The sequence below is a fragment of the Cryptomeria japonica genome, chromosome 3 (assembly GCF_030272615.1).
Source record: "Cryptomeria japonica chromosome 3, Sugi_1.0, whole genome shotgun sequence".
Classification (NCBI taxonomy): Eukaryota; Viridiplantae; Streptophyta; class Pinopsida; order Cupressales; family Cupressaceae; genus Cryptomeria; species Cryptomeria japonica.
In genome coordinates, this window is record NC_081407.1 from 56,432,108 (window position 1) to 56,576,286 (window position 144,179).

At 36.0% G+C, this 144,179-nt stretch overlaps 1 protein-coding gene across 1 annotated transcript; it reads right to left on the reverse strand.

Annotated features, from left to right (window-relative positions):
• Positions 1-24,752: 24,752 nt before the first annotated feature.
• LOC131032837 (MADS-box transcription factor 14) lies at positions 24,753-121,447 on the reverse strand. The gene is made up of 7 exons (XM_057963897.1): positions 121,377-121,447; positions 121,172-121,271; positions 120,874-120,915; positions 25,753-25,794; positions 25,302-25,343; positions 25,090-25,193; positions 24,753-25,004 (listed from the first exon to the last, which is right to left on the reverse strand). The coding sequence occupies exons 1-7, from the start codon at positions 121,400-121,402 to the stop codon at positions 24,995-24,997; spliced, it is 366 nt and encodes a 121-aa protein (XP_057819880.1). The 5' UTR covers positions 121,403-121,447; the 3' UTR covers positions 24,753-24,994.
• Between the last annotated feature and the right edge of the window lie 22,732 nt (positions 121,448-144,179).

Genomic DNA, 144,179 nt, shown 5'->3' on the forward strand with positions numbered 1-144,179 from the left:
GGCATGCTATAACCATGGCTATCACCACATATCGTCGATCGTACTCTGATGCCATGGTCTCCCAGCCAATCTCCCTCTCTACGATATCCAGATCATCTGCATCGCACTCAAATAATCTACACAAAGCATCTCTCCCTATCACTAGGTCATACTCTATCATCTCCCCATGAATCAGAATGCGGAGGATACACCATACATCCTCTAGTGTCATAGTCGCCTCTCCAATTGCTAGATGGAATGAGGAAGTCTCTGAATGCCATCGCTCTGCCAGTGTGGTGAGTAGTCCTGTGTTTTCCCTAATCTTGGGCATGAATGTGATATAGTATATTCCAAGTCCTGCTAATGTATCTTTGTCCATGCTCCGAAGTTTATGTCATAACATGAAGCAGTCAGGTCGGTTCTCCCGTGTAATCAGTGGATACTGTTGACTCTGCATCACAATTGGGGCACACTTTGTTAGTTTTAGGGTTTCCTTCTACGGGCTGCATTTCCTTATTTCATGTCCAAATCAGGGTGTTTCTAATCTATTTTGACCTATCCTACCCTTATCCCCCTTTTCGGACCCTTCGCATGCTGTTTTTGACCAAATTTGAGCTCCCAGTGCACAACTATGCCTGTGTGTTGTATCCTGCACCTGTGTTGCATCAACTTGCGCCTATGTACCCTACACAAGTGTAGGATGTGCTCACACAGGCGCATAAGTCACTTTCTGCATTCTCTGTGGGCCCCACAATGTCCCGCAAGCAAGTCAAATTCATAAAATTGACAATATAGGTTTTTGAGATACATACCGCTGCTCCCGCATCGTCCGATCATCTGTAGGTGCGTACACATTCCCCGAGATGATCTACCATTGGAATGTTCACCATCTCTTTGCAAGCGTCCTTTTCCAGAGCAACAAATCCTCCACTTTGACTAGTGCAAATGAGCTCTTTTCACTCTCTTTGTCTCATTTATAGATCTTTGTTAGTGCATAGATGGACGTGCACTCTCTCCATCTCATGCTAGTCATGGTCTTTTGCACCTTCAATTGCTTGTCATTTATGCATCCGATCCCTGATTTTTAGTCTGTTTGCTCCTATCATGTTCTATCATTCTTATCGATCAATTGGCCTCTTTTCTGGATGTTTCTGGCCAATTCCTCGAGGGGGCATGCATATGTCATTGTCATTATCTGGGGCATTTTTATTATTGTTCTTTGAAACAACGCTTAAACTCGCATTGTCTCAAAGAGGGGCAAAATGTAGACATTTAAAACTGGTCAACGCTTGCGGAGTCGTATTTTAACATTGGCGCATTGCCTTATTTCAGGGTTTTTGCATCACATTAACATTTCTCCTATGTTACGCACTTGGTCTTTATCATTTGCAAGCATCGAGTCCTTCTTCTACATTCTTCATTTGTCTTGCTTTCAAATTTGGTCTTGTTGATAACAATCTTCAGTCATGATTTTGATCGATCTTATCCTGTCGCATCAATGTGTGTGTTCATTTGTCATCATTTTGGACATCGTCAATCCTAATTAGGGTTTTGTCCTCTTTTCAATCTTGTCATCTTGCGATTGATTCATCATTGATCCTTGTCCTCTGGTCAATCTTTTCATTTTGCGATCAATTTGTCATCAATCTTGTCATTTTGCGATCGATTTCTTGTCATTTTGTGATCGATTTTGTCATCGATTGTTGTCATTTTCAATCTTGTCATTTTGCGATCGATTTGTCATCAATTTGTCATCGATCGTCATCCTTCTCAATCATGTCAATTTGGATCAATTAGTCATTGTTCCTTGTCAATTGGCGCATTTATCAATCAAATCATTTATCAGCATGGGTCTTTTATCAAGTCAGAATCATGATCAAATCGATCCTACATCAAGACCTAATTGTCATCCTTGCATTTCTAATTCATCTTCTAGGGTTTTATGATTTATTCATTTAATCTTGTTTGTCATTTTCCCTCTAGGATTAATAATTTATTTATTTATCCTAAGTCTTCTTGCCATAGTTAAATGTTTATTTAATTGGCTAACTAATTTCTCCTCTCTTTGTGAATTAATTAATGAATGAAAAATTATTAATTAATTTACCTAATTTTCCAATTTACTAATTTCTCCTAATTCCTAATTTTCTAATTTTCATCAATTTTCTAATTTCCTAATTTCTAATTCATCTAATTTCCTATTTTTCTAATATTTCTCCTAATTTCATGGGAATGACATAGCAAATTTGTCATATTTTGTCATAATTGTCAATCAATCAATTTTGACATAGCAATTTGTCATAATTATCAATCAATCAATCTTGCATAGAAAGTGTCAATTTGTCATAATTTGTCATAATTGTCATTCTTGATTTGAAATTTCCTTTCAAATCTCTTCATGCTAATCTTGTCTTTTCTTCGATTTATCTATAAATTGGATGAATTTCTTCAATCAAAAGGTCGAATCAATCATGCTTCTAGTACCCTTATGCTATCGTCTCGTCTTGTCAATCTTGCTTTCACATTAGGCTTATGCACTTGAAGGTTAGATCCACAAAACAAAGCAATTTGAAGGAGAAAGAAGGACACTGGAGCCACATGAAGGAGACATCTACATTTGGTTTGCTTAGATTTCATTTTGAATGTCTTGTCTTCATGTTTTCGTTGAATGTAATTACGATTTGTCACTGCATTTTAGTTTTCATGATTGAGCTAGCTTAATTTGTTATTTGCTTTGATGATTTCCAGATTCCTATCTACAAAGATAAAAACATATGCTCTCATATCTAAGGCTTTCCATAAACAGTCAGAAATTTTACATTTCAAGATTTTAGAGCATCTTCTACACAAAACTTGTAATCATTGAACTAATAATTTTGCAATTAAAACATTACCCAAAATTACATAATAGTAACTTAGTTTCTCCGAGTCTTCCTTTGATAGTGTCTCTCTAATCTAAAACCTCTGATTACTATCACTTCTTGGTGAGAGATTGAACTCAAGGTTTTTTTGATCATATTCTTGGAATTACTTTCACCCTATCTTCTATCACCTTGTGATACTCAAAAACCCTTACCTATATTTGATAATAAAAGCCTCATAGCACTGATGTTTCGACAACACTAACATTTTCCAAAGTTAAGTTTAAGTATCGACAACCTTCTATAACCCTTAACCGAATTAGAGTAACTTAACCATCTATTAGCCAAGTAAAAAATTTCAAAGTTAAGTTTAAGTTTGTACTTATATGTAATGCAAATAATATGGATATAGAGAGTTTGTAGTGAACCATCAATCCCCAAACCTAACTCTAAACCTTGTAAAGAAAGGGAGAGATAGAGATAGAGGCTGATAGGGAGAAGGGGATAGAGAGACAAAGAGTGGGAGGGAGAGAATGGATATAATGGGATAGAGACACCTGAGAGAAAGAAAGAGGCAGAGAGAGAGAGAGAGAGAGAGAGAGAGAGAGAGAGAGATTGACATTTTTTTAAAATATTAACTTTTTGTCGGAATCTCAACAAACGCCCCCAAAATGCCTCGACAAGACTGTTGAACTTCTGATGAAATTTTTCATCGGAGGCACAACATATTCGTTGGAGCATAGTGGCAGTCCGTTTGAATTCTGAAAATCGATGTCATCAAAATTTGTCGTCCGTATAGAAAAGGTTTCGACAAGAATGTTGTACATGCAACGAAAAACTATCATGGTTTCCGTCGGGGTTCTGACAAAAAATGTTGCATGGTTTTGTGCGAGGTGAAATTGGTTACTGATGGAATGTTCATCGGTTGTTTGACAAAATATCCTGCGTTGGATGCTCCAATGATATTTTAGCGATGAAAAATTCATTGTCATTTAGATGAGCCTACGACACAAAATCATCAGAATTTCGAGGATATTTCATTAGAAAATGTTTCCAAATTTAATAGTGTAAGTATGATAGGCATGATAAATTTGATAAGCATGATAGAAATGATAGATATGAGAATCATGAGAAGTATGATAAGCCCTACAACTCTAACCAAAAGTATAAGCATCAAAAGAACTGTTATTATACTGTTGACGAAGGTGTTACAAATGAAGAATGAGAAGGAGATGAAATTGTGTTTATTGTTATTAAAGAAGATGGATCGGTACCTATTGATTCCATAAGATGCATTATTGAGGAGAAAGCTTTAGCTGCTAAAGTTGAAGAGAAAGATGAATGGGTGATTGACAGTTCTTGTTCACATCATATGACCGGTGATAAAAGAAAATTTGTGAATATGGAGAGATATGATGGTGAAATAGTAAGATTTGGAGATGACAAATCATATGTGATCCATAGTAGAGGTTCTATTTCCTTTGATGGTAAGCATAACACTGATGACATCTTGTATGTTGAAGGTTTGAAGAATAATCTTTTGAGTGTTAGACAGATGGTGGACAAAGGTTATGATTTGTGATTCAAGAATGGAAAATGCAAGATTCTAAATGCCTCTGGTATAGAGATTGAATCAGGAACTAAGAGTGAAGGTAATATCTTTCATTTCAATGCCAATGAGAAAAGTTTCTTGATTGCTTAGATTGATGAAAGTTGGTTATGGCATAGGAGAATGTGTTATGTTAATTTTGACTCAATGATTAAGATTAGTTCTACTCAAGTTGTTAGAGATTTGCCTAAAATTGTTAAGCCAGCTAATCCAGTATGTAAGGAATGTCAAATGGGTAAGCAAATAAGAATTTCTTTCAAGAGCAAGCAGTATTCATCTGATGGAACTGTTGTTTACATATTCAACCGAGTGCATATAAAATGTGATACCAGTAAGACTCCTTATGAGCTATCGTTTGGTCATGTTCCTACCGTGAGATATTTTAGAATTTTTGGAAGCAAGTGTTATATCATGAGAGATGAAGATATATGAAAGTTTGATGCAAGAAGTGATGAAGGAATCTTCTTGGGATATTCAACAAAGAGAAAAGCCTACTAGTGCTACAATAAGAGACTGAGAAAGATAGTGGAAATTGCAAATATGAAGGTTCATGAGAACTATGGAAAAGAGATCAGGGCATGCATATATGATGATGATTAGAATGTTGTTTTAAAACTAAATCAGATTGAAGAATTCAAGCAGAAGGATTTGGTAGAGGCAGTTAATCTGGATATTGTTGCTGCTTGTGAAGAGGTGCATGAACCTAGAAGTTAGAATAATTAGAAGACTCTGAGGTATGTGAGATTGAATCATTATGAAAATTAGATCATTGGTGATAAAAATAAAGGTGTGATAACTAGAAGAAGTCTAGATGCTGAAGAAGTATGTTTGATTTCTAAAATTGAACCTAAAGATGTTGTTGAGGCTTGCAAAGATGAAAATTGGATGAAGGCTATGGAAGAAGAATTGAATCAGATTGAAAATAATAACACATTGGAAATTGTGCCTAGACCTAAAGACAAGAATGTAATTGGTACTAAATGGGTATTCAAGAACAAATTGAATGAAGTTGGTGAAGTTGTCAGAAATAAAGAAAAATTAGTATGCAAAAGATATTCTTAGAAAGAAGGAATTGACTATGAGGAGACTTTTGCTCTGGTAGCTAGACTTGAAGCTATTAGACTATTGCTTGCATATGCTTTCTATAAGGATTTCAAGGTATATCAGATGGATGTCAAGTCAACCTTTTTGAATGTTGATCTTGAGGAAGAAGTCTACATTGAGCAACTTGATGGATTCTCATTATCAAATGATGGAGACATGGTATGCAAACTGAAGCAAGCTCTTTATGGACTGAAACAAGCCCCTAAAACATGGTATGCTAGATTGGATAAGTACTTGTTGAAATAAGGATTTAATAAAGATACTGCTAATAGTAATATGTATTTTAAAATTGACAATGATAATATCTTGATTGTTGAAGTTTTTGTTGATGATATTATCTTTGGAGGAGATGATAACTTGAGCATGAAGTTTGTCGGTGATATGCAAAAAGAATTTGTGATGTCTATGATAGGAGAGATGAAATTTTTCTTAGGATTGTAGATTTCATAGATTGGAAAAGGTAATTTAATATCTCAAACTAAATATGTGAAGGAATTGCTGAAGAAGTTTGGGTTAGAAGATTATAAACCAAATCAAACTCGTATGGTGACTGGTTGCAAATTATCTAAAAATGATAAATCTCTGAAAGCTAATTAGACCTTGTACAAATCTATGGTTAGTGGAATGGTATACCTAACTCAAACTAGACTTGATATTACGCATGTTGTGTGCATGACTGCTAGATATCAAGCTGATCCGAAAGAGAATTATGTCACTGTTGTAAAGAGGATATTCATATTGTAGACACCTAAAATTGTCATGTCTAATTAAATAAATATCTTTATTTATTTAATTATCTAAGCCTAATTCTTCTATTAATTAAATAAATCTTTATTTATTTAATTAATTCATTTATCCTCTTCCAGCCTTATTTTTCATTTAAATAAATACATTTATTTATTTAAATTATCCTTTTTCTAAATTAAATAAATATCTTATTTATTTAATTGATCCCACTTCTTCTATTAATTAAATAAATCTCTATTTATTTAATTAATTCATTAGCCTTTTCTACCTATGACACATGTCATTCATCTATTGATTCCTACACTACCCACCCTCTCATTATTTTATTATTTTCTTTACCTACCCTCTAATCATAGCCGACCTCTTTTACACTTCTCAATCTTATCCCTCCATTTCTTATAGTGTCTTCTATATAAGGAGATGCCTCATTCATTATCAACCCTAATCAATCTATGCATCCTAACTATCTCAATTATGCACTTGACTACACTACGTTTTTCATATGCGATCCTACTTGCAACCACATTTCCATTCTTTGTTGAGCTCTTGTGCACATATTAAATCTGAGAGCAAATATATCAAGCAAGATCAATGGAGATAGAAAGAATGGAGATTCAAACCCTATTGGACATGTGATGGTATAATCTTTGTGATTTCATTTGATTTGCATTGTCTTAGGTAATCTTCATATGTTATGGTGGATCTTTGTTGTTGTTAGGCTAGGGTTTTGTGGTTGAATTCATTTAGTCTTTCAATATTGTTTTATCCATTTTCACCATAAATATTTTGGCACGCCCCGTGGGACATGGATTTTTGTTAGATCTGTGTTTTTTGCAGATTTTTCTAACCCTATATTGTTATTTTGTAAAACAATTTGGAGAATAACCTTGTGCAGCTAGGGTTTTGGACACAAAATCAAGATCTTGGAGAGATTCGATCATATCTGATAAATGGCTTGGAAATTTTGCACCAAATTTTTTTTGCAGGTTGAAGAAAGTATGTGGAGCTCACAATCCAAAATTCAAAATTTTTGGAGCACATTTTCATTTTCTATGAATTTTTTATGATTTTTCATAAAAATTAATTTTGAGAGAAAATGAGAGAATTTTTTGGATTTTCTTACATTTTTGGAAATCTATCATAATTATAGACAGGATCTGTTCTTTTTGATTTTAATTTTGATGCAAAATATTTCCTAAAAAATTGGATCTTTAAAAATTAGGGTTTTTCCTTATTTTGATCAGATCTCACTAACGGCTTCAAATTTTGTCATAAATTTTTTTGTGCAGGTCAGGAAAAGTATCAAAAGGCGTCAATAAAAATTTCAGATTTTTTGGATCACATTTGCATTTTATATGAATTTTTTATGAGGTTTCATAAAAAATCAATTTTGAGAGCAAATTAGCGAATTTTTTAGATTTTCTTATATTTTTGGAAATCTCTCAAAATTATACATAGGATCTGTTCTTTGTGATTTTAAATTTGATGCAAAATAATTCCTCAAAAATTGGATCTTTGAAAATTAAGGTTTTGCATTATTTTACTCATATCTCACAAACTGCTTGGATTTGTTGTAGATTTTTTTTTATGCAGGTTTGAAAGACCATCAAGACTCTCCAGTAAAAATTTTGGAGTTTTTGGATCAATTTTGCATTTTATATGAATTTTTTATGATTTTTCATAAAAAAAATAATTTTTGGAGCAATTTAGCAATTTTTTTGGATTTTCTTACATTTATGGAAATCTCTTAAAATTTTACAGGTGGTCTATTTTTATGATGAATCAGATCTTTGAATTGGTCAACAAAATGCATTGTTGAAGGCTCCTATTTCATAAAGTCTTTTTGATCTAAAATTTACCTAACTTGTGTGCTTGCAGGAAGGGGTGATCATTTGAAACAATCCAAACTACTAACAAATCTTTGTTGCAGGACCTTGGCAAGGGTTTTTGATCTTTATTGTGTGTCTTATTTTCATAGATTAGCAAACACTTCAATTGGTGCACTAAAATTGAACCATTGTCTTTTGTGTTTTGAGCAATAGACTCTTTTTGTTTCATCTTTAGAGGGCCTATCTCCCCGTGTGGTCATTAGGACTATTAGTGAGGAGAGAACAACCCAAGTGGTAGCGAGGAAAACCCACCTCTTCCGAACCACTATAAACAACTATATTCATGGTGAAAACTATGGATAATGTGTACTGATTAATTCATACTGACACTATGTCTCCCCATAAACCCGTTTGATCAAATTTATTTGATCAGTTGTAGGGCGTAACCCCTACCGGTTGGGAGCCTTCTGTATTTACAAAGCTGAAAGTGTCGCATGTATGGCCACATGAGAGGATGCCCTTACTAGCACCTTTTTGTTTTAGAAGCCAAAATCCTTCTAGTTGTTGGGGCAGGAGGTCGGACCTCTGGTAGCGGCCCACACACATACGGTTCTTAGTAGAGATACAAAGTTTGCCACGGGGAGTTTTCGTGGAGACTGATGCTTGGCTACCCCGAGAAGTGAGTGCCGAGGGTGGAGCTAGTGGGGTCAAGCATCTAAGTATCTGCTCTAAATAGTGTAGCTTCAGGGGAAACTCCATGTGGGATCAACAACTATTGTCCTAGCCAACCATAAGAATTGTTCTTGTATTATTTTGAACAATCAAACATTCAAGACCAAACAACAAAACATTGTGTCTTTTGTGTCTTCAAGTGTATGCAAAACAATTTTACATCAAACAACACACTTTTCTTTGAGTCATTTTTGAGTCTAAACACTTGCAAACATTGAGTCTTCATCATCATTGTGTCCTCTTGTCATGAAAAACAGTCAAAAATTCAGATTTGGTCACAACAACAACTTCACAAATTGGAAAAATTTACAGTCCAACAAATAAGAGTGGTAAGTTTTAGAATTCTTGAGCTTCCTAAGCTATCTCTTCAGGTTTTCATCTAGAATTCAACCTGTCTTTGGGTCTCACAAAGTCCATCATTTCTTTACACCTTGCATTACATTCACATTTGTCTAAACTTGAGTCAAAAGGTCACTTGCTTGTCCTCATCATACTTTGTCAACACACTACATAGAACAACATTTTGCTAAGTGGTCCCTCATCAAGATCTATCACCTTTGGGTCTCATTTGGTCTTACTTAGAGTCAAGGTCAACTTACCTCATCAAGAGAAACTATCCTCTCTTTGGAAGTCACACCCACTCTACCACATACATACTTGGTCTTACATTTTGGACATTGCAAGTAAACCTCAAATTCATTTACATTCCATCCAACTCTTGGTCTTCCATACTCTTTTCCATTTTCATCTAGTCTCACACATCTTGGTCAATACCTAGTTCATGGTTCAAACCCGTTCCCAAAAATCTAGGAGAGAAACTAAAGAGGCTCAAGAGTCCGCAAACATGAGCTCCTATGAGTATGACAATGATATCTTTTTCAATTCTGATCATACTACATTACTTGACATGGATGCTTATAGAAACGTTCCAAATGTTGAGCACATGGACACTACAAACAGCAATGATACACACAATGAAAATATGGACAACTTTTCCGTACATTCATCAGATGTGGAAGAATCCATTATGGATCCCCGTTTCAATCGATTGGTTGAGGAAATAATGAGGAGAGATAGACAATACTTCTTACAAATGATGGCACAAAGTGGAGCCAAGATACCTCATGATTTTGACATGTCTCAAATAATGGAAAATCGACCTTTGCAACAATCTCACCTCAACATGGATCAAAGGAGGCCTAATAGTGGAGGCAATAGAGGACCACATCTTGTGCCCGAATTACCATCATCTTTGTTTCAAAAAGTAGAGGTCCCATACACACATGGTCAAGCATATGATACTCACCTTCATAGACCATTATGGAAGTCTTATGCGGAAAAATATGCTCAACCACATACCAACGCTAAGGATCAACCACCAAAGCAATTGGATATTCAAAGGCATGCTCAAAATTTGGACACAAGGAAACCTTGCGTCAAATTTGGGGGCAACACATTAGAACATGACATTCTTGTAGAGTATGGTATACATGGACAAAGCAGATATTCCATTCCTCACCATGACTCTATACCAAGTGGTCCATATACGCAACATCATTATAGAACTCCTCCATATGAACATGTGTATGATCAATATCATCCATATATGCAACATGCTCCTCCTCCACCCAATGGTTTAGGCATGGGGTATGGTCCAAGAAGTCAGTCTCCACTAAAGAACAATTTGGAGCAACAAATAAGGGACTTACAAAATAAAATGGAGGACATAAATACACTGAAGCCAACATACACAATGAGAGATGTATGTCCTTATCCATTTGACAAGAGCATTCCAATGCCTCCTTTTCCTACACACTTTGTGACACCTAAGTTTGATAAGTATAGAGGAAAAGGGGATCTTAAAGCACACATAAGACAATTTTTCACAGCTTGCATTGAGGTAGCTTCAAAAGAGACATATTTGATGAGATTATTCCCACAAAGCCTAGGTGATCAAGTTATGGAATGGTTCTCCCAACTTCCACCTAGTATTAAGTCATGGGGTGACTTAGCAGAGGCATTTATCCAACATTTCTCATACAACATAGAGACAGACATATCAGTCACTACTTTGTGCAACACCAAGCAAAAAGATGGAGAGTCTTTTTCATCATTTTTACAAAGATGGAGGAATCTAGCCAGCAGATGCTCTTGTGAAATTCCACAAAAACAAATGGTAGAGATGTTCACCTAGAATGTTAACAAGGGCATTGGTTATGACCTAAGAAAAGCTTGTTTGTCCACCTTCAAGGACGTCATTGAAAAAGGATTAGCAACAGAGAAGGTCCTAATTGAACAAGGAGTCATTAAGATATTCAAGGAAAACAAAGATGACTTTAAAGGAAAAGACAAGACAAGATTTTGGAATAAAAACAAGAACATAGTCAATGATGGTGTTGTTGATGCCAATACGATACAACCAAAAATCATTTTTTCTGGATCAAGCTCTACAAACAATCAAGTGAATACCCAAACAACTTCCAAATCATGACAGAAGTACACTCCATTGGGAGAACCACTTGACTCAGTTTTCAAAACGATAGTGGAAAACAAGATAATAACAATTCCAGATCTACCTCCATATGAGCCAAAGGTCAAACCAAATTGGTGGAATGATGATGAGTATTGTGAATTTCATAAAAGAAAGGGACATAAAATAGGAAATTGCCATTGACTGAAGAACATCATACAAGATCTCATTGATAGAGGTGACATTGAGATTGAAGGACATTCCTCCAATCAAGAACATGAGATGTTTAAGGAACCATTCCCAAAACATGACAAGGGAAAAGCTAAAGCCATAGATAATCAAACCAACTATACCAGAGCATCCTATAACTATGATTCAACTCTCAATCACATCTCAATGGACAATTATGTCTCTACCATTATCATCAAGGATAAAACACTTGAGAATTCTACCCAAAGACCCAAGATTGTCCTAAAAGGCATTGGATCTTCTTCCAAACCTACCTCTGAATGTAATGTTACAACTCGTTGAGGTAAATTCACTTTGCAAGGTGCTCCAACTAAAAACACCGCTTCCTCATCAACCAAGCCTGAGTACGATCTTGTAGAACAGTTAGGGAAAACACCTGCGCTTATTTCAATCCTTGAGCTCTTACGCATATCCCCCGCACATAAAGCCATTCTTGACAAAATCTTGAGAGACACTATTGTCCCCATTGATCTAAATGTGGACCAATTTCAAGCCATGGTGGGATACCTTTCCATTCCACACTCCCTTACATTCATAGAAGTCGATGACGCCTCCGTAAGTTAGCCACATAATGCACCACTACACATTGAAGCCTTCATACACAAACATCAAATAAAACGAGTCCTAATAGATGGAGGAGCAGGTCTAAACATTTGCACATTGAGAACTATTAAACAATTGGGATATTCAGATAAAGCTATGAATTCTACAAATAAAACTACCATCAAGGCATATGATGATGAAGAGCGTTCATCCAAAGGCACAGTCACTTTGCCTCTCAGGGTTGGGCCTGTTACAAAGGATGTGGTTTGTCAAGTCCTAGACCTGGATCTCACATATAACATATTGCTAGGACGTCCATGGATTCATGAGATGAACATAGTACCATCTACATATCATCGATGTATCAAGTTTCCACACAATGGAGTTGAAGTAACTATCAAATCTAATCCTAATCCATTCATATATTGCAACAATCTATGACTGAGATCAGAAATAACAATTCCAACCAATCGAGAGGCTATTCCTTCATCGGCATATGTGGATTCAGAATCCTTGAAAGATTTTACATCAAAACAATTAGAGATCAAAGAAAAGTTCAAAATTAAAGACTTGGGATGCGGTGAGTATATCTTTCATGTTGATCAACTCCCACTATCTCCTAAGGTATTCAATCGACAGGAACAATCTACAAACAATTTGCAATATCAAGGAACTGGGTGTGAACCACCTAGTGTTGTGGCTACTAAGTCTGAATGCAAATCTCCTCTAGCGGTGCAAGCATCTCTTGATATCAATAGTCCTAAGAGTGGTTCCAATGAAGAATCTATTGAGTGTATCGCTAGCCCTCTTGAGAACTCACATAGCTTTACTATTTCATCCACTCATTCCATTTTCACTCCTCTCCCAGACTTGGATCAACAAGAATTACAAAAGACCTTACTCATTGGGGATCAAAAATCAAGCTTTGAAAAGAAAAATCTAAAAGTCAAAACTAAAGAAAAGTCCTCCAGTCCAAATCAAAATCAAAAGTTATTGGACTTTGCAAAAATCAAAGTCAAGGATAAAAATCATATGAAGAAAAAAGAGAAAAAGATAATCTCCCCTAATATCAAAATAACTGGGGGCAAAAGTTCTAAAATTTCAAATAAAAAAGCATACTTGTTGATCCTAAGTCTCCATCATGCTATCCTACTTTCACTTCTTTTCGCAATCATAAGCCTTCATCACTCATCCACTTGTTTCGCACATCCATTCCGTTTTGGTGATACATCATGGACCTTTAATGGAGCTTCCTCGAGGGACTTTGATGTCAGGGATGCCCAAACTTCTTCAGGTGACATGCATACAAGCCTGTGTAGTCCACACACTAGTAATTCTATCTCAGTTCCTTCATCAAGGAAGACAGTCACTCGAGATACACATCATTCAATCAAGGAATGTTGCAGTTACAATCATAAGGTTAAGCCTCACACATTCGAGGTAAGTGACTTAGTTCTCAGAGAAAATCCTAAAAATCAACAAGACAAAGAGAAGAAGGGTAAGTTTGAACCAAACTGGCTTGGTCCTTACATCATCACAACAACATATGAATTTGGCGCATATCAGCTCTCAACCACAGAGGGTGAACCTTTAGAGGATCCTATCAACAACATGCACCTTTGCAGGTTTTAGACATAGCTCTTCAGAATATCCTAATTCAAAAATATAAAAAAAATTAAAAAATAAAATAAAAAAATACAAAAAATTCAAAATACAAAAAAAATCATAAAAATAAAAAATCGTTACTTGATGAAAACTTGGCAAATAGGTGCCTTGTGACACAAATTTTTTTTTAAAAAATAGAAAAACATTTCGTCCAACAGTGAAAACCACTTCAGTGGTGCCCTGGGCAAGTACCATGGTGAAAACTGGGTCACTAGTGCCATGTGTAGAGACATTGCTCCTCCCTCCTTCAGGATTCCATTTCATCCTTTCACTTTGCACACACTCACAACCTATTCATTCATAATAAACTTACCTGTTCCCATCATGGCTTGTTATTGATCCACCCAAGATTGGTTCGCCATTCATAATAAACTTCCCTATTCACCCCTTTCCATCCATAATATATTCACCCCTTTCCATCCATAATAAATCAGATCCTATCTATGGCTAAGACAAATCCTATGTCTAGTGATGGGTGTGGAACTGAGAACATCACATGTTTCGAGGAGTACAGTTTCTTCCACTTTTCTTCAGTCTATCTGCACACAATCCGCAATAAAGCAACACTTGCATCACCAATCCGTAATAAAGTTCCGTCTTCTTCGCAATAAAGTATCAGTTTCATAGATTCAGTCAGTTTCAGATGAGACACAACAACAACAATGGGCTTCTACAAATCAAATCTTTCAACAGACTCAGACAACATTATGGTTCAGTGCTATCTATCCTTTTGTGAAAGTAAACATTGTGACCACAATCAAATAAGACTTATACAAGTGACAAGAGACACTAAACTTGAGGACTACGGTGAATATTGGTGTCGAGTCTTGGTTTTCTTTTGATTTTTATCTTTTGGTGACATGTCTTTTAGCTTTTTCGGGATGTCTCTGACTAGAGATTCTATCTCCAAGATGTCTTTGACTGAAAGGCGAGGATAGGGTATCATCACCTATTTTTCTTTGTTGTCTGTGGATTGTCTCTTAGTAATGCTATGACTTGTCCAAGGATATGAGGATACTGAGAGTTTAGTGTGAACTGGGGCATTCCTTGTTTATGACTGTCTTATCTCCATGCAAACAGGTACAATGACTTTCTAGGTCGAACATATGCCTCGATTGTCATAACCTACTTGCCTTAATAAAGCTCAATGATGATAACGCACAAGAAGCTCTTTCACTTTCATATCTTCTATCTTCCACCCCCTTTCTTGATTGACTTCCATCGTCCTTCTTGATTCCGTGTAGCTTGCTATCACATGACTAAGTATAATGACACACCAAAAAAAAAATATCTGCATTTCATGTAGTTGCACCTGCATTCCCACATATTAGTGTTTCATACATACATATAGATATCACAATTGCATCACATCTTGCACACAACACATCTTAGCACATTTTACATTCCCATCATGTAAATAGTTATTTGCATTATCATATTCATTTGCATTTCATACATTCACATTTGCATTTGCATAACATATAAAAACATAAAAGAACAAAAATATTGCATTTCCTCATGTACATATTTGCATCCATATCTAACCATCACATAGAAACATACATCACATAGGTACACATGCATATAGTTGCTGCAAAGATGAATCATCTCATATATATATCAAAAATCATAAGTGTTATGATACAATGATGTCAAAATCATATGGCTACAATCACCCGTAGGTGTCTACATCATCATACAAAATGCTACAAAACTGATACAGAGGAATCCATTGATCACTTCTGCCAGTACTGCTGGTAGTGCCAATCTTGTCTGTGTCATGGTATCCCAAGCCACATGTCCAACCCTCATCTCTAGTCCTAGATCCTAGAAAACTCGTCTCAGGGCATCCCTATCTCCGTCTCGATCATAGGGTATCAACTTCCTATCGATCGGTATCCTCATAATCTTGTACACATCCTCTAAGGTGACTGTCATCTCACCCATCAACAAATGGAACGTGCATGTCTTAGCCAGCGTAGTCAACAACCCCATGTTCGCTCGAAACTCAGGCACATACAGAATAAATCACAGACCCATAACCTCAATAGTAGCTCGGTCCTCGAATGATAGCTCTGGTTGTAATCTCTGAGTCGATGGGAATCTCTCTCGTGACTCTAGCATAGGCAGGTACTCCTGCAGCCAAGCAAATCAACTGTGTCAGTCAAAGTGGTACTCTCTGTTCATCACAAAGTACTACGTGTTTTTGCACTCCTTGTTCATCACAAAGTGCTACTCTTTTTAGTACTCCTTGTTCATCACAAAGTACTATGTCTTGGTGCTCACTGTTCATCACAAAGTGTTGCTCCTCTTGATATTCTCTATTCATCACAAAGTGCCTTGATCTATCTTATCCTAGGGCCTCTGCTTGAGTGTATCCTCTTAAGTAGTTTCCTAATTGGCAACGTATGTTCTATCACAAAATTGTCAATCCTAGCCCTATTTGCTATTTTAGTCTTCCCTAGAGGACCTGCTTGAGTGTATCCTCTCAATAGCTTATCCAATCGACAACATATGTTCATCACAGAACTGCCGATTTGACCTTGAAGACATACACGCGCTTACATACTGCATAAACGCTCCTAGCCAACCCAAACATGCCTAGCACCAATGCAGACACGCCTAAGCGTTTTTTGACATTTTTTGACATTATCCTAAAGCACATTTATTGCACTACCTAAGATGCATTAATGACAACAATTAATGTGACAAAGTACAAAGAGGTTTTGTGGTACTCACCAGCTCTCCTGCATTTGCTGGCCTTTGAAATCGGTGAACGCGATTGAATCTATGCACCAATGCCATCGCTGTTGACTGTTGCTGCTCTATTCTCTCTCTGCACTCTAATCTCTTGGATGTGTGGATGACAATGAAGATGTATTCCCCTCGTGGTCTATCTTATAGACTGCCCTAGCCCTAGCCTTCGTTTCTTAAGTCAGTCTTCATTATCCCGTGACTCTGTCACTCTATTCTATCCAGTCAGTCCATTCTAGCCTTTCTTTCTTATCGAAAGATTGTCTGCGATCTTTTCAGACATTTTCATCCAATCACTTGAGGGGGCATATCATTCCCATCTTGAGGAAACTTTGTATCAGTTCATATTATCTTCTTTGAAACAATGCGACAAGTTACATTGTCTCAAAGAGGGGCAAAATGTAGACACCTAAAATTGTCATGTCTAATTAAATAAATATCTTTATTTATTTAATTATCTAAGCCTAATTCTTCTATTAATTAAATAAATCTTTATTTATTTAATTAATTCATTTATCCTCTTCTAGCCTTATTTCTCATTTAAATAAATACATTTATTTATTTAAATTATCCTTTTTCTAAATTAAATAAATATCTTATTTATTTAATTGATCCCACTTCTTCTATTAATTAAATAAATCTTTATTTATTTAATTAATTCATTAGCCTTTTCTACCTATGACACATGTCATTTATCTCTTAATTCTTACACTACCTACCCTCTCATTATTTTATTATTTTCTTTACTTACCCTCTAATCATAGCCGACCTCTTTTACACCTCTCAATCTTATCCCTCCATTTCTTATATTGTCTTCTATATAAGGAGATGCTTCCTTCATTATCAACCCTAATCAATCTATGCATCCTAACTATCTCAATTATGCACTTGACTACACTACATTTTTCATATGTGATCCTACTTGCAACCACATTTCCACTCTTTGTTGAGCTCTTGTGCACACATAAAATATAAGAGCAAATATATCAAGCAAGATGAATGGAGATAGGAAGAATTAAGATTCAAACCCTATTGGACATGTGATGGTATAATCTTTGTGATTTCATTTGATTTGCATTGTCTTAGGTAATCTTCATATGTTATGGTGGATCTTTGTTGTTGTTAGGCTAGGGTTTTGTGATTGAATTCATTTAGTCTTTCAATATTGTTTTATCCATTTTCACCATAAACACATATATCTAAAAGAAATCGTGGACTATGGTTTGTTGTATTTGAGGAATGATTATTTCATGTTATGTGCTTACACCGATGTTGATTGGGCTGGTGATGTTGATGACCGGAAGAGTACCCCCGGTGGTGCATTCTTTTTGGGTAAGAAATTGGTTTCATGGGTAAGTAAGAAACAAGATTCAGTTTCCCTATCTACTGCTGAAGCTACGTACATTGTTGCTGCTAGTAATTGTACCTAGGTAGTTTGGATGAAACAAATGTTGAAGGATGTTAGAGTTATCTTTGATGATCCTACTGTCATATATTGTGATAATTACAGTGCTATTAATATGTCAAAGAACTCGGTGCAACATTCAAAGAATAAACATGTCTCAATCAAGTATCATTTCTTGAGAGAAAAAGTTAGTGAAGGGGAAGTGAAGCTAGAGTATGTATCTACAAATGAAAAAAATTATGATATTTTCACCAAGCCTTTTCCTGCAGATACATTTGCCTATTTGAGAGGCAAGTTAGGGGTATCTACCCCTCCTGATGGGAACTAGATGCATTGAGTTGCATCAATCTGGTGGACTTCACAGACTTATCCTTTTGTCGGGATTGATGCATTTATGTTGCTCCTTTGATGGAGTATTTTGTTTGTGGTTCATATGTGCTGGTTGTAATCATGATTTGTTTATCTAAGGGGGAGAGTGAGTTTGGTTTTCAGTTTTGAGAACCTTTGTCATTGATGTCAAAGGGGGAGAGAAGCATGTGAAAAAGTGTCTTATCTGTTGTTGGTGAGCTTGGTCTTAGGGGGATTTTGTTGGAGGTGTTTTCTTTCTTTGAATTGATTGTTTTTCACATCCATATGTTGCCATCAATGCCAAAGGGGGATATTGTTAGACATTGTTGTTGCTCGGATATTTTGTTGTCATTGATGTCAACATATTCCTGTGATTTATTGCTCTGGTGGTTGCATATTGGTTTATTGGGATCATGGTTTGGTATATGGAAATTATTCCTTGAATCATTATATCTTTTTGTATCGGTTTCAGTGATCCGAAAGCTTAATTTATCATATCATATGATCCGGTTTGCAGTTTGGTTTTTCTGATCAGTGCTTTGTAGAGTTCAGTATTTCCTCTGGTATATTTTGATGTGATTAGATCTTGAGTTATGATTTTGGGAGATTGTTTGGGATGTTCATGTATATCTACATTTCATATGGTTTGTGATTTGGTACTCCACAAGCTATCTTTCTAGTCCGAGTTGCTTCTGTTTGAGTGTTCTTAAGTCTCAGATGTTGATCAATGAAGATTTGATAAGTGGTGTTGGTGCAGCTATTGCGAATGGTTCTAATGTGCTTGTTGTTTTTTCCTGATCATGTTCAATTTGTTTTGGTGGTCCACATTGATCATTGTGAACGTTCTTGGTGATTTTGTTGAACCGGTGATATTCTTCATGTTATGCGGTATTCTTGGTGGTGTAGCGTGTTGTTGTTGATCCCGACATAATTATCAATGGTGTTGTGTGTTTGGAGATTTGATTTAGGTCCATGTTATGTCATGTATATCATTATATTGGTCCAATGGTTGATCTTTGTATTGAGTGATGTAATTTTGTAATTGTGAGATGAGGGTTTAGCCGACCTTGTTGTCAAGGTTGATGAATTGTATATATAGGTGATGTAGTCATGTAAATTATGTATCGGTATTGTGTCTCCATTATTAGAGAGTGGTATATGTGGTGCTTAAGCGAATACATCCTTCGAAATTGTGTTTGAGAAGAGATTGGAGTGTTACAAAGGAGATAATGTGCTTAACTGAAACTATCATCAACCATTTGCAGATGTTATTCTTTCATTTCATTTCATTTTGGATTGTTGTCCGAATATTTTGTAAGTCAGTGAGACTTCTTTGTAGGGTAGTGAACCTTCCCTAAGGGTTGTAGCCTTCCGGGTTATTATATTTGAGCAGTGAGTTTGAATGCATGTGCATTCCCTATTGTAATATTTGCACATACTACTGCAAAGTATCATCTTATTGTGGGTAGGTTCCCACCATGGTTTTTCCCTTAACCAGGTTTTCCACATCAAAATCTTGGTGTTGTGTGTTGTGCGATCAATTTGCTTATCTTTGTTGTTACTACAGTTTATCAGATTTGTATTTAAGGTTAAGTTTGATAATCCGATGAAAACTGATTCACTCCCCCACTCTCATTTTTCCTTCATTGTTGTTGCCAACAAGTAATTGAACAAACTTGCTCTAATACAATGCAAAAATTTTAATTTCAACCTCACAAGCCAAGAATCATCTGCAAACACACCACCTGTCACATAGAGAAATCAAGCAAGGATAATTGTCTCAACACAACCTTATAATTCTCTATTGATGGCACAAAAAGATATTCTTAAAATGAATGAGTGGATCCTTATTAAAGGATGAATGGAACCTTAGATGCAAAATCACAATTCAAGATTAAATTAGCTAGCACCAAGTGTCACAATCATCATGAATGAGATAACTTAATCTATTAATAATCTAATTAAAATAAATGTGAATACTTAAGTTTAGCTTAAATGAATATGGTAATAAAGGACCTAATTAAATAAATAATTAGATAAAGTGTGTAGATTACTCCAATAGTAAGGTTGTAACTACTGTTTTTTTATTTTATTTGACAACTATGTGTACTTTTGAGGTTCTTAAGTTATTCACATTTGTGTATATGTGTTTAGTTTTTGTGTTAGTAACACTTTGTATATGTGATGGATACACTATTTATTGCATTATGTATGTATGATTGGATCGATCTCTTATTCGTCATGTCATGGCAAGGTGGATTCTATACGTAACATGAAGTGTTAATTATTCAAACTATATATATGTGAATATGCCTAAATTAGTCATCATAGTACCTATGATATGGGTATGAGCTAATAACTCTATGAATAGGTGATGTACGCTGAAGATAACCCTCATTTGTACCTATTATTTCTATATGATTTATACCCAAGCTATCATTGTGTGAGCACTTGATGGAATAATATTGTCCCGATGTATTTTTTTGTGAATTCATATTGTAATAATGGCATATAACCAACACCTGTTTGGAATGTGGTTAATATCTTTCTATTATAATTGAACTAAATTGAAAGAAAATATTAATGAATAGTTATTAATTAGAAGTGAATTTGTATATATCATATAAGAGAGGATGTATTACCTCTATCTTTCATATATAAAATGTAGAGCTTTTTTATTTTCAAAAGAGATATTAGGGTAATCTCAAATGAACCCTCAAGGATTAGATTAGGACCTACACAATTTTTCACTTACATATGAAAATTTTGATTTTTTTTAATTTTATTTTTAATTTACAAGTGATTGAACCCAAAATCTATGTGAACAAACCATGAATTGAGTCTAACAATAATATTGGCTTGTTTATTATTCTTTTGGATTCGATCGTGTAGATTTTTACGTTGCCAACATTTCGGATCAAATGCCATGGTCCATCATCAGGGCTATAGAGCAACTCTATTGCCCTGATGATGGAGCATGGTGTTTGATCCGAAATATTGCTCTCCCACTTGCTCTATTGCCCTGATGATGGAGCATGGCATTTGATCCGATATGTTGGCAACATAAAAATCTTTTTGCTCTTTCACTTGCTCTATTGCCCTAATGATGGAGCATGTTGTTTGATTCAAAACGTTGGCGACGTAAAAATCTACACGGTCAAATCTAGAAGAATAATAAATAAATCATTATGGACAGTGTAAACTTCATTAATTGAATAATACCGGATGTGAAAAGTACAAATTAGGATTTCATGAATAACCACATACACATAGAATTCATTACTTTGGTCATAATTTTTTCTAGAGAATATAAATAGAATTTACTTCCCAATTAAACAAAATTCTAGAATAACATAGTATAAAGAACTATCCATTTAAAACCAAGTTTTTTTTTTATTCTTATAATCTACATAAAACTACAACCAATACACTTATTCCTCCAATCATTTATAATGCCCATTCCAAAGGTACCTTTCAATTTATATCAATAAATAAAACTCATAAGATTGTAATGACTAACAATGATGATGTAGAGGGATGTGATTGTTTTAATACTACATGGATTAAAATAATAAAAAAACCATAGAATCAAAGAATAGTAGATTTAATTTCTTACACTTGATGCAATCTCCTTGTTCTCAAACGTCCCTCCTCCAATGTTATGTGATAAATAATAATACTACAATATAATAGGAGATTCGTGTGGCTAAAAAATCAAACAACTATTAATCAAGCATTAATGATTCCTAAAAGGAATAGTAATAAGAACATCAATCAACAATGATCCTCCAAATATTTGGTTACAAATCTAAATTTACCTATCATTGAACACTCATATAGAATCTCCAAAAAATTAGTAGAAAAATCTATAGCAACACTATAGTGATATTGTAGGAAACTCCAATTCATTAACAAATCAATACAATTATTATAAATATATGATTCAAAGAATCCTCACACATAGGATGAATATTTGGAAGCCCTACATCCAACATAGTTACAACTATGCATTATTTAGCTCTATAAGGCATAGTCCATTCAAAGTTTTCTTGGTTACTAAGCATTATCACATGTTGATGTAATAGTTCCTACCGTGCCAAATGAAGCATCACCATAGGATCAATTGGAGGTGGCTTAAATATATAGGTTTGTTCAAAAGATTCTCCATATTGAGTAGTGGATCAATGAGATATTACAACATATTGACTAGAAGAACAAGAGAATGAATCATCACCACCACATGCCTCACCAATTTAGGTTGGTGAGAAGGTTTATATCCATATTTGAAAAAGAGGCTTCAAGGCCACATATGAAACTTTTGCCCATTCAATATGGACCCTACACCATCTTTAGATAGATTCATAAAAATACTTTTGAGTTTAATATTCCACATTTTCTCGTACTACATCTAGTTTTAAATAGATTTGTTGCATCCATATTTTCCACCATTTTTGGAAACCTTAGTTCTTAAACATTTGCACAATGATAAAATGAATGTGTGCTACTCTAAGGAAGAAATATCAAGTCAATGATGACTTTGTTAAAGTATTAAAGAATTAACAAACTCCTTTGCATCAAGTGGTATATGTAGGATAGTTTACTCATCAAGGCAAGTGATTCACTAGGGGACAGATTGGAGAAACATTCAATCATTTATTTTAAATATTGGTATAATAAGATCTATTGTTCGTTAGAGAGGAAAGCTAATCTAATAGACCTATAAAGACATTCGGTGGGCATTTCCATGAGAAAATTTAAGAAGCATTAAAAATCTTATATTTTTTTGGTTTTTCCTATTTTTAATATGCATTTTATAGCCCTTTAGAGTGAAATTAGCCCTAAATAATTTCAAAGGCTGGGAAATTCTATTAATCTGTATGTTATATTTTGATATAAAATTTCGTGAATACAAGGTTTCTAGAGCATTAAAAACAAGACATTTTAAAAACAGTGCATATAAACAAATTGATATCAGACTTTTGTCACCCAAATACCAATGGTGAATGGAGTACATGCCATTGATTCTAGGGTCATTGATAAGATTAACTATAGGTTTTCATTATTAGGTATGGATTATTCAACGGATTGTTTGAGTCAAGTATTGATTTGAAGAACTACCATCTTTAGACCACAGAAGGCATGGAAGAGAACCTTCGAGACAAAGGAATACTAAATGAATTCTTGATCATGGATTTGGACCAACATGCCCAATACATTCATTGAGCTCATGAATGAAGTATTGAGGCCTTTCATTGGGAAGTTTGTGCTATATATCTAGGTGATATATAAGTAATATAAACGAGGATCATCTGAGGCATTCGTATCGAGTATTGAGGCCTTTCACTGGGAAGTTTGTGCTGTATATCAAGGTGATATATTAAGTAATATAAACGACGAACATCTGAGGCATTTGTATCGAGTTTTGTAGAGATTCAAGGAGTAAGGCTATTTGAAATTTGTGATTTACAAGTATGGACTAACGATGTATCTTGAGAAGGTGAAGGAAATTATGGAGTGGGTGACACTTGAAAACTTGTTTGAAGCTAGCTTCCATGAATTGGCAAGTTTCTACTATAAGTTCATCAGGAACTTTAGCATTATCATTGCACCAATCACAAAAACCATGAGAGGTGACTAAGGAGTAGTTCAAGTGATCATCTATTACTCCCAAGAGTTTTGAGTTGCTAAACTGTAGGGTAATGGAGCAATCATTGTTGGCAGTTCCAGATTTTGAGAAAGTGCTTCAGGTGGATTGTGATTTGCTAATAATGCCGCAATTGGAATAATATGGAGTGAGGAAGCAAGATCAATCGTTTACTTCAGTGAAGAGTTTGAATGGCACTAAGCATAGGTATTTAGTATATGATAAAGAGTTTTAAGCCTTTGTGCAGGCACTGAATGAAGGCATTACTTGTCACCAAAGGAGTTTGTTTTGTAGATTGATCATTGAGCACTTGAATTTATCAACAGTCAAGAATCAAAGACACCTGAACTGGGTTGAATTCTTGGAGTGACACCCATTTTGCTGAAGCATATGGTAAGTACAACAATGTAGCAGACGTGTTGAGCAGGAGGAGTGGGTTACAAAGATGATTGGAAGTTAGGGTTGGAACTTATTGAAGAGTAGATTTCAGAGAGCAATGGAGTGGATGTTAGAATCTAGTAGACAATGATAAAATGCAAGATACGATATTTAGGAAGTAAGAATCGTGTATATTGCAAGGATTGATGCAACATAATTTGATCAGAGATGCATTAGAGCCCAAAATATCAACTTCAGATTATCTTCATAAAGTTTCTTTTCAAATGTTTTTGGGAAGATGCATTAGAGCCCACAACTAGATTTTTTCCTTCACATTTTAATTAGCATAAACGATACCCACCTGCTAAAAACTTATAGCGGAGAAAAATAATTGAAAGGAATTCTGACGGATTTGTTTGTTAAAAAGTTATCATAGAAAGAAAACTAAAAGACGCTGTGAAATTTGAAACCAGAAATTATTTTCAGGTTGATAAAATGTGAACATCAAGCTCAAATCATAAGCATAGACAGCAAACTAAGTGAAAGATATGTGAGTATAACAACTTTAATGGAATCTTTGGACTTCCTAATATATGATCTCATTAAATAGAGTAGGAGCTTCAGAACGCCTGAAGTAAGTTGCTGAAAACCTCATGGACCATAGAGTGCCCTTGAATTCATGACAGGCTGCACACACACAATCTCTTCATTAAATTTTATCTTATGAAATGAAGAGGAATTAGTTAGCAGAAATTACGATAATCAGAATTACACGAGATTGAGATCAGTTTGAGGCGGATCTTGTTGAGTTTCCAAATCATTGGTGACACCTTCCATGATGTCAATGTTAAAGTGCTGCGTCCGACTTTTCTCAATCTGGTCAATATCATTGATGTCAATATCATGTTTAGAATTTCATTGTGGTCAAAAGCAAAAGAAGCATTAGGCATGATGGTAATGAGGATATGGATAGCAGTCTTTTACCCTTTTCGCCAGATTAGCGTTTTCCACTGTAAGTGATTTTTCCTGCGGGACAATGGGATCATTAGCGGTTGTGATCAGAAAGGAATTTGCAGCAGTTTTGTTCATGTAGCATATAGCAACTACAATTTTTCATCAATAAAGCTTACAGTATGTTTTATTAATTAAAAAGACAATGATACAGTATTAAAAATCAAAGTGGGTAGTAGAGACACATTTCTGGATCTTAGGTAGATTAAATAAAAACAAAGAATCCGATAAACAGTAAACATAAATAAAACTAACAGGTGGCCAGTGTAGTACTAGTAAGAGGAGAAATGATGTAAGGAGCATTTAATGGTGTAAGAGCAATCTTGCATCACCCAAATCTATAACAGGTTTAGAATTTTTTTGTAGTCAAAAGCAAAAGAAGCATTATGGTGGCAATGAGGTTATGGATAGGACAGTCTTTTACCTTATTCACCAGATTTGCATTTTCCACTGTAAGTGATTTTTCCTGCAGGACAATTCAGATCATCAGCCATTCGCAAAGTAAAGTCAGTATAGTTATGATCAATAAATAATTTACTGTGGTTTTGTACATGCAGCGTATAGAAATCACAATTTTTTTTATCAATATAGCACAAAATATTTTTTACTAATATAGAAGATAATGATACAATATAAAAAATATGTGGGTGTTAGAAAGACACATTTTCAGAGTTTGGGCAGATTAAGTTCAACAAAAAAGATAAAATAAACAAAACAGAGTCTGATCAACAAAACAGAGTCTGATCAACCTGTAAACAAAAAAAAATTGATAGGTGACAAGAGTAGCACTAGTAAGAGGAGAAACATAGTCATAAAGAGCACTTTCCTCTTCTTGATCTTCCGGAGGTTGTTGAGCAGAATAGAGGAAATTGTCATTGTAAAAAAGTGTTTTGAGGATTGAAGCATAGAAACAGGACTCAGACTTGGCACGGACTCGGCAAGGGTGACTCGACTCGGATCGGGCAGGACTTGGCAGGACTCGGCAAAGTGAAAAACCCAAGAAATTTAGCGATTTTTAAGGATTTAAAACTTGTTTCATGCACCCTTTATTAAACAAACCTTAAATACACAATAACATCATCAAATAGAACTTAATTTGACACATACACAAGTATACATCGATCACATTAGTATATACTATAAACGCAAATTGTAGCTGAAGGAAACAACAACCAATAACCATAGATATATAAATAGTGTCAAATGTCAAAATATTACAAAACTCATGGAATATGAAATCCATGACATCAAAATTCAAATGTTCCAGTTCCACACATATATCAAAAGTAAAACAATTACAAGTCTATGGCTCAAAGGAGCCTAGGTCCTTCTTACAAAAGCGTCTAAGGTAGGTCCTGGATGCATCAACAGCCATACTCTCTGCCTGTGACTCCATTCTACCCTCACCAACATCAGCTATGTCTTGCTCTAGCTCTGGCTCTGACTCTACTTGCGCTCTAACCTCCTCCTCTACCATGGCTACAACCTCAGCCTCTCTATCTACCTGGTCGATCCAATCTAAGTCCTCATCACTAAAGATAGGATCTGTAGCCTCACTGATCCACTCAGATTGTGGATCAACCTCCTCTAGCATGATCAGGGTGCTATCATGGTCCATAATTTGTTTTTGTCTAAGATAAAAGTTGTAATGAACAAAGACTAGATCATTCAACCTCTCCACAGACAGTCTATTGTGCCTCTTGGAATGTATGTGCTCAAACATACTCCAATTGCGCTCAAACATATTCCAATCCTCTCTAACAAGCTTTTGATGCACCAAATGCAAGTATTACACTACCCCAATGTGATTTGTTGAAGAAATTTTACTCCTCGCTGGTTGCCCTACTATGCTCTCTTCTTTTTCCTCACAACTCACTCTTCTGCTCCTACTTTTTTAATAGAATGAAATGAGGTGCCTTTTACAACTTACAATCAAATATAAATGAAAAAGAACAGCAAGTAAAACCATTGTTTAACGTGTTTTTACTTTTTATTTTACTTTTTCGGTATTTTCCGTTGGCCGAGTCATGGACTCGGGACTCGCCGGGTCTAAGCCGAGTCATGTGACTTGCCATGACTCGGCCAAAATTTGGCGAGTCCGGGTCTGAACCACCCAGGACTCCCCGAGGGTCACTCGGCCTGTGACTTGCCGAGTTTTGGGGAGTCATGGTGAGTCACGAAACCCTACATTGAAGTGAGCGAGAAATATCTATTGCAAGGTTTGTCATTCTAAAATAGTGTTTTAAGCTACCATTTCCAATCTTTTAACCAAAGATTGAAGGACTTGACCTCAATCTTATTAACCATATTAAGAAGAATGGCATCAATAACAATTTGAAAGGCCTCTTGATCTTGGTTGGAGCCAAGAGAGAAAATTCTTGGTGGCCCTAACAAGGAGATCAAGTAGAGTTTTTATTCCTCTATTAAAGAACTTCAAATCATGAATCCAAGTGCCTTTTGCAAGAGATTTACCTAGATTGACAACAATAGAAGGTCATCAAATATACTATTGGCTAGTGGACATAACAAGGAAAACAAGTGTAGTTTTGATTAATCTGTTAAAGAACTGCAAAGCATGATTTGAAGTCGCTTTAGTAAGAGGCTAATCTAGATTGAAAGGAATGAAAGATCATCAAATAGATTACTCGCTAATTGAGAGGCCATTGTAGAGCTCTTTACTATCCCAAAATAGCCCTTGATAGAATCCCTAACCTTACAAATACTCTTAATATATAAAAAGTGCCTTGATTTTGAGAAGAGTATATAGACCAAGACCTTTCTAGACAACCAACATAAGCTCTTAAAGAACTATATGCCTAATAAGAGTTTTTCGGACATTGGTCTTGTTTAGAGCTTAAATAATCCATTTATCATTGAGATTAAATATTGAGAGAAGAACCAAACCACCAACATAATGAGGGAGGCTATGGAACCTTTATGCAAAATCCAATACAAAAATTTAAAGGAGTGTACAGAATTGTCAAAAAAAATAATTAGATTTTATAGTAACTAAAGATTTTTTTTTTTTTGCCAAAGAGGGAGGCTTAGTGATTCAATGATTTAGTTTTTATTTTCAATTTTGACAAGAAAAGTTATAACAAGCTAATAGGCGAGGTCTAAAGGTAAAGGAAATGGTCAAAATAAAAACATTTCCCAGTGATCAAGTTATTTATATTCTAAATAATCCAACCAACCAAGAATACTTGAACTAGAAGTGTGGCTGAATATGTGAAGACAAAGAAGAGCTTGTTTGATATAATTCTCATCCTCAAGAAGAGTGAGAAAATAGTCATCCACAAAATAGTAATTTCGAATATAAAACAATGATGGTAATAAATGAAATATGATTTAGCAAAGATTTACTTCAATAATGTTAAAATCTATAGAAATTTATTATAAAAATCCTTAAGATTAGTTAGCAAACCTGTCCACTTTTGACTATTCTACAATTATACAATTTAAATTACAAAATAATACAATTAGATGTTGTAAAAACAAAACAAAAAGAATAAGAAAATATTAGATTCTTCTCCCTATTATTGGATGGCTATTTATGTTTCAAGTCTATAAGTGGGGAAGGACCCTAACCCATTACATAACTAACAAAAAATATCTTAAATCCAAAGGATAGCAAAGTTACAACAGAGCAACCCTTACCATAGAACAACAAAGAAAACATACATTAGAGACTTAGAGTTCTATGACTTGGGACTAAGAGGTGGGCCATGAGGAACAAAATGAGACTTCAAGAAGAACCTTTTTTCTTTCTATGAACCACAGTCCAAGAAGAATCCTTGACAAGAGAAACAAAAAAGGTTGAGAGTTGGTTGAGCCAAATGAAGTAGGCACCGAGTTTGAGAGGGGCAATAGAGCCTAGGAGAGGAACATGATAGTTAGGAGAAAAAGAGTTTGGAACCAGAGAAGGGATTAGCCTTGTGACCCACAAAGTAGCAGCAAAACACACTCTAGCCACCACAGGAACACCCAGGGAGTGAGCCACATCAGCAAGGGGTGGTGAGGCAAAAACCACAGGGGTGGACATATGCACCAAAGAAGAAAGCGAAATTGGTAAAGAAGGTTCTGAAGCACAAGAATCTGAGTTTGAGAGTGTTGGTAAAATAGTGAGATGGCAGCTATATGCATCCTTCCACCAAGTGGGAGATGAATGAAGATAGCAAACATGAGGACAAGAAGAAGCCAAGTGCCACGAGGTAAAACAACGTCAACACCGAAAAGGGATCCCTTCATAGTCCAAGCATTATCTTCACGTGAGATCACCAAACCTAAGAGAGATATCTATTTGAGAAATATCCAATTCAACCAAGATCCTAGCGAAAGTCCTAGCAAAGGAAGTATGAGATAAAGGGCTAGTATTAAGCTACACCTTAATAGAATAACCTAGCATGTTACCAATAGACTTGTAAGTGGCAGGGCACCGAAAATGCAATGAGAGGTGGGGGAGATGGGCCTAGATAGGGGAAATATTAACTGAGTTTGCTAGAGGACTAAAGGAGGGGGTCCAAGGGCACATCGATAATGCATGAGAGTCCCATTTCCATGTGCCCAAAGAGAGGATTGCATCCTTATCATCAGTATGATCAAAGTAGACGACAAATAACTCATGAGCACATGGATAGATCTCGAGCTTACCAAAAATTAGAGGGTTCCGTTGATCTGAAATCTAGGAGTGCAACAACAGGAGTGGTAGCCAAAGTCAGATAAGGCATACTTCTCATAGTAGGAAATGTAGTTGAGCACCTCCTTAACCAAAGACAACTCTAGAATTGAGGAGGGACAATGAATGCATTTAGTTGGAGGAGCAGACGGTCCCAACGAGGGTTTGTGAAATAGTTCGACAAACAAATTTTTGAGTGGAAATGTCACCAAAGCATGGGCTTCCAGAGGAGCCTGACAAGAGTGAGGCTGGTGGGACAACTTAGAAATAGCAACAACTACGTTGCAAATAGGGGATCCAATATGAGCAAGGGGGCAACTGGGAGTAGGGGAGCCAGAGCGATCAGTGGAACCATGGTATCCATGGGTAGGAGTGGAGGGTTTGAAAATTGAAAATGGGAGGCCATGGGAAAAAGCCATTAGGTAGGAGCCATCTCAATAGAATTTGAAAATTTAAATTACAATTATTAAAATTTTAAACAAGGGGGCCACTAGGAGTAGGGGAGCCAGAGTGATCAAGAGAACCATTGCAGGTATTCGCGGGCAGGAGTGGAGGGTTTGAAAATTGAAAACGGGAGAGCAAGGGGGCCACAGAGAGTAGAGGAGACAGAGCGATCAGGAGAACCATTGCGGGTATCCCCGGGTAGGAGTGGAGGGTTTGAAAATTGAAAATGGGAGAGTAGGGGGGCTACTAGGAGTAGGGGAGTCAGAGTGATTAGGGGAACCATCGCAGGTATCCACGGGTAAGAGTGGAAGGTTTGAAAATTGAAAAAGGGAGGCCATGGGCAAGAGCCATCTGGAGGAAGCCATCTCAATAGAATTTGAAAATTTAAATTACAATTATTAAATATCTAAATAAAATATACTAAAAATAAATGAAAAAGAACAACTTATAACATAATAATTTAGTATTTAAGTTTAAAAAGTGAACATTACAAGAGAGATTAGAATGCAAATCTCATTATTTTGAAGTCAAAGGAGTATAATGATGCTAGTGATAAAGTAATTTATAAGGCAAAACATGCGCGAAGCTTTAATCTTGTTGACTCTTGGAATCTATGAGCTTAATTTTCTTCAAATTAAAATGGAATAGTTCTTTTCAAAGATGTTAAGAGCTACTTTGCATACCAATTTTCTAATTAGCTGAAAGTAAACAAGCAATCTAATATTATTTTATTTCTATAAGAAATTTCTATGAACAACTACTTAATGTCATATTACTTCGTGATGGGAAAGTAGACTTTACAGAGAGAATCAGTTTTTAACTACTAATGACTTGAAAGAATCACAAATTTTAAGATGTCAGGCTTGGATTTTGTTAGTAGGGAAATATTTAACCATGTTCATCTGACCCTTTAGATCGTGAGTTGACCTGAAATTAATCCATTCGGCTGTGCTCACAAGTACATATGTATCATCTGTAATGAAAAAAAGTTTTAAGTTAAAAAATTTATTTTTAGAAAAAAAAGTTTTAAGTTAAAAAATTTATTTTTAGAAAAAAAAAAGGGTTCACGAGACATAAAGGTTTTAGGCTTTAGTCTTGTCAAGTAGTGTAAGATTTTAAAATAAATATCTTGAAATTATTGATAGATAAATAATTGGTATAAATCTAATATTTAATAAATAAAATTTAATTGTTTTATTATAAAGTGAACATGATAAATGTGATAGAGATGTATTACATTATTTACGAAGAGATAGGAAATGTAACTCGTTTATCAAAGAAACATATTTTTTAAGGAAGAACATGATACTTCAATCATTAATTTTTTTATTATAAAGGAATGAGATCATAAGACACTCTAAAAAAATTAGAATCGATTCTACATATTAGATCAATCTAACATGTAATAAATAAATAACTATGTAATAAATATATAATATACAAACATCATCTAAGTATAACTTAGGGGGATAAAGGTAACCCCAAACATATAATGTTAGGCTAGGTACTCACATATTCGACATTTTTTACACATATGGACTTAAAATAAAAATGTCATCAATAAAATACTTGTGTACTAGCTTTCCAATTCAAGAGGATGTACAAACGATCCTAAAAATTACAATGTCATTTTAAGTCCATATAGGATCGAGTATTGTGCATACTATTTAATGGTGAAAAAGGAGCAAGGTAGGGTTGGAACCAAGACCCACTTTCTCATAAACAATGGAATACAAAGCCACAAAGATGTGAATGAATTTGACTATCTTGTCAAAGAGAGTCAAATAATACCTCAAGGCTTTTATTCCTTTGTTGCTTTGAAAAGTGTATCAATTTGAGAGGATGTCAAACTAAGACCTCAATGCAATGTAAATGTAAACAAAAAATGTTCTAATAGACATATAAAGATAGAAACCCAACAATAGGTGCAAAAAGGGACATAAGACACATAAATGCACTTATGACTGCAATTCGAGGCCGAATTCATTAAACTGTTGCACCCAAAGTGTTTCAGTCCTCTTAATTGTTCACACAAAGTTAACTAGAGCTTCCAAAGTCAATATACTTTCCCCTGTTCCAATCTAATGCAAACTTTCTTGCAAATATGAGCTTTTGTTTCTATTGATGCCAAACTTGTTGATCTAGATGAGCTAATTGGTTACAATCTGTGGTCTGGTATTGTGTTGTTACAGTGAAGTAGCAATGTGACCATGCAAATGTGTGGAATCTACTTGTGATTATTCTAGAAGGCTTACAATGATGTATCTTGATGTTTCCAGAGCTTTGGTGTTGGTTTCTTGGATCTACAATTGGTGTTTAGTTAGGTATGACTATTCTGGTTTCAATGCACAGGAATGCATTGCATTACCATACTTGCTAGTACTTAGGTATGCGGTTTAGTTATTCAGTGTTATTGGTACTTGTTGATGCTATCTATGGCATCCACAAGCACTCTTCATGGCATGTATTGAAGATTATGTAAATTTGTGATAGTATGCTTTGACAATTTTATCTTTTGCAACTGACTTATAACAATTTGGTCCATGTGGTTGCGTGTGGATCTATGGGTGATGATTTAGAATGGACTAGAAGGTGTGTTGATATGGTGTGAATCCTCACATCTCATTTTGCCTTCTATAATTACTTTGTAGTTTCTTTCTTGCAGCTTGTTTTGTATTTATGTGTTACATCCAATTAGGCCAACCTAATTGGTGTCCTTGTGGTTGCAGTTGGTATTTAAAAGTTGGAATCATTATGGATAGAAACATAAAAGTTGAATGTGTTGTGCGAAGTAAATGTGAAGCACTATAATGGTTTGGAAGTGTTACAAAGCAGTGATAAAGACAATTTCAAATATGTTTTGAATTGTGAATTGTGATCAACATTTTAGTGGATGCGGTTCTCTATAGTTCAACCCTATTGCTGTCTTTGTATTTGGAGTATTCTATCTTGCCTTGAAGAAGTTATCTTTAGTCTTTGCAAGTTTATTTTGTATCTTTCCCTAAGGTTGTACACCTTAGCTTTTCAAGTCATCTTAGGGGCATTGAGATCCTTAGCTTCTAGCCTAAACATTGTAACTTATTTATTCATATAGTGACATAGTTCTCACCATAGTTTTTCCTTGTTTGGGTTTTCTATATAAAATATTGGTGTTATAGTTGTTGGAAGCAATAATGCAGGAAAACTAAGAGGGGGGGGGTGTGAATCAGTTTTCACCAAACTTAAACCAATTAACCTCAATTGTAGATTTGATCAAGAACAACAATAGAAAAGATAAACACCACATCAACAACACACATAACATATGAGTTTTTGACATGGGAAACCCGATCAAGAGAAATATCACGGTGGGAACCTACCCACAATATGATGATACTCTGCAGTAGTATATGTAAATATTACAATGGAGAATGCACATGCATTTAGGAAGACGGTCTAGAGCTCACTACTCAAAAAAAAAAAAGGGGCAACAACCCTGGGAAGGCTCAATGCCTTACAAAGACCAAACAACAATCCAGATTACATGAACTGAAAGAATAGCATTTCCAAATGCCTGATTACAATTTCAATTAAGCACACTGTTTGCACAACAACACTTATCTACTCTTCTCCACTACCGAAGGATAAATTCACTTGTTCACACATACAGTACTCTCACAGATCATAGATACAATCACAAACACTTGTAGACACCCATCTTACATGAATACAACACTTATTTATACATATCATCAACCTTAACTTTAAGGTCAGCTCAACACATAAGACCTAATTACAAAATTACACCACATGATAAATAAATCCATAACTGAACCAATACAATGTTGGCAAGGATATAGCATGGACCCAAATCAAATCCTCGAACATGCAGCACCACCAAATATCTTGTCAAGATCATCCGCAACATGCTAAACCATCAAATATGTTGCATAACACGAAGAATACCACCGAACCAATAAAATATTCAATAATGCACACCATGATCAACATGGACCACCAAAACGTAGACAACATCAACAAGCAACGTGAATTCCACCACAATAACCACAACAACTCGGATAACAAGAATCATCATTAATCCATCACTGGAGCTCAAAAACACAAACAACAAACTGAAAGATACACTTTGTGAATTTCCAAATCATGAACCATCCGAACCGAGGACACACGTGAACGTCCCAAACACTCTCCAAGATTTGCACAACATAAGAAATCAGTTTTGGAGCAATACAATCCATAAATCATAACTCTACAATACAAAATCAGCAGAAAAACCAACCATCACACTGGATCACATAGCTCGATTAAATCACCTTACGGAACACTGAAACTCATACTAAATCAACTAGAGATAAGTATCTCAAAACCCATTAATCTGCATCAACACATCTACAACATATCACCCAAACTATCTCTCTACAACAAACCAATTCTCTGCACCATAAGAATATGTTGACATCAATGACAACAACACATTCCAAAAACTCTAATATCCAACAATCTCCCCCTTTGGCATTGATGGCAACATATGAAAAACAATCAATGCAATGAAAGAAATTAACTCCAACAATCTCCCCTGAAACCATGCACACATAGCTCTCCAACGCAGATAGATAAGACAATTTTTCATATGCTTCTCTCCCCCTTTGACAACAATGCCAAAGAAACATACAAATCATTATTCTCAGATAATCTCTCCCTCTTTAGAAAGACAATCTCTCCCCCTATAGATAAACTCACAAATCTGAACAACTGAACCACACACCAACTACTTCCCTGGAGCAACAACACCAACTCATCAATCCAGATATCAAGATAAGACTATGAAGTCCATCTGATTGATGCAACTCAATGCATCTAGTTTACAATAGGAGGGGCAATTACCCCTAACTTCTCTCTCAGATATACAATTGTATCTGTAGGCAAAGGCTTAGTGAAGATATTTGCAATTTGTTCCTTTTTAGATACATAATCCAATCTAACTTCCTTATCATTCACCTTTTCTCTCAAGAAATGAAACTTTATTGATCTATATGTTTTGTCTTAGAATGCAACATCGGATTCTTAGAAATATTGATCTAGTGTTATCCATATTTTTGTATTAACAAAATAGACAACCACTTTAAAAATTTTGTTAAAAAATGAAAATTTTACTTTAAGGCACACTTCCTGAGGCAAAATTTTGCTTGACCCTTGGATTGGCTTAATCCTCAGTCCATCCTCGATCCACTTTTCAACTTTCATCATATTCTGAGTTCGTTTGCTATGTTTTTTCTTCAATTTTCAGTATTTTCTTCCTGATGCAGGTGGAACATTTTCCTTTGTTTGCAAGTTTTATTTTTCTCTTGTTTTAGTGTTGTAGGGAAATTTTAAAATAATATCAAGTACACTTTATTTTAAACTTGTAACTTTTTATATCCCTCTTTCTTTTTTATGTCTTTTAAGTTATAGGAACTTTTTGGACAAACTACTAGTGAATTTAAAATTATAAGTTTAAAAAAGAACTTGTAATTTCTTTCAAAAGTTCCTACTTAAGTGATTTTGAGATGTAATAGGGATTTTATTTCCCTATTACATATTTTAATATTTTTGGTCACTTGTAAAGGGGGTTTTATTTCCCTATGGCAAGTTCTTTTTTAAAGTTAAGTCATTAAAACTTGTAAAGGGGATTTTATTTCCCTATTACAAGTTATTTTGACATGTCTTCTTGTTCTTTTCTCTCACAAACCCAATTTTGCCTTATGAGTGGAAAAGTGAAGTAAGATTAAAACTTGTAAAAGGGTTTCTCAAACCTGATTACATGTCTTTTGGAAGCATTTTAAACTTGTTCTTTCTTCCCAAGAACTCTACCTACGGTTTTTCCTCAAGGAGTTCGAATTTGAATCCATTTTCCTTTCTTTTAATCTGGATTTGATGGTGCCAAGTGTTGAGGGAAAGAGGCATGGGAGTTCTTGCTTCTATTTTGCATGGTTTCCTTGCCATGTTCTTGCCCTTTTCTAGGCATTTTGAACCAACAAGTCGTGGTTTTTCTTGCCACATTTTTGGCATCATTCATACCATTCTTTCAGCATCAATGGAGGCATTTTGGTCTCTCTAACCTAAATGTTTTGCTTCCTTGCTTCAACACATACCTTTGCTAGGCATTTGGACTCATTCTTCTTCCTCTTTGGATGTCGTTTTTGGTGATTAAGGTTAAAACTGAGTTTGTTAAAACATGCCTAGGATTTCAATGTTTTAGTTTTGCCTTCTATTTAAGGAGTTGATTGTTTCTTTCAATTTAGTTATTCCATTTCTTTGGAGGACATCTTGATCAAGCAAGGTATGTTTTGTTTTCAGTTTTGTCTTTATTTTATTTTTGTTGTTTTGAAATTCCTTGATTGATCATTATAGTTGTCTGTTTTGTTTTTGTTTCTATTCAAGTTTGAGAGAGATCTTCCCATTTCTATCCAAGTCTTGAATGCAATTTGAAAATTGCATTATCTTTGCCTTCACATTTCATCTTTACTTGCATTCAGGTTTTTAAAATTTGACATGTAAGATGAAAAAGTGATTTTTTTCCCTTTGGCTGAAGACTTCATCATCTTTTGTCAAAAGTTCAAGTTTCAAAGTTGTAAAAAGCTTGTTCTTCCAATTTCAAGTTTTAAAAACCTGATTACAAGTGAAGGTTTTTCCCATTCCCTTGAGGTTAAAATGAAGATGATCATCCAAAATTATTTCCTTATTCATCCACATTCATTACCCTTGTTCACACATTCCATTCCCATTATCTTTTCAATGTCAAAATTCCATTTTTCACACATTCTTCCATTTTTTCTTATTACAAGTATATTTGCATTTGGGTTTTACAAACCCGATTGCAAATATGTTCTACCCCACTTGCATACTTGTAACACATCTCCCAAGATCCGAAATTTACCAAAAGCCATGTTTCAATTGTTCCTATTTATTCACCATTTTTCTCTCAAAAGGGATAGAGTGTTTTCCCATTGAAAAGAAGAGATATGTTTCATTCGGCTGATCTTGATGTTGCTTTGACACTTCTAGATCTTCGTTGCAGCGCACCAGGTTCTTGTTCAATGACTTATTTACTGTCATCTTCCTCTCAAAAGAAGATGAAATATAAATATGATAAGTACCAAAATGAGATCTCTCCAACTCGAGTTTCCACTCACATGGAGCACATCAAAGATACAGAAATAGGGCATGTTGACATGTCAGAGTTTATTAAATGGGTGGAGGATCTCAAGGATAGCAATATGCAGCGCCTGTTGCACAACCACATTCACCATGCGTCTTCCTTTCCAGTGGCTTCCCTAGAACCTGAGTTCGTTCTTGCTTGTGCCAATCATTTTGACAAAGAGACAAGAACTATGAGGAAAGATGATGAGGAAGTGATAATCCATCTTTATGCAAACACTATTGAGAAGGTTTTCAGAATACCGCCAACACCTGTGTACATAGAGATCTCCAAAGATAGTGTAGCTGAGTACTATGCTTCAAGAGAAAAAGATTGCAAACGCCATATCGATAGATGGATCAGTGAGCCACGGGCTGCTTTTACAAGGTGGGCAAAGTACCGTTGTGATTTCAAGTGGTAAACCAAAGACAATCACTCTTCTTAGTAGGATGATGGGTTTGAAACATTATAATGTTTTTGAACCATGGATGTATAAGTTCATCATGCTCATAAGGCAGTCTCAACACATTTCTTGGGGAGAAATCATCAGTGATACCCTTTGTGAACAACTTGCAGCAGTTCCTTCCACTATGACATTCTACATGAACTCATATTTAATGTATATAGCAGCATCACTTAGACACTTCCCTAGTCTTTCTACTAAGGGTAATTTGTCATGTCCCCTCTTTAGCTCTGTCTAGCAGAGACATGTGAGTCAGCTTATTATGGGGTCGTGTAGGCTGACAGGGTTGGACAGAGACCCGGTATGGTTATTCAGTGTTGGAGACTTGGTGTTCTAGCAGTTATTGATCAATTGGGAGACATTCCTTGTTTTTAGGAGGCAGTTCCTACTTTTTAGGAGGTTTGATCATGCCCAAGGTTGGGTCTCCATGAGATGCCTCTTTGGTTTCAGTTTCAGAGAGATCGGGCTTGTTTCCTAAATTTTAGGAGCATCCCTAGATTTTAGGGATGAGACTACCAGTGAATCCTTGATTTCCGACTTCAGTCACAGACAGGTGACAGGATGATTTTAGGGTTTGTAATGTCAGTTGGGCATTTTGTGGCTATTTGGGTTATATTTTTAATATTTCCTAAGTTAGCGTTTAATAATTAAATAAGGCTAAGTTGTTAGCCATTTTGGAGTAATAAGGGGATTTTGGCCTCATCTGGATGCGCATCCTATTGTGTGATAGCTCGTTGGAAAGATCTTGAAATTCTTTAAATCTTTCTCTTTGGTCTCAGGGCAATTCAGTGAGCGGATTTCTGTCTATGAGAAAAAAGGTCATTTTCTAGTAACATGACCACTTTAAAATAAGAAATTATAACATTTCCACTAGACCACGCCACTTGGAGACAATTAGGGTTCGATTTGCAATTGAGAGGGGTTATAAGGGGATAGGAGCTTCATTCTATGATCATCTTTTGCATATTTGACAACTTGTATGAATTTGCTCTGGAGAGCGATTTCTAGACTGGGACGCAAACCCCAGGATTAGGATTGGCTGGGACGTAGCCCTCAGTAATCTTTGGCACCGGACTTATAAGGCATTGTGCGTGGTGATTAAGGACAGAGGCATCAATTCTCAGTAGGGTTTCAGCGTAGCCTACCATCTTTCCAGTGGAGACGTGGTTCATTGCAGTTGGAGGAATGCCATTTGCAGCAAATACACCACGTGGTGTATAGGGTATTGCTTGTATTCACTTCCAGTGTATGTGGGTTTGGAGAACATTCTTCATCTTCCAGTTTGACTTCGAATTTGTATGAGAGCTTGGGAAATACATTGGATTCATTGTTTGGCTTTGTAATTCAGACAAATCTGCCTGGTACGATTTGCAATAATTCTGACTTTTGCCGTATAACTCATTTATTTCAGTATGGCTTCATATTTGCTGTTATCTATTCCTTCCTATGCTATAAAACAATCAAAAACACAAAAGTAAACAACCCTTTCTGCACTTCTGTCTAGTTCTGTAAGAAAAACTTAAATAAATAGGAAAACAGAATTAAAAATAAAAAAATTACAGCAGGTTAACAGGAAAGATCTATCAGGGATCTTTCATACTTGCTCGCTTATACCCGTTTGGGATTACTATGTGTTGGCAAATGCACTCTCCAATGAGAAACTGTAGGTGATTGAAGGTATTTTCATTGATGGCAACCTTACAATCATATGGCACAGGCACCGGCAAACTCAGCACCGACATACGTTCACTGACACTGAAAATATTGATTACCGGCACCCTGACTGATAGGATTTTATTTATTACAAATTGTGATTAATTGTAATCTCTTTTTGTAAGCCGACAAGGCATATTATAAGAAGGCTCATATATAAGTATGAGATCTTAGAGAACATTTAAAAAGTAGGATATATGAGGTGGACATGGTTAGATTATTGATGCTAATATTAAGGCAAAGTTTGGTATAAGGTTTTGGAAGTTGCAGAGCTTAAACCGGTACTGGATCTGGCATAGCAGATGCCCTTTTGTAGCAATACATGACATTGGATTTTCATAATCCACTTTTGTAAGTCAGTGAGACTTCTCTTTTTGTATGTAAGTAGTGAGCTTTAGGCAGTTGGCCTTCCTGCATGTGTAGGCCCCTATTATAACAGTAAGCAAATATTGTGGGTCACAAATCCCATCGAGGTTTTTCCCACACTGGGTTTCCTTGTTAAAAATATTGTGTTATGGTGTGCTTTTCATGTTGTGCCTATTGTTCTTATTTACTGCATTAATTTTGGATTACCGGTACATAGTTTTGGAATTCTTTTCATTTAATAAGTTAAGAAAATCCACTAACCAGCAAGATACTGATTCACCCCCCCTCTCAGTATCTTTGGGAATCCTAACAAAAATTACCTAGATTGACAAAGGAATTTCATATCTCAATGTAATTATGTGAAGGAATTGTTGAAGAAGTTTGGGTTAGATGATTCCAAACTTGTTGGAACTCCTATGGTGACTGGATGCAAGATGACAAAAGATGATGAATCTCCGAAAGCTAAGCACACCTTGTATAGATCTATGATTGGTGGACTACTATAGTTGACTCAGACTATACCTAACATTATGAATATTGTATGTCTCGTTGCAAGATTTCAGGTTGATCCTAAGGAAAGTCAAGTTACTGCTATGAAGAGGATATTCAAATACTTGAAGGGAACAGTTGATTATGGTTTGTGGTATTCGAAGAATGGTGATTTCACTTTAAATTCTTATATTGATGCTGATTGGGTAGGTGATGTTAATGACCGAAAGAGCACTACCAGTGGAGCATTCTTTTTGGGAAAGAAGTTGATTTCTTGGGCAAGCAAGAAGCAAGATGCTATTTCTTTATCTACTGCAGAAGCTGAATACATTGCTAATGCTAGCAATTGTACTCAGGTACCTTGGATGAAGAAGATGATGAAGGATACTAAAGTTGTTTATAATGAGCCTACTATTACATATTATGATAATTCTAATGCTATCTATTGGTTGAAAATTTTGTACACCTGAGGAATGTACAAAATTGTGGTTTCAACCACAACATGTGAGTATGATACTCTCCTAATTAAGGGAAGGCTCACCCTATCTATAAACTATTCTTAAACTAAGAATGGATGAGACAAAAATCTATCTTTTTCTTTCAAGAAAAACTATATCCTTTTCTCTTCATAGAAAAGTGATAGCAATTGAAAATAATAGTAGCAACAACTTATAAAACAAAGTGAAAGAAAGGAGATCAAGTTTACTGAAAGCACAAAGAATTTCGTCACTTCCTTCGGGATGAGATAGAAATATCAATCTCAAAGTCTTTAGTATGTGAAATCCTATCTACCCTTTTCTATATTAATGATAACACGAACAAAGTATGGCAGCACAAAGTCTGAAATATCTTTCTCTTCTCTACATGAAACATAAAGAACTAGTGTGAGCTCAAATTCTCACATCTATTCCTTATCACAAAATATACTTCTAATTTCTCTCAAGAATAAGTGTAGACACAAAGTCCTACAACTTTTCTCAATAGGAAATCTACTCTAACAGATATTAATCTCCAATACTTGCAACACAAAGTCTGCAAATCAAATTTGATTAAGCTCTTATAGGAACACTAGCAAGAAAGATAATATTGAACACAAGCTCAAGATATTTAGCATAAATTCTCAATCCTTAAGCAATCTTCTTTTATTTATTTCAACTTCAATTTACACATAAAAAGTACAAAGTCTTTCTTGCTGTAAATTTAGCAAATTTTACTTGCTTGCTTTTCTAAAAGATAAAAATTACAATATATCCCCTCAAGTATTTATAGAAGAGGAGTCTTGATAAAAAGGTGGGAGGATCTCAACTAATTTGAGAAATTCTCTCAACCACCATGACTTATTCAACTACTAAGCCTTATTCAAAATTACAAGTCCTATTTTAAATTGACTTGTAATCAACCAACTTGTAATTACAAAAAGGCAAGTAATGATTTAGCTTACAATTTACAAAATTGCTTTTACAAGTAAGCTTGTCAACAAGGAAACTACAATACTAAAATTACAAATTTAAGACTACAAATAGGTGTTGAAAAACACTCATATTACAGTAGATTTGGCCATAAGCCCTTCAAACTTCTGGATGATCATTTGCAGTTTATCAGGATTCGGTTCGTGAGTATTCTTTGCAACGATTGAATGGTTTTCATAACAACATCGCTGCAACGAAAGATTGTGATGTTGTTCTTCTCAAGAGAAGACTAGATTTCCTGCAATTACATTTGGTATTTCACCAAATCTTGAATCGATACAGCTGAAAATTGTTCATTCGTCCATTCATGGTGAATCTTCATCTGTAGATCTAAGAGAACTTCTTCTGGCAACAATTCCCCATTCTAATCCATAATATTACAAGAGGCTTTCTTACAACAAGAAACAACATCTCGCAATGCTTCAGTGTGTAATTTCATGGCATCATCAATATCCTCAATGAGTGACTTGAGCACAAGGACTTTGTTCTCCAAGAGTTATTCAAATTCTAGATACACGACTTAGGAAGGAATAATGTCATGATCTTGAAGAACATTCAACTTTTCTTGAGGCATCTTGTACCAAACCGTCAAATTGCCTTCAAATATTTCCAAGTTCTATTTGAAAACATCAGAAGCCTGGTTCAATTTTTCTTCAATGGTCTCCAACTTGATCATCATTTGGAACACATCTTTCAATACTTGAGTACATAAACCATGAAGCTGATTTACTCAAGAATCCAATGCTTGTACCTTTTGAGGAGCTCTTTCAACTCCTTGGACTAATTCTTTTGCATTTGACCAAGTTGAAGGATTGTCCCCTTCATTAGAAGACTTGGTGATTCTTTGAATTGCGGCAACAAGTTTCATATTTTCCTCTTCTAGCTTATCCTTTTTCATTAGAAGTTCATCATACCATTGCACCAATGAGGCTACAAAATATTAAGCATCATGTTTGACCACTTCATGCGTTTGTTTGCCTAGCTCCACCCTTGTGATCCTGTAATCAGCAGCTTGTATCTCTTCCTATGGCTTGTCTACAATTGGCTCAAGAATTTCATCCACCTTCATTATGTTACTATCCATTGTTACCCTTGAAATTGTCTTAGCTCTTTGGCAACCTTGGGTTTTGATTGCTTGAGATTCTAGAAATCAAAGATGTCAGGAGAGATTTCTTGCTTCTTTCTTTTAGGTGTAAAACAACTAAGCCATGGAGGTAAAGCCATAAATTCTCCTTGAGCAACGGTTGAATGTGGGGGAGAAGCAGTTTTTGTTTGAACAACAGTCGTCATCCTGGGAGAAGTTACTATTTGAACAATAACTATAGACTGCTCATTAACCAAAGGTTCTGATGACTGCATCATGAACTCATCAGAACTAGAAAAATTATTATCAATCTCTAACAAAGGGGCATATGCAGGATTATCCTCAAAGATATACATCAAATTCTCGAGGATGATCAAGAGATGGCTCTGCTACCTAAATCGCAATGACTCTCTGAGGAGATTCACTCGTTGAAACAGGAACAATATGTACAGTGGAAAAAGCATCCACATTCACGTCAAGAGAAGACATAGGTAATTCTAAAATAATCTTAGGGGAAACTTCATGAGGTGACTCCAAAAAGGATGACTCAAGAGCATTATCTGATTGTAGTTCCTCCTCTAGATCTTCAACATCAATTACATGAATATGAAGCTGAGGCTTTTCTTTCCCTCAAACTGTCACTCCTTCAAGAGGAAGTACCATTGCTCTACTAACCCTCAACTTGATTATCATTCTTGAAGATGATGCACCTTACTTCTTGTCTACTTTGATTTGAGACTTGAGCCCAACAGGTCTTGTAGAATCATCTTGTTTTCCAATCTTTATCTTGATGAGTCTAATACCATTGCCCTTGAGCCAACTATTGGTATTAGCTAAGATAGGCTGAAATCTATCAAAAATGGAAGTACATTCCTTATGTGACCATTGAATTGATGGAAGTGGTACTTCATCAACTCTTTTTCAACATATTCAGGATCAAGTATCTCTACATCATCAATCATTCCTTCAGGAATGTTTACCAAGTTTGGGTCAACAATCTGCTCAAGTGTGAGTCTGCAATAATCCATCTTACGAATCTCCTTTTCTGTATGAAGATCAACCCAAATGCCTTCTATCTGATGCACATGCGTGAAGGACTTTTTGATCTTCTCCTTCATGCCTCGGTAATCAAAGTCTACTCTTGGCTTGAATATTTTGAGCTTTATTTCCTGTATTTCAATCTCCATGGCCTTGGCTTTGGTGGATGTAATGAGGGAATAATTTCCAATTTTCAATGGGTTATTTGTAGAAATTCCCATTCCAACCTTATGCTTAATAGATTGATGTGCATGAACGACCATGATCTATCTTCCCAACTCCATAAGAATAATCTTATCAGTTGGATATCTAGGAAGCACATATGGCTGGCCGCTGTAACATCCAAATCTCATGTAAGTGAAAGTTGGGAATTGAAGGAATAAGCATCCATATTCATTCACCTTCTCCCATGCGGCATCTGAGACACTTATGTTTTTCAATGTCTTGTCAAACAGGCACATATAATATGACCAAAGAAGGTGTCCTGTACCCTCCTATAGTGCAATTTGCTGGGCATTAAAGGCAATTGGTCATACTGCTACAAGCTAGGGTTGTCGTTGCACCAAAAGATCGACCTATCAATGCCCGATACAACCACTAGACTTATAGAATCCACAGGAGGATGTTAAACCATGTCACGAATCTTTGCGAGGGATGCGAGCCCACTGCCAACAATCCCCCTCCCAGCGTCACTCGTTGCGACCTATGTGATTAGAACCTGTGACCAAGCTCTGATACCACTTGTTACAATCTAGGGTTGCCGTTGCACCAAAAGATCGACCTATCAATGCTAGATACAACCACTAGACTTATAGAATCCACAGGAGGATGCTAAACCATGTCGCGAATCTCTGTGAGGGACGTTGGCCCACTGCCAACAATTTTCAATCCCAGAAATAAGTTCATCTCACCTATCATACACAACTCAAATTCTTTTTACATATCATCAGCAAACTTCTTATTCAAATCATCATCTCCTCTAAAAATAATGTCATCAACAAAGACTTCAAGAATTAAAATATTATCATTATCAATCTTGAAGTACAAATTACTATCAACAATACCTTTACATAATCCCAACTTCATCAAATACCTGTCCAATTTGGTGTACCAATCTCTAGGGGCTTGTTTAAGTCCATATAATGCTTTCTTAAATCTGTATACCGTGTCTTCTTCATCTATCAATGAAAATCCATCTGGTTGCTCAATGTAGACTTCCATTTCCAATTCACCATTCAAAAAGGCTGACTTCACATCCATCTGATATACCTTGAATTTATTATGAGTAGTATATGCAAGAAATAGTTTGACAACTTCAATTCTAGAATTCTCCTCAAAATCAATACCTTCCATTTGATTTGATTCTTTTTTGTTCTCTGATCTTAGGCCTCAATCTCCGTTCTCTGCTCTCTAGTCTTTGGTCTCTGTTACTTTTTGATCTTTGATCTGCTTTGGTCACTTTCTCTACCCCACTCTGAATGACTAACCTTCTTTGTTGTCTACCTTGACTTTGCATGCTCTAGTATTTAATCTCTTCTCTTCACCTTGTTGTCCTCATTTTTGTTTTAAAAAATGAAGGACGACTACATGAAATTTTTGTGAAAAAATGAAAATTTTTGCTCTATGGAACACTTCCTGAGGCAGAATTTCAACTAATCCTTGGACTGGCTTAATCCTCAGTCCATCCTCGAACTGCTTTTGGAATTTTGTCAAATTTTGGGTTCGTTTTCTATGTTTTTCCTTCAATTTCGGGTTTTAAAATCCCAACTGCAGGTGGAGAATTTTCTTCAAACTGCGAGTTTTAATGATATTCATTGTTTTGGTCTTTGTAGGGGAATTTTTGACTTATTACATGTGCACTTTTATTTAAAAGATGTTACTTGTAATTTGTTTTAAATTTCCCCTTTGTTGTTTTTATCTTTTTTATTGTTTTTAGTCTTGTTTAGTTAAAATAGGGATTTTTTGGCTCAATTACAAGTAAACTTGCAGTTTGGTCTAAAAACCCCTACTTTAATGGTTTTTACATGTAATAGGGATTTTAAATCCCCATTACATATGTGCAAGTATTTCTAACTTGTTGTAGGGATTTTATTTCCCTTTTACAAGTAATTAATACTTGTATTCCTCTCTAAAAAACCCGATTTTGCCTTGCAAGTGTATTTTTGACAATTTTAAACTTGTCATTTGTCTAAAAAATCCTGATTTTGGCTTGGTAAGTGAAAAAGTGAATTTTAAACTTGCTATTTGTCTTAAAAATCCCGATTTTGCCTTGTAAGTGGAAAAAGTGAAATTGAAACTTGTTTTTCTCTCCCAAAAGCCCGATTTTCATTCCCTTATGCAAAATCGAACTTGTCTTTTATTCCAAAAAACCCGAAATGCAAGGAAAAACGGTTTTTGACCATTTCAAGGCAATTTTTGTGGAGAAATTGTTGGAGGAGGAAGACGTTTTGGCTTGCATCCTATTCTCATGCATTCTTGGACACCTTTCAGGCCATATGGAGGTTGCATTAACTGGTTTTTTGCCCTAGATCAGCAATCACGTTTTTCTTTAATGCTACATTTTGGTTGATTAAATCTCCAACAAGCTGCAATCTCCTAAAACGTTTTGCCCTCTCTCATCTAGGCGTGGGGTTTGTGAGGAATTTTAAGCTATTTAATGATGTCGTTGAAGATGCAAATGGTGGCCACATTTTTCTCCACGTGATTCCTTTGGCTACGTTTTGCAACACTTGTCACCATTTCTTCTACTCCTCCTTAGGCGTTTTGTTCCAATCCTCTTGGGTGTGCTCTCTCATTGGCATTTTGGTCCTCCAAATTTGGGATTGCTGTTACATTTATCAATTTGGGGCATTTTTGCAAAAACGTATTAAGGGTTTGGCATTGCGGATTGCTTCTATTAATTGGTTTTCCTTCTTTCCAAAAATTGGTTGGATTTTTGGAGAAGCATTTGCATTTTCAAGAATGGTATGTTCTCTTTCCTTTCTTTCCTTCTTTTTGTTATTTTCTTGCTCTCTTAGTTTTCTTTCTTAGTTGCATTTTTAGCATGTGTTGTTCTTCCCCCAAAAATCGGTTTTTGTGAGAGAAATCTTCCCCTTGATATGCAATTTTCAAATTGCATTGTTCTTCCCAAAATTCCCTCTTTATTTGTATTCAGGATTTTTAATCTCGATTACAAGTTCGCTGGAAATTCTTTTTCTTCCTCTATGGTTAAGGAATTTAACCATTTTTTGTTGAAATTCCAAGTTGAAAAGTGTGAAATACCTCTCCCTTATAAATTCAGGTTTTGAAAACCGGATTACATGTTGAAGAGTTCTTCCCATTTTCATGAAAATGACTTTCTCGGATTTTCCCATTTCTATCCATCCATGTTCCCCATATCCATACTTTCCATTTCCGTCATTTTCCACAAGTCAAAATCTCATTTTTCGTCCATTTCTCCATTTGTGAATTTGCAAGTGTACTTGTATTTGGGTTTTAAAACCCCAATTGCATTTATGTCCTTTCCAACTTGTATACTTGCAAAAATTCTCCCAAGATCCGAAATTGGTCAAAGTCAAGATTTTCCCATATTTCCCCTCTTCCTCTCACAAAATCGTAAAGTTCAAGAATCAAAGTTTTACCCATTTGGATAAGGAAGAATGATATTTGCAATTGACTATGATGTTGCCTTAACTCTTTTAAGTCTTCATCGCAGTATCCCAGGTTCACAATCAATGTCAGATTTGCCGGCATCTCCAACTCCAAAGAAGATAAAATACAAATATGACAAATACGAGAACAAGGTTACACCTTCCCAGGTTTCTTCTCCTTTGGATCGCATCAGACATGGAAATAGGGCACGTTGATATGTCAAAATTCATCAAAAGGGTAGAAGATCCACAGGATAATAACTTGTAGTGGCTGTTGGACAGCCATATTCACCATGCATCATCTTTCCCGGTGGCTGCCCTAGAACTTGAGTTCGTTCTTGCATGTGCCCATCATTTTGACAAAGAGTCAAGAGTCATCAAAAATGATGATGGCGAAGCTATAATCCATCTTGATGCAGATATGATCAAGAAGGTCTTCAAAATACCTCCTGCACCTATTTATATGGAAATTTTCAAAGAAAGTGCAGCGGAGTATTATGTGAAGAGGGAAAAAGATTGCAAGCAAAACATCAATAGGTGGATCCAAGAGCCACGAGCCTCCTTCTCAAGGTGGGCGAAGTTGTACCACTGCGATTTCAAATGGGAGATAGGAGACACCATCACTCTTCTTAGTAGGATTATGGGCCTTGAGCATTCCAATGTCTTTGAGCCATGGATGTACAAGTTCATTATGTTCATACGGCAGTCTCATCACATTTCATGAGGAGAAGTCATCAGCGATGCCTTGTGTGAACAACCTGCAGCAGTTCCTACCACCATGACCTTCTTCATGAATTCTTATTTGGTATATTTGGCAGCATCACTTAGACACTTTCCAGGTCTTTCTACCAAGGGTGATCGCTCACTTATACCAGTTTGGGAGCATTATGACCAGTTATCGTTGAGACCCAGCAGACTGCATTTCAGAAGGGTCCAAGATGCATTCTGTTGGTGTAAATAATTATTCATCTTGGATATTATTACACCTTACTTAAGTTTACTTAGGTACATGCATTTCATAGTAGTTTGGATATGAGACACTTGGGTGTTTGTGCCACATTGGGATAGTGTGTGTAGGAGAATTTCCACCTTTTATGGTGTGATCTTGTTGTTACACTCCACATTCAGTGGGTGATCCACCTCATGTGGAATATTATATTGTTTCTCCTACCTACCCACACCTATTTCCTACCTACCCTTATTTCTCATTGAGCCACATGTCATGTTTGTGTGCTCACATATCCATATAGCCTTGCCTATATAAGGAGGCTCATATTCATTGTATGCAACATCGATTGATGATCTAGTTGATCAGCATTTTCATCTTGATAGAATACAGTTTATTTCTATCATATATTTTGTCTCTCTTATTTGTGCTTTCCATTGCCTCTTGATCTTGGCAAAATCTCACATGGTATCAGAGCTGGTCCATGTCTCACACATTCTTTGGTTATTTCATGTGTCAATTTGATAGAACTCTCAGGAACAAGAGAGTATCAAATGAAGCATGGGACAAGGTGTGCGAGTATGGATGTTTGTTTCTACAATTTCCCACCTTCGCCTATATAAGGATCGAATGTTATGGTGGTCAGCCATACATGCTTCCCAGATACCCAACTGAGAAGATCATTCTTATGGAGTTGGGAAGATAGATCATGGCTATCCATACTTTTCAGTCTGCTAAGCACAAGGCTGGAATGGGGATCTCTACCACAAACCCATTGAAAATTGGCCGGTACTCCCTTGTCACATCTGTGAAGGCTAAAGCCATGGAGACTGAATTGCAAGAAATTAAGCTCAAAAGGTTTAAACCTAGAGCTAATTTTGATTATAGGGGTATGAAGGAGAAGATCAAGAAATCCTTTATGCATGTTCATCGCATTGAAGACATTTGGGTAGATCTTTGCATAGAAGCCGAAGTTCTGAAGATGGATTATTGCAAGCTCACTATTGAACAAATTGTTGATTTGAACTTGGTGGATATCCCACAAGGGATGATTGATGATGGGCATATACTTGATCCTGAATACACTTCACGGAGGGTTGAGGAAGGTCCACTTCCTTTGATCCAATGGTCACACAAGGAGTGCATATCCATCCTTGACAAATTTCAGCCTATCTTGGCCAACAACAATGCATGGCTGAAAAGTAATGCTGTTAGACTTATAAAAATCAAGGTTGATAAAGAAGATGATTCTACGGGGCCTCTTGGACAGAAGTCTGAGATTCAGATTGACAACAAGGAGGGTGCTTCGTCTTCGGGTACAAGGATCAAGTTGCATGTCAGTTGTGCAGTAGTGCTTCTTCCTGAGGAGACAACTATTTGTGGGAAGGAAAAATCACAATTCCATGTTCAAGTAATTGATCTGGATAATCTAGATGAGGGGCAGCAATCTGATGATTTTCCTAAGTCTCTAGTTTCAGACTCGCCTCATGAGATCATTCCACCAGTTTCCATTGATACGCCTCTTTCTCCTCTTGATTTTCTTGTGGATGAGTCTCCTCAGAATGCTATTCCCATTTCAGCATACGAGCCATCTCCTGATCATCAACAAGACAGTGTGTTGAAAGTTCTTGAGAATATTCCTACTTGCATCTAGTTATCAGAAATTGATACTTCCACTTCTGGTTTTGAAGAATTCATGAGGAAATCTTCATGCCCATTGGTAACTGAGAAAACCGTGGTCATTGTCCAAACAGATATTCCTCCCAGGATGACCACGATGATTCAAACAGAAACTTCTTCTCCTTTGCCTACAGCTGTTACTAGAGGGGAGTTGATGAATTTGCCTCCATGGCTTAGTTCTTTTACCCCGAAAAGAAAGAAGCAAAAAATCTCATCTGGTGCCTTTGATTACTAGCAACTCAAACAGTCCAGATCCAAAGTTGCTAAGAAGGCCAAGACTATCTCCAGAGTAACTGTTGACAGTAACAAGATGAAGGTAGCTGAAATTGTGGAACCTATTGCAGATAAGCCACTTGATGAAATGTCAGCTGCTAATTATAAGGTTACAAGGATAGAGTTGGGCAAGAAAACATATGAGGTCATTAAACATGATGCTCAGTTTTTTGTTGCTTCACTGGTGCAAAGGTGTGATGATCTTCTAGCAAAGAAAGACAAGCTAGAAGAGGAAAACCAACAACTTATGCCAATCATTCATAAAATTACAAAACCTGCTGCTTGTTGGGAAAAATGGTGTCTCAACCTTGCATTTATGCGAGGTTACTATTTATAGTAAGTTTTTTTTTTGAGCACGAAATGGTGCGAAACTCTCCCTGAAGCTTCTGGTTGGCTAGATAAGCATTCCGGTAAAGTTGCGTCGCAAGGTCACAGCTAGTTTTGAAGATATTAAAGTTTTCGTCTTGGAGGGGTGCAATAAAATGTTTAAACTTAATTTTGGGGACTTTAGAGGCTCTGAAACGCCCTTAAAAGTTGCCCTAACCGGTGAAGCGGGTTACGAGGTGATAGAGCACTTTGCGAGCTTTTCGGCGCTTCAAACGGTTCGTCAATCGGACACCTGGTTCTCAAGTTATGGCCTCCGGAAGTTTGTACTCCTGAAATAGGAAAAATAATTTGTATCGAATACATAAATGAGCTGTAAAAGGGAGCGACACGTGTTGATGTGTGCTTTAACATGTCATAGAAGGGAGATAAGGTCGGCTACACCTTATTGGGTGGTTTTAGCCCATGGTTTTGTAATACCGTTTGACGGTTTCTTGTATTGTATCTCCTATTTATGAGGTGTGTGAGATAGAGGTTGTGTGTAAGAGTCTTATGGCTATTGAGTTGCCTCTGAATCTCTGATTAGTGGTACTCCTGCGAAGAGCTTGCTCTGCAAGTATTTTGTAATCTGTTTTGATTGCTGAATAAAATATTGAGCTACTTTTGGAGGGTGGGGTTTTTCTCCCGAAAGGGTTTTCCCCACGTAAATCATTGTGTTGTGGTATGATTGCTATTATATCTATTTCTGTTTTCTATAACTGTTGTAATGATCTGAAAAAGTTTTGCATTACCCTCCTCTCAAGGTTAGTGTAGGAAGTTGTTTCCGCTACTTAACTTCCTTACACTGCTGAAGGGAGTAACTCCATAGGTTCCTCTAGTTCCCAAGAATCAATTCGTGAAGTGGAAAGGGCTGCTCAAAAAGTACAAGCACTGGATTCCTGGGTTGATCAACTTCATGATCAATGTGTACAGGTAATGAAAGACATTTTTCAGATAATGTCTAAGTTGGAGACTGTTGAGGAGAAATTGGATCAAACTTCTAATAATTTCAAAAAGAATTTGGAAAGTGTTGAAGAAAGTTTGACAATCTGGCGTACCATGCCCCAACAACAGCTGAGTGTTCTACAAGAGCACGCCATCATCTCTTCCAGGGTCATGTACTTGGAATTTGAAGAACTCCTGGAAAACAAGACCCTTGTTCTTAAATTCCTCATTGAGGAGATTGGTGATGCAAGGAGATTCCGGGGTGAAGTTTTCCGAGATATTGTCTCACACTGTGAAAGGGCCTCTTGCAACATAGTAAGTCAAGATAGAGAGCTGATTCCAAAAGAAGAATTTCTTGCTGATTTATAGATGGGGATTCATAATGAATGGAGGAGTGAACAATTCTCGACAGCTTCAATTCAAGCATTGATGAAACACCAAGCCTTTCTGCATGAAATCCAGTCTATCCTGGATAAAAACAATTATGCGCTCCTCCGCTGTCACGACATTATTGTGAAGACTATGGTTATTGCCAAGAACACCCATGAACCGAATCCCGATGAACTACAAGCGAGCATCCAAAAATTTCAAGGATTTGTGTCTTCACAAAATGCAATTTAAGTGTTTTTCAACACTTAATTGAATTTTCCCTCTTTTGTAATCTTTAGTTGTAATTTAGTTTTGGCAAGTTACATGTAAAAGTATTTTTAATAAAATGAAAGTTACACATTACTTGCACTTTTGTAATTACATGTAAGGCAACTACAAGTTGTGTCCGATTAGGACTGTAGTTGGAATAAGTCTTAGTTAGTTGGAGTAACTCTTAGTTAGTTAATGAAGTCTCAGTTAGTTATTGAATGAGTCTTGCTGGTTGAGAGAATCTCTCAAATTAGTTAGGATCCTCCCACCTTTTTCTCAAGGCTCCTCTTCTATAAATACTTGAGGGGTCTATTGTATTTGATATCTTTTGGAAAGCAAGCAAAAACTCTACCAAATTTACAGCAATAAGTCTTTGAGCTTATGTATGTGAATTTAAGGTTTTGAAGAATAATAAAGAAGGATTACTCAAGTCTTGAGTCTTTGAGCTACATGTTTGAGTTTGAATCTTTTTATTTCTTCTATGCAAAGTGTTTGTAAAGGAGCTTAGTCCAATCTGATTTGAAGTCTTTGAGCTGCAAGTAGAGAAGATTAATTAAAATAGGAAAATCTCTTGAAGGAGCAGCAAGTCTTTGAGCTTGCGTCTATTCTTGAGGAAAAAATACTGTTTGATAAGAAATATTAGCAAGTCTTTGAGCTTGCATTAGTTCTTGTCTTTGTGTTGAAAGAATAGATTATTCCAGTCTTTGAGCTGTTGTCTTTTATTCATTGTAAAATTTAATATAGCAAAGGGTAAATAGGATTTCCAATAGTCAAGTCTTTGAGCTTGATATTGTTGTCTCGTCCCGAAGGAAGTGACAAAAATCTTTGCACTTTCAGGAAACTTCATTTCCTGTCTCTCATTTCACTTGAAAGTAGTTACTGTTTTTCATATTCAATCGCTATCCTTTTCTATGAAGAGAAAAGGATATTGTCTTTCTTGAAGAAAGAAGGAAGACTACTATACCATCCTATTTTTATTTCAGTTTTAGTTAGATAGGGGGAGCCTTCCCTTAATTAGGAGAGTTTTTACTCGTGTGCTGTGGTTGAAACCACAATTTTGTATATTTCCCCAAGTGTACAAAATTTTCAACCAACACACCTTTGTGCTCTTTCCTGCATGTAGTCTTTTCTGCAATATTAGGCCTGCACTATCATTGTGTTATTGACACTTGCAGGAGCTGCTTCTTTGCCCTCTCTCTGTTAGTAGCCTCTCCTTTTACAAAGCTTATTCTCATGTATGCCAATCACACACTCTCTACTTCACATCTCTCTCTTTTCTTTGGTTTTCCTTCTCTCTGCTTATGCTTCCCGCTACCTCTAATCTCCACTTCACTTTTAGATTTTTCCGCATTCAAAATTTCCATAGATGTTATTGACCGCACTGACTTCGTGTTATGTGTACCTATGTACATTGCTTCTCTTCGGCCTCTATTTTTTCCATAGCTTCTCTTTCCTACACACAAACCACTTTACATCTCTCCTTCCCAACACTTCTCAACACTATACTAACTTCACTTAGTGGATATTTTCATTCAGCTAATATTTTCCCTCCAAATAGATATTCATAAAATTCTTTTCGAGCTCCTAACAAATCTTCCTGCAGGCTGATTGGATGCCATCATTTATTGCACCATCTTCCATCTTCAAAATGATCTTTGAATTCAGATTACTATCTTTAATAATCTTCACCTAACTATAGTTGTGATGTCTTTTCAACTGGAGGTATTTCAAATCTTTTTCATGACGGTGATATCTTGTTTCTAATTTTTTCGAGCTACTAAAAGATTTGATATACTTTCAAGTGATCTTCCTGAAAATCCTATTGAGTTGCACACCTGTCTACATTCACCAACCTCTTGCCTTGATTGGATTGCCCATTTTCTTGTTTGAATACACAATCTATGTAGTCACCGACTATCTCTGTACCCAGATTACTAGACTTAGTAATCTCCATCTGATGGAAGAGATCGGGTATCCTTCCTCGAACTACTCAAACACCTTGCAACATGGTCACCATTAATGTATTCTCCATCTTCTTTCGACCTTCCCTGAAACGATTGACAACCTCCTCCTTTGAATGGAGTATCATCGACTTCTATGTATCAAATATCCTCTTCAACCTCTGGAAGCCACTTGTCTTAATTTTCGACATCCAAATTACTTTGTCAATGTCGGTTAGCTGCCACCTCAAACTTAGTGTCTATTGACATGTATTATGGCATCAAAATCCTCTCAATCAACATTTGGATCATCTGATCAAACTTGGTAGACTGCCAAGTGGATCGACTTACCTATCAGGCTGCATACGTGGCACCAAATCTACCATCTGAGTCATATGTTCAATGTCCACATGGATTTCTAGGCTGCACCAAAATGTTCAGCAGATCGCATAACGCTCGTGTTATACACGTCCATTGTATTGCATGTATACCTGTGGGCTGATGGGAACAACTCTCTTCCTTCCCTTTATTTTCCCCGCATTGTCATTCACAAGTCTATTTATTAATGTGGGTTGGCGGGGTGCTTCACCCTTCTCTCATTTTGTTATCCCGCACGACCTTATTTTCCTTCATCTGCTCACTGTGGGATAGAGGGATGTGCATCACATATTCTATTTTGATACCCTGCATGGCCACTTCGTACCCATCTTGCATGGTGCGGAATACCGGGATGCACTACCCTTTGCTCGGTCTTGTTACCCCGCATGGTCGTCTTGCTTTACCTTTTCTCGGTGCAAGATAAGTTCATGTTTGTTCCATGTCCTCAGCATCCTTCTATTTCATCAGGCCAGCCTTGGTCAGCAGTCCACTTTGACCATTCATCTCTCAGCATGCATCCCTTCGGTCATATTTAGTATTTGGACCCATTTCGCCAAGACTTTGAGTGCATCACAGTAAAAATAACTTCTATCATTATAGCTTATACCGGTCACCGAGATAGAAAATGGGTCATGGCGACAGACCATGTTATATCAAAATATAACCCTTATCGGCAGGAGTCTCCAGCTGTTACACCGAAGCACGAGGCATGTCGCCAAGATACATCTAACATCACATCAAAGAGGGACTTTGTTGGTGAAACCACAAAGGACCTATAAGGGATAGAATCGGTCTTCCCGAACTGCATGGTCACACTGAAATACACCATGTGGCCAAGACAAAACCACAATCATGCCAAAATGAAAACTTGTCGCGTTATTGACTTCTTCTATTGCAAGACCAACATTACTAACCTATCGTGTTATTGACAACTTAGTCACCTTTTGTAGCTTTGTAGATGGCGATAACCTGCGTGTTATGGGCAATTTCAACTTTACTTTTTCTGTGTCAGACAATCTTACCCAATACATTTCCAACTCAACTACCTGTGACCTCTTTATCCATTTTCAAGTCCCAATGACACACTTCATGCATTCCTCATGTATCTCCTTGTGCGTATAATACAGTGTGTTATATGATGTCGCAAAAACACTTATGCTCTTGGCCAATCCCGATTGCCTCATGTTATCACATCTCTACGGCCTTGGTCCTTTAATCACCTACAAGTGGAATATCCGACTTCATGCAACCTCCATACATAGCCATACAACCTGCACAACTCTACCATCTTGATGTAGCACCATATGAGCCAACTTGATCTTCTTTTGATACCTCATCATCCTGCATCACTATAACCATTGCAACATCTTAACTGTTGACATCAATCAACTCTGCATGCCTTTTGCATCTTCTTCCAGTGGGTGTCCTGTATGTCTCTCTACAAATTCATCAACTCAACCCTACACACACATGTTGACATCAATGACAACTTCAATGCCAACATTATGGCCATAGAATTACATAATGTAGGCTTATGCATAGGTCCACTCCTAGTTATGAAAATAAAAATCCTTTTGCTGTCCTTAGAGATGTCTATGTCATTTGCTATCATTGTAATGGTGTTGGTCTCAAAAGTCATGAATGTAGAAGGATTGGATTTCAGTCATATAGTAGTCTCCCTATATCATCTTTTAACAAGAATGCAAGGTGCTATCCCTATCATAATTTTGGTCACATTGGAAAATACTGCAAGTTAAGGATTGGTAAACATAAGAAAACTCCTGCAGCAAAACCAAAAGTTACATCAAATCGGAATATTGTAGAAAAAAAGAAAAAGGAGACCAAGCAAGTTTGGGTTGAAAAAGAGAAAGACAAGAATGATATAAAGGAATCAAGTCTGATTGTTGAAACTTCCCGTCATGATGAAAGAAAGAACCCATGGGTAGTTGACAATGGTTGTTCCAATCATATGACAGGGGATAAGAATCAGTTTACTATGTTTGAGGATTGGAATGGTGGTTCAGTCAGATTTGGAGATAATTCATCTATCAAGACCAAAGGAAAAGGAACATTGAACATAGATGGAAAACTAAAGGCACATAATGTGTACTATGTGGAAGGACTAAAACATAACTTACTTAGTGTGAATCAAATGTGTGACAAAGGATACGAATTCACCTTTGACTCCAAAGGACTCGAAATAAGAAAAGAGAGCAATAAAAAATTAGTTACATGGGAAAAAGGATAGATGGAAATGTATACAACTTGAAAGAATGTTTTGAATCATAGTCCATGATGGAACAAGTTGATGAGAGTTGGTTGTGGCATAGAAGGCTAGGCCATATAAATTTTGACAACTTGGTTAAGGTGAGCAAGAAAGGATATGTGAGGCACATTCCTTAGATTATCAAGTCAGCAAATGTTAGGTCCCAGAGACAACTGAGAGGGGGGGAGGATGAATCAGTTGTCAACTAATTTCAAACCAAAAACAAATTAACCAACTTAATGCTTCATACCGGTAAACCAGTTAAGTATGCTGGTAGATAGTGTTAACAATTAATAGCTATATCAGTAAAGATTAATGCATGAAACATAAACACAAAGTCATCCACAACACATGACACCAATATTTGTACGTGGAAACCCTGTAAGGGGAAAAACCACGGTGGGAAACCTTACCTACAATCAGATGATACTACTGTAGATAGTAAGTGTACATAAATGGGGTTTGCACATGCAGAAAGGCCAATAGCCTAGAGCTCACTGCTCAATCACAAAATGGGAGTCACACTGACTACAGTTGGATGGTTAAATCCATTAAGAATGTATTGCACAAAATAACATCTTCATATGCTAGATTCAGTACCGGTGTAATGCTGATATGCTTTCACAAAAACCTAGCTTCACCTTCAAATGATGTCTTTGTGTATAGCTCTATTTAATCTTGCATATACCTTCACACAAATTTTTTTTGCATTTCCCATTCTATCTTACAAATAAGATCTTACATTTATACCATAACCTAAGACCAATTTTAGTAGGTCGGCTCTACAAGAAATTACAATAAAAATATTTTACAAACAATATAATGTTCGATGCAATAACTGATTGAACATGTCGGCTTAATGAATTTACAACAATAATTAATCATTTTCATAGCATGCCATGCTGATCTAGAAAAGATAAACTTGCAGGTGTAACCCTAGGTAACCCTGGACCTATTTGCCGGTAAAAGCAAATATGCAAAGATGAATATACCAATGAACAAAACTCCAGGACAAGATGTCCAAACGATGTCTTCGACATTACCAAGTATCTTCCACATAATTCCGAGTGCTGGTGATCATTATATCCTACCAGTGAACCATATACCAATAACTATGCAATAGTTACTTGCTTGCTGGTGAATGCTACTAGATCTCCAAAGTGCTAGTGTTTTAGTAGGTGTTGACATCAATGACAAAACCATACCAAAATACTAACAATCTCCCCCTTTGGCATTGATGGCAACACAAGATGGAAAAACCATCAAAGTGCCAAAACAGAAATGCCAAATACCAATAACCAACAATCTCTAAAAAGATCATAACCAGAATACAAAGAGTAATTGTCTCTCACAAATAACAATCTCTCCCCCTGGGAGCAACATGCATTATCCAAAGTTTCCATACCAATATTTTCCAAAAGATAATGTGTTTTTCCATATATCTCTCTCCCCCTTTGACATCAAATGCCAAAGTTACAGTAATACCAAGTTCATATACAAAATACCAACTACTCCCCTTGAGAAGTAGCTTCCTCATCAAAGATAGGAGTAAAAGTTTTGTCTTTTAATTCTGCCGATTGATGACAATCATCAACTATCTAAGTCTCTACCAGTGGTGGTATGACTCCAAGCTGGACTCTGAGATATTCAAAAGTCTCCTTAGATAGAGGTTTTGTGAAAATATCTACAAGCTCTTCTTTAGTATTCACATAAAGTAGTTTTATCTCCTTTTCTTCAACTTTTTCCCTTAGAAAATTCAATTTGATAGAAACATGTTTTATTTTAGAATGTAGTACTGGATTCTTAGATATGTCAATTGCTGCAGTGTTATCACTATATATGGTAATAGGTTCCTTGCATTTTACCTTTATGTCTTTCAACATTTGCTTGAGCCATAGTACCTATGTACAGTTAGTTGCTGCTGCAACATATTCTGATTCTGCTATTGATAAAGATGTACAACTCTGTTTCTTACTCAACCAAGAAACTAATTTCTTTCCAAGAAAAAATGCTCTGCCGGTGGTGCTTTTTCTATCATCTACATCTCCTACCCAATTTACATCTGTGTATGCACATAATTCAAAGTTTTCATCTCTAGGATACCATAATCCAAGATTTATAGTGTCTTGTAAGTATTGGAAAATCCTTTTTATTGCTGATTCATGATTTTCTCTAGGATTACTTTGAAATCTAGAAACAATACATACTACATTCATAATATCGGGCCTAGTTTGTGTTAAATATAGTAAACCTCCTATCATAGATTTGTATCTAGTTGGATTAATAGGTGTAGATTCATCCCTTTGAGATAATTTGTCATTTGTAGTCATAGGTGTGCTTACCGGTTTAGAGTTCTCCATGCCAAATTTCTTTAGTAGCTCTTTTAAGTATTTGGATTGACTCAAGAATATACCTTTGTCAGTTTGTGAAATCTGCAATCCGAAAAAGAATTTTATTTCTCCAATCATAGACATTTCAAATTCTTGCTGCATTTTAGTAGAAAATTCCTTACATAAACCATCTTCTCCTCCAAAGATTATATCATCAACAAATACCTCTATAAACAAGATGTCATCATTAGTTATCTGCATTTCCTTTAGTAAAACCAATCTTTAAAAGATACTTATCCAATCTTGCATACCAAGCTCTTGGGGCTTATTTCAGTCCATACAGAGCTTTCCTTAACCTGCAAACCATATCATTGTCATCTGTCAAAGAAAATCCATCAGGTTGTTCAATGTATACTTCCTCTTGAAGATCTTCATTCAAAAATGCACATTTAATATCCATTTGATAAACTTTGTAGTTCTTGTGTGCTGTAAAAGCCAAGAATAATTTGACTACCTCAATTCTAGCTACCGGTGCAAAGGTTTCATTGTAATCAACTCCTCCTTTCTGAGAATATCCCTTACATACTAGTCTTTCTTTATTTCTGACAACCTTACCATCTTCATTAAGTTTGTTTTTGAATATCCATTTGGTTCCAATTACATTTTTATCTTTAGGCCGGGGAACTAATGTCCAAGTGTTATTTTTCTCAATTTGTTCTAATTATTCTTCCATAGCTTTAATCCAAAATTTATCTTCACATGCCTCATTAACAAATGATGTTTCTATTTGAGAAATAAGACACACCTCTTTATTTGCCAATCTTCCTCTTGTCATAACTCCTTTAAATTTTTTTCCAATTATCTAATCTTCAGATTGATTCAATCTTACATACCGGGGTGTCTTTGTTTGCTATTGTTCTTCAATTATTGTGGAATCCTTAGATGATACTGGGGTAACTAGATCTTCATTTTGTACTAGTGGATTTGGTGTAGGTTCATTTGTCACAATTTTTGTTGCCGGTTCAAAGTCTATATACCTTGAAGTTCCTCTGAATTGTTCATCAATCATTACATTTGTACTTTCAACAATTTTCTGCAATCTCTTGCTAAAACATCTATATGCCTTGCTCTTAGATGAATAACCAAGAAATATTCCTTCATCACTTCTAGGATCAAATTTGTCAATATACTTATCTCTTCTAATCTAACATTTACTTCCAAAAATTCAGAAATATTTAAGAGTAGGAGTATTACCAAACCATAGTTCATGAGGGGTCTTACCAGTTTCACCTTTGATGTGAATTTTGTTGAATGTATAGACTGTTGTGCTGACTGCTTCTCTCCAATACACATGTGGTAAATTTTCTTCTGATAACATACTTCTTGCTGCATCCAAGATAGTTCTGTTTTTCCTTTCAACAACTCCATTCTGCTGTGGTGTCTGACGTGATGATAGTTGTCTTCTGATTCCATTCACTTCACAGAATGTATTAAAGTCCTTAGATGTGAATTCACCTCCTTTACCTGATCTTAAACATTTGATTTTCTTACTGGTTTCATTTTCAACCATTGCTTTGAACAGTTTGAACTTTCCAAGTGCTTCTGATTTTTCTCTTAGAAAAGTAGCGCAACACATTCTAGAATAGTCATCAATGATTAGCATGAAATATCTATCACCTTGTAAGCTTTTAGTTCTAGCTGGACCACATAAATCAATGTGAATCAAATCAAGAGCATTATTGGATTTTTCCGGAATACTTTTGAAACTAGCTCTAACTTGTTTTCCAAATTGACATTCCTTGCATATTGTGTTATGAGGTTTGATAATTTTAGGTAGATCTCTAACTGCCTTAGTAGTACTGATCTTTACCATGCAATCAAAGTTTACATGACAGAGTCTCTTATGCCATAACCAACTTTCATCTATATGTGCAATCAAGCATGTCTTTTCACTGTTATTTAAATGAAAGATATTACCTCTAGTCTGATTACTGGTTGCAATTTCCAAACCAGTTCTATTCATGATTTTGCATTTTCCATTTTTAAATTGTAACTGAAATCCTTTCTCAACTAATTGACCAACACTTAAAAGACTATGCTTCAATCCTTCAACATAGTAGACATTGTCAGTGTTATGGTTACCATTAAGAGATATTGTACCCTTACCTTTGATTGAACAGGCTTTGTCATCTCCAAATCTTACTAAACCTCCATTGTATTCTTGAAAGTTCAAGAATTTATCTTTATCTTCTGTCATATGATGTGAGCATCCTGAGTCAATGATCCATTCATCCTTTACTTCAACTTTAGCTGCTAGGGCTTGTTCTACCGGTTGAACAGTAGGTGTCGGTTGATCTTCTGTTATAGCAACAAAAACCCATCCATTGTCTGATGGATCCTCATCAGAATCATCGGTCACACCTTCATCAACAATGTAACAAGATTTGTCTTTGTTATTCTTGAATCTGTATCTCTGATATTCAGGATTAGGCTTGTATGTCCTTCTAGCTTCTTCTCTTAGTCTAGTATGTCTATCAGGGCATCTCGAAGCCATATGACCAATCTTATTGTAGTTAAAACATTTAAAGGGTGCTTTACCTTCATACTTACTTCGAATTGGACCTTTAGGCATTTTCCTTGCAAATAGTGCTTCAAGTTCTTCAAGTTCTTCATTTTCTTTCCTACTTTCTTCAAGTTCTCTTGCATAAAAGGCTTTCCAATCAGATTTATCAAATGATGGAGCAAATGATGGTTTAAAGGATAAATCTATCTTTATAGTAGCAACAAGACCAAATTCTTCAATTTCAAAAGCTGAAAGTTTCCCAATCAATGTATCCCTAGTTACTGATGTATTAGGCATTGTTCTTAACTCATTTATAGCAGTAACCTTCATTTTATATGCTGGTGGCAATCCTCTTAAGATTTTTGAAACAATTTCATCCTCACTTAAGGTTCCTCCACAACATTTAATACCCAAAACAATTTCATTTACTCTTTCCATAAATGCATAAATCCTTTCATCTTCTTCCATTTTCAAATGTTCATACCTGACCCAAAAACTTTCAAGTTTTGCAATTTTGACTGTGGAATCTCCTTCATTTAGTGTTTCCAAATGATCCTAAATAACTTTATCAGTAGACCTATCTGATAATCCCATGATTTGTTGATCTGATAATGCGCTCAAAAGTGCTTCTCTTGCTTTGCAATCGTTTTCCTCATCTTTAGCCAAGGTAGTTGGACTGGGCTGACCAGGTACAGCAATAGTATAACCTTTCTTTGTAACTTCCCAGACATCTTTACCAATGCAATTCAGATGTGTCTCCATTTTGATCTTCCATATGCTATAGTTGGTTCCATCAAGTTTCGGACTGTCCTTCCTGAAATAATTAGTAGACATTGGATCTCCTCAAGTTGTTAAACTTCTGCAAAAGAGGACTAAGCTCTGATACCAATTGTTAGGTCCTGGAGACAACTGAGAGCGGGGGGGGGGGGTGCAGTGGGGGTGAATCAGTTGTCAACTAATTTCAAACCAAAAACAACTTAACCAAATTAATGCTTCATATCGGTAAACCAATTAAGTATGCCAGTAGACAGTGTTAACAGTTAATAGTTATACCGGTAAAGATTAATGCATGAAACATAAACACAAAGTCATCCACAACACATGACACCAATATTTGTACGTGGAAACCTTGTAAGGGGAAAAACCACGGTGGGAAACCTTACCCACAATCAGATGATACTACTGCAGATAGTAAGTGTACATAAATGGGGTTTGCACATGCAAAAAAGCCAATAGCCTAGAGCTCACTGCTCAATCACAAAATGGGAGTCACACTGACTATAGTTGGATGGTTAAATCCATTAAGAATGTATTGCACAAAATAGCATCTTCATATGCTGGATTCAGTACCGGTGTAATGCTGATATGATTTCACAAAAGCCTAGCTTCACCTTCAAATGATGTCTTCGTGTATAGCTCTGCTTAATCTCGCATATACCTTCACATAAATCTTTTTTCGCATTTCCCATTCGATCTTACAAATAAGATCTTACATTTATACCATAACCTAAGACCAATTTTAGTAGGTCAACTCTACAAGATATTACAATAAAAACATTTTACAAACAATATAATGTCTGATGCAATAACTAATTGAACATGTCGGCTTAATGCATTTACAACAATAATTAATCATTTCCATAGAGTGCCATGCTGATCTGGAAAAGATAAACCTACCGATGTAACCATAGGTAACCCTGGACCTATTTGGCGGTAAAAGTAAATATGCAAATATGAATATACCAATGAACAAAACTCGGGGACAAGATGTCCAAATGATGTCTTTGACATTACCAAGTGTCTTCCACATAATTCTGAGTGTCGGTGATCATTATATCCTGCCGGTGAACCATATACTAGTAACTGTGCAATAGTTGCTTGTCGGTGAATGTTGCTGGATCTCCAAAGTGCTAATGTTTTAGTAGGTGTTGACATCAATGACAAAACCATACCAAAATACCAACAACAAATACCATATGTGATGAGTACCAAAGAGGTAAGCGAAATAAGGTCAGCCTCAAGACAAAAGAGTACTCTACCACAAGACCATTAGAACTTGTTCATAATGATTTGTGTGGTCCAACTAAAACAAGAGCTCTCAATGGTGAGAAATATTTTATGTTGTTCATTGATGATTTCTCAAGAATGACATGGGTTACCTTCCTTCAAGACAAGTCACGAGCCTTTGAAATATTTAAAATCTTTAGAAATTTTTTTGAAAGAGAGAGTGGTTACAAGTTGAAATGCCTTATATCAGACCATGGAGGATAATTCAGATCAAATGAGTTTGAGGACTATTGTAAAATATATGGAATTAAAAGACAATATTCAGCCCCTAGAACACCACAACAAAATGGAGTTGTGGAAAGGAAGAATAAAACTCTCAAGGAGATGGCAAGAACTATGTTGAATGAATCTAACCTACTTGATGTTTTTTGGAAGGAAGCAGTCCACACAATTGTATACACACTTAACAAGGTGCAACTAGGAGTAAACAACAAGATGACTCCATATGAGCCATGGTATGACAAAAATCCTTTAGTTAAATACTTCAAAGTGTTTGGTAGTCAATGTTTCATCAGAGAGATGAAGATGGACTTGGAAGTTTTGAGTCAAGATGTTATGAAGGGATCTTCTTGGGGTACTCAACACATAGCAAGGCCTACAAGTGCTTCGACAAAAGGATAAAGAAAACGGTTGAGAGTATAAATGTAAGAGTGGTTGAAGACCCACATAAAAGTAAATAAAACACAGTAAATCAGATTGAAGAATCATATGTTGAAGAGGAAGATCAGTTTGAAACTGAAGAAGAGGTTGTCGATAAGGCTCCTAATAGGTATGTACAAAAGAACCATCCTAAAGATCAAATCATTGGCAATAAGAATGAGGGTGTACAAACTAGAAGAATACATGCAAGAAACAATGAGCAAGTAAACTTTTGTCTCATGACTGAAATAGACCCTAGAAATTACAATGAGGCTATCAAGAGTGAAAAATGGATTAAAGTCATGGAGGAAGATTTGCAACAGATTGAGAAGAACAAGACTTGGGAATTAGTTCCTAGACCAGTTGATAAGAATGTCATTGGGACCAAATGGGTCAATAGGAACAAGATGAATGAAGAAGGCAAAGTGATAAGAAACAAAGCCAGATTAGTATGCAAGAGATATGCTCAAGGTGAAGGGATAGAATTTGAAGAGACATTTGCACCAATTGCAAGATTTGAAGCAATCATAATGTTTCTAGCATTTTCAACTTATAAAGGATATAAAGTATACCAAATGGATGTTAAATCTACATTTCTCAATGGAAACCTTGAAGAAGAAGTATACATATAGCAACCAGAGGGGTTTTTGTTGCATGAAGATGAGAACTTTGTGTGCGGATTGAAGAAAGCCTTATATGGGTTGAAACAAGCACCAAAAGCATGGTATTCCAGGTTAGACAAATATCTCGATCGGCAAGGATTCAAAAAGTGGAATATAGATAGTAATTTATACATTAAGGCGGATGGTAACCACGTGATCATAGTTGTGGTATATGTAGATGACATCATCTTTGGAGGTAACATGGATTCTCTAAGCAAGGAGTTTGTTGATCAAATGCAGTCTAAGTTTGAGATGTCTATATTTGGAGAGTAATCATACTTTATTGGCATGCAAATATCACAGCTAGAAAAAGGTATATTCATTTCCCAAGCAAAGTATGCTAAGGATATGTTAAAGAAATTTAAAATATGATAAAAAACAAGCCTGTTAGTACCCCCATGGTGTCATGATGCAAATTAAGTAAAGATGATGAGTCACCTAATATGGACCAGACCTTATATAGATCCATGATTGGAATCCTTTTGTACCTAATTGCCTCAAGACTAGACATAGTTCAAGAAGTATGCATGGTTGCTAGATTTCATGCAACTCTTAAGAAATCACATGTCAATGCAGTAAGAAGAATATTCAAGTATCTATAGGAAACACTTAATTATGGCTTACAGTACCCAAAGAAAGGAGATTCCACTTTATAAGCCTATATTGATGCGAATTGGGCTGGTTGTGTAGATGACATAAAGAGCACTACTGGTAGAGCTTTCTTCCTTGGAGACAGATTAGTATCATGGTACATCAAGAAGAAAGAATCCATTTCATTATCAATTGTTGAAGCTGAGTACATTGCAACTACCACATGTTGTTCTCAAGTCCTATGGATGAAGCAGACACTTAGGGAAATTGGGGTAGAATTTTCAGACCCCATTTCAATAATGTGTGACAACTCAAGTGCCATAAACGTCTCTAATAATTCTATCATGTATTCTAGGACAAAGCACATAGCAATCAAGTATCATTTTCTCAAGGAAAAGTTAGCAGAAAAAGAAGAAAAAATGGAATATGTCAGCACGGGGGAGCAAGTAGCAGATTTTTTTACTAAACCCCTACCTAAAGATACATTTGAATATCTCAAATGGAAATTGGGAGTTGTCCCTCCTTCATGCAGAAATTAGTCAGTGTCTGAAATCTTTGGTTCAGGGGGAGCATACTGTCTTACACTTTTTATCCTTGAACCTCATGCTTGTTCTCAAGGGGAGATATGAAATTTTAATAAGTAGTATTTGCACTACTTTTTATACTATAATAATGGCTCTCTCAATAGATATCAATATGGTGGCTTCTCAGGGAATATATTGTAATAATGGTCCATCTAGTGGATTGACTATAGATGCTTTACAGATGTGTGTTTCCAGTAGAGAAATTAATGCAATTATGTTTTTCGCAGCAGAGTTATAGATTATTGTCATTGCAGATGTGTTGTAGGCCATAAATGATATAGGGGGAGATCTCTTGGAGATGAAGTCTGTGTCATACAAGTTGTGTAGATCCCTTTTTCATTGTTGTCAAAGGGGGAAAAGAAGTCAGGACTGTTGACATCAATGCCAAAGGGGGAGATTGTTCGCAAATATTGTCATTGATGTCGACTAGGTCATCTAGTTGCAGGTTGCAGAAGAGTTGAGATGCAAAAATGGATGGTGAAATTAGTCAAATTCATGTGTTTCAGGTTTGGCATCATGTTCTAAATTGGTCATATAGTGTATTGGATCTATCATTTCTAGTTTAGGGAATTTACGGATTGAAAATTCAAGTGTATGACAGTTTTCAGGAAGACGACATCTTTGTCTTAGCAACATCTCACCTTTTGGTGTGACTGATGTATCGTCTTGGTGACAAGGTTTGTTTTTGGTGTGAGGGGGTCTTTTGGTAAGATTCATTTCTTCTCTTTGTGACCTTTATATGCTACACCAAATTAGATCTCTTGTTGGTGAGGCCTTGGCCAAGTCTTCCAGGTGGCATCTCCTTGTTGGTCTTGGTGAATTCAAGTGGGGCCTCTTCTTCTATGTGGCTGACCATGCCAGTTGGTGGGATTTTAATGATTTTCTTGGGCTATGACTTGTTTGTATGGGCCCCTTCTCCTTCATGCTTGGTTATGCCATAGGGCGAGTGCAAGTTGGTTGTGATCTGTGTGTGGGGGCATGTGGTGGAATGGCGACAGATTCCCTTTCGGAAAGACTTTCCTTGTCTTTGGCTGCCCCTTTTAGGTTACACTGAAACCATTTTGGTGTAATGGTCTCATCTATCTTTTCATTGTGACTTTTCCTTTCGACATGTCATGAAATGCCTCTTGCTGGCCCCTTTGTGCTACATCAAAACTGTTGGCCATTTGGTGGAATTGATTATGTGTTGCCTTGATGTTTTTTCATTGATGCCAACACTAGCTATTTGGATGCTTTATCGGAACCCTTCTAGTCCCGGTAGGTTGAGTGGTTTCTAGTTAACTTGGATCCGGCATGATCCGGTATAGTTTGGTGATGGAATTGGCCCGTTCATGATACTCTTACTCATATTTGGTCAGTTGGTTTTGGTCTGGTGATCGGATGCTATCCTGCTTGCTTAGAAGCTTAGTTTCTAGTTTCGATGAGGGTTTCACTGGCAGAGCATTTGGTGGAGATCTTTGATGAATTGCATAAGTGGTGTTGGTATAGCTTCTGGTGGAGTTTCAGGATGTTGTTGGTGATCATGTTCGAAACTTAGCGGATGGAGATCACTGTTGTAGCGTGTGGACTTATATTGTGTCCCGGTTGATCTAGGTTATGGACCGACTTTAATGTAACATGTGGATAGGACCTATTGATGTATTTCCGTGATGTCTTATGTGTTGATATTAATTGTTTGGTCTTAGGCTGACATGGTTTGTAATTATGTAATTGGTTTATTGTCTGGTGGCCGACCTAATTGTGTATGGTTGAGGGTTTATATATATAGATGTAAGATCTCATTGTAGATCATCATGGTTATTATTAGAGGTCATGGTCAAGGAATGTAATGTGCGAATAATGTAATATCATTCAGGAAGAGGAGTTGGTCAATCATTGGAGATTGAATTGGGTATATGTAAGAGGATTTAGCCTTTCGGTATTGAGCTTAACCAAAACTGAACTCAGGCATAGGAGATGCTATCTTTTGCAGTTCAACACTTCTCCGTATTGTAGTCTGGATTTCCATGTAGTCAGTGAGGCTCCTTTTGTGATGAGCAGTGCGCTCTAGGCTGTTTGCCTTCCGACAAGTGCGGGCCCCTCAATTGTAATTCGCATACTTACTACAGAAGTATAATATGACTATGGGTTGGCTTCCCACCCTGGTTTTTCCCTCTACCAGGTTTTCCACTTACAAATCTTGGTGTTATGTCGATGGCTTTTATTCGGTGATTACTGTTTATGCTTAATTGGTTCAAACTGCTATTCTAGTATTAATATTTTGGGTTTCGGTATTAAAGTTTAAAATACTAATGGTTTCGGTAATCTGTGACAACTGATTCACCCCCCCATCTCAGTTGTCTTTCGGTTATTTGAACTGTTTAACAATTGGTATTAGAGTTTTGGTCCTCTCTGTAGAAAGCTTAACCACTTGAGGAAGATCCTATGGCGACTAACAGCTCAAGTTCATCTAGTTCTTTTGGAGCTATCTTTCGAAGGGATATTCTGAGGCTTGATGGAACTAATTACATAGTATGGAAGATTCGGATGGAAAATCATTTGAGATGTCTTGGCAAGGAGATTTGGGAGATCACACAGAATGGTGTCACACCCTATAATCCTGGATCTGACAATCCTCCTCCGGCAAGCCTGGACAAGGAGTTTGAGAATGATCGTAGAGAAAGAGAAGCCCTCTTGTGTGCACTTTCTGATAAAAAAATAATGGGATTAACCAACAAATCATCTAGAAAGGCTATATGGGATAAGTTGGAGACTCTTAATGAAGGTGACCCTATAGTGAAGATTGCTAAACTTGATGGTTACTGGTTGAGATATGAAAACCTAAAGATCGAATAAGATGAAAGGATTACTACATTCATGGAAAGGGTAAATGAGATTGTTATAGGAATTCAATGTTGTGCTGGAACTCTGAGCAAAGATGACATTGTTTCTAAAGTCTTGAGAGCCCTACCACCGACTTACAAAATGAAGGCTACTTCTATTAATGAGTTGAGAACAATGGCCAATATGTCTGTCAACAGAGATACTTTGGTTGGGAAATTATCTTCTTTTGAGCTTGAAGAATTTGGACCTTCTGGAGCTGTGAAGATTGAACTTGCTTTTCATGCATCTACATCTACAACCAGTAAGCAAGATTGGAAAGCTTTGTATGCTAAGGAATTGAAAGATATGAAGAGAGAAGATGATGAGTTTGAGCAACTTGAAGCAGTATTTGCTAGAAGAGTATGCAAGGGACCGGTAGGAAGTAAGTATGAAGAAAAAAACCTTTTAAATATTTTGCATGTAATTAGATTGGTGATTTTGCATCTAGATGTCCTAAAAGAAATTCAAGATTTGAAGAAAGAGTTAGAAGATAATTTAAGCCTAACCCTGAATATCAGAACAAGTATAAATACAAGAAAAATAGAGACAAATCATGCTACATAGCAGATAAGGAAGACATTACTAATTTTGATGATGAATCGACAGAAGACTCTGCTAGTGGATCTGACAATGGGAAGGAATGGGTGTTCCTGGCTATCAAGGAAGATGATCTGACACTGGAAGAGAATGTACCTGAAGAGAAGGCACTTGCTGCTAAAATTGAAGACAAGGATGAATGGGTAATTGAAAGTGGTTGTTCACATCATATGGCTGGAGATAAAGGGAAGTTTTTGTCTTTGCAAGAATTTGATGGTGGTCTAGTTAGATTTGGAGATGACAAGGCATGTATGATCAAAGGAAAATGAACTATATTACTGGATGGTAAGAACAATACTGACAATGTTTATTATGTTGAAGGTTTGAGGAATAATCTTTTAAGTGTAGGACAATTGGTAGATAAGGGATTTCAATTACAGTTCAAGGATGGAAAATGCAAAATCATTAACAGATCGGGCTTAGAGATTGCAACCGATACATAGACAAAAGGTAATATATTTCATTTGAACTCTAGTGAGAAGACATGTTTGATTACACAGATTGATGAGAGTTGGCTATGGCATAAAACGTTATCTCTTGTGAATTTTGATTGCATTGTGAAGATCAGTTCAACTAAGGCAGTTAAGGATATACCTAAGATTATAAAGCCCTATAATCCAGTATGTAAAGAATGTCAAATGGGTAAACAGGTCAGAACCTCTTTTAGGAGCATACAAGATAAATCAAATGATGTTCTTGATCTTATTCATACTGATTTGTGTGGCCCTACTACAATTAAAAGTTTTCAAGGTGATAGATATTTCATGCTAATCATTGATGATTATTCTAGAATGATGTGGGTTATTTTTCTGAAAGAAAAATCTGAAGCATTTGAAAAGTTTAAAATATTTAAAGCTAAAGTGGAAACTGAGATAGGATTGGAGATTAAATGTTTAAGATCAGATCATGGTGGAGAATTCACATCTGATGAATTTAATAACTTTTTTGACAAGCATGGAATAAGAAGACAATTTTCTGCTCCCCGACCACCTCAGCAAAATAGACTTTTGGAAAGGAAGAACATAACTATCTTGGATGTTGCTAGAACAATGATGATGGAAGCTAGTCTACCTCATATCTACTAGAGAGAAGCAATGAGTACAACGGTTTATACATTCAACAGAGTACATATCAAAAGAGAAACTGATAAGACACCTTATGAATTATGGTTTGGCAATACACCTACAGTTAAGTATTTCAAAATTTTTGGTAGTAAATGTTATATCAGGAGAGATGATATTATTGGAAAATTTGATCCTAGATGTGATGAAGACATATTTCTTGGTTATTGTAATGAAAGAAAAGCATATAGATGTTATAACAAGAGATTGCAGAGAATTGTGGAGAGTGTTAATGTCAAAGTAGATGAGATGAATAAAAGTCAAATCAGAGTTTCTGAGAAGAAACTGGCAGTGAAAATGATTATATCTGAACCGGTAGCACCTTTACTAGAACAGAAAGTTGAACCAGTTACTCCAGCAGTATCAGAGAATTCTACAGTAACTGAACAACAGGGAAGAGGAACAGAAAGTCCAAAGACTCCTAGGTATGTGAGATTGAATCATTGAGAAGATCAAATTATTGGGGATAAGAGCAATGGAGTGATGACAAGAAGAAGATTGGCAACTAATGAGGTATGTTTAATTTCACAAGTTGAATCGGTATCAGTAATTGAGGCATTTAAAGATGAATATTGGTTGAAAGCTATGGAAGAAGAATTAGGCCAGATTGAGAAAAATAACACATGGACCTTGGTTCCCCGACCTAAAAATAAAAATGTTATTGGAACTAAATGGGTTTTTAGGAATAAATTGAATGAGGATGGGCAAGTTATAAGGAATAAGGCTAGATTGGTTTGTAAAGGATATTCTTAGAAGGAAGGAATTGATTATGGAAAGACTTTTGCACCTGTAGCTAGGATTGAAGTTGTAAGATTATTTCTTGCCTATGTTGCTTATAAATACTACAAGGTTTATCAGATGGATGTTAAATGTGCATTTTTGAATGAGGATCTTGATGAGGAAGTTTACATTAAGAAAACTGATGGTTTTCAAATGATATAAATATGGTTTGCAGGTTAAAGAAAAAATTTATATGGATTGAAACAAGCACCTAGAGCTTGGTATGCAAGGTTGGATAAATATCTTTTGAAGCTTGGTTTTACTAAGAGAAATGCTGACAACAATTTATATTATAAGATCACTGATGATGATATACTGATTATTGAAGTATTTGTTGATGACATTATTTTTAGAGGTGAAGATAAGTTATGCATAGAATTTTCTAAGAATATGGAGAAATAATTTGAGATGTCTATGATTGTTGAGATGAAATTTTTCTTAGGTTTGTAGATTACTCAGATTGACAAAGGTATTTTCATCTGTCAAACTAAATATGCTAAGGAATTGTTGAAGAAATTTGGTATGGGAGATTCTAAACCGGTAAGTACTCCTATGGTTACAAGTGAGAAATTGACAAGAAAAGATGTTTCTGCATCGGTAAATCCTAGAGAACATTATGAGATGGCGGTGAAAAAGTTTTTAGATACTTGCAAGGTACATCAGAATATGGCTTGTGGTACCCTAAAGATGATAACTTCACTTTATGTGCATATATAGATGCTGATTGGGCTAGAGATTTTGATGATCAGAAAAGCGCTTTCGGTGGAACTTTCTTTCTTGGAAAGAAGTTGGTTTCATGGATTAGCAAGAAGCAGTCATGTACTTCTTTATCTACTACTGAAGTTGAGTATGTTGTTGCTACTACTAAATGTACACAAGTTTTATGGATGAAGCAAATGTTGAAGGATATAAAAGTGGATTGTGATGCACTGGTAGTTATTCACTATGATAACTCTGCTGCTATTGATATATAAAAGAATCTGGTATTTCATTCTAAAACAAAGCACACATCTATAAAGTATAACTTTTTGAAGGAGAAGGTGGAAGCAAATGAAATTAGACTAGTTTATGTAAACACTAAAGAATAGATTGCAGATATTTTCACTAAACTTTTGCCTAAGGAATCATTTGAGTATCTGAGAGATGGATTGGGAGTTTCTACCCCTTCGGTAGAGACTTGATTGATACGGTTTGGCATTAGTCTGACATGAATTATGAGAGATACTATTTATTCTGGCACTGATGTGGGATGCTACTACTCAGGGGGAGTAGTCAACCTTATGATTCTGTGGTTTATGTTTTTGCTTTGATATTTCTATCAGATTTTTGGCATTGATGTCAAAGGGGGAGTGATATTGATGTGAAAAAGAAAAAGAAATTAACAACTTTACAAAGATATTATTCACAAGGGGAGAGATGTTGATATTAAGAGGTGTATGTGGGAGATTGTTGGTTGTCTTCCATTGGGGGAGACCTGTTTGGCATTTCTTGGTACTTTGGTGTTTTTCACATCTAGTGTTGCCATCAATGCCAAAGGGGGAGATTGTTGGCCATTTGGTGGAATTGATTATGTGTTGCATTGATGTTTTGTCATTCATGGCAACACTAGCTGTTTGGATGCTTTATCGACACCCTTCTGGTCCCGGTAGGTTGAGTGGTTTCTGGTTAACTTAGATTCAACATGATCCAGTATAGTTTGGAGATGGAATTAGCTTGTTCATGATACTCTTACTCATATTTGGTTAGTTGGTTTTGGTCTCGTGATCAGATGCTATCCTGCTTGCTTAGAATCTTAGTTTCTGGTTCCAGCGAGGGTTTCACCAGGAGAGCATTTGGTGGAGATCTTTTATGAATTGCATAAATGGTGTTGGTGCAGCTTTTGGTGGAGTTTCAGGCTCTTGTTGGTGATCATGTTTAAGACTCGATGGATGGAGATCATTGTTGTAGCATGTGGACCTATATTGGTTCTCGGTTGATCTAGGTTATGGACCGGCTTTAATGTATCGTGTGGATAGGACCTATTGATGTATTTCCAAGATGTCTTATGTGTTGATATTATTTGTTTGGTCTTAGACTAGCATGGTTTGTAATTATGTAATTGGTTTGTTGTCTGGTGGCTGACCTGATTGTGTGTGGTTGAGGGTTTGTATATATAGATGTAAGACCTCATTGTATATCATCATGGTTATTATTAGAGGTCATGGTCAAGGAATGTAATGTGTGAATAATGTAATATCATTCAGGAAGAGGAGTTGGTCGATCATTGGAGATTGAATTGGGTATATGTAAGAGTATTTATTCCTCCGGTATTGAGCTTAATCAAAACTGTACTCAGGCATAGGAGATGCTATCTTTTCCAGTTCAACACTTCTTCAGATTGTAGTTTGGATTTATATGTAGTTAGTGAGGCTCCTTTTGTGATGAGCGGTGCGCTCTAGGTTGTTGGCCTTCCTGCAAGTGCAGGCCCCTCAATTGTAATTCACATACTTACTGCATAAGTATTATCTGATTGTGGGTAGGCTTCCCACCGTGGTTTTTCCCTTTATCGGGTTTTCCACGTATAATCTTAGTGTTATGTGGATGGCTTTTATTCCATGATTACTATTTATGCTTAATTGGTTTAATTTCTATTTTGGTATTAATATTTTGGGTTCTAGTAGTAAAGTTTAAATTGCTAATGGTTCTGGTAATCTGTGACAATTGATTCACCCCCCCCCCCCCCTCTCAGTTGTCTTTTGGTTATTTGAACTGTCTAACACAAATGACCTATTGTTGGTGTGATAGGTGCGAGGTCCTACCGACACAATTTTTCTTTTTCGTGTAATGACACTTCACCATGACACTACCAAATCTCAACAACAAATCTTCTGCACATGTCTTTATTTCCTCCAAATATTATATCATCACATTTACTACCATAATTAGAATTTTACCTGAAGTTGTCTTGAAGTACAAGTTGTTGTCCGTTGAACCCTTTTAAAATCCTTGATCAGTTAGATACTTGTCTCACCTTCCATACCAAGCTCTAGGAGCTTGTTTCAGTCCATACAAATCCTTTTTCAATCTGCAAACAATGTTTGGATCATCCTTCAACTTTAATCCTTCTGGTTGTTCAATACAAACCTCTTCTTTCAATTCTCCATTCAGAAATGTTGATTTCACATCCATCTGATAAACTTTGAAGTTCTTGAATGCTACAAATGCCAGGAACATCTAGATTGCCTCCATTCTTGAAATTGAGGCATAAGTCTCATCAAAGTCAATTCCTTCAATCTGAGTGTACCCTATACAAACCGAACTTGCCTTATTCCTTACAACCTTTCCATCTTCATCTAGCTTGTTCCGGAATACCCATTTAGTACCAACCACATTCTTGTCTTCCAGACTGTTGATTAGTTCCCATGTCTAGTTTATCTCAATTTGATCTAGTTCTTCTTTTATTGCCTTCATCCAGATTTGATCACTACAAGGTTCTTCTACTGTCTTTGGCTCAGTCTTAGATAGTGAACATAGCAAGACATGTTCTCGTGCTTCTTTCCTCCTTGTGATAACATCGTTTCTCTTATCTTCAATGATTTGTTCTTCTGAATGATTCTTCTTGGCATACCTTGGAGTCTTGGATGCAGATGTTGAAGCATCTTGATCATTCTTTTCTTCATTCCTAGTTTCTTCTTTCCTTTCCATTTGTGTAGATTCATCTAAGTCATATCTTGCTACCATCTCTGACTCCTTTGAAGTATTCTCATCAACTTTTATACTTGCACTTTCAACAATCTTATTCAATCTTTTGTTGAAACATCGATACGCTTTTCTCTTCATCGAATAACCGAAGAATATGCCTTCATCTACTTTGCTGTCAAACTTTCCAAGATTATCCCCATCTCTCCAAATATAGCACTTGCTTCCAAGAACTTTGAAATATTTCACTGTCTGAGTTCTGCCATACCACAGTTCATAAGATGTCTTACCATACTTCCTTTGATACAAAATTTTATTGTCTGTATTCTGCTATATGAATTGCTTCTTTCCAATAGATTTCTTGTAACTCTGCTCCTTTTATCATGGTTCTAGCTACTACTTGTATAGTCTGGTTTATTCTTTCAACTACACCATTCTGGAAAGGTGTCCAAGGGGTAGAGAATTGTCTTTTGATGCCATGCTTTTCATGGAAGTCATTGAACTCATCCAAGATGAATTCACCTCCTTTGTTGGACCTTAAACACTTGATTTTCCTGCCAACTTCATTCTCAACTTTTGCCTTAAATATCTTGAACTTTTCTAATGCTTCAGATTTTTCTCTCAATAATGCAACCCAAGTCATTCTAGAATAATCATCAACCAGTAACATGAAATACCTCTCACCTTGCAAGCTCCTTGTCCGAGTCGAACCACAAAGGTCTGTGTGAACCAAATCTAGTAATCCAGTGGACGAGTACTCCTTTCCTCTGAATGTGCTTCTGGTCTGCTTTCCTATTTGACATTCTTTGCAGATTTTGTTCTCCAGTTTAGTCAACTTGGACAGATCTCTTACTACACTTCTTGAAATGATCTGTACCAAGTTATCAAAGTTGATATGACACATCCTCTGGTGCCATAGCCAACTGTCGTCAAGTTGTGATATCAAGAAATTTTTTGTAGCTCCTTTTAACTGGTACATATTTCCATTTGTTCTCCTTCCAACTGTAATAACCGTTACAAAATCCTTCCAAATCTCACATCCATTTTCTTGATAAAATTGATTGTATCCATTTTCACACATTTTTCCAACACTCAAGAGATTATGATGCAAACCCTTTACATAATAAACATTGTTAGTGTTATGTTTTCCATCAAAAGTAATTGAAGCAATACCAACAATTTGTGTTGTTTGATCATCTCCAAATCTAATTGAACATCCATATATTTCAAGTTTTATGAATTTACTTTTGTCACCGGTCATGTGATTTGAACATCCACTGTCAATCAACCATTCATTATTATCTCTTTTAGCATGAAATACGTTACGAATAGTCTTAGAGATATCAAACTTAGGAACTGTTGGAATCAAGGAACACTCAGAGGGGGTGTGAACCAGTGTTCTACCAGCACACTGCCTAGAACCAAAGGTTCAATTACAATATGGAAGTCTCACTGACTTACAAATCAATTACAATGATAACTACAATCTTTGAACTCCAAAATAACATAAAAAATGCCTGGATGAGTTCCAGTTAAGTGCAGAAAGTCTGACTGTAACTCCTCTGCTACTCTGCTATGTTCTACTTCTCAGTCATCTACTGAATCAAGAATGTGCATGTGAAACTTTGCCACAAAGGTTTCTCAATCACAACTTGCTCATATCACCACCCAAAAGGATCTTCTACATTGGTTATATATATTCGCAACCAAAAAATAAGCATTCATTAAGCCGACCAAGCACAATATGCAATGTAACGTATAACTGGGCGTTGACTCAGACCGGATCACTAGAACATATGTGGATCAATCAAATAGAGTCCAAATAATCTCTATATGTTAGCCCTATCATTCCATGCCTGAATCTAACCACCAAAATCACTGCAACGATTCCGGACCAAAAGTGCTCTGCTTATCCTGAAATACCAGAGACAGATTACCAGATCACTTCCTCTTCTAGATATCAAAATCTATGGCTACCAGATAGGATTTCCAAGGAGAGTTGACATCAATTACAACCTTAATCCATTATTCATGCACTATAATTCACCGGATGAGTGTCAATTGCCAACAATCTCACCCTTTGGCATTGATGGCAACACTCGTGAAAAATGACTAAGTGTTGAAACCTGTACACCGGACCAAAATTTCTCAGGCTCCTCCTTAAACCAAAAATTCAAAGACCTGTATCATCCTCTGCACATTTTTCACTCTACTCTCCCCCTTGATAGCAATGCCAAAGTTGGGGTGTTGCAACAAAACTTATATACAAGAGTATATACCGGATACACTAGACATACTTGAAGATATTTGCAAAAATGGTCTCCAAAAATCCTAGTGTGTGTCCCATCCATTCTTCAGGTTATCCAAAACTGTAATGAAGGCACTTAAAACATAGGCATATATCTCTACATCTTTCAATTCAGATGGAACTAGCTGAGCCATTTTCTTCAACCAATCAACTTTATTCCTCAGCATGGTGTCCATCCGAGGAGCAATAAGATTCCAAATCTCACTGACCCACCTCAGAATTCTCTCATTTTCTGAATTTTGGATCGAGAGTTGATCTGTTAGAGCCATCACCTGACCTTCTACACTGCAGGCAAGGGAAACATTTGAATCAAATGAGTAAGATATACTCTCAAGCTTTCCCTAGAAAACACTTATTTGGTTATCTATATCTGAGGTAAAAAGGCATGACTTGTATATCTTCCATCCTTCATTTAGTGCCCCGTAGATAATCTACAATCCTTTATTTAATCTAACTTTTTCATCTTCAATCATTTTTTGGAAGGTCTGTATACACACCTCCTTAAATATATCCAATACTTTTTTGGTGGTTGCCTTTTCTAGTGATTCAAAATTGGTATTGATTTTATTGATTTATTGTAAAATTTTACTGGAGGGTTAGAGTTTGGATCTAGTTGTAGTTCCAGTACCACCTTTTGTAGAACACTCACAGACATCTTGATCAACTTCTTGTCCTCAGTTTCAAATTTGACCAAGTCTTGACTAGCTTAAGCCTGGACTGTTGCAGCTACCATTATCCTTTCTGTCAGGGACATCTTCCCATTATCAATAACTTTATCAAAATTAATGGAGATCTGTGGGAGAACTCTTTTCTCTTTTTCCCTTGGAGTGTCAATTGCCATGAAGCCCAGGATATTGTCAGTTTTCTTTCCCTTATTGATCTCTTCTGCCTTATCATGTACTTTATCCTTCTCTACGTCTTCTCTTTCTATAACCTTTCCTTCTTTATCCTTTTCCTTTTCTTAAGCCTATGTCACCACTTGGTGTAGTAACAACTTTAGGTGTCTCCTGGGCCACTTCACCTTTTATTTCCACTATTTTTGGGTGAACAACCCAAGGATTCTGACTATCTGTAGCATCAAGGGTTGAATGGGTCTGGTCTACCGGATGAGAGGTGTCTTCTTTTTGTGATCCATCATCATTGATTGGCACCCGATTGTTATTTTGGAAGCTTTTCCATTATTCTTTTGTTTCATTTTTCACTTCCTCTACCTTGCAAACCATAAGCCTATTCACTCTGTTTTTGCTTCTAAATTTTTTCTTATTGGCTAGCCCCATGAGTTTGTCAACTTCTTGTTGAGAAATTCAAGCACTGATGTTTATCAATTCATGTTATTTCATTTCTTTATCTAATATACTTGCAGTTAGCCTTCTAGCATCAAGAATGCTATACAAATCTTTCGAAATGCTACGCTCTAACTCAATTAATGACTTGCTCAATAAATGCAGATGCAACACAACAACTTCCTCAACTTTCCTTCGATCATTCTCATCAAAATCATCATAGTATGCACTAATGTTCTTAAGATTACAATCCTTAACAATTTCATCAGTCAATTCTTTTGCTGCTAATGGAGGAAGAAAGGTATATGTTGTTAGACAACTCAGATAACCGGTGAACAACTTAGAGAGGGGGGGGGGTGAATCAGTTGTTAATAGACTATAAAAATTTAAGCATTAAAACCTTATTATCGGAATACATAAACCAAATACTGGACTAGAAGATATAATAGTTAAGCACAAATATAATCCACATAACATTTACCAACCATCCACAAAAGATAACACCAAGATTTGTAAGTGGAAACCCCAGTAAAGGGAAAAACCACAATGGGAAGCCTACCCATAGTCAGATGATACTTTTGCAGTAAGTATGTGATTACATAAAGAGGGGCTTGCACATGTAGGAAGGCCAACAACCTAAAGTGCACTTCTCATCACAAAAGGAGCCTCACTGACTACAAAATAAATCCACTACAATCCGAAAAGAAGAGTGAACTGCAAGAATAGTATTTCCTATGCTTGAATACAATTATGGTTAAGCTCAGTACCAGAGGTCTTAAACCTCTTTCACCAACCCAATTCGATCACCTATGATTGACAAAAAACTCTACATATGATTACAACCTTATTCACACACAGATAGTCCCATAACCTTAATCCCATGAATATACCATTATCTACAAAGAGATCTTACATCATATTTATACCGACCTGGGACCTAAACAATTAGGTCGGTCATCTAAAATATAATACAATAAATTCATTACATAAACTCGCAATCCAATGATCAACCAAGTCGTCTTAAGACCAAAACAACATAATCCAATCAATAGATCCAACTAGTAACGTGTCTGGATCATCTACCAACACGTTACATAAACCAGTCCATAACCTAGCCGAATAAGATAGCGTTAGGTCTGGACCCAAATTCAACACCACCGATCAACAGGAACATGAACAATATAACCATAAACATCCTGAAATCTATCTAGAAGTCGTGCCAACACCACTTATCAAGTGCATCAAAATATCTTCAACAAAGCTCTGCCAATAAAACCCTTACCGGTGACCAAAACGCTTACTAGAACAAATGATAGCTCTTGAGTCATGAAATCCTAAACCAAGTGATCATGATACACATTTGAATGGAATGAATGAAAAATCCAAACCAGCTCCACAAACCGAAGCATACCAGATCAATATCACAATCCAATCGCTCTACCGGAACCTACCGAAAACCAATAAACAACCAAAATAGTCGGTGTTGCCATCAATGACAAAACATCAATGCAACACATAATCACTTCCTCCAATTTGCTAACATATTTATCTTCTATCTTATCTGTTTAAAGGTCCTTATCAAACTCTATCCTTACCCTTCTTCCTCTTTTAGGCTTGCTGGTTAGAGAGGGTTATGATTGTGTCTTCTTGCTCTGTTATCCACCGGACTAAGGTTTCCTAATCACTCTAACAAATTCTCCTTTCTTCTTTGATTTCTTTGCTTCCTCATCTGACTCGGTCTAAGAAGAAACACCAGATATAGCTATTAGACAATTCTAATACCGGGTGAAAACTGAGAGGGGGGTGAATCAGTTTTCTTACAAGTATAACAGTTAATGCAGATTATAAATTTTATTTTGGAGCACAAAGAAACCACCACAATGAAAGATAAAGCATGAAAGCACAAGACACACAACACCAATATTTTGATGTGGAAAAGTCAGTAAATGGAAAAACAACGGTGGGAAACCCTACCCACAATTAGATAATACTTCTATAGCAGTATATGAAATAATTACAATGGGGATTGCACTTGCAATCAGGCCAACTGTCTAGAGCGCATTGCTCATCACAAAAGGGAAGTCTCACTGACTTACAAACACATCAAACTACAATCTGAAAAGAATTAACTGTGGAAGTAACATCTCCTAATGCTTGATACAATTCCAGTTAATCACAGATGTTTGCCCTGCAACACCAAATACTTCACAACCTTTTGCCAAATGATATATCACTGTTCGCACATAAACCTTTCTCTGATAATGTAGACATAACCATCAATACCGAGATTACATGAATAAGTCGCCTATAAATATAATTCATCAACCTTAATGATAAGGTCGGCTAAACCCTAAACCTATAAACCCATAATTACAAAGATTACATCACATGATATCATCGGACCGATATTACGATTTACATTACATAGAATGGGCCTAATTAAAATTACCAAACAATTACATATGTCGGAAATCATGCTAAGACCAATCCCCAACACGTGTCACCAACTGGTAGAAACCCTTAGTGCAATAACACAGAACAATCAACCGGATCCAAATAGGATGACCAAATCAGTAGGCCACCCAATGTGAAGCCACCAAACAATTAGAACATGATCAAGAACACCTTCAACATGATAAGAAACCATTTCCATAAGCTGGACCAAAATCACTTAACCAAATCATCAAGTATCACCAATTGGTAAAGATAACCGGTACCAAGAAATATCAGCCAGGAACATAAGCAATAGCTTCCAGAGCACAAAATCATGAACCGATAGAATATGAAAAGCATGTAGCCAACCTGAATAACCATCCAAAACTGAATTCAAGGATCTGATCATACCAGATCAGAATCACATCCAAAACCAAGACAAACACCAAGTCTAACCAGGATAGAAGAACCATATCCAACCGGGATACAGTGTTGACATCAATGACAATACTTAACCAAATCTAGCATATTGCCAACAATCTCCCCCTTTGGCATTGATGGCAACACTGAATGTGAAAACCATCTAAGTGCCAAGGAATGCCAACAATCTCCCAAAGACTGATATGAAATATAACTCCCCCTTAGATTAACTGACTTTCACATAGACACCATCTCCCCCTTTGACATCAATGACAAAGGATGGGTACCGCCAAACAAAAATACTGAACCGAAGAACTGACTACTCCCCCTAAGCAACAACATCATCTCATTAGCCTGAATTAGAAAATATGTCTAATAAGCTTACCAGATTGATGCATCCCTGCATCTCTAAGTATCTTTCGGAGGGGTGGTGACCCCCAGGTGATCTCTGAGATATTCAAAAGTATCTTTAGGCAATGGTTTTGTTAGAATATGTACAATCTGTTCCTTAGTAGGCACATAAACTAGTCCGACTTCCTTTTCTTTCAAGAAATTATACCTTATAGAAATGTGTTTTGATTTGGAATGAAATACCAAATTCTTTGACATATCAATAGCAACAGTATTATCACACTGAATAACAATAGGCTCATCATAACTTATCCTTATATACTTCAACATTTGTTTCATCTATAAAATCTGAGTACAGTTAGTTGCAACAACTACATATTCAGCTTCAGCAGTAGACAATGAAGTGCATGATTGTTTCTTGCTAAGACATGAAACCAATTTCTTCCCAAGAAAGAATGCACCACCTGAAGTACTCTTTCGGTCATCCACATCTCCTGCCCAATCAAAGTCTGTATAGGCACATAGTCTGAACTCATCAGCCTTTGGATACTATAACCCTTAATTTGTTTTGGATTAAGGCAAAAGCAGGCTTTGAAGGGGCCCCAAAACCCTTTAGAAAATGATTCTAAGAGGTATATAACCCATAATTTGTTGTACCTGCCAAATATCTGAATATCCTTTTAACAACAATATCATGAGTTCCTCTAGGATTTGACTGAAATCTAGAAGTAATACAAACAACATTCATTATATCAGGTCTAGTCTGAGTTAAGTACGGTAATCCACCAATCATTGATTTGTATCTACTTGGATTTACTCTAGGAGATTCATCATCCTTTGACAATTTGCAACTGGTCATCATAGGAGTACCGACAAGTTTAGAATTTCTTAAGAAATTCCTTCACATACTTAGTTTGACAAATGAAAATACCTTTACTAGTCTGAGTAATCTGTAAACCTAAGAAAAATTTCATCTCTCCAATCATAGACATTTCAAACTCATTCTTCATATCATCGGCAAATTTCATGCATAAACTTTCTTCTCCTCCAAAAATGATATCATCCACAAAGACTTCAATGATCAGTATGTCATCATGTTGAATCTTATAATATAAGTTACTATCAGCATTACCTTTTCTAAAACCGATTTTTGAAAGATATTTATCTAATCTAGCATACCATGCTCTAGGGGCTTGTTTCAATCCATATACAACTTTCTTCAATCTGCAAACTATGTCTTTGTCTTCTAATAAAGAAAATCCATCAGGCTGCTCAATGTAGACTTCATCTTCAAGATCTCCATTCAAAAATGCATATTTGACATCCATCTAATATGCCTTGTAGTTCTTGTGTGCAGCATAGGCAAGAAATAGTCTTACCGCTTCAATTCTTACAACCAGAGCCTAAGTTTCATCATAATCAACTCATTCTTCTTGTGAATAACCTTTGCAAACCAAACTAGCTTTGTTTCTAACAATATGACCTTCCTTATTTAATTTATTCTTCAAAAACCCATTTAGTTCCAATAACATTCTTATCTTTAGGCCTAGGAACCAATTCCCAAGTCTTATTCTTTTCTATCTAATCTAGTTCCTCTTCCATTGCTTTCATCCAATTCTCATCTTTACTTGCTTCAATAAAAGATTCCAATTCAATTTGAGAAATTAAACATACCTCTTCAGAAACTAGCTGTAATATTCCCACTAATTTTTTTTGTTTTTTCAGAGCAATATCACATCACCAATAACTCGTTAGGGTTAGAATGATGAAAACTAAACAATTGGAAGGAACCCTACACTTTTTGATCACTAAGAGCCCAAACTGGGAGGGTGAGAGCATATGGTAACAGGGGATCGTTAGAGATAAATTGCTGAATTGCTAAAATACAATAACGGGCAGCAAGCCAGTCCCTTCCGCTTATCTAGCAGAAAGGAAAGTAACTTGGCGATAAACCAGCCAAGAGAACAACACTTCAAACACAAATCACTCTACCACAATATTTCAGCGAGAGGACTGAATTACAAAACTACTCAACTCGACTTCTTATGTAGTGGGAGGATCATTACAACCAATATCACTCAACTGCTTATACAATGGGAGGACTGAATTACAAAATATCAGATATAGGTGGCAAGCAGCCTCTTCCACTTTTCAGTAGGATATGAAGATTACAATCCAGAACAGTTAGTAGTACTACTAATTAACCTTACAATAGAGAGGAAAGTGAGAGTAGAAGTATATTGCTAGACATAAGAGATAATGATCATCAAACTAATTCAACACAAAAACAATAGGCTGGAAATGCATAACCAGCAACTCATAAACTCACTAAATTGCTCATATCTCACTCAAATCTCCTTCAATTCACTCCAAATCACACCCAAACCAACACTAGACAAGCAACAACTAAGAACAAACCAAAATAGAGCTACCAAACACTCCAAAACACCCTGCATGCATCCCAATGCACTCACTAAAACCCATGCCTAGCTAGGATATTTCAATTTGCAATATAAAATCTAAAACTCAGAATATGGTGCTACAAACTTACAAGATATATCGGCAACAAGAAAAAGAAGGTTTGAGCCAGTACCCAGAATGATCAGTCGCTCAAGCAGGGTGGTATGATCGAAAACATGCTTCAACCATAGGGAAACCAGCAACTCCAAAAATCACACCACTTTAAAAATACTAAAATATGAACTAAAAATGTCATAGAATACACCACACAGCTAGGTACTATATCTCAAGTATGAAACTGGTAACACTAGGGAGCCACACTCCAAAGCTTCAAAGTTCATACGCTAATCCGACAATATAACGATGCAATTTTTCATGATACAAAATGAGAGCCCAAGGTTCATATTTATAACTCCAAGCTCCCCCAAATTCAAATGCAAATGGCGCCCAAACTCAACTCAAACTCCTTTCATTTCATTTCAAGTCTCCTCCCAACATGGCGCCCACTTCGCTTCTTCCTAGGCAAAGTTCGAACTTTGCCTTTGGTGACATTTTTTGCAATATAAAAATTATAAAACAAGAGATGTTTTATCCTTCCAAATTGTCACCAAATAATACGCCATTTGACTTAAGAAAATAACACATTGATATCAGATAATTATTTTTCCCTAAGTCATCCTCAATACATTTAATCAGTAAATATAAATATTTAAATACTAAACCTTAGACAAGGAAATAATATTTAATTAAATCACTTATGACTCCCATACTGATCATCAACAAAACCAGGATGAAGCGGAGTAAAGAAGACCATAGAACTACTACAGGATCATGATCCTTTCCATTGCCAAAAATAAAAATTCTCCAAACTGCCACTTACTAAAAATAGTAAGTCAAGGATTACTCCTCCGAAAAGCCTGATCTTCACACCTAGGGACAAAGCATGGAAATCTCAATAAGACAACATCATCCAAACAACCAATCCCTAACTTACTAAAAATAGTAAGTTCTCGCTTCACCAACGTTTGAAACCTTAATTCTCCATTCCATAGCCTACGGGTCTCTGGAATAGGCCAATGGACCACTAAAAGCACATCATTGGGAAGGGGACACTACACTAGCCTTCTTCTTGTCATCACACCTTTCCTTTTATCTCCAATGATATGATCTTCAAAATGATTCAACTTCACATACCTGGGGGGCTTAGGATTGTCTTGACTTTCTGATTCTTTCTACTCTTCAACAGTCACTCTGAAATTTTTTGATGTTACCGGAGCAATTGGATCAATTTTCTGAATTGATTCTTGCATTGCCGGTTCTGATCTGACAAATTCATCTTTTGGTCCATAGTCATATGATCTGATCTGATTATTACCTTGCTCATCCACCTTGACATTTATGCTTTCCATAATCCTATTCAATCTCTTGTTATAACATCTATATGCTTTTCTCTTAGTAGAATAACCCAAAAATATTCCTTCATCACTTCTAGGATCAAATTTCCCTAATGCATTATCTCTTCTAATATAGAATTTACTTCCAAAAATTCTGAAATATCCAAAGTTCTGTGACTCACCATAACTCGACAAGTCCTGGGTGGCTCAGACCTGGACTCACCAAGTTTTGGCTGAGTCATGGCGAGTCACATGACTCGGTGACTTGGCTCAGACCCGACGATTCTTGAGTCCATGACTCGGCCGACGGAAAATACCGAAAAAGTAAAATAAAAAGTAAAAAGATGTTAAACAATGGTTTTACTTGCTTTTATTTTTCATTTATATTTAATTCCAAGTTGTAAAAGGTATCTCATTTCATTTTATTGTAAAAATAGGAGAAGAGTGAGTTGTGAGGAAAAAGAAGAGAGCATAGTAGGGCAGCCAACAAGGAAGAGTAAAATTTCTTCAACAAATCACACTGGGGCAATGTAATACTTGCATTTGGTGCATCAAAAGGTTGTTAGAGAGGGAGGATTGGAATATGTTTGAGCACAACTGGAGTAAGTTTGAGTACATACACTCCAAGAGGTGCAAAAGACTGTCTGTGGAGAGGTTGAATGACCTAGTCTTTGTTTATTACAACCTCCGTCTTAGACAGAAACAGGTTATGGACCATGACAACACCTCGATCACGTTAGAGGAGGTTGATTGAGAATCTGAGTGGATCAATAAGGCTACAAATCCTATTTTTAGTGATGTGGAATTAGATTGGATCGACCAGGTAGATAGAGAGGTTGAAGTTGCAGCCATGGCAAAGGAGGTTAGAGCGCGAGCAGAGCCAGAGCTAGAGCCAGACATAGTTGATGTTGGTGAGGGTAGAATGGAGTCACGAGTAGAGAGTATGGCTACTGATGCATCCAGTACCTACCTTAGATGCCTTCGTAGGAAGGACCCAGGCTCCTCTGAGCCATAGACTTGTAGTTGTTTTACTTTTGATATATGTGTGGAACTAGAACATTTGAATTTTGATGTCATGGATTTCATATTCCATGAGTTTTGTAATATTTTTACATTTGACACTATTTATATATCTATGGTTATTGGTGTTGGCAAATGCACACTCCAATGAGAAATTGTAGGTGATTGAAGGTATTGTCATTGATGGCAACCTTACAATCATATGACACCGGCACCGACAGAGTCTACATCGGCATACAGTTCACCGACACCAAAAGAAAGATTACCGGCACCATGGCCGACAAGAATTTTGTATAAATGTATTTTGTATTTAATTGTAAAAACTTTTGTAAGCCGACTTGGCAGATTATAATATGACTCATATAAGTATGAGATCATTATAGATCATTTAGGATGTGATGTATGGAAGGATTAATGCAGACCTAATATGCGAATTGTAAGGCTGAGATTGGATAAGTATTTATGTATATTGCAGAGCTTAAACTGGTACTGAAATTGGCATAGTAGATGTTGATCTAAAGCAGTACAAGACATTGGATTTGTATAATCCATTTTTGTAAGTCAGTGAGACTTCTTTTGTAACTGAGCAGTGAGCTCCAGGCACTTGGGCTTCCTGCATGTGCAGGCCCCTATTGTAAACAATAATATTCCCTTATTGGCCAATAAGCAGATATTGTGGGTCACAAATCCCACCGAGGTTTTTCCCACACCGGGTTTCCTCGTTAAAATATTGTGTTATGGTGTGTCTTTCATGTTGTGGTTGTTATTCTTATCTACTGCATTAATTTTGGTTTACCGATACACAGTTTTGAATTGCTTTTCATGTTATAATTTAAGAAAGTTCTTTTACCGATTAGATACTGATTCACCCCCTCTCTCAGTATCTTTGGGAATCCTAACAATTGGTTGCTGTTTCCTTCAGTTACAATTTGTGTTTATACTAATGTGATCGATGTATACTTGTGTATGTGATCAAATTAACTTCTATTTGATGATTTTATTGTGTATTTAAGGTTTGTTTAATAAATGGTTCATGAAACAAGTTTTAAATCCTTAAAAATCGCTAAATTTCTTGGGTTTTTCACTTTGCCAAGTCCTGCTGAGTCCTGGTTGATTTGAGTCTTGAGTCCCGAGTTGAGTCATCCTTTCCGAGTCCACGCCGAGTCCCATTTCTATGGAAATATCTGACAGTAGGAGTATGACCAAACCATAATTCATAAGGAGTCTTACCTATATCACCTTTTATGTGTATTCTGTTGAAAGTGTATACTGCAATATTGACAGCTTCTCTCCAGTAGATATCAGGTAACTTGGATTCCATCATCATTGTCCTTGCAGCATCCAAGATAGTTGTGTTCTTCCTTTCCACTATTCCATTCTGCTGTGGGGTTCTAGGTGCAGAAAATTGTCTTCCGATTCCATTTTTCTTAAAAAAGTTGTTGAACTCACTAGATGTAAATTCATTGCCTTGATCTGATCTTAAACATTTTATCTTCAATCCCATTTCTTTCTCAACCATAGCTTTGAAAATTTTGAATTTCTCAAGAGAGTCTAATTTTTCTCTCAAAAATGCAACCCAAATCATTCTAGAATAGTCATCAATAATAAACATAAAGTATCTATCACCTTGAAAAAATTTAGTCCTTGCCGGTCCACACAGATCAGTATGAATAAGATCAAGAATTTCATTAGATCTATCATGTACACTTCTAAAGGAAGTTCTAACTTGCTTACCCATTTGACATTCTCTACATACTAGATTATGAGGTTTAACAATCTTGGGCAAATCTCTGACAACTTGTGTTGAACTAATCTTCACTATGCAATCAAAATTTACATAACACATCCTCTTATTTCATAACCAGATTTCATCAATCTAAGAAATCTAGAAGGCCTTCTCACCAGAGTTCAAATGAAAGATATTTCCGCAGGTCTGAGTTCCGGATGCAATCTCCAATCTAGATCTATTGATAATCTTGCACTTTTCATCTTTAAATTGCAAATGAAATCCTCTATCCACCATCTGAACTACCCTCAAAATATTATGCTTCAATCCTTCAACATAATAAACATTATTAGTATTAGTCTTGCCATCGAGGGATATTGTTCCTTTGGCTTTGATCCTACATGCCTTGTTGTCTCCAAATCTGACTAGTCCACCATCAAATTCTTGAAGAGCTAGGAATTTCCTATTGTCACTAGTCATATGATGTGAGCAACCACTATCTATAACCCATTCATCCTTCTCTTCAATTTTAGCAGCTAAGGCCTTCTCCTCAATATGAGTTGTATCAATGATTGGTTCCGGAGAATCATCCTTGATAGAAATAAAGACCCAATCTTTACTGGAGCTTCCACTACTGGATCCACTTACAGGTTCATCATCACCATCATCATCATCATCAGTAACACCAAAATCATCATCACCAGCATAGTAACATGATTTATCCTTATTCCTACTAAATCTATGTCTTCTCTGATATTCTAGATTAGGCTAATAATTCCTCATAAATCTTTCATGATTCCTAACAGCTCTTTTAGGACATCTAGAAGAAAAATGACCAATCTTATTGTATGAAAAATATTTAAAAGGTACTTTTCCTTCATACTTACTTCCAATCAGTCCTTTAGGTATTCTTCTAGTTATTAGGGCTTCCAACTCTTAAAGTTATTTGTCTTCTCTCTCAATGTCTTCCAAATTTTTGGCATATAACTCTTTCTAATCTATCTTCTTCTTATCGGAGGAAGATGCTTTAAATGCAATTTCTGTCTTAGTAGCACTCTGATCTCCAAGTTCCTCAAGCTCAAAAGCAATCAATTTCCCAAGTAGTGTATCTTTGGTAACAGGGGTACTTGACATTGTCCGGAGTTCATTAATTGCAGTAGCTTTCATCTTTTAAGTCAGAGGTAGAACTCTCAGAATCTTTGACACAACCTCATCCTCATTAACTGATCCACAACAACATTTTATTCCCATGACAATTTCATTGACTCTATCCATGAAAAACTTATCTTCTCATCTTCTTCCATCTTCAAAGTTTCATATCTCACTAGAAAACCTTCAAGTTTTGCAATCTTTACTGTTTGGTCGCCTTCATAAATAGTTTCAAGCTTAAGCCAGATCTTCTTTGCATTCTCCAACTCTATGACATTCAATAACTTCTCATCAGATAGGGCACTTAACAATGCTTCTTTTTCTTTGACATCATTTTTAGATCTCTTATGTTCATCAACAGGTGTCGGTGTTCCAAAATTAGGATCATGAGGTATATACCCTTTCTCCACTATCTCCCAAACTTCAGCTCCAAGACATCTCAGATGAATTTTCATTCGCTCCTTCCATATTTTGTAATTTGTACCATCAAATTTGGGACTCCTTCTAGTAGGGATTGAATGTATAACTTGATGTTGATGCCATCAGATCTCCTAAAGTGGTTAAGCTTCTACAGAGAGGACCAAGAGCTTTGATACCAATTGTTAGACAATTTTGATACCAGGAGAAAACTAAGAGGGAGGGGGTGAATCAATTTTCTAATAAGTATAATAGTTAATGCAAATTATAAACTTTATACTAGAGCACAAAAAAACCAAAATAATGAAAGATAAAGCATGAAAGCACGAGACACACAACACCAATATTTTGACGTGGAAAACCCGATAAAGGCAAAAACCATGGTGGGAAACCCTACCCACTATCAGATAATACGTCTGCAACAATATGTGAAATAATTACAATAGGGATTGCAATTGAAATTAGGCCAACAACCTAGAGTGCACTGCTCATCACAAAAGGGAAGTCTCATTGACTTACAAACACATCGGATTAAAATCCAAAAAGAATGACCTGAGGAAGTAGCATCTCCTAATGCTTAATATAGTTCCAGTTAAGCACAGATGTCTGCCCTGCAACACCAAATCCTTCACAACCTTTTGCCAAATGGTATATCATTGTTCGCACATAAACCTTTCTTTGATAATGTAGACATAACCATTGATACCGAGATTACATGAATAAGTCGCCTATAAATACAATTCATCAACCTTAATGATAAGGTCGGCTAGACCCTAAACCTATAAACCCATAATTATAAAAATTATGTCACATGATATCACCAAACCAATATTATGATTTACATTACATAGCATGGACCTAATTAAAATTCCCAAACAATTACATATGTTGGAAATCATGCTAAGACCAATCTCCAACATGTTTCACCAACAAGTAGAAACCCTTAGTGCAATAATATAGAATAATCAACTGGATCCAAAGAAGACCACCAAATCAGCATGCCAGCTAATGCAAAGCCACCAAACAATTCGAACATGATCAATAACACCTTCAACATGATAAGAAACCATTTCCATAAGCTGGACCAAAATCACCAACCAGTAAAGCTAACCGGTACCAAAAAATGTCAACTGGGAACATAAGCGATAGCTTCAGGAGCACCAAATCATGAACCAATAGAATATGACAAGCATGTAGCCAACCTGAATAACCATCCAAAACTAAATCCAAGGATTTGATCATACTAGATCAGAATCATAGCCAAAACTAAGACAAACACCAATTCTAACCGGAATAGGTCCAACTGGGATAGCAAAACCATATCCAATCGGGATACAGTGTTGACATCAATGACAACACTTAACCAAGTCTAGCATATTGTCAACAATATCTACATAAGTTCTTTTTGGCTTTTGCTTCTACTTCAACACTCCTTTTAGGGATAAGCTTTGAGTTGTAGATGACTTTACTAGAGTGAGAGAAGACTTAGTCTCCTTAGGCTTTGACTGGGAGAGAACCGATTTAGTTTGATGTTGAAAAAAAGGTATGAAGGATGCCAAAAACGTGGCAAGAAAAACCATGACTTGCTGGTTCAAAATGCCTAACAAAGGACACAAACATGGCAAGGAAACCATCCAAAATAGAAGCAAGAACTCCCATGCCTCTTTCCCTCAACACTTGGCACCATCAAATCCGGATTCAAAGCAAGAAAAATGGACTCAAATTCGAACTCCTTGAGGAAAAAATCCAGGTCGGGTTCTTGGGAAGAAAGAACAAGTTTAAAATGCTTCCAAGAGACATATAATTGGGTTTTAGAAACCCTTTTACAAGTTTTAATTTTGCTTCACTTTTCCACTTATAAGACAAAATCGGGTTTGTGAGAGAAAAGAGCAAGAAGACATGTCAAAATAACTTGTAATAGGGAAATAAAATCTCCTTTACAAGTTTTAATGACTTAATTTAAAAAAAGAACTTGCCATAGGGAAATAAAATTCCCTTTGCAAGTGACCAAAAACATTAAAACATGTAATAGGGAAATAAAATCCCTATTACATCTCAAAATCACTTAAGTAGGAACTTTTGAAAGAAATTACAAGTTATTTTTTAAACTTATAATTTTAAGCTCACTTGTAATTTGTCCAAAAAGTTCCTACAATGTAAAAGACATAAAAAAGAAAGAGGGAAATAAAAAGTAAGTTACAAGTTTAAAATAAAGTGCACTTGTAATTGTTTAAAAATTTCTCTACAACACTAAAACAAGAGAAAAATAAGACTTGTAAACAAAGGAAAATTTTCCATCTGGAGTCGGGAAGAAAAAATACAGCAAACGAACTTAAAATGCGATGAAAGTTGAAATGTGGATCGAGGATGGACTGAGGATTAAGCCAGTCTAAGGGCGAAGAATTTTTTGTCTCGGTAAGCGTTCCTTAGAGTTAAATTTTCATTTTTTAACAAAATTTTTAAAGGGGTTGTCCATAATGCTCATTAATGGAATTGATTCTATGGATGTGCATTTAGTGTTATGTGAGTGTCTATGATGATTAAAGGAAATGGACTAGTAATATGGTAATTAGCATTGGAAATGGAATAATGATGTTAGGATGTTGAATAAGTAATTGGGCTTAGGAACATTTGGATTGGTTCTCTTTTAATGAATCTTAGGGATTTAATGGGAAATGCATTATTAATGGATGGATTCATGATAGATGGACTAGTGAGGCATGCTATGTATGCATGCAAAGAGATAGTGTTAGTTGAGTTAGAATGCATTGATTTATGGTAGTAATTATGATGTTATGCTTATGTTGATATGTTCTTGAGGATGTTGTAAGTAATGATGTTGAGATACCCTAGGGATAGATGTTGTGGAGTTGTGTTTATTTATGCTTGCGTAATGAGTTCTTATGATTATTCTTTAATGTTTATGTTCATGATGAAAAAATGTATATCTTGTTAAAGGATGATAAATGCATATGAGTAGTTAGTTGTATATGTTGCATTAGTAGATGTTTAAAAAAAAATATCTATTTGCTTATTAGATGGTTAGTTTCTGTAGGGTATTTTGGTGGGCATTACATATCAGTCATTGGCTCAGGGCCTCATTTTCCATGTGTAAAGATAGAACAATTGAGCATTGCATAGTTGGCTCAACCCTACAAGTGTTGTTCCCTTGCACTCTTATGATGTAGGGACTTTTGAGGGTTATAACTTTTGACTCGGAGCTAGGTTTTTGGTAAAATTTTACAAGTGGCTTCGTTATGAGGAGTTGTTTGGATTGCTAACTAAGATCATCTCGGTAGGTGGCCAATTCAACATTTTTCGGGAGATGGAAATTTTATTTGGGCCTCCAAAAATCAACTTTTAGTGTTTTTTTGGGTTTTTAGAAGAAAAAATTTAATAACTTCGAAATCATGTTTCCAATTTCGAATGTTAGTTGGAAATTCATCTCACCTTAGTTTTAGGAAGTTTTAGGGAAAAATATTTGTTCATAGGATTCGTTTCGAAAATGGCAAAATCTGCCAAAAAAGTTAATTTTTTGGTTTTTTGTTTTTTTTAGAGTTTCTTTTGATATAAGGATATTTTGATCATTGTAGAAGTAGAGTTGGGGAATGAAAATGGACAATTTTTGAATCTATCTTGTCATTTTGGATGTTCCTACTCTACAATAATTGAATTAGCTTGATTGTGTGTGTATGTTGCATCATCTTATCACATCAATCACCCCAACCCTACTATTGTTGGTGTTAAAGAATTGAGTCCCATGGACCCTACTAGCCACATATGGCATGATAACGTTAAGGTACACACTGCCATTATCCGTGCTTATTCAAAGTTGCGATTACATGCAAATATGACACTTATACCAGGTTTGCCAGAATAAAGTTATGAAGATTGTGCACACTAACCGTGGATCTTTTTAAATCAAAAACTTTATTTTAAAATTGAATTATGTAAGTGTAGTATCATAAAATTGTGACCCTAGCAATTTTTTGACTACATTAGGGTCCTCACGCATGCGAATTCTAATCCTCTAGCTTGATCGGAGATCGAAGATTGCTTAGCTTGCGGAAAGAACTTCTTCCTTGGCTTTTGCATCACCCTGTCTGCACTCTACCCTGGAGAAAGGGGTAGGATAGGGGTGTGGCACCACTTCCCCCCCTTAGATAGGGGTGTGGCGCCCCTGTCCCTGACTTATTTTGGGGTAGGACCCTTCCTGAGGTTGCATTGTTGGTTGTGCCTCGGGTGGGAAACTCCCTCGATGTCGGCCCATGACGAAATTCAAATCCACTAACATGTATTTAAGGGGGCATTCACTCTCTCATTTGCACAAGTTGGATACGTTGAAGTTGGAGAGATTCAAGTGTGCACAAGCGATCAAGCATTCAAGCATCCTTTTCCAGCATTGAGCATTCTCAAGTCTCCCTTCAAGGCTAGGTGTTGTATTCAAGTCAAGGATTCAACCATTGAAGAGGAGATTGATTTCAACATTCCATTCCACACAAGCACTTCTATCAATATTTCTACTACAACCTCCCTTGAGGTGATTTATAATTCAGTCTTTCATTTACATCTACTTGCAAGTACTTTCTTTCATTACTTGGTTAATTCCAAAACTAAGGTTTGACCTAAAGGAAAACCCCCAATCCCAACCCATCTTCCTCTATTTTCTGTGTGTAGGTTGCAGGTGCACATATGTACTTTCGGATTAGGGCTCCATTTGCAGAGGCAGAAAAACCCTTTTCATTTCGTGGATTTTTTGTAGGAACGTGTACATTCCCGCCACAGTCTGGGTAACTTTTCTTCAAATTCACAGGCTGACTTTGTCTCGACATTTGACTGCCAAATACAGGTGCACAACTTCATCCCATATTCCGATCTCAAGTTATAATCAATTCTTTGTCAGTTTTGCATTACATAACTCAATAAATTTCCTTTCCAAATCAAACAAGAAAGAGGGGATCAACCTAGGATTCCCAATTCATTTAGAATTCAATCTACCATCTTCATGTGGAGAGATTGAATCTAGTGAATTATCCTCTCCTCTTTCTAATGTAATGGTGAAAAGTGCTTGAATGGTAATTTTGATAGCGAAACTCTCATCTCTCTTTGAGGGAAAGGGTAGTTTTTATTGGTATTATAGATGTGTTGCATTGGTTTTGTCATCGATGTCAACACCTGTCAACACTTGGGAACACTTATCAGCACTGAAGATATTTCGTTATGTTCATCGGGATGTTCAGTGACATGCACAATCATCGGTATCTGGTTCACCAACAGGTTATATTGTTCACCGACACTGAGGATGATCTGTTATCATTTGGAGATTACTTGGTTATGTTGAAAACATTGTTTGTATACTTGGTTTTGGTGATTTGGTTATTGGTCTAGTCGAGTTTGTATATTTGCTATTATCGGCAAATAGGTCTAGGTTATGGACCGACAAGCGTTATCTATTCCAGATCAACACGACATGTTATGGAGATGTTTTATTGATTGGTTATTATTGTAAATGCATTGAGCCAACATGATGCATTTCATATTGATTCATTTGTAATTGATTTAATTTTAATATTCTTAGTGAGCCGACCTACACATTTGGTCTTAGGTTTTGGTATATATGTAAGATCTCATTTGTGAGATTAATGTAGAATAGAGAAGGTGTGGAAAAGGATTGTAATAAGGTATATGCGAATATAAGTAGAGATATACACACATACATCATTTGAAGATTCAAGGAAGGTATGAAGAAGACAATCAGAGCTTAACCAGTACTGAATCCAGCATATGAAGATGCTATTTTGAGCAGTACATTCTCATTGGATTTAACCATCCAATTGTAGTAAGTGTGACTCCCATTTTGTTATTGAGCAGTGAGATTTAAGCATTTGGCCTTACTGCATGTGCAGACCCCATTTGTACACACATACTATCTGCAGTAGTATCATCTGATTGTGGGTAAGGTTTCCCACTGTGGTTTTTCCCCTTATAGGCTTTCCACATACAAATATTTGTGTTATGTGTTGTGGATGTTATTTGTCTTTCCATTTCATGCATTAAACTTTACTGGTACTATTAAACTATCAACCGACATTAAGTTTGGTTTACTTGTATCATGCATCAAGTTTGGTTAAGTTATATTTGGGTTGAAATTAATTGAGAACTGATTCACCCCCCCCTCTCAGTTGCCTCCCGGTTCTAACAATTGGTATCAGAGCTAAGTTCTCTTTTTGCAGAAGTTTAACAGCTTGAGGAGATTCTATGGCAACTAACTATTTCCAGAAGGACAGTCCGAAGCTTGATGGAACTAACTATGGTATATGGAAGATCAAAATGGAGACACATCTGAATTGCATTGGAAAAGACATATGGGATGTTACAAAAAATGGCTATGTTGGTCCTACATAGAGTCAACCTAATCCACCTACCTTGGCTAAAGATCAGGAGAATGACTGCAAAGCAAGAGAAGCACTTTTGAGCACATTATCAGATCAACAAATCATGGGATTATCAGACCGATCTACTACTAAAGCTATTTGGGATAAATTGGAGACATTGAATGAAGGTGATACCACCATCAAAATTGCAAAACTGGAATGCTTCCGGGTCAGGTATGAAAATCTGAAAATGGAAGAAGATGAAAGGATTTTTGTTTTTATGGAAAGAGTTAATGAAAATGTTTTGGGTATACAATGTTGTGGAGGATCCTTAAGTGAAGATGAGATTGTTTCTAAAGTTTTAAGAGAATTTCCACCAGCATACAAAATGAAAGTAACTGCTATTAATGAATTGAGAACAATGCCTAATACATCAGTATCTAGAGATACTTTGGTTGGAAAACTTTCATCTTTTGAACTTGAGGAATTTGGTCCTATTACTACAATTAAGACAGATTTGGCTTTCAAAGCATCATCATCTGCAACATCATCATCATCATCATACGAGAAATCTGTTTGGAAAGCACTCTATGCTAGAGAACTTGAAGAAATCAGAAGAGAGAATGAAGAATTGGAAGAGCTTGAAGCACTATTTGCAAGAAAAATGCCTAAAGGTCCAATTGGAAGTAAGTATGAAGGTAAACCACCATTTAAATGTTTTAACTGCAATAAAATTGGTCATATGGCATCTAGGTATTCTGATAGACATGCAAGATTGAAAGAAGAAGCTAAAAGAACATATAAGCCTAACCCTGAATATCAGAGATACAGATTTAAGAAGAATAGAGACAAATCATGTTACTATGCTGATGAAGGAGTTACTGATGATTCTGATGAGGAACCGGCAAACAGTGGATGAGATGTTGTTGTAATAATAGAAGATCAACTAACACCTACTGTACAACCTGTAGACCAGGCCCTAGTACGTAAAATTGAAGAAAATGATGAATGGATCATTGATTTCGGATGTTCACATCATATGACTAGTGAGAAAAGTAAATTCTTAACCTTTTAGGAATACAATGGAGGTCTAGTAAGATTTGGGAATGATAAAGCTTGTTTTAGCAGAGGAAAAGGCACTATATCTTTTGATGGTAAGCACAATACTAACAACATTTATTATGTTGAAGGTTTGAAGCATAATCTTTTGAGTGTTGGTCAATTAGTTGAAAAGGGATTTCAGTTACAATTCAAGAATGGTAAATGTAAAATCATGAATAGAACTGGTTTGGAAATTGCAACCGGTAATCAGACTAGAGGTAATATCTTTCACTTGAATAACAATGAGGAAACATGCTTGATTGCACATATTGATGAAAGTTGGTTATGGCATAAAAGACTTTGTCATCTAAATTTTGATTGCATTATGAAGATCAGTACTACTAAGGCAGTAAGGGATTTACCTGAGATTGTAAAACCTCACAATTCGATATGTAAGGAATGTCAATTTGGAAAGAAAGTTAGAGCAACTTTTAAGAGTATTCCAGAAAAATCCAATAATGTTATTGATTTAATTCATACTGATTTATGTGGTCCCACAAGAACTAGAAGTCTACAAGGAGATGGATATTTTATGCTAATCATTGATGATTATTCTAGAATGTGTTGGGTTACTTTTCTCAGGGAGAAATCAAAAGCTTTTGGGAAATTCAAACTATTCAAAGTAATGGTAGAGAATGAAACCGGTAAGAAAATCAAAAGTTTAAGATCAGATCAAGGAGGCGAATTCACATCTAAGTAATTTAATACATTCTGTGAAGTTAATGGAATCAGAAGACAATTATCAGCACCTCAGACACCACAACAAAATGGAGTTGTGGAAAGGAAGAACAGAACTATTTTGGATGCAGCTAGAAGCATGATGTCAGAAGAAAACCTACCTCATGTGTATTGGAGAAAAGCAGTGAATACAATGGTTTACACATTCAACAAAGTTCACATCAAAGCTAAAACCGGTAAGACCCCTCATGAGCTATGCTTTGGTAATACTCCTAATCTTAAATATTTCAGAATATTTGGAAGCAAATGTTACATTAGGATAGATGATTATATTGGTAAATTTGATCCTAGAAGTGATGAACAAATATTTCTTGGTTATACATGTAAGAGAAAGGCATATAGATGTTTTAATAAGAGATTGCAGAAAATCATTGAGAGTGCAAATGTGAAGATTGATGAACAGTTTAGAGGTAATTCAAGGTCCATGGACTCTGCACCGGTAGTTGAAATAATCACAAGTGAACCTACACCTAATACACTGGTACAAAAAGTTGATCCAGTCAAACGAGCATCATCTGAGAATTCCACAATGACTGAAGAACAACAACAAGTGAATACACCCAGGTATGTAAGATTGAATCACTCTGAAAGTTAGATAATTGGGAATAAGTATCAAGGTGTTATGACTAGAGGAAGACTGCAAAATGAAGAGGTATGTCTAATTTTTCAAATTGAACCAGCAACTATTAATGAGGCATGTGAAGATAAACATTGGATTAAGGCTATGGAAGATGAATTGGAACAAATTGAAAAGAATAACACATGGACATTGGTTCCCTGACTTAAAAACAAAAATGTAATTGGAACTAAATGGGTATTCAGAAATAAACTTAATGAAGATGGTAAGGTAATCAGAAACAAAGCATGATTATTGTGTAAGGGATATTCACAGAAAGAAGAAATTGATTACAATGAAACCTTTGCACCGCTAGCTAGAATTGAGGCAGTCAGACTATTCTTAGCTTTTGCAGCACACAAGAACTATAAAGTATATCAAATGGATGTTAAATGTGCATTTCTGAATGGTGATCTTGAAGAGGAAGTCTACATTGAACAACCTAATGGATTTTCTTTGACAGATGACAAAGATATGGTTTGTAGGTTAAGGAAAGCTTTATATGGATTGAAGCAAGCTCCTATAGCTTGGTATGCTAGATTGGACAAATATCTTTTGAAGCTTGGTTACACTAAAGGTAATACAGACAACAACTTATATTACAAAGTAACTAATGATGACATCTTGGTTATTGAAGTTTTTGTTGATGATATCATTTTTGGAGGAGAAGATGGATTGTGTAAAGACTTTTCTAATAAGATGTAGGAAAAATTTGAAATGTCTATGATTGGGGAGATAAAATTCTTTTTAGGATTGCAGATTTCACAGACTGAGAAAGCTATATTCATAAATCAATCAAAGTATTTGAAAGAACTTCTAAAGAAATTTGGTATGGAAAACTCTAAACCTGTAAGTACTTCTATGACTACAACTGATAAGCTATTATTGAAGGATGAATCAACACATGTTAATCTGACATGATATAAATCTATGATTGGAGATTTACTGTATTTGACACAAACAAGACCTGATATTATGAATGCAATATATATTGTTTCAATATTTCAGAGTAATCCTAAGGAAAATCATGAATCAACAGTGAAAAGGATTTTCTAGTATCTACAAGGCAAAACAAATCTGGGTTTATGGTATCCTAAACATTAAAATTTTGATTTATGTGCATACAAAGATGCAAATATGGTAGGAGATGTAGATGACAGAAAGAGCACCACCGGCGGAACATTCTTTCTTGGTAGCAAATTGTTTTCATGGTTGAGCAAGAAATAAAGTTGTACATCATTATCAATAGCAAAATCAGAATATGTTACAGCAACAACTAATTGTACTCAGGTATTATGGATTAAGCAAATGTTGAAGGACATAAAGGTAAAATGCAAAGAACCTATAATCATTTACTGTGATAATATGGAAGCAATTGATATATAAAATAATCCAATATTTCACTCTAAAACTAAACATGTTTCTATCAAATTCAATTTTCTGAAAGAGAATGTTGACGCAAAAGAAGTGAAATTGGTTTATGTGAATACTAAATAGCAGATTGCAGATTTCTTTAGTAAGCCTTTGCCTAAGGAAACTTTTGAATATCTTACAGAACAGCTTGGGGTTATACCCTTACCGGTAGAGACTTGGATAGTTGGAGCATGGTATCAGACTAACAGGAACTAACAGAGAAATCTTTTTCCAGCTTTGATGAAGGAGTGCTACTTCTCAGGGGGGTAGTTGGATAAATTTGGTTATAACAATTGGTATTTGTAATAAGTTCTATGAATAAATTGTATTTGGTTTTGTATTGCTTTGACATTTGATGTCAAAGGGGGAGAGATATCTATGGAAAAACACATTATCTTTTGGGGAGAGATTATTCCTAGGGGGAGATATATTATGTATTTTGATTTCTGGTAATTGATCTCTTTTGGGAGATTGTTGGTTTTTGGTTTTTGGCATTTCTGCTTTGGCACTTAGATGGTTTTTCCATCTTGTGTTACCATCAATGCCAAAGGGGGAGATTGTTGGTATTATGGATGTGTTGCTTTGGTTTTGTTATTGATGTCAACACCTATCAACACTTGTGAACACTTATTAGCACTGAAGATCTTTGGTTATGTTCATCGGCATATTCAGTGACTTATGCACAGTCTGATAATTCTAATACTAATTGTTAAGTACAGATGCCAAGCTAACAAGATGAGAGGGGGAGGTGAATCATACAAACTTAATCTTTCATAAAAATAACAGATTCAACCTCGGTAACATATACTTCAACAATATAACCAAAACTGCTAAACATGCAAACTCATAAGCATATAAACATCATAACACTCATAACACCAGATTTAACGTGGAAACTCAAATAGGGAAAAACCACTGTGGGATTTCAGACCCACTAAGAAATATAATCTTCTAGAGTATGCTCGGTTAAAAGCAAATCCTGTTAAAGATTACAAACACATTGCTAGATGTGACCCGGTTAAGGGATTTCCCTCAGATTTGTTAGGATCTTCACCTTATTAGAAGTGACCTTGTTAAAGGGTTTCAAACACTCAATCAGAATGTCACCTTGCTAGAGGGTTTTACAAATAAGACTGTTAATTCCACTCGGTTAAGAGATTTTCTATCACTTTATAAAATAACAGTAATAAAATATATCTGCAACTTCACATCAAAAATGCTAAAGCAGATTTTTATTTGCTCAATACAATCTAGTCATAGGACTTATCTTGTCCCTCTACTGGGCTCTATACTCTGTTAATCAAACAGGTCTTCAAGCTTCTGTGCTCGGTAATCACTATGTAGCATCCTTGAACTTACACTTGCCTGCATGCATTGTTTATCAATAGTTCTTTATTTATAAACAATTTGCTAACCGCTTAATCTCCTTGATCACATATCCCATGATCAATCATAGCCATCAGATCTTTAAACTTGACCAGGTTCAATGTATCCTTTGATCTGAAAACATTTTACCTCACCTTGGAACTTGCATACATTTCTTGGAACTTGTGCTAAGGTATTGCGGTTCAATCTGAGTTGTAGATCTTCCTGCCGATCTTCCTTTACCATAGATCCTTAACAAACTTCATGCACGACATACCAAACATTTAATCAATTCCAACTCATCAGCTTCCTTCATTAAATAATGCTTTTAATCATTTAATGCATTCTGTTACAGCTCGGTTGCAACTCGGTAAATACTAAACTTCACTCGGTAGACATTCCGCCTTCATTAACCTATAGCGATAACCTTAGGGTTTACCGACTAGGTTCTTTGCTCAGTAACATAGTTGTTACTACTTATCAAATTGCCATTAGTTTTATAATCAAAGTCATACTATATATTCTAGTCGGTTAGTATTACTGAATCATGCAGTCGGTACACACAGAGAAGTCAGTATGAACAATCTAGTCGGTTACAGAAGAAAGTAGTCACAGAACGCAATATTCACCGAGCTGTTTACCGAGTATTGTTTCATGGCTACTGAGCAGTAAAGATAACTCACCGAGTTGATATTCACCGAGTGAAACGTTTTACCAGATACATTGAACTTGGACATGCACATGAAAACGTGTTACAAGATCGAGGCACATCTAACCATTTTTACATTGGAAATTGCACTAGAAGATTATGTTTGATTGGAAGGTCAATCTAACCAATGAAATATTTTCTCTAGTTATTCATTCGAGGAATCTTTTTGTAAGATCGAAGCAATGAATTAGATCACCATTGTAAGAGATCTATTTATACAGCATGGGAAGAGAGAAATGAGTATGGATGAATGTGTATGAGTGTATGTGTATGTATGCATGAAGGAAGACTGTTACAGAGACACAAAGAGGTCACCGAGAAGGTTATCAGTGAACAGTCGAAGAATAGAGTAAATAGAAGGGTTTACCAAGTTACAATATGGGTTACCGAGGTATGCTGCAAGCTAGGTAATCTTATTTTGAGCACATAGAATCTGCTATAACATTTCAGATGTAAAGTTGCAGATATTTGTAATGATTCTATTGTAATATTTTGAAGTTGTAAGAGATACCTTTAACAAGGTAAAAGACTCTAACCAAGTCTATAAATTGTAAATCCTCTAACCAGGTGCAGCATTTATATAGTGTTGTGAAATCCTTTAGTAAGGTAGATCTAATAGATCTTGTTACTCCTAACAGGGTAAGCTATCAGAAATAGCTAAATGTAGCTCTAACCGAGCAATCTTTATTATTGCAGTAGTGAAGTTGTGGGTGCCATCCCCACCACAGTTTTTCTCTCTAACCAAGAGTTTCTGCGTGACCAAAATATATGTGTTATGGAGTGAATCATGTATGATTGTTATCTATTTATTTTAACTTTATTTTATGTTACTACACTATTCTGTTTATGCATAACAGTAAGGTTATTATTAAAGAAAAGTTTTGGAGTACTGATTCACCCCTTCCCTCTCAGTACATTAGCTTTCCATATTGGGCCTAACAATTCGTATCAGAGCTTGAATCTTGGAAAAGGGTTTAACTACCTAAAGAGAAAGATCTTATCAATGGAAGGCTACAAACAATCTTGGAGGATTGTGTATCTACAAAAAGAGCTAGATAATGCAAATCAAGTGATTGCAGACATGTAGAGGCAAATGCAAAAATCTCTGAATGTAAGGAGAAGATTATCTGATGACTTGCAAGATTCTCAAGAGCTAGTGGAACAAATCAAGACATCATCTGAGAACAGTATATCTGAAGAGACTGAAGAAATGATTGGAATGTTGAAAGAAAAGAACAAAGCATTGGCTGATCAACTAAAAGCAATGAAAAGAGAACATGAACATTTCATTACACAGATGACTGAAAATCTAGATGCATTAAGGATAGCTGAGGATAAAGCAAGGGATCTGCAAAGGGAGAAACAACAACTTGAAGCTCTAGTATCTAATAAGGATGATGAAATCATAAGGTTAACTTGTATTCAACAAAATATGACAGATCAACTAGGTTATGCACATCATGAAGCAATTCTAAAGAATGATGAAAATCAATCATTGAAACTTCAAGTATCAAGGTTGACTGGTGAACTTGAAATAGAGAAGAAATCGAAAGAAACATTGGAGAAAAATTATGCAGCATCAAAGATGTTGGATGAACAACAGAATACAAGAAGACCCTACAAAGATGGAGGACTCGGTTACAAAAGAAAAGAATCAACCGAGAAAGGAATTCATACTACCGAGAGAGGAGAATCATCAAAGCAAGCTGGAAATAGGAATCACATCAAAAGGAAGAAGTCTATTTGCTACTACTGTGGAAATCAAGGTCATACTGCCAACATATGCCAGATCAGAAAAGGTAAGTAACCGAATATCACTAAGCCCAATGGATATTGTTACAATTGCAATAAATATGGTCACACATCTAATCAATGTAGGACAAAGTCTGTTAACAACTATCAGAAGGCAAAATTCAAAGGGTTTTATAGAAACTGCAATAGATATGGACATAGTACCAAGAAGTGCTGGTCTAAGCAAAAGAACTACATGCGGTATCCACACCGAGCAAACACTAGAGGTTACCGATCTCACATAGATCCTTACCGACACTATGCAGTAGTACCATGGGATTACAAGACAAGGATATGGTGTGGATGTTGTGGAAGATATGGACATATTAGTGCCAACTGTTTTATAAGGTTTGGAATGAACAACCGAAGATCAAGGAGAAATCTTGGTATGACATGTTTTCATTGTCACAAAGTTGGACATTTAGCTGGAGATTGCAGAGATCAACCTAGAAGAGACACTAAAGAGATAAAAGAAAAATTCAAGATGATTTGGAAAAAGAAGGAAATTATGTCAGATGAAGAAAGCACCTTACCTACCGAGTTAGGTGCACCTATTTAAAATTAGTCAAGAAAAGGTATGAAGGGACTGCATTCTCTAAAGGTTAAATCATAACAGTTCCTATTCTATTATGTACAAAATTCAAAATCTGCATAGTTAAGATGCAATTAGTCAGTTTATATACTATATAGGAAACCTGTCAAGTCGGTGTATACAGGAAACCTGTCAAGTTGGTTAATAAAGGAAAGTTGGTTACTCGGTTAAAACACAAAAAGGAGTCAATCAATAAAAAGTGAACCAAGTGCATTTAATGTCTTGACCTAGCTTGCACGGAGCTCGATAAGGTATTTTTGAGTACTTAAAAGTGTTTTCGCAGTCATTTTCATTCACCAAGTTTTCGAGAAGCAGAGCAGAGCAAATCAAAGTGATCAAACTTCATTCAGAGCGAATTTTGAGGTATTTACATCAAATCTATTCACTATTTAGCTGGTTTCCGATCTAGTCAAATTTCTATTGTCCACCGAGTGTGAAGCGTCAGTCGTTTGTAAACCCTAAGGATAATTTGTCAAATCTTACCCAAAACCTACAATGGTGCCCAAGATCCAAGACCCCGTAGTTGTCAAAAATGTGGAGAAGCCCTTGCTGAAATATTCTTTAACTCCCAAAGTTGCCTCTGAACCGGATGATAAAACTGCATTTTCACTCATCCCGAATCGAATCTTGTTAGTAGAAGATGTTAGATTCTTCACCAAATGCTGTGTTGAGGAACTCAGTCATGTCGAGATTAGTGACACATATGATGAACTTTGCACTGATGGCAAACTGGATAGCAAATTTGAGCATATCAAAATCAAGGGATTAACTGAAGCCCTAGTCTATCCCCGTGTGTTCAAACCCCAGTGGGTTAAGTTTGTCTTGAGTAGAGTACATGATGATTTCATGTGGCTATAGGAGCAACCGTTTAAGATCACTAAGGAAGTCATTCACCTGATCACCGGGTATCCCATCTATGATCATGCACGAGCATAGAAAATGATATCACAAAAAGAGCTAATCAGTCTAACTGGAGTAGAATCTGATTACCAAGGACTGAAATTGAATAATGTCACTGATGTAGAACTCAAGTTTGCAATTAGAGTAATTGGTTACTGTTTCTTCCAATCTGCAAGGGAAAATAGTGTACCATGTCCTGCAGTTGACTTGGCCTACAAAATAGTGAAGAAGGGAATGAAAGTAGACTTGTGTGAAGTGCTACTGAAGAACTTGTTTGAGAACCTGAACACAATAAGGGAGCCGAAGAAGAACAACTCGGTAAATACACTAAAGTTTGGTTCACTACTTGAATGTATGTTTTTCTACTTTGAGAAGTTCTTTCCCTCAATCGGTAAAGTAGTATGGTAGTTACACCGACCTATCACCCATCAGATCAATGACTTCATCAAGAAGTTAGGTGATAAATTTAATGATATCATGGATGATTACTTTAGCAAGTTCCAAGAGAAAATGCACAACAGGTACAAGATTCCACCACAACTGGTAGAAAAATACAAGGACAATATATGTTTTGAGGTTGACATTGATTATTGTTATGTAAATGTTGTTGAACCGAGGACTCAATCGTTACAACCAATGGGTTATGAGATTGATTATGATATTACACACCAACAAATTGATGCCTATTTATCATTGCCAAGGCATGCAACTGAACTAAGGTATGGAACCTATGAAGAGGTGAAGGAGAAAGTAAAAATGAGCATTGTAGTACCTAAGGCTACAAGAAAAGCTACAAAAATGATAAAGGTTTTATCTGAGAAATTCGGAGAAGAATCCTCCTCTACACCTGTCAAAGGCAATCTTGCCATTACCGAAGAGGAATCAGAAGCTCAAGAGGTAGCAATAACATTAAGCACAGAGTTGCCTAAGGGTAAAGTTCTGAAAAGAAAGAAACTGAACATCTCAAAGGCCCTACCGACCCCACCAACAAAGAGACCCAACACTAGAGCATCAACTGCATCACCGAGTAAGAAGAAAAAGAGTGTTACTGCACCAAAGGTAACCAAGGCCTATAAGAAATCTACTCGGAGACTCATTTTGGCAAAAGAGTCGAGTGATACAGAGTCTGATGATGCAAATAAATTCTAGATTGTGAAAAACAAAAAGATAAATATTCACAGTGTTGAAAATTTTTGTGCCAATCTTAAAGAATACGGTGGATTTGCAGGATTTAGATATGTTAAGTATGAGACTAGGAATAATGATGAGAAGCGACAGATTGAAGAAGCTGTCATCTGTACACTTCTGAAGTTTTGACTAGCTCAATTAGAACTAACAAAGTCACTTCCAAGTGAACTATACTTACATATTGATAACAATTGGAAATATGCAATGGACTCAGAGAGACAAATAAGAGAAAGAAGTCTAGTCCATCTATTTCCTGATATGTCCGTAGCAGAAATCACGGAGCATTTGACCACATACAATTCTAAATTTCTTGTCAAACAGAGAGCCTTAAAATTGATGAATGGGCTATACATTGATGTGGAGAATGAGACAAAAGCCAAGTGGCAAGAGATCTTCAAACAAAAGGATGTCAGTGAACAATCTCAAATTGAAATTGTTGATGTCACCGAGCAAGATCCAGATGTCACCGAGCAAGGTCCAGACCCGGTTGACACTATTCAAATTGATGAAGATGTAATGGAAGAAGCAGCACCGGAGCAGGAAATGATTGAAGGCACTACCTATGCAAAACTTGTCTCTAGTGAATCTGTCTTAGAACAAGTTCAGCCTTATCCACCGGTGAAGCCACTTGTCTCAATCTAAGCTCCCAAGGACACAGATCAAGGCACCGAAGGTACCAAATCTGAAGCAGCAGATGATACAACCAAAGATCAGACGTCTCAAGCACAGACAAGCATTGCAAATTTTACAACAGAGACCCCTAGCACCGAGCCACCCAAGGACACTACAACGGCTACAGGAACTGACCAAAGTGTTGCTGTTGGAATAATGATATATTTGTCATTAGTGAATAACACTTAGTGAAAACACTTATTCGATTTTGAATGCTTACCGAGCTCATCACTCAGTCCACAGCCTATATCGAGCATTCGATAAAGCTTACCGATTAAACAGTTCATACCGAGCAGTAAGACTATTACCGAGCATATGAGACAAACAGCAGTAACCGAGAAGTCAGTTCTTACCGAGTTACCAGTGGTTACCAAGTGACACTATATCTACCGAGTCACCACAGCTACCGAGTTCCAAGCTACACTTCGGGACTAGTATGGACCGAGCTTCTACTCTTACCGAGAGCATGACAATGCCGAGTACTGTAGTGGATGCCGTGTATCAGAAGATCACCGAGCCAGCTTGAGGAACCGAGTATCTACCGACTCAGTAATATTTTGTTCACCTATGTAAGGCCGACTTAAGAATGAGTTTATGTTATTAATTTGTATGAGGCCGACTTTATGAAATGTAAATGTAATTATGGACGGTATATATATGTGATGTATTATACCATCTGTAATCTGTAATGTGTAAATGTATGTAAGATGTATGAATATGCGAAATTAGAAAGAGCAGAGCAGAAACTGCATTAAGGCAGCAGATCAGAACATTTTCGCAGAGTCAGTAAAGGAGCAGAATCGACATATCTATCTCAGAAGGAGATCAAATACTCAAAGGATCTTATCAGCAATAAAGTTGTAAGTCAAGATCTACTGTTTCATCCTAACAGTTGAATCAGCTTGTAAATCCTTTAACCGGGTAGACTTAACAGTCTTATGTAAATCTCTTAACCGAGTGCATACTTCATTGTATGTTTGTAAATCCTCTAACAAGGTGGACCTAGCAGTCCAAATTTGCTTCTAACAGGGCAGATCATCAGAAGTGATCATTATAAGCCTTAACCGGCCAACTTTTACTGCAGTACCAAAGTTTTGTGGGTACCATCCCCACCCTAGTTTTGCTTTCTATTTGGAAGGTTTCTGGGTCACCAAATCTTTGTGTTATGTGTTATGTGATTATATTTTCATGCATGCAGTAGATTAAATGAATGAATGGTTTAATATATGCAAGTACAGAAATGAGTTAAAAGTTTTAAGAGTTACTGATTCACCCCTCCCCTCTCAGTAACTTGGTTAGTCCTGAATATTTTCAACAGTTGCATCTACCGAGCAACCTACCGAGGGTCAGCAAGCCTCTCAAGCACTTGTTTTAGTGCCACCAACCAAAGGAAAAGAAAGGAAGGTGAGAAAGCATAGTTACAAATTTGACTTGTCTAAACCGATAGTGTTGCCCAATGTAGACATCTCCAAATTGAAAGGGCAAGCACTCACTGAATTCGGTGAACTATACAAAGCAAAGGCCGAACAGGAGAAGCAACTAGCCATACAAAAGAAGAATAAAGTACTTCAGAAGGTTAGGACACTACTATCGGAAATCCTACCTTCAGCAATAGTGTCAACTGATGCAGCCATCCATATTCAATTGGATGAACTCCTAAATCAGATTGAAACATCTAGAGGTGATGCATCTGAGTACTTAAGCAAGCTCAAGGATAAAGAGCTTACTGCTAAAATGATAGAGGAAGTATAGAAATCCATTGCTATTGGCAAGGTAAAACTTGTCAAATTCATTGTTGAGTTGTCCCCTCAACTCAAGCATATTCTTTATTTATTCTAGAAACTGTGTACATTTTCCTTATTCATTAAAGATGTCAAAAATAAAACTGATGCAATTGAGAAAGAGATCACTGATCTCTCAACTAAGTTGACCACCGAGCCTAATTCAGTTCAACATTTTTATACAACGCTTCAACAACTCATGGCTCAACAGTTAGAGCTCAGGAATGAAGAGCATAAAATCAGGATGGACATAATGACCCTTCAGACATTATTCCTTCCTCATCTCTCATTAGTACAGGAACAGATCAACAGAGCTACATTCCTATCAACTACTCAAGAGGGAAGCACTCTTGATGGCTTAATATCACTCTTAGCTGATATTCAAGCACAAAATTCCTTAATGGAAAGTGTAAAGGATTCACTCTCAGTCGCCCTCACCGATGCCCGGACCAAGTATAAGTCTATTTTTGATCAGTTACCACCTCTAGATGCAAATTAATTTTTTGATGTTTGTCAAAAAGGGGGAGTAATATTATGATACTACATAGAGGAAAGTAATACCCGACAAAGGGGGAGTAATTCTATATTTTGAGAGTGATACAGTTTTGGTAACACAGTTTTGAGTATTGTATACAAGGGGAGTATATCGGGCAGATTATACAGAGCATTCAGAGCACTCAAGCACAGAACTGAACCGAGCAGCAAAATTCAGAGTTATGTATAGAATAATGATAAAGGGGGTATATTTGCATATACTATTTCATTGACTATTGTATATATTTCCAAGTGTAGTCATTTTGCAAGTATATAGTTTTTGAGTTATGATTTTGAAAGTAGTTTTTGTCAAACATCTCAACTAATGTCAAAAGGGGAGATTGTTACTACTTATCAAATTGCCATTAGTTTTATAATCAAAGTCATACTATATATTCTAGTTGTAGTACCCCTGCCCTAATCAATTTCTAATCTTGGTTTATTCTTGGTTAGTGTATCTTAATATAATGATTATAGTCAAATGTTTGATTTAACGCATAGCTGTTGATGTGGGTCCCACACTAGTTGTATGCAAGTTGTTTAGTGTTCCTATTTCGTGGTATTAATATCAGGCTAATGCTTTCATTAAATTTTATATATGTATGCATGTATGACTCTTGGTTGCAGGAGATTTCAGGTACAATGCTGCATGAGTGCGAGGTTCGTCTTCACCTGGAATTGCAGGTTTGAGTGTACCTCTTTAATCCTTAGAGTTGGGTTAGGTGGTCGTAAGACCCTAGTTGACCCTAGTCGTGCTCAGGTGAGCATCGTCAGTCGTCGTCGGTAATCCCTTTTTGTTCGGGTTTGCGAGTCGTCTGTTTGGTTGACCTTCTCCGTTTGCATGCTTGGTGTGTATGGTTAAATTGATTAATTAGTCCTTAGTAATTATTTTGATTATATATGTGTTTGTGCATTGAAGATTAATGGACTAAATTAATCGGGATTTCGTTATGCGATTATCGTTGATATTGGATTGCTCGCCTTAAATTGGGAGTAAGTTCAATTAAATGGGTGATTTTGAATAATAAATGCATTTTGTATATGCTGTTGAAAAAGAAAGTTTTGTATTTAATTGCAATAGATTTAATTGTATTCTGTTGGCTTTTGAGATTAGAAAGGTTAAATTGAATTAAATGAGAAAATCGATTCTGAATTGGAAAGCAATTTAATTTATTGTAATAGTTAGAAAAGAATTATTTTTGAGAATTATTTTTAAATAAAAATTTTAATTCCAAAAATGGAATTTTGGTCAACTCTTCCTTATAACCGAATATTTTTGGGAATTTTTGGAAAATATTTTGTTGGAGAAAGTTTTTGGGATTGAATTTTGGGGATTCTGGAAGGAGGAGGAATTCTTGAGCTTGCAGGTTGGGCTCTTCAGTAAATCTCTACCAGGATTGTGTATGAAGGTAGGATTCTAAATTGTGTTCTTGTTGCCAAAAGAATTTACTATTCTGGTTGAAAGAAGTGAATTTGTTATTGAAAAATCGGTTTGATTGATTATTGGAGTAGAATGGGAATAAGATCTTGAAATTATCCCTCTTTGATTTCATTCTTTGTTTTCAAATCAACTTCTGGTTTGCTAAGAATGATTTAAAATAAATAAAATTTGAAATTTAGTTGGGGGTTTGGCAGATTAGATGTTAAATTTGTGAAGATCAATCTTATTTAGCCAATATGCTGTTGGTTTTGGAGAAATTTTCCCCTTTCCTGATCTGGGTATTTTAAATTTCAATGGGAGTATATAAAAAAAAAAAATTATTTATTTCAGTCTCTGTGAGACTGTGTTTTCTTTGCTGTGTATGAAATTCTAATAGCAAATTTTAAAAAAATATATAATATTAATCGAAATTTAACACGTTGCATTTGAGAAGGTTAATGGCGGATTTGGGGAGGAACGGCAAATGCCAAGGCCTCGACCCATGGTTGGGGAGAGCCAAGGCTTCCCCAAACCATGGGGAGAGCCTGCGGTGAGGCCATGCCGAGCTCTCCATGCAGCCTAGGCTGGGTGGAGACCACGTCATGGTCTCCCCAGCCCTTCCTGTGGGGAAAGGGAGGCCCGCGTGGGAGAAGCCCACGTGGCCCCCACGTGGATCTGCCCTTGGGGTTTTAAAAATTAAGTTTTTCATGTTTTTTTATTATTTTTTTTAATAAATAAATAAATTTGTTAAATTAAAAGTATTTTTTTTAAAATAAAGTTTTCAATTTTTATTAATGATTATTATATATATATTATTAATGGAAATTAATATATGTATATAAACTAATCGATATTTAATTTGAAATTTGTGCAATGCATTAATTATTAGTAAAATATATTTTATTAATAAAGATTAATAATTATATATTAACTAATAATTAACTGGGTTATTGTACACTATTAGTCGTTAATTGTGTATATTTTATTTATCGTGGAATAACAAATATACTCATTAATTAACAGTTAATTTTGGATTCCCTTATATATTTATATTTCCGTGATCCGTATAGAGCAACTGGGCTTGGAAAATATGAAACTGTAGAGGTTGGTTTTGAACCAGTATGTCAATGATGTTTTTATTGGAGATTAAATATCTTATTTAATTGATTAATGGTTGTCTGAGTTTTATTAATATGAATTTGGTTTAAGAACTCATTATGGCTTAATATGTCTGTTCGATGCTTTGAGCCTTAGAGAGTTAGAAAACCAAGAACAACCTGTACCTAAATGAAGTAGATAACTGCAATCTCTTATAGATCCTGTAGGAAAACTTGATCGACTTTTAATGTTTAGATCAATTCGGAAAAGATTGTATCTGCTGAATATTGCCTTTGCAAGTTTAATTTCTGTATTCGCTTTTGATTATGAAATGGCAAGTCGTGCTTTGTTTGATAGGTCCCTATCGTATGGATTGACTTGGGGGTACCTGTTTCAATCCTCTGTCCCGAGTTGACTGTTGTTTTGTGGTAGTGTTGCATTTGGTCATATCCTTTGTATGGGTGTCGAATGTTGAATTGTGGTTGACCATTGTTGGTCGGGTCTCTAGTTAGAGTACCATCAGTAAGTGTACATCTTTGAGTCGTGTTTGACCAGATGGTTGTTTCTCCCTTCTTGAACTCCGTTCGTCTGACCATGTGCATTCCTTGGGTTTTGAGTTCGTCTGAGTATAGTCTAGTGTCGTATGGGAAAGTGGCTTTTGACTTGGGGGTCGTGCCCAAAGTGGGTGCTGGGTAACCCGTCGAAAGTGAGTCTAATAAGTGATAACCTATCAGTAGATTAGAATGTAATCTCTAAGTAAGATAATTGTGCCTCACACATGGGACGAGTGCTAACATAGGCTCGATATGTTGTGAGAAGGCCTAAAATGGCAATCCATCATCCTGGTCTTCACAAGAGGATGTGTGGGTCCACATGAGGTTTGGATGGGCCGGAGGCTCGGATTAGGTTGCCAGGGTAATCCTAGTGTATGGGGTCGGGACCTATGAAAACTTGCCATGGTAACCATACCAGGTTGTGTGATGACACTTGTCCCTATGTTCGCTAGTGTGTTGTCGTTTGTCCTATTAGGAGTACCTTTGTGGGTTGTCCTTTTGTCTATGCCCTTGTGAGTACTTGGTTTCATGATTAGACCTTGGGTGGTGATGGCTCAGTTTTGGGGATGCTCTCATGGACTTTTGTTTTAGCTTTGATTTCGTTCAGCTGGATCCTTTCCTTTTCAAGGATCGATTATGTATTTATTGACCGATGTGGTCGTTTGTATATTGTTTATATTTCGCCTTGATGGCATGATTGTAAATGGTGTAACCTCTTGTATTCTTAACTTTATTAATTATCAGAGGGGTCTTGCAGTTGAGCAGACCCGGAGATGTAGCCCTTTAGGGGTGAACTCCGAGATCATGATGGTGTTATGTGATGTTATTTTCTCATGTTTCCTTTATTCAGCTTTATCATGTATGAATAGCTTATGTTAGAATGTATAAGTGGATAAGATGGAATTAACTTGAAATGCTTATATTCAGTCCTTTCTTAAATGCCATTTTGATCGAATGCATAAGTGGTTTAGATGAGATTTATCGTAGATGCATGTGTGCAATCGTCTTTTAAAATGCAATAAATTGGAATATGAAAGAATGTAACTTAGAGTAATGGAATATATTCAGTTGTTGTTAAGGAAATTAAGTATGCTTGAAAAGATCTCATATGTTTATGATGAAATTCTAGTGTGTTAGAATATTAGATGTATGGCTTGTATTTTTATGAAAAGCTTGAATGAAGATTATGAATAGATCTTAATGGTTGAATCTTTGCATGTGATTAATGTTTCCATCTTGTGAAAGAAATTATCCTGATTAAGAATCATCTCGTTATTATGATAATCAGCTTATTGGATTAATTGTGTGAGTTAAGTGAATTGCAAAATTTAAGTAATCTCGTCGGGAAACTCTTTAGGTGTTAGTTGATGTCTTCCGCTATGTAATCTGAATCTTTGTTATCTTGTTGTATCTTAATGTGGTGTAACTTTAAAATAAAAATAAAAATTATTGCACTCTATTCTAGTCTTTTGGCTTAATCGCTTCGGGGTTTCCTGGCTGTGCATTACACTAGTCAGTTAGTATTACCGAATCATGCAGTCGGTACACAGAGAGAAGTCAATATGAATAGTCTAGTCAGTTACAGAAGAAAGCAGTCACAGAACGCAGTATTCACCGAGCTATTTATCGAGTATTGTTTCATGGCTACCGAGCAGTAAAGATAGCTCACCGAGTTGATATTCACCAAGTGAAATGTTTTACCAGATACATTGAACCTGGACATGCACATGAAAACGTGTTACAAGATCAAGGCACATCTAACCGTTTTTACATTGGAAATTGCACTAGAAGATTATGTTTGATTGCAAGGTCAATCTAACCAATGAAATATTTTGTTTAGTTATTCATTCGAGGAGTCTTTTTGTAAGATCGAAGCAATGAATTAGATCACCGCTGTAAGAGATCTATTTATACAACATGGGAAGAGAGAAATGAGTATGGATGAATGTGTATGAGTGTATGTGTGTATGCATGAAGGAAGACTGTTACAGAGACACAAAGAGGTCACCGAGAAGGTTATTAGTGAATAGTCGAAGAACAGAGTAAACAAAAGGGTTTACCGAGTTACAATATGGGTTACCGAGGTATGCTACAAGCTAGGTAATCTTATTCTAAGCACATATAATTTGCTATAACATTTCAGATGTAAAGTTGCAGATATTTGTAATGATTCTATTGTAATATTTTGAAGTTGTAAGAGATACCTTTAACAGGGTAAAAGACTCTAACCAAGTCTATAAATTGTATATCCTCTAACCAGGTGCAGCATTTATATAGTGTTGTGAAATCCTTTATTAAGGTAGATCTAATAGATCTTGTTACTCCTAACAGGGTAAACTATTAGAAATAGCTAAATGTAGCTCTAACTGAGCAATGTTTATTATTGCAATAGAGAAGTTGTGGGTGCCATCCCCACCGCAATTTTTCTCTCTAACCAAGAGTTTTTGCGTGACCAAAATATATGTGTTATGGAGTGAATCATGTATGATTGTTATCTATTTGTTTTAACTTTATTTTATATTATTGCACTATTATGTTTATGCATAACAGTAAGGTTATTATTAAAGAGAACTTTTGGAGTACTGATTCACCCCTCCCCTCTCAGTACATTAGCATTCCATATTGGGTCTAACAATAGTATAGTATTAACCTTACAATCAACAACATATGTAGGATATCAAAACAATCTAAACATCATGATCTCATCATTGTCTAACTCGGTAATAGTTGCCCATTGAATAACTTATTTCTCCCCTTATTCATCACAATCTTTCTGTGTCTTTTACCGACATCTTTATATTCATCAAATCATACTTCTTAAGATATGGCAACATCATACTGAATTAGAAAATCAATTTCTTGACATCAATGACAAAATAATAATATTAAGACAGAAAACATCCTTAATCAGTTATATCCATAATCATCAACAACCTTCTCAATATCCTTATTGAAATGCCAACAATCTCTTATTGTTTGTTATAATGCCAACACAGTCACTAGTATCTGGTTCACTGACAAGTTATATTGTTCACCGACACTGAGGATGATCTGTTATCATTTGGAGATTACTTGGTTATGTCGAAGACATTGTTTGGACACTTGGTTTTGGTGATTTGGTTATTGGTCTAATTGAGTTTTACATATTTCCTGTTACTGGCAAATAGGTCTAGGTTACGGACCGGCAAGTGCTATCTATTCCACATCAGCACAGCATGTTATGGAGATGTTTTATTGATTGGTTATTATTGTAAATGCATTGAGCCGACATGATGCATCGCATATTTATTCATTTGTAATTGATTTAATTGTAATATTCTTAGTGAGCCGACCTACACATTTGGTCTTAGGTTTTTGTATATATATAAGATCTCATTTGTGAGATTAATATAGAATAGAGAAGGTGTGGAAAAGGATTGTAATAAGGTATATGTGAATATAAGAAGATCTATACACACATACATCATTTGAAGATTCAAGGAAGGTATGAAGAAGACAATCAAAGCTTAGCCGGTACTGAATTCAGCATATGAAGATGTTATTCTGAGCAGTACATTATCATTGGATTTAACCATCCAATTGTAGTCAGTGTGACTCCCATTTTGTGACTGAGCAGTGAGCTCTAGGCAGTTGGCCTTTCTGCATGTGCAAACCCAATTTGTACACACATACTATCTATAGTAGTATCATCTGATTGTGGGTAAGGTTTCCCACCATAGTTTTTCCCCTTATAGGGTTTCCATGTACAAATATCCATGTTATGTGTTGTGGATGTTATTTGTCTTTCTATCTCATGCATTAAACTTTACCGGTGGTGTTATTAATTGTTAAACTGTCAACCGGCATTAAGTTTAGCTACGGGTATTATGCATTAAGTTTGGTTAAGTTATATTTGGGTTGAAATTAATTGACAACTGATTCACCCCCCCCTCTCAGTTGCCTCCGGGTCCTAACAGTTTCCTTCTTGATCTATCATTCATCATTTTTCCACTATTACATTTTAGTGAACCTGACATCTTGCATGCTTTCCTTTGAACAAAATTGCATATTCTTCATTTACAAGTTTCAACTTTCTACAAACTTAATGGTTAAATCATTCAAAACCCTAGTTTTTAAATTTAAAATTGAACTTGTGATTTGTAAAAATTGCTTGTGGTTATCTTAGATCTGAAAATTGCTTTGTTTGTCAAATTCAATTTCCCCATTTTCTTGTTCAATTTGCAATTTGCAATTTACAAAAATAAGAGGTTACTTGTCAAAACCCTAATTTTCAAAAATCATATTGAACTTGTACAAAAATTGGATTTCCATTTAATTTTCAAATTTCTAATTGTTCTCAGATTTGTCTTCAATCCTACAATTCAAATTTTCAATTTCCCCCTTTTTTCCCATCAAATTTCAAAATTAAGTGGTTAGGTCATCAAACCCTAATTTTTAAAATTAATTGGATTTTATTTGAATTTCAAATCAATTTCATTTAAATTCAGATTTTTAAACATTTTCCAAGGTGTCCCTATCCATTAGGTTTGACCCTTTTCAAAATTGCAATTCAATTCCTCTTTTTCTTCACAATCCTGATAGGGTCCTATTTTCACATTTTCACCTTCATTTCGCCCATCTAGAGATCGTAAAATTTGCCAATTTTTGGGGGTTAGCCTTAAAATCGTCGTAATATCCATCCCTGAAAATTTTGAAAAGAGTTGGTCGGACCATGTGCATTCCCGCCACGGTCTTCGACTTTTTTCCCAAAATTTTGGGAGATTGTGATGACTATATTTAATAGCCTAAATCCGGAAGGTTGGCTGATTTTATCGATTTTTGAGCCCTCTAGAATCGAAAATACCTGCAAAATTTAACATTTCAAATTTCAAGAAAATTTTTAAAATTAAGAGGCTAATTATAGTCTGCCTTGATAATAAAAATTTTAATTTTAAAATTAAGTGGTCTTCCCTTGGCCCTAATTTTAAAATTTCAATTTCCTTTCATTTTTGGAAATTGTGTCATCCTCTTCCTCCAACAAAGTTTAAATTGTTTAATCATTATTTCCTTCAATTTTACATTACTCAATTTTGTAAGCTTTGTTCCACATTTCAAAATTCAAATTTACTACCCTTTCCCTCAAAGAGAGATGAGAGTTTCGCTATCAATTACCATTCAAGAACTTTTCACCATTATAGTAAGATTTGGAGCCCTATCTAGTGTCCTATTGTATACAAAGTATTAAGAGCAATGAATAACTTTTTTAAAAAATAAATATTCTCCAACAGTCATGGTGGTCAAGTTGTTTGTAGCTACAACTAAGAACAAATGACATTTTTAATGAATCCCAGTTCTTCGAACATATTTTATCAAACCCAACATAGAATGGTGATATTTATTATCTTCTATATCTCGTGGATTCAATTTTCTCATGTCTATGGTTCTTTAAAATATACAAAGGTATTGTATGTCTAATAGAGTGCCTTAGTTGAGCTCTAAGATGAAATGTGAGGATAAGTGTTGATCTCCATTATAGGAATTCTATGAAATTCATCATTTTATACGAAGAGGATATTTTCCACATATCTATGATCAGATTGTGTGAGATTAGTTTGATTCTAATTTTTCTCATAACCCTAGCAAGTTTAGGGTTTGTATTTTGAGTTTAGTTTCCCATATCAATTAGGCCTGATCTATAGAGGTATGTATTATAATCAATCCAAAGGATTAGATTATTGGATAGTTGGGTTGTTATGTGAATAGAAGCTTCTATTTTTAATTAAGAATTACAAATTATGTATTTCCATGCACTACAACCACACTATCTAGTCTTTAATACAATTATGAGTCTTTAATTCTCATATGATTTCTATTGTATGATTACATACTTTAATTTGAGTATATTTGACATTGTGTTAGTGTAGCATGGTAAAGATATAGTTAAGGATTATATCTTTTTCCTTACATGTTTTCCTTCATTTTGTCTTGTTATAGTTGTCATATAGTCAAGGAGTGGAAGAATTACTTCTACAACAAAATAAAGAGTGCATCTCAATACAATTGGATTATTGAGAATGTTCAGGTTCTAAGCCCTTAGTAGGTTGCATGACTGTAAGGCAGTGACTACTGTAAAAACCATCAAATTGTGATTTGGTGTAAGCAATGGATACTTATTGACCATTTGACTCTTTTTCTCTGGGTACTAGTCTAGTGTTAATCCCACTAAGGCTCATGTTCATCCTCCCACAAAGACAAAACTTATAAATAGTTAAATTTTGCTACGATATATTTTTTATTTATTCCATATCATAGAAGCCTAAGAGTCCACAAGAGTCGCACATCCTATTTCCAAACCTTTTATACTCTTTTTATGACATGAGATTCAATTTGGTGTAGTATCACTTGTGTTTTCACCAGTTCTCAACTAAGTGGTAGCATAGTGTTACCCACCTAGGTCTAGCAAAACCTAATGAGAAAAAAATGATCATATTAGTAGAGGTGATCCTTTGCCAAGTTGACCAAAACCTTGAGCTCTTTAAGCATAAAAAGTGGCATACTTTTAGGATATCTCAACACCATTAGTTGGAACAAACAACATAATGTGGACCAAAGATATAGTGAATAGCACTCAACATATATTATTATCCAAATATAATAGAAAAGGAAGAAGTTTTTGGAGGATAGTGTTGTGATACCCCCTTGAATTCTTGTAATTTAAAGAAAATTATCATAAAAGGTAATGTTGATAATGGAATTTTTTATTGAGTTAGTTAGGTGGCTATATTTAAATCTGTCGAGAGTAATTTGGATATAAACTACACTGACTCAACATTTTTTCTATTTTAATCTATTTCAATTTCCTTTCTTTTCACTGATGGGTAGTCCATTGGGTGTGGTCTACCACTATTTTTCAATCATTTTCTTGTTTCATGATATGATCTATTGTTGTCTTTCAGGTATCATTGATGTTCTTTTTTTGGTAAAATTTTGTTGGACTCTTGTAAAACCCTCCTTTACTCTTATAAAAAAATGTTAAGTAGACTAATTAAATAAATTATTAATTTTTTCTTATATATTATATCTCAATTTTAAAGAGACAGATAAAAAATTTAAAATAAACATACAAAATATTCTCTCTTTTAACTATCTAATGCTTAATAGAAAATATATATGACCTTTTTGTAAATTGCTAATAATTATATTTTATCTATTGATTTTGAGATATGATCTATAGAATATTTCTTTATTCACTAATAAAAAATAATATTAAAGCATATTATTCTATTCGTAGGGGAAATTTTATGCTACCTTCACTTTTAGGGATCGAATATGCTCTAGCAGCATTTTCTCCTGCAACATTCATATAAAATGATTTTCGTAAGATAATGTAACATTAATTAAATGTATTGTGAGACTAATAATATAAGTCAATTAAATTGTCTTTCTCAATATAATTCTTTTTGACAAAAGAAAATGTTCAAAGAGGTGTGCATGGAATACTAATATAAGATCATATTACTTTGATAAGTAGTAAATGAGGGGCTAAAAATAGATTCTACAAAATTTATAGAATATTCAAATAAATTTAAAAATTGTTATCAATTACCTTTCTTGAGTGTATTTTCCTAACACTCAATTTAATTTTCTTTTCAAGACATTGTAACTCCTTAAAATTTAGCAATTCCAAATCTTCACCAATCATATGTCTATATCATTAAAAAAAATTATTATTAAATATGATAAAATATTGGAATTCAAAATCTATAATATAAATATTAAAAAATATCATCTAATCAATTCAAAATTCTTACTTATATGTTTTTTCTGATTGTGTCATTCCTTTCTGCAGATTCTCCAATTCCAAATGCAATGCCTATTTATTAATAAAATATTAGTACATAAAATATAAATTAATAACTCTGAGATAAATGTAAAGAGTAAGATAATTTATTGAGTACATTCTCCTAAATAGATGATAAACTTATAAGCAATCTAAAATTTATATTCAAATATTTTGAACATAGAATTGACATTATTATTCTTCCTTTTTATAATTGGACAAAGTATGTAAGAAGGAATATGTTAAAAAATAACTATAAAATAAATAAATTATATTTGACATGTCTAATAATAAGAGATTGATTCCATAGAGAATTTTGAGTACCCTTGAAAAAAAACCTTTTGACAATTCTTTTTTTACTAGATTAATTGTCAACAGCAAACCTACCTTGATCACATGCTCATTCTTGAAGAGTTTGATGCTTCCTTGAGGGATATGGCTAATTAAAAAATTCATGGAATGGATGGGTTACATGCAAAGTTTTATAAAAAAATGTGGCATTTCATTAGAGAGGATTTCTATGAGGTCTATAAATAATGTCTATCACAAGGATCACAAGGGTCCTTTATCAATCAAGGGATGATTCAACTAGTTTTCTAAAGAAAAATGAGAATAACATTTTAGTATGGAGGCCAATTACTCTTTGTAATACCTCTTACAATCTTATAGCCAAAGCTATTGCTAAAAGAATCAAGCACATGTTGCAAGAGATTATAACGACCAAGCAAACTGGATTTATAGTAGGAATATTTATTCTTGACAACTTGGTATTGGCATGGGAAACTATAGAATGAAGCCAACAAAATTGCAAAAATTGTCTCATTATATTGGACTTTGATAAAGCATATGATAGGATTAGGTGTGTTGTCTCAATTTTTGAAAATTCAAAAATTTGACAACCCTTACCAAATCTTGGTTTAAATGTGTTGTTTTCTTCTCCAAGGTACATTTTACGAGGTGAAAAACTCACATTTGTTATTGTCAAATAATTAGGGGATGTATTTTTCATTTTTGTCCAAGTTTTGGTGAGTTTTGACCTTCATTTTCCTAGATTTTTCTTCAATTTCGGGTTTCAGAACAGTCACTGCAAGTAGAAGATTTTTGCTTTAAATTTGAGATTTTAAGGCTCTAAGGAACACTTCCCAAGGTGGAAAGTCTATATTTATTAATGGTAAATCAATCATGAGCTTATCCTCCATCTCTGTGAAATTTTTGGTTAGTTTTTGCCTTCATTTTGGCCATTTTTTGTGCAATTTCAGGTTTCAGAGTAGTCACTGCAAGTTGGGGAACTTTTGGATGTCATTTCAAGTAAACTCATTACAAGGAAATGCACTTACTTGCAGTCAGGTCTCCAAGACTTGATTATAAGTTGGTTCATTGTTACAAGTCAAGTGGGGGTTTTATGTCCATCATTGCAAGTGTAAAGTTATATGATTACATTGCAAGTAAATGATTTTTACTTGCAATCGGGTCCTAGGGACCTAATTACAAGTCATCTTTTTCTTATTATTTTAAAGTTGAAGAAGCTTGTTCACTTGCAATCGGGTCCCTAGGACCTGATTACAAGTTATATTATGGCATCACAAGAATGTGTTGATGCGTTGCATCTATCAGTCGGGTCATTCCTGTTTTGCTGTAAGTCTTCAATTACCAAAAGACTTGCAATAGGGTATCAAAGACCCAAGTACAAGTAACGTAGTGTTCCAAATTGGGTTCAATCTTCTAAACTGTAAGTGCTCATAGTTCACTTTTTCACTTGTAGTCAGGTCTTATAGACCGACTACAAGTGACATATTGTTTTCATAATTGGGTTTTTTTGTTGCAATTACAAGTGCAAATATGCGAACATACTTGCACTTGGGTCTTATAGAGCTGACCACAAGTATGCTTTGGCATATTTTTCACATATGCTTTGAATTGAATCATTAAAAGTAGGTTGCAAGATATATTTTCAAGCAAAGGTTGTCAAATTTGAAGATGTGTCTTTCATACTTATCATATGCATATCTTTCCTCTTTCGAATTCGCATTGTAAAGATGAACAATCGAGTTTCATACGTTTGAAAAAGTCACATCTAGTTGTAGTTGGGTCCCCATGACCCGACTACAAGTAAAACACATTGTTTTACCCCTTCTGCATACTTGCAATCGGGTCTCCTAGACTCGACTGCAAGTACCCAAAATGGTCTTTCACTTGGTTTGACAAACTCATACTTCTTGCAATCACTTTCCCCCATTTCAAGATGATTTCCACAAGGTCACTTCATGCATTTCCCATTTTCATCCAGTCTCAAACTTCCATTTACATGTATGCATCAGTATTTGCCTCTAAACTTCACTTTTTCACTTGCACTTAGCCTCCTAAAACCTAAAATTGGTCTAAAATGCAGTAAAAAACACTTGAAAATGAGTCTCTAGGATCCAATTGCAAGTGCAAACTTTTATTTTCCCATCTCACATATGAAGTTGCATGTTTGTTCTCCATAATTGCAAGTTAATGCTTTTGTTTTTACACACTTGTAGTTAGCCTTCCAAGACCCAAAATTGAGCTTTGATCTCACTTTTGCAGCCCCTTTGTCTCATTCATGCCAATCCCATTTGCACACACGGCCTACCAAATCAACAAATGAAGGCATGAGCCTTATTTTGCAAGAAGATTCCAAGATTGGAGGATGATACAAAGAAAGAACAACAACATGATAGAGTCGTAGAAGGAGATGGATAAGTGATATGAATGATTGAGAGGATAGAATGCTTTCAAGATAGATATATGCTTCTTACTTCAGCATTGCAAAGAACTTCCCTCTTGAAAAGCTAGTACTACCTCAAGCTGTAATAAGGTTGAATTTTTTTGGCCAATGACACAAAGATAATTAAGGATGCAAATTCCCATTCCGGTTTGAGATGTCTTCACTAATCCTAAATACTTTTGTCAACATCTTGTAGTAGCATGAAGACCTTCCAGACAGAGGATGATGTAGTTAAGAGTCATGTCTTTAGACACATAGAATAGTTTCAATTGTGTACTTGTAATTTTGTTTTGACAAGTTACATGTAAATTAGTTTTGTAATTGCAAGAGTCACTTTCACTTGCATTTTTGTAAAATGTAATTGCATGTAAAGCAACTACAAGTTGAGTTAGATTAGGGCTGTAGTTGGAATAAGTCATGGTGGTTGATAGAATTTCTCAAGTTAGTTGGGATCCTCCCACCTTTTTCTCAAGGCTCCTCTCCTATAAATACTTGAGGGGGTCTATTGTAATGGATATCTTTTGGCAATGCAACAAGACTCTGCCAGTTTGTATGTGCACTCTAAGACTTTGAGCTTAGTTGTAAATCAAATTGCAATCAATTAAATGAGGCAAATTGCTTTCAAACTTTGTGTTGATTCAAGGTGTTATGTGACGACATTTTCTGGAGATTGATTATGAGTTTTGAGGTGTTATACAAGAGGGATTCAAGCTCAATCTTGCAGACTTTGAGCTTCTTATTGTGTTTGGTGTTTTAGATTGGTTTTAAGATTTGATACAACAAACTCTGAGCTACTTGTCACGTTTGAAACTATTGTAGGACACTCAAGCAAAAACGGTAACTTGCAGACTTTGTGTTTCTTTCATCTTCTAATTTTGTACATAAGAGGTGCATCATGCAGTTAGAATTTGAGCTGCTACATACTATGCTTGGTTACCAGAAAATCATCTAAAAAGGTTGATAGGAGAGTAGATAGTTGAAGACTTTGAGCTTTCTTTTTGTATTCCTATCATTGGAGAAGCAAAGTAGGACTTTGTGCCTTAATGGAAACTTTGCTTCTTTCTTTAGTTTACTTCATTAATCATTTGTGCTCTTAGCTATGATTCTTTTCTGAAAGAAGACAAAAGAATAAGTGTCTTTTTTTCTGAAAAAAAAGAGAAAAAAATTAAGTTTCACCCAGATTTAGAATAGATTTAGAGTTAGAGTTTATTTTTGAAATGTTGAAGTAGAAAGCAAAGGGGGGGCCTTCCGTAAATTATGAGAGTTTTATACTTACACACTATGGCTGAAACCACAATTTTGTACATCGCCCAGGTGTACAAAATTTTCAACCAACAAGGTGGAAGTTTATAACAAGGATTCTTAAATGGTTAGCCTTTGGTCACAATCTCATTTCTCACATAAAACTTCTCTTTATTTATGCAAATGCTTGTCTTGCAATCAATAGGTCAACCACTCGAACCTTTTCTCTTCAAATATTGATAATACAAGGCTTCCCCTTATTTTGTGACCTCTATGTTCTCAATGCTGACGATGTTGGATACTATTTAAATCATGCAAAAAAATACAAACTCATTCATGGTATTTCTCTATTGGGAGATGAATTTTCTTTCATATCCAAGTTTGCTGATGATAATCTTCTTTTCATTCAAAACTCTCAAGAAGAGGTCAATAGCACTCTTGAAGTCTTGGACTTGTTTTGTTTATCTTTAGGCTCTCAACTCTCTCAATAAAACTAATTTTTGAATGACTTCTACAAATCATCCACCTCCTTGGATACCTCTGTTAGTAGCAATCAAGAAGGAAGACTGAGAGGGGGGGCGTGAATCAGTCTTCACCAGATCTTAAAACAAATTAAAATTAAAAACATAAATTGATAAATCATGGCAATAATAGATAAGAAAATCAATAGCACAACACACAACACCAAGATTTTGACGTGCAAAACCTGGTTAAGGGAAAAACCACGGTGGGAACCTACCCACAATAAGATGATACTCTGTAGTAGTATGTGAAAATATTACAATGGGGGATGCACATGCATTCAGGCACATTGCCTAGAGCTCACTGCTCAAAAGATATATGCCCAGAAGGCTACAACCCTCAGGGAAGTCTCACTGACTTACAATATGATTTGGACTACAATCTGGAAGGAATGAACTACAATAAAAGCATCTAAAAATGCCTAATGATAGTTTCGGTTAAGCATAGTTGTCTGCCCTGCAATACCAAACTCGCCACAACACTTCACTGAATGATATGTCCTTTGTTGGCACATTTACCTCTCTCTAATAATATAGACATAATACTGACACCAAAATTACATAAGCATCTCATCTATATATACAAATCATCAACCTTGATAACAAGGTCGGCTAAACCCTCAACCCTCAATTATAAAATTACATCACACAATACAAAGATCAACCACTTGACCAATATCATGATTTACTTTACATATCATGGTCCTAATTCAAATTCCCAAATGATTACATCTACCGAAAATCCCGCCAAGATCAATCGCAACATGTTACACCACCAAAAATACTGCAGAACACATAAATTAACATCATTTCAAATAAATCACCAAAAAATTGCATGATCAATGCGGATCACCAAAAAAAATAGGACATGACTAGGAAACACCAACAAGCATGTTAAAATCATCTGAAACAGTTGCACCAACACCACTTTTCAAATCTTCATCGGACAATGTCTCAAGGCTCAAGAACACAACCAAACAACAACTGCCACGAGGAAAGATAACTTGTGGAGCATGAAATCACGAACCATCAAAAATAAAGATACATAAGATCATCCCAAATAATAATCCAAAATCTCAGCACAAGATCTGATCATATCGGAATATACACTGGAGGGAATGCCGAATTTTGCAAAACAGTGATCAGCAAAACCAAACTACAAAACCGGACCAAAAACCTTCTCCAAACTTCCCGGAATAACTCACATGAATATGTTGACATCAATGACAACAACATATCTTAGCAACAGCAACGGACAATCAAATTCAACAATCTCCTCAATAATCCAATAATCAATGCAAAGAAAGAAGATATCACCAACAAAATCCTCCTAAGATCAAGATAGATAAAGCATTTTTTTACATGATCTCTCTCCCACTTTGACAACAACGCCAAAGATCACCAAAATAGAAAATCAATCTCCCAAAATAGAATCGTGAATCTCTCTCCCCAAAATAGAATCGTGAATCTCTCTCCCCAAAATAGAGACTACTCCAGCAAAGGAGCAACACCAACTCATCAACCTGGAGAAAAGAGTAAGTCTTTGAATTCCACTGGATCGATGCAACTCAATGCATCTAGTTCTCATCAGGAGGGGTGGAGACTCCTAAATTTTCTCTCAGATAAACAAATGTATCTATAGGCAAGGGCTTAGTGGAAATATCAATAATTTGATCCTTTGTAGATACATATTTCAGCTTCACCTTCTATTCACCGACTTGCTCTCCCAAGTAATTATATTTGATTGATATATGTTGTCTTTGAATGCTGCAACATATTTTTAGACATGTTTATAGCATTGGAATCATCATAGTATATAATAGTAGGCTCATCATAAATAACTTTGATATCTTTCAACATTTGCTTCATCCAAACTATCCGAGTGCAATTACTAGAAGCAACAATGTAATCAACTTTAGCAGTAGATAAAGATATTGAATCTTGTTTCTTGCTGGCTCATGAAACCAACTTCTTACCTAAAAATTATGCTCCACCGGTAGTACTCTTTCAGTCATCAATATCACCTGCCCAATTTACATCAATGTAAGCACACCATGAAATCATCATTCTTTGGATACCATAAGACATAATCTTCAACTCCCTTAAGATATCTGAATATTATTTTAATAGTAGTGACATGACTCTCCTTTGGATCAGCTTGATATCTAGATGTCATACACATAACATGCATAATGTCAAGCCTAGTCTGAGTGAGATATAATAGTCCACCAACCATAGATCTATACAAACTCTGATTAGTTTTAGGAGATTCATCATTTTTAGACAATTTACAACCAGTCACCATAAGAGTTCCAACCGGTTTGGAATCATCTAATCCAAACTTCTTCAACAATTCCTTCACATACTTAGTTTGAGATATAAAGATACATTTTCCTATCTATGCAATTTGCAAACCTAAGAAAAATTTCATCTCATCAATCATAGACATCTCAAATTCTTTTTGCATATCACTGACAAATTTAATACCCATATCATCATCACCACTAAAATTAATGTCATCAACGAAAGACTTCAACAATCAAAATGTTATCATTTTCAATCTTCAAGTATAGATTACTATCAACAACACCTTTGACAAATCCCAATTTTAGCAAATATTTATATAATCTAGCATACCAGGCTGTAAGGGCTTTCTTCAAACCATAAAGTGCTTTCTTCAACTTGCATACCATGTCTCTATCATATGCTAGTGAAAACCCATCGGGCTATTCAATACAAACTTCTTCTTCTAGATCACCATTTAAAAATGCAGATTTGACATCCATTTGATATCCCTTAAAATCTTTATAATCAACTGTAAAGCGGAAAATCGAACCCTAAGTGTTCCCACCACTCCACTCCAAGGAGAGAGAAAGGAGGGTCACTAGGATTGACGATTTTCACTTAGGAGAGACTTTACATTCAAAAGAGGGGTTGAAACCCACAAGATCCAATCCCACACAATGCAAGACTAGATTCTAAATGAGTTTGAAGGGTTAAGACATCAAGGATACCCTCTTTTGTAAAGAATGTAGATAGAATGATTGAACTAGGAATGCATGTAAAGTAGGAAAGATTCGCTTATAAACAGAGATAGGGATACGGGATGAAGCTGCAGACCTGAAATTAGCAGTAAAATGTCGAGACGATGCTGTTCTGCAAATTTGAGCGAAAGTTGATGGGACGATGGTGCCCGGAGTGCACACGGTCCTCTGAAAAATACGCGAAACGAAGGGGGATCTGTTCGTCTTTGCACAAGGATTCCAGATCTTCAATTACAGCCGCGTACCTGCAACCTACACATAGAAAAGAGAGGAGGATTGGGGGGTTAGGGATTAGGGGTTTGCCTTTAGGTCAAACCCCAGTTTTGGAATTAACCAAGAAATGAGAATGTTGTAAATGTAAATGTTTGTAATGTAAACAAGTACTGATACCTTGTTGTAAGAATGTTTGTAGTCTTACATGCGAAGGTGTAATGAATGTTGTAAGTTTTATGTTGTAAGTGATCTCCTCTTCAATGGTTGAATCCTTGTCTTTGAATGCAACACCTAGCCTTGAATGGAGACTTAGAATACTCAATTGCTTGAAGGAATGCTTGAATGCTTGAATGTTTGAATGTTTGAATATCGCTTCCGCGTCTTGCTCTTGCTTATTTCCTTCCTCCCTTTCTAGGAGAGGAAAAGTAGTTTATATACTTGTCAATTAGGGTTGAGAGACTGATTTTTCTGACCTTAGGCCGACCTAGAAGCATCATTTTCCGAATTGCAAACTTAAAGACCCGATGCCCAACAAGAGACCGGGCCCAAAATAGGGCCAGGGACCAGGGCGCTGGGCACCATGGTCCTGGGGGACCAGGGCGCTGGGCGCCATGGTCCCACCTCTCGGGACAGCAGGGTGCAAGGAGGATCAGGCCAACGTGCAGAAATATGCAGTTTTTGATGTCACAAGCAGGTTTCAGGGTCTCCATTCAAGTTCAACATTGCGCCGCCATCGTGAAGAGCCAAATGCAGTCGAAATTGCAAGTGTCGCAATTTTAGGATGCTACATCAACATAAGCTAGCAACAATCTAACAACTTCAATTCTGGCAACCTAAGCAAAAGTTTCTTCATAATTAATCCCTTCTTGCTGTGAATATCCTTTGCAGAGCAGTCTAGCTTTTATTTCTGATTACTTCACTGACTTCATTCAATTTGTTCCTAAAAACCCATTTATTACCAATAATATTTTTAACCTTAGGTCTAGGCACAAGTTCCCAAGTATTGTTCTTTTCAATCTGATCTAACTCTTCTTCCATGGCTCTAATCCAGTTATCATCTTTACAAGCTTCAATGACATCTTTAGGTTCAACTTTAAAAATAAAAAATATTTCTTCTGCAGCTAACCTTCTTTTAGTCATCACGCCTTTATTCTTAGCACCAATAATCTAATTCTCAGAATGATTCGATCTTACATACCTCATAGTCTTCAAATTGTTTTGATTCTCAGCCTCAGGATCCTGGACATCCTCTCCGATAGCAACAACAATCTCTGTCTCTACCAGATCATTCTTCTTAGGTTCTTTAGGGTAAATAGGAGCTAAAACATGTTGACCTTCATCATAAGCTCTAATCTCCTTCCCAAGGTTTTCATCCACCTTCACACTTACACTCTCAACTATCTTTCTTATTTCTTGTTATAGCATTGATAGGCTTTGCTATTTGTAGAATATCCCAAGAAGTTACTTTCATCACTTCTAGCATCAAACTTTCCAATATCCTCATCTCTCTTAATATAACATTTGCTACCAAAAGTTTTGAAATATTTCAGAGTAGGAACATGACCAGACCAAAGCTCATAAGGCGTCTTACCAATATCACCTTTGATATGAAATTTATTGAATGTATAGACTGCGATGCTAATAGCTTATGTCCAGTAAACTTTCAGAACATTTCCTTCAATCAACATGGTGCTTGCAACATCCAAAATAGTACGGTTCTTCCTTTCAACAATCCCATTTTGTCATGGGGTCCTAGGAGCAAATAGTTGTCTTCTGATTCCATGAAACTCACAGAAAGAATTGAACTCACCAGAACAAAATTATCCACCTCTATTAGATCTTAGACACTTCAACTTCAATCTAGACTCAATTTCAACTTTAGCTTTGAAATATCTTGATTTTTTCAAATGCTTCTGATTTCTACTTCAAAAAGACAACCCACATCATTCTGGAATAATCATCAGTTAGTAACATAAAAAATATATCACCCTGCACAATTCTAACATTTGGAGGTCCACACAGGTCAGTATGCACAAGATTTAGCAATCCATCTGATGTGTACAGTTTACTCTTGAAAGAAATCCTTGTTTTCTTACCCAACTGACATTCCTTACATATTGGATTAACAAGTTTAACAATCTTAGGCAAATTCCCTAACAACTTGAGTAGAACTGATCTTGATCAATGAATCAAAGTTTACATGACACATTCTTCTATGCCACAACCAACTCTCATCTATCTTAGCAATCAAACAACTTTTCTCACTAGCATTCAAGTGAAAAATGCTACCTTCAGTCTTAGTTCCACATGCAATCTCTAAACCTGAGGCATTCAAGATCTTGCATTTACCATCTTTGAATTGTATATCATAACCCTTATCAACCATTTGTCCAACACTCAAAACATTATGCTTCAAACCTTCAACATACAAGACATCATCAGTGTTATGCTTACCATCAAAAGAAATAGAACCTCTCCCATGGATTACACAAGATTTGTCATCTCCAAATATGACTATTCAACAATCATACTTTTCCATGCTTACAAATTTTCTTTTTTCACCAGTCATATGATGTGAACAACCACTGTCAATCACCCATTCACATTTTTCTTCTACCTTAGTAGCCAAAGCTTTCTCCTCAACATAACAACTAGTGGAATCAATAGGCACATGTCTATCTTCTTTAATGGCAATGAACAGAACTTCATCTCCTTTTGATTCTTCATCTGTAACACCTTCATCTGCAGGATAGTAACAGTTCTTCTGGTTCCTAAACTTCCGGTTAGACTTGTAAGGCTTATCATACTTCTCATGCTTTTCATGTCTATCATTTCTATCAAACTTATCAAACTTATTATGTTTGTCATATTTAGTCATTCTCTCCAGATATCTAGAAGAAAAATGTCCCATCTTATTACAAGAAAAACATTTTAAGGGTAACTTTCCATCATACTTACCAGCACCCTTAGGCAATCTTTGGGCAATCAATGCTTCAAGATCATCAAGCTCCCTTTCTTGCTCTTCTATCTCTCTCCTTTCTCTTTCATATCTAGATATCCTGCACTCATCAAGATCATAATTCTGCTTACCAGACATAGATGTTGATGCTTTGAATGTTGTCTCAAACTTTCCATGCGATTCACCAAATTTGCTTAGCTCAAATGCAACAATTTTTCCAACCAATACATCTCTTGTCATAGTACTTATACTCTGGATCTCATCAATAGCAGCAACCTTATGTTTAAAGGCAAGAGGCAAAGATCTTAGCACCTTAGCAACAATCTCATCTTCTTCAATCTTTCCACTAGCAGATTTGATACCAAGGACAAGCTCATTCACCTTAGCCATGTATGAATAAATGTTCTCATCATCTCCCATATTTAATGTCTTGTACTTTCCTTTTAAAATCTGCAACTTAGCAACTTTTACTTGACTATCACCTTCATATAGGATCTCAAGCTTCACCTAGATCTCATGTGCGGTTTGAAGTTCTATAATATTTGTAATTTCATAATTATTCAAGGCACTAGGTAATGCTTCCTTTGCTCTAATGTTATATTCAACTTCCTTAACCTCATCTAGAGTGGATGGTCCATTATGAGGAACAACATAGACATTTTTAGTAATCTTCCAATAATCTTCTCCAAGACATTTCAAATGCACCTCCATCCGTTTCTTCCATATACTGTAGTTTCTTCCATCAAACCTCAAACTGTCCTTCTTGAAAAGAATACCTTGAGATGCCATCCGGATCTCGTCAAGCAATTAAGATTCTACTAGATGATCTAGCTATGATACCAGTTGTTAGCAACAATCAACAAGGAAGACTGAGAAGGGGGGTGAATCAGTCTTCATTGGATCTCAAAAAAATTAAACTTCCAAACATAAGCTGATAAATCATAGCAATAATAGATAAGAAAATTAACAACAAAACACACGACACCAAGATTTTGACATGGAAAACCCAATTAAGGGAAAAACCACGACGAGAACCTACCCACAATAAGATGATACTCTGTAATGGTATGTGAAAATATTACAATGGGGAAGACACATGCATTCAGACACACTGCCTAGAGCTCACTGCTCAAAAGATATATGGCTTGAAGGTTACAACCCTCAGGGAAGTCTCACTGACTTACAATATGATTTGACCTACAATCCTGATGACAGTTCCGGTTAAGCACAATTGTCTACCCTGCAACACCAAACTCACCAAAACACTTCACTACATGATATGTCCTTTGTTTGCACATTTACCTCTCTTTGATAATGTAGACATAATACCAACACCAAAATTATATAAACATCTCATCTATATATACAAATCATCAACCTTGATAACAAGGTTGGCTAAATCCTCAAGCCTCAATTACAAAATTACATAACATGATACAAAGATCAACCACCATACCAATATTATGATTTAATTTACATGGCATGGACCTAATTCAAATTCCCAAATGATTACAACCACTAGAAATCCCGCCAAGATCAACCACAACATGCTACACCACCAGAAATACTGCATAACACACAAATTGACACTGGTTCAAAAAATTACCAAAAAATCATACAACAATCAATGTGGATCACCAAAACAAATAGGACACGAGTAGGAAACACCATCAAGCACGTTACAATAATCCAAAACAATTGCACCAATACCACTTTTCAAATCTTCATCAGTCAACGTCTCAAGGCTCAAGAACACAACCAATCAGCAACTGTCACGAGGAAAGATAATTTGCAGAGCACCAAATCATGAACCATCTAAAACAAAGATATACAAGATCATCCCAAACAATAATCCAAAATCTCAGCACAAGATCTGATCACACCAGAATATACGAGAGGGAATACCAGATTCTGCAAAACAGTGATCAACAAAACTAAACCACAAAACCGAACCAAAAACCTTCTCCAAACTTACTAGAATAACTCATAGGAATATGTTGACATCAATGGCAACAACATATCCTAGCAGAAGCAATGAACAATCAAACTCAACAATATCCTTAATAATACAACAATCTCCACAATAGAAATACATTAATCATGGTGTGATTTCAATATACCTTGGCTTCCCTTTTGGAATAGGACTTCCACTATCTGAGATGCGGATATGATTCATCCATAAACTTAAAAGGAAGCTTGATCTTTGGTCAAACATATTTCTTTCTATGGCTCAACACATTCAAATTCCCAACAAAATTCTTATAGCTAGTCATGTTTATATTTTAACTTGTTGGCTTCCTTCAAAATTTTGTTATGCTTAATTAACAAAATTAATAGAAGGTTCCTTTGGGGTAAATGAAATAATAGGAAAGTTCATCCACCTACATCATGGTTTCATTGTATTCATCCCAAAAGAAAACAAGGTTTGGGATCAACTAACATACTTACACAAAGAGTTTACCTCATAGCCAAATAGATTATTAGAAGTCTTCCTGGAGGAGCATCATTGAATTCTCACGTTAGACACAAAATTGGTACAACTAAAGCTAAAAATTCTTGGAAAGATAAAATCCTGATGGCAAAATATTTTGAACCTTAATCTTGTAGTCAATTTGGAATCATATGGAAAGCTTGGAGACAAGTGTTCCCTCTTCTTGAGTGGAAAGGACAAGATCTTAGCCATGGGATGAGCTTTTCTTCTTCATCTATTTGGTGAGATAGATTGATTTTCCTACATGAACAGTCTCTTGCTTTCAATTTTGAGTTAAATAGAAAGATCATATTCAGGAAATGCATTATGGAATTCAGGGACATTTAGGAGTTCTTATCATTAACTTGGAATAGTGATTTGTAACTTAAAAATAACATCAAATTGCTCATTTCTTTGATCAATGAGAAAGCTAGGTAAAATAGGCCTAATTGCCCCTATTAGGTCTCTTGGTCTCTATGGGGTTCAGACCCTGGAAGTATAGATTTGATCAAACCATTTTGGGGATTGTAAAGCGGAAAATCGCAATCGAACCCTAGTTGCTCTCCCCTCTTCCAACTCCGAGGAGAGAGAAGGGAGATTCACTAGGGTTGATGGTTTTCACTTAGGGGAGAGACTTTACATTCAAAAGAGGGGTTGAAACTCACAAGATCCAATCCCACACAATGCGAGATTGGATGCTAAATGTGTTTCAAGGGTTAAGAAAGCAAGGCTACCCTCTTTTGTAAAGAATGTGCATAGAAGAATTAAGCTAGGAATGCATAGAAAGTGTCAAAGATTCGCTTATAAACTGAGATAGGGATATAAGATGAAGCTGCGGACCTGGAATTAGCAGTAAAATGTCGATACGGCGCTGTCCTGCAAATTTGAGAAAAAGTTGTCGGGACGATGGCGCCCGGCGCCACGGTCCTCCGAAAAATCCGTGAAACGAAGGGGGATCTGTTCGTCTCTGCACAAGGATTCCAGATCTTCAATTTCAGCCGCGTACCTGCAACCTACACACAGAAAAGCGAAGACGATTGGGGGGTTAGGGATTAGGGGTTTGCCTTTAGGTCAAACCCCGGTTTTGGAATTAACCAAGAAATAAGCAAGTGCTGTAAATGTAAATGACTGTAAAACAAGTACTAATACCTTGTTCTAAGGATGTTTGTATCCTTATGTGCGAAGGTTTAGATGTTGTTGTTTGTTGTAGTAGTATGTTGTATGTAGCATGTAGTATGTGATCTCCTCTTCAATGGTTGAATCCTTGTCTTGAATGCAACACTTAGCCTTGAATGGAGACTTGGAATGAATGCTTGAATGTTTGAATGCTTGAATGCTTGAGTATAGTTTCCACGCTTTGTACACATATCCTCCTCATGCCAAATGAGAGAGAAAAATGTAGTTTATATACTTGTCATTTAGGGCTAATAGACTGATTTTCCCGACCTTAGGCCGACCAGGGAATGTAATTTCCAATTTGCAAACAAAAAGACCCGAGACCCCTTAGGAGACCGGGCCCAAAATAGGACCCAGGGACCAGGGCGCTGGGGGCCCTGGTCCTGGTGCTGGGCGCTCTGGTCCCACCTCCCGGGACAACAGGGTGCAAGGAGGTTCAGGCCAGGGTGCTCGAAAAATGCAGTTTTTAGTGTCATGGACAAGTTTCGGGGTCTCCATTCAGGTTGTGTGTTGCGTCGCCATCGTGAAGACCGAAATGCAGTCGAAATTGCAAGTGTCACAATTTTAGGACGCTACATTTAGCCCCCACTTTAGCGGGAGTATGTATGCTCATACTTCCGGTAAAGTACAAGGAAACAACATTGAAAGACTTTCACCACGTCAAGGAGGCAAGACACACCAAGCCCCCAGTGGACTAAGGATCTTACGACTTCGATTGACAAAGTAAAAGGGAAGATCACGAGGGAGAACCATGACTGTCAGTAGTAAGGTTCCCTCACTATGAGTCATGCAAGAAAGATATCAAAAATTTTCAAGGCAAGGTTAAATTTGCCAAGAAATTTTCAAGTATCTTGAAAAGATATGAACGAGATGTATGCCCCCCTACGTTAAAGCGATCGCACACGCCTCACCGGGGGTGATTGCTTTAAGGTAGTGATACATATAAGAATGAGAAAGGAAAGGAGCACGTTATCACAAGGATTTAGCCCCCAAGTGTGAGATAAGCCCAAGGATAATAGACACAAAACACAAAGCACGAGGTGACTTCGCGTTCCTCAGGGTTAGTATGCTGTATGATTATTCATGTATATCATATGTATGTATGCATAATTGTTCTTCATTCCCCAATCAAGGAAGGTCACCTAGAAGAAGGGAACACATGTGTCTTTTGAGTCAACATGAGAGAGATCGAGAGATCTCAATGCTTTGCATCATCCTCAAGTAGACAACACTAAGGACAACAAATAGAAGAATGAGAATAACACATAGAAGAAGTAACAAAAGAGAGGAGGAGAGAATCTGCTATGCTAATGTAACTATTCTAGCACGTCATCTACCCCCCGATCTTGCTGATCAATGTTTCGGGAAGGCAGGGAACACGCCAGAGGAGGAACATCCAACACAGCAAATGGAGCTATCATAAGATCCAAACAAGGGCTATGTTAATGTTCCGAGCCACATTGTTCTTGTCTAGGAGCTAGGATAAGTGCTTTAGAAAATTCATTAGATAAATGGTTATCAATATCAACAAGTTCATATTCACTATCAGAAGCAAAACGAGTAACATTTTCATCATGAATAACATTTTCATCTATATCATCATCAAGATTTATAAAAATAGGATTTTTAACTCGCACAGGATCAAGACCATCATGCATCTTATGTTTAGGATATTTAGGCTCAATGTCCGGCTGAGGAGAAAATGGAATAATGCTTGTTGAAGGTGTCTTTGGAGATTGTAAAGTTTGAGAAGCAGCTGCTTGAGCCCTAAGACGACGTTTTCGTCGGCGTTCACGTGCACAACGATTTCGTCTAGTCTTAGTAGGCAGTGAAGAAGATTGAGGAGGAGGAATGTTCTCATCCTTATCACTTGGGTGTTTAGGTTGTGGTCTCTTAGGCTGGATAATAGGAGAAGAAGAAGGTCTCTTCTCTCTATAAAAAGACGGAGGAGGGACTGCTCCATATAAAGGAGGAATTTTTGGTTTAGGAAGGAGACCAAGTCCATCATGACGAGGAGGGATAGGTCTACTTTTAGGAAGTTTATTAGATATAGGCATAGTCACATCCATAGGGATGGGTTGGGAATCTTCTTGAGGAAAGACATTGGTTTTATCTTTCAAAGGAAGAACTTCCTTCTCAAGAATGATAGGAATGTCAAGTTTGGGTGTTCTAGGTTCACTTAGAGATAGGATCATGTCTTTTTTCCACTTTTGATAAGATTTGAAAAGATGATCACTTCGCGGAGGAAGAGATTGGAATTGTTTAGGCCAAAAATAATCAATAGGAACACTAGAAGTTCTTTCAGCTGGTTTAAAGAGACTATGATTGACAGTAACAACTTCACCATTATGGGGAAATTTCAAGCACTTGTGAATAGGAGAAGCAATAGCTTTCATGGAAGATAGCCAAGAATAGCCAAGCTTCACACGAAATTGTTCGGAAGATGGAATAATAGCAAAGTTCACATCAAGGGATTTGTTATGGACCTCAATAGGTAATGTAATAGAACCAATTGCAGGAGAAGAAAATGCATCAAATAGTTTCACAATCAAATCTGTTTTGTCATATATCACTTGATTCAATTGCAAAGTAAAAAGAAATTCTTCAGTAATAACATTAACCATGCACGAAGGATCAATAAGCACTCCACGGCAAGGTGTATTCTTGACTTTTGCAACTATGTATAAAGGACCATCAGGTGCCCTAATGGTTTCACTAGAATCAAATGTGATGGAAAGTTCTTTAGGGTTTTCTTGCTGCTCTACAAAGTTAATCACATTCGGAGTCATAGACACAAGACCATCAGATGAAAAAGAGGAATCATTAGTCTCAATCGCATTAGAGGTATGAGAAGGTAATGGATCAGTAAAAATCTGAAGATTTTGGTTAGGAGGAGCTACAGATGTGTTGCCTTTATCATTCACTCCAGAAACAGAGATAGTATTATTATCAATTAAATCTTGAATTTTACCCTTTAAAGAAAAACATTTTTTAGTATCATGCCCAGGCTGACGATGAAAGTGACAAAAAGCTTTGTTATCAAAATAAGGTGAAGTAATCTTTGCAGGATCAATTTGTCTTATAGGAGGAAGAGTAAACACATTTTGTTCCAATAACTTATTCATAATACCATGCAATTATTCATTCAAAGGAGTATACTTTCTTTCTTTTTTGAAAAATTTAGAAATAGGAGGCACACCTGATGCTGCATTCACATTGTTGTTGATGATGTTTTCATTGAATTTGATGGAATCTCTGTTCGGTTTAAACTTTCCAAATGGTTGTTGACTGCTATCACCCTTATCACTCGGAGCCATAGGATGTGATTGTTCCATTTGACTCACAGTCAGTTGATAATTGTGAAGAGTGGCACACAACTGTTGGAAAGAAGTAAACTCAAAAAACAGAAGTTTGTCTCGAATATCTTTTTGTAAATTAGAAATAAAGATTCTTTGAATATCATTGTCAGGCACTGGAAAAGAAATTTGAGCATACAAATGCTTATATCTACCAATGAAATCAATCACTTTTTCTTTAACACCTTGTTTACAATGCATTAAATCAATCAAAGTAACTTTAGGACTTATATTGTTTTGAAATTGTTGAATGAAAGCATTTGCAAGTTGTTCGAAAGAAGTAATAGAATAGGAAGGCAATGAGCAATACCATTGTAGGGCTTTGTCTCTGAATGTTCTAGTAAACAGTTTTGCAAGCAACCTTTGGTCATAAGCAAAATCAGTACATATTGTTTGAAAGGTCTTAACATGTGTTAGAGGATCACCCTTACCATTATAAAGCTCCAAATGTGGGATTTCAACATGTTTAGGGGGAATAGCTCGAACAATATCAAGAGAAAGTGGGCTCGCAACATCAAATGTGGGCACACTAAACTTAGATTGATTCATAGAGGCAATTTGTTGCTGTAAAGAAGAGACAGTTTGTGCAAGATTGTTAATGGTCGCTTCAGTCGAAGAGTTCATATTAGATGTGTTAGATTGAGATGGAGGTGTTATGTTATTGAAAGAAGGTAAAGAGTAAGGTGGTGGGACCCTATGATAATTAGTCATAGGAGATGATTGGACAGGAGGAACACTACAAGGAGGAATGGAATGATTGGATGAATTGCCCCCTTGCGTCATGTTCATTTGTGGAGATATAATAGGGACACTCATTGAAGGAGTGAATGAAGAAATCAGATTGAATGAAGGAAGAGGGTTAATTGAAAAAGAAGGATTGCCCCCATGACTGGTGATCACAAGAGGAATGTCTTGTGTAGAAGTAGCCATTATGTTTGATGTAAAGGTAGGTATGCTAGCAATAGAAGTCATCAAAGGAATAGAATGATTGGCTTGTGTAGGAGGTTGTGTATAACCTAAAGATTCGGCACAACTCTTCATAGGCATCACATTTGAATCCACAATGTGTGCAATACCATGCAAAATATCAATTCCATTCTTATCACTTTGAAGCATATGTTTTAGACCCTCAATTAAAGGAAGAGCTTGACTATCGGGATACTCATGAGACATCCATTGGTGAAAATCGTCAAATTGGTTATCCAATTTCGAAAGTTGTTCTACAGAAACCTCATGGAGAGCTTCTTCATCATTAGGAGGATTAGAGGAATTACCCATGTCTTCGTTAAAAAGGCTATTCAAATTAGGTTCCATCTCCTCGGTAGTTAAACCTCGGAAAGACTTAATTCTACGGCTTCGTCTAACGGGAATAGTGTAAGTAGGGCTTATTGTTGTAAAACTCATGCACTAGAAAAAGAGAAAAGATTTTGAATTTAGAGGTAGCAATTTTCAGTAAAATCAGCCAATCTTCTGGATTTAAGCTGTTAAATGCAATCACGATAGTCTCCCGAAATTTCGGAAAAAATGTTCGGGACCGTGGCGCTCGGAGTGCAACACGGTCCTTGCAACTTTTTTCGAAATTTGCAGGGATGAAAGGTATGATGATTTTAAAGCTAATCTGAAAAAATTGAGTGATTTTACGATTTGTAGATAGGCCAAATTAAAGTTCCAAATCTCAAAATTGAACCCTACCAAGATTGTCGAAAAATGCAAAATTTGAATTTTGAAAAAGAGAGGGAAACTGAAATTTTGAATTTTATGATTTTAGAGGGAATGTCAAGAGCAATGCAAATTTTGAAATTTAAAAATTGACTCAAATTCACACAAAATTCAATTTTGAAAGTGGAAATTAAAGTTGTTGTAATTAAGCATTTAATTTCAAAAGTCACAAATTGTAAGAATTTGAATAAAGCACTGAAATTTCGAATGAATGCAAACACACTTTTCAGATTTAGGACAGTAAGAACACAATTTTGACACAAAATTTCAATTTCGATGATTTTTGAATGTTTAAAAGCCTTAATCCAAGCAATCACAAGACCAACTTTGACTGTAATTTTGAAGGTATTAAAATTGATAAAATCAGCCAAAATTCTGGATTTTAGCAGGAAAGTACAGTAAGATCTTGCTCCCGAAATTTCGGAAAAAATGTCGGGGACGATGGCGCTCGGAGTGCACACGGTCCTCGCAACTTTTTTCCAAATTTTCAAGGATGAAAGATATTGTGATTTTATTGCGGAATCCAAAGATACAGCTGATTTGGAGATGTTTTGATCAGTGAAATTGTCCGACAAAGGTTGAATCAAGAGGGTTTCAAAAATTAGGGTTTTGACACTTAACCACTTAATTTTCAAAATTAAAGCATAGATATGAATTGATAATTTGTAATAGAAGGGCAGATCTGAAACAAGCATTAACAATTAAATATTTCACAAGTTCAATTACTAAAAAGAAATTTTAGGGTTTTTATGCAATCACCTCTAAAATTTTGCAAAAGATCAAACATGGAAATGTAATCAATTTTTTTAGATCTAAGCATGAAAAATCAGAAAGGATGTTCACGTCGGGTTCACCAAAATGTAAAGCGGAAAATCGCGATCGAACCCTAGTTGCTCTCCCCTCTTCCAACTCCGAGGAGAGAGAAGGGAGATTCACTAGGGTTGATGGTTTTCAATTAGGGGAGAGACTTTACATTCAAAAGAGGGGTTGAAACTCACAAGATCCAATCCCACACAATGCGAGATTGGATGCTAAATGTGTTTCAAGGGTTAAGAAAGCAAGGCTACCCTCTTTTGTAAAGAATGTGCATAGAAGAATTAAGCTAGGAATGCATAGAAAGTGACAAAGATTCGCTTATAAACTGAGATAGGGATATAGGATGCAGCTGCGGACCTAGAATTAGCAGTAAAATGTCGATACGGCGCTGTCCTGCAAATTTGAGAAAAAGTTGTCAGGACGATGGCGCCCGGTGCCACGGTCCTTCGAAAAATCCGCGAAACGAAGGGGGATCTGTTCGTCTCTGCACAAGGATTCCAGATCTTCAATTTCAGCCGCGCACCTGCAACCTACACATAGAAAAGTGAAGACGATTGGGGGGTTAGGGATTAGGGGTTTGCCTTTAGGTCAAACCCCGGTTTTGGAATTAACCAAGAAATAAGCAAGTGCTGTAAATGTAAATGACTGTAAAACAAGTACTAATACCTTGTTCTAAGGATGTTTGTATCCTTATGTGCGAAGGTTTAGATGTTGTTGTTTGTTGTAGTAGTATGTTGTATGTAGCATGTAGTATGTGATCTCCTCTTCAATGGTTGAATCCTTGTCTTGAATGCAACACTTAGCCTTGAATGGAGACTTGGAATGAATGCTTGAATGTTTGAATGCTTGAATGCTTGAGTATAGTTTCCATGCTTTGTACACATATCCTCCTCATGCCAAATGAGAGAGAAAAATGTAGTTTATATACTTGTCATTTAGGGCTGATAGACTGATTTTCCCGACCTTAGGGCGACCAGGGAATGTAATTTCCAATTTGCAAACAAAAAGACCTGAGGACCCTTAGGAGACCGGGCCCAAAATAGGACCCAGGGACCAGGGCGCTGGGCGCTCTGGTCCCACCTCCCGGGACAGTAGGGTGCAAGGAGGTTCAGGCCAGGGTGCTTGAAAAATGCAATTTTCAGTGTCGTGGACAAGTTTCGAGGTCTCCATTCAGGTTGTGTGTTGCGTCGCCATCGTGAAGACCGAAATGCAGTCGAAATTGCAAGTGTCGCAATTTTAGGATGCTACAGGGATAAGTACAAATCCCAAAAGGGTGTCTGAAATGGTGATTTTTTTGTATGGATGTGTGGAACATTTTGGAGTTAAGATCCATTTTGTCGCCAAATATGGCTACAAGACTACGGGTAGGTTTCTAAAGGAGGTATAAGGAATTGGAGTCTAATCTCAAAACCATTGCTTGGACTAGTCTCTAATGGCCATAATTGAACCAATTCCAAATCCCTTAGGAGCAGGGTGTCACAGGATGGTGTATGGTAGGTATTGAGGCATTTACTCATCTTGTGTAGATTCATCCAAGGTGTGGAGTCCTTCCTTGCAGGACCCTTGTGATCATTTGAGGGGTCATAATTCTAACCTTGTGTGGGCATGTCCTTAGGTGTGTGGGTAGGGCTCTGTATCAAGTGGTATCAGAGCATAGGAGTGTTCTTTGGATAGGAAGAGAAGACAAGATGTCAGAATAAGACGGATCCCAAGATGTACCTTCAAGAATGACCAATGTTGAGTTGAATGTCCTAGTGAAGAAGTAGATGGTAGAGAGAAGAGGAGTCAGGGCTGAGAATCAAGCCTTGAGAAATGAGATGGATTGGTTGAAGGACAGAGTGGAGAGGGGAGAGAGAGACTCTGGAGAAGAAGGGGATGAAGAGGATATCCCTAAGCAGGAAGAACTAGAGGTTTCTGTAGACCAGAGACCCATGATGAGTGTCCTCAAGTCCATGGAAAGAAGAACAATGGATGTGAAGATGGATTTGCCAGTGTTTGCAGGTAGGATGGAGCCTAATACAGTGATGGAGTGGATAGACTCCTTGGACAATTTTTTTGAAAGTGAAGACATACTAGAGCACTAGAGGGTGAAGATGGCCCAATCCAAAATGAAAGGGGATGCACTAACTTGGTGGACTTTCATCCAAGATGAGAGGGTGAAAGAGGGAAAGAGAAGAGTGGCTACATGGAAGAAGATGATGGCTTTGGTGAAAGAAGCCTATGTCCCAATCGACTACAATGTCCAAATACATAGGAGAAGACAAAATTTGAAGCAAAAGGAGATGGACGTGAGTTCCTATACAAAGGAGTTCATGAAGTTTTGTGTGAGGAACAAGGTGAAAGAGAGTGAAGATGAGAAGGTGGCAAAATATCTCAATGGGTTGAGGTTTGCTATCCAAGAAGATTTGAATCTCCACACCCTGGAGACAGTCCAAAAGTGCTTTCAATTGACACTCAAGGTGGAGGAGAAGTTGAAGAGAAGCAAGGAACAAAATGGCAGAGGTAAAGA

Coding starts and splice junctions, on each gene's coding strand:
- LOC131032837 (XM_057963897.1), bottom strand. CDS start 121,402: ATGACACAATCAGAAAAAACATATAA. Junction 25,795..120,873: donor TTCGATCCCTAAAAGTGAAG/GTAGCATAAAAT, acceptor ATTGTCCTGCAG/GAAAAATCACTTACAGTGGA. Junction 25,344..25,752: donor ATGCAAATCTGGTGAATAAG/GTAAAAGACTGT, acceptor ATTGTCCCGCAG/GAAAAATCACTTACAGTGGA.